At 40.7% G+C, this 144179-nt stretch overlaps 1 protein-coding gene across 1 annotated transcript; it reads right to left on the bottom strand.

Annotated features, from left to right (window-relative positions):
- Nucleotides 1-822: 822 nt before the first annotated feature.
- MINDY3 (MINDY lysine 48 deubiquitinase 3) lies at nucleotides 823-81117 on the bottom strand. The gene is made up of 15 exons (XM_065398729.1): nucleotides 80765-81117; nucleotides 75057-75136; nucleotides 72165-72222; nucleotides 71562-71735; nucleotides 67034-67085; nucleotides 64885-64999; nucleotides 55154-55227; nucleotides 54554-54633; nucleotides 42742-42812; nucleotides 39977-40057; nucleotides 11583-11655; nucleotides 10381-10453; nucleotides 6032-6119; nucleotides 3535-3606; nucleotides 823-1893 (listed from the first exon to the last, which is right to left on the bottom strand). The coding sequence occupies exons 1-15, from the start codon at nucleotides 80859-80861 to the stop codon at nucleotides 1744-1746; spliced, it is 1338 nt and encodes a 445-aa protein (XP_065254801.1). The 5' UTR covers nucleotides 80862-81117; the 3' UTR covers nucleotides 823-1743.
- Between the last annotated feature and the right edge of the window lie 63062 nt (nucleotides 81118-144179).

The following is a 144179-nucleotide window of genomic DNA, read 5'->3' on the forward strand; positions in this document are numbered from 1 at the left end:
ATCAGGTTAACATGTGAAAAATATTCATGTTCTAATTTGAATCAGATAAATGGACATTTTAACCTTGGGTCTAGATACATGAAAGGCTATTTTTTAAAAAGTTCTCAAATTGTTACCGACCATGAGAAAATAATTTTTCAGGAAAATATAATTCTGCCTTATTTCCTTGGTTTTTGAAACTGAGATACTCTCGGTGCTGTCAATTTTGCACTCAGGAGCAGTGTTAATTACAGAGTTAAGTGTTCGGAATGAATATGTGGATGTAGCCAAGAGTAGCACTTCACTGCTGACGTTTTCCAGATGTAAATTTGTAGCTGGTTCTATGCTTATAGAGGCTATAACTGAAAATGCCATGCAGGCAAGCTTGTTATTTCTCTCTGCGATTACTACATAACTTACACTGAAAATACTGCAATATACAGGTGTTTTGTTAGATTTTGTTTTGACAATTCAAACAACACAGGTCTGCTTAATGGGGAAACAAGCTAACTCATTCTGTTATTTATACATAAAAAGAAAGTATCCCCACCTAAACATTGTAGAGAAAATACATTTCTAAACATGAATTCTTAGCCCTCTTGATATTAATATACACTATGCATTTATGGTCTGTGAACAACAAGTTTAAGTGGATCAACTGCACGAAAGTGATCCTTTAGTTATCTTTAACTTGTGTTTATATCCTCAAGAGATCACTCTACTTCAAAAATTGTCCATTTTTAGCTCCTCTACTATCCAGTTATTTTTTTCAATACAAAGAAATTGAAGAGGAAGTAAACAGGTCAGATTGAAAAAACAAACTTGCAAGTACTAGGTCATAGTTCAGGGAAAAGGTTTTATTTAGGGCTAACAACTAGGTAATAAATAAAGGCATATACTCATGTAATAACAGATGTTCTCATGCACTTAACACATACAATAAAGCTGGCTTACATTGTTGTTTGGACAAATTGAGAAGAGGTATTTGGCAATACTATAAATCTGAACAATTTAAAGATTATAGAACAAATTCTTCCTGCTGTTGATTTTTTACATTTCCTTTATACAACTTTGAATAAATATTAATACATTTATTTTTCCTCATACTCTGTCTTCACTTTTAACATGCCAGATAGCTAAGCCATAGCAATATACAACCGCCTCGAAACGGCTTTTATAGTTTATATTAAGTAGTAAGAGCCTAGAAATTATTTCTAATTTTACCATTTTTGTAAAAGTTGTTTAGTTAGAGCCAAATTTTAGAAAAAATTGCAGAGAGTTTAAGCTCATTTAAACATTCGGTGCAAGGCCAGTCCAGACCGCAAATTATGATACTGTAACGTAAGCCAGTATAATTTAAATAACAAAACGTGCCCAAAAGATTCAAGAAGAAGCAAACAGAGAATGTTTTTACAGTTGAAAGATTAATTTGATACCTAACATGCAGATACTGCAGTATTAGACATTTTTCAAATCTTTATGAGATGGCAAATTTAGATGGTATAAGTAGGCTTTTTTAAGAACAGAACTCACAATACTACCACAATGGCCAAAAATGACAAACTATTATAAAGAGAAATCAATCTGATTAAAAAAATTAAATATTTCAATTAACACTGAAAAGTGTTTGTAATCATTATTTACAATTTATCAATGATACCAGTGTACAGCTTCATACAGTCAAGTATACTGCTTTCAGCAAATGCCAATTCTTAATCCCCCAGTAAAGCATTAGATAGTAGTACAGTATTTCTTCTAAACACATCAATTTAATGAAGGAGATCGATCTGTGGTCCAGAGTAATTCTATATATGGCCATTTGGTTTGCAAACAGCGCTTTATTGGAGTATCATCAGTCTGTAGCATTGGATCTTCAAAGCCCATAATAACTGCTGTGCCTTCTACATACATGACCTGTCAAAATAAAACCATCTACTTCAGTATATTTCCTGAAATTCCTTTAAAGATAGACATAGAATGTTGTTTTCACAGTGTAGGAAGCCACTTATCTCAAAGCATGCTTTTCATAACAAAAGGAAAAACTCAAATCAAATTAAAGGTTTTATACAAGTAGTTCACATTTATTGAAATATGAGATCCAGAGTATCTAACTGGTAGGTGTTGATGCCTGAAACTTCTATTCAGGGCATAGATTATTCATGCAGTTCACGTACTGACAGTAAAGGCCAAAGCAGAAAAATAAAATAGAGAACTTAAATGATGCAAAAAGTCTGAGGCAATAGGCCATTCACTGAACAAACTCAATTTGCTTTAGGTAAGAAAAAGATGAAAAAGCACAACAGGCAAAACACGTACAAATCTTTCCTTATAGTATAGCATGAGTCTTACAAGAAAGTCAGAAATCATGTTTTGACCAAATTTTCAGATGAGTAATAGTATAGTTTTGAAGCAGAATGCTTTCAGTGCACCAAAGTCTGCATTTCTATATATGGAAACACTAAAGTTATAGCACTGAAATTTGCTCATATAGGTAAATGTTACTATAAACGATCTGAATATTTTTAATTCAAATGCAACAGAAAAGAGGGAGGAGTGAATTAATATATACACAGGTGTCAATAGACAGAACAAATGAAAAGAAATTGACAACAAATACAATTGTGCACAAGAAAATAAGGGTTAATAATGAGGATGGACAAAATCTTATATTCCTTATTTCATGTTTTCATGAATAAGCACACACAGAATATATTTAACCACCCAACTAAGTGGCCCGATTTTCAGAGGTGACGAGCACCAACAGCTTGCACTGAATTGGAGCTGCAGGTGCTCAGCACTTCTGAATGACAGGTCACTGCTTTAGGTGCCCTTAGGTGACTTTATAATCCCAATTATTCTGATTTCAACGAGCATGAAATGGTGATGGAATCCAACTGCATTTTCTGGAGGGCCTCCTCACTGGTAGTTGTCTCTGTCTATTCATTCCTTGTAATCTCTACTCAGACTGATAGCAAAGGTGCTAATTAGAACTGGTTGAAAAATGTTTTTTCCTTTGAAGAATAATCTTTGATTTGACAGAAATTTGAATATCACATTTTTTTGGCCATAACCAGAAATTTTGATTTTGAAATGCTGCTGTGGTGATTTATGAGAGTTTAAGTTAATCTGTCTCATAACCCCATTCTCCTCTCTGGGTCCGACTACATCTCCCATGATGCATTGCCTCCTCTCTGGAAGAGTGTGACTGGTGTACCACAGTAAATATGGTTTGACCAGAGAGCATGGTATATAGAAGAGAAGTGGAGTATGAGGTAGCATTTCCAAACTGAAATATTTCTGGTTTTCGGAACGGGAAAAAAAAAAAATCAATTTTCTGTGGAAAGCAGAGAATTTTTGCAAAACAAGTTTCTACTGAAAAATTTTGACCTGGCCAACTGTTCAGTGTCAAATGTGGTGACAGTTCTGTAATATGGACACAAGGAATGGCACTGACATCAACTCATTTCACATAAGACAGTGAACTGCTATCACATGGTCATGATTATTGGTTTCTCCTAAGCAGGTTCCAATTCATTTTCTCTCAGATCATCATACCTTTTCATTATAATTAGACTGCTTCAATCCATTGTAGTGATATACAGTGAATGACTCTGGAACCCTGGAGTCCTGGTATAAACAAGACAGTTCATTTTATATCATAAAATCAGCTTACCATGCACCCTTTTTCTCTTTACAATTACTTTGCTTGACGGGAAAGGGGCAAGTAGGTCAGAAAAAAAAGGTGAGTCAAGATACAGAAGATTTTCCAGGCCCCTCATAGGAGAAAAATACAACACCCAGTCAATCAGTTCCACTACCTGTTAATAGATGAACATTTTGGGTTGCCTAAAGAGACTAATGATTCAGTGCTCAACTGAATATCTTGAAGTGGAATGATTTAAAAAAAAAAAAAAAAATGTTGAGCATATACACACTGAAAATTGGGCCTCCGAAGTGCCTCATGTTCAACACCCAAAAATACTAGCTACTTAAAACTGTTAAGTCTGATACAGTTAGAATGCTTAAGTACTCAGTAAAAGGTTTAATAAATTCTTTCCAAGAAAGAATTCCTTCTTCACTTACCAAAAAGTGCAGAAGAATCATGTCTGGAGTTAAAAAGAGTGATATGTAAATTTAATAAAACAACTAATTCCACTTTGTCAGTGGTACATTGCTTCCAGACTTGTCAATAATTGCAACACATCAGTTTTTGTATGAAATAAATTTTAATTAAAAAAAACCTTTCTAGTGGTTCCACAGCTCTGGACCTTTCAATCTTAAGAAAATGAAAGCTGCAGCCTACACTTTTCCTCCAGACACTGAATCATCTCTTAATGTATTCAGTCCTTACCATCTTTGGCAGCAAAGCTCTAGAAGTGCTTTTGAATCATTGTTGTGTTAGTGTTTCACATTGCAGTATTGTTTTGTAACGGTACATTTTTCTGATCTATATTACATCTTTAAAAGGTGCATTGCCAAGTATACTTTTAAAATAGTAGTGGGTGTTTCACTTTTCCTTAGTAACACTTGTTATCTTTAAAATAAATTTTTCATCACTTTTTTTTTTTTTTTTTTTAAACAAATGCTGATTTTCTTGTATTTCAAACATGGCTGAAATTAATAAGGCTATTTTGTTTACTAACTATAGCTTCAAGTTATATAGTGAGATGTGTAAAGATTTGTTTGGGCCCTAGCATCGATTAGGTCAGCAAAATCTGGGAATAATATTTGTTAGCTAACTGCTGCTACAAAGGCTGCAAGACTGGTACATAACATTGTGGCCATTTCATTCTTACAAAAGATTAAAATAAAACTGATTTCCAATTCCCAGGCAAGAGAAACGGCATTTTAGATCTAAAATACTTGATGACAATTTCTCCTTATCTGACTTTGTCCTCTTATCTGTAGAGACCTGCAAGTCCGTGGGTATCTGCTTTATATCTGTGGACCATTTCTGCGGATAGCAGCGTGGATGCGGATACAAATTTTGTATCCGCGCAGGGCTCTGATGGTAAGAGCCGGACGGGTAGCTGTGAGGAACCACGGCACGGATCCTCCACCTGCCTTGGGCAGGGGTCCTGGGGAGCACGGACACTGGGCGGGGGGCCTGCTTGGCTTTTACCGTGGCCGGGCGGGCGGCTCCATGCTGCCCCCCCGGCCAGAGCTGGGTCCAGGAGAGCTGCGTTGGCAGCTGTGGGGAGCCTGGGTCTCTCCACCTGCAGGGGGCTGCTCAGGACCTCTACCCAGGGCAGGTGGAGGGTCCGCCGCGGCTCCCCACAGCTACCAGTGTGACTCTCTCCAACCTGGCTCCGGCCGGGGAGAGGGGCAGCTCTGAGCTGCAGCCCAGCCACGATAACAGTCGGGCAGGCAGCTGTGGTGGACCCTCCACTTGCCCTGGGCAGAGGGCTCGAGCAGCTCCAGGGCATCTCCACAGGTCTCACCCCTCCCAGGCCAGTGTGGAACTGAGCCAGGGAGCTGCAGCGGACCCACCACCTGCCTGCAGTGCGGGAGGGAAGGGAGGCTGAGAACAGCCCCTGGCTGTGTCCCCGCCCCCCAGACTCCCCGCCCGGCCGAGGGCAGGTGGAGGATCTGCGACTTCGCCTGGGCTCCCCACGGCTCTCCCCGACTGGGCTCAGGCGTGGGGGATGCCTTGGAGCCTCAGCCTGGCCCCTAGTGTAGAGCCCTGCAAATCTGTGGATATCCACAGATAATTTTTGTGGATAGCGGATCGGATGCATCTGCACAGGGCTCTACTTATCTGACACTTGGCAGCTTCAGCGGTGAGTGCTTTTTGGTGTGAAGGCTACAAATTAGAATACTTTTTCATTTAAACATTTTGGAATGCTAATCATGTGGGACAGTTATATTGAACTGAACAGTGCAGAGTTACCTGCTGACCTGAAGTATCAAAAAAAATGCAACATTTATTAGCCTAAATACTTTTGCAAAAATGCACATTAGAGGTATGAATGTTTAACGCATCACTAAAGAATCCTATTTAGTGAAATACAAAATGTTCTATGGCATAAGTAGAAAAAAACATCTACGTTACCTGCTCAGGGAAAAATTCTTGCAGAAAGGGACCCAGTAATATGATTCCTAGTCCTTCTGGGTCTAATTTGGTCTTCATGAGATTTACACTAAAACAAGAACATTGGATACAAAAATATGAGTTGCACATTTTTATTCTTGCATGACTATGTTATGTGGTACTACAACACTCTGACTGCCAAATATATTGAGGTTTTTTGATTTAGACTCTTAAATGACAAACGCACCAGAACGGCACCAGATTTGAGAAAATGCAGTTATTTTTAAACTAAAGTAATCTGTTATTTAAAATTGAAGTAGTTATAATTTTGAAAGATTGCCTTATTAGGTAAAGTCAGTTGAAAGTCAGGCAGACTAAAACCTACACTTTAGCCCAGAAGACATTTTACTGTATTCTGCAAGCATTCCGCATCTTAAACACACAAACCAGTCATCCTTTGAAGACCTCTGACCAAACAACCTGTTTTTAAATAGGGATTTGAAAAGCCACCAATGAATACATTTCAGAGATTTTTAAAATTAAGTTGATAAGAATAAATTTAATTGAACTAAGGTCCCATGTTTATCATAGTATATTTACATAGTGCCTTTCATATTAAAGTAGCCCAAACCACTTAACATTTATTTTGATATTATACATACAAAAACAGAGAAAATGAGAATATACATGGAGTAGTATAAAAGCTTTATTGGCAGTAATGTGGGATTTTTGCAAGCCGTTCTAAATGAGTGTTGATAAAACATTTACATTTCTATTTATGCAATATATTTTACAGACACTATTTAGCAGAGCTTTAAAAAGTATTCATATTTTTCATAGCTCTCAGTCTAGTTCTAAAAGTTTACCAGGATAGGCTTCTGAATGAGAAATTTTAGAATTCACACAGTATCTAAACTAGCTCTCCTGTAAATCAAGCAGAATTTTAACATCAATTTTAAACTGGTCACTGGTCCATGACAGAATATTTACCATTCTGCTAGCAAGCCACACCTTTGGTGTGTTTAACATTTTAATTATTTTTTTTTCAAAGTAGTCTGAAAACTGCTCAGTTTTGGAATGTTAGAACAGGTTCTAGGCATGATGGATTAGTGGATAGAATGCACATGAGGCATATTTAGGGCTTGTTTACATGGAGCAGCAACATGCAGTATGAGGGTATGATTTCTAATGCGCACTAACATATTGTGCACTAAACTGGTCCATGTAGAGCCCGCTGGTGCACACTACTGTTTCCACAGCTCACTTTAACATAGTACTGTTTCAGACAGAGCTATGGTAAAGTGCAGCAGGGTACACGGATCAATCAACACGCAACACATTAGTGCGCATTAGAAATCACACCCCTGTAAGGTGCATTATTTCACTTTGTAGATAAGCCCACAAGCGTATACCACGTTTCAAATGCTCTGCAATTAACCTAATGAATATAGAGAAACCCCTTTACTAACTGAAATACATCTCTAGAAAATAATACAGCAACTGTTTAAAAACCTCTCAGCCACACTAAGTTTGAAGTCTAGTTTTAAGCAGTCATGGGATAAAAGATAGTCCTCCCATGGATCAGTAACTGGTTAAAAAAGATAGGAAACAAAGCATAGGCATAAATGGTCAGTTTCCAGAACAGAGAAAGGTAAATAGCAGTATCTCCCAAGGATCAGTACTGGGATCTGTGCTGTTCAACATATTCATAAATGATCTGCAAAAAGGGATAAACAGTGAGGTGGCAAAGGTTGCAAATGATACAAAATTACTCAAGATAATTAAGTCCAAAGCTGACTGTGAAGAGTTACAGAGGGATCTCACAAAACTGGGTGACTGGGCAACAAAATGGCAGATGAAATTCAGTGTTGATAAATGCAAAATAATGCACATTGGAAAGCATAATCCCAACTGTACATACAAAATGTTGAGGTCTAAATTAGCTGTTATCACTCAAGAAAGATCTTGGAGTCATTGTGGATAGTTCTCTGAAAACATCTGCTCAATGCGCGGAAGAAGTCAAATAAGCTATGAGAATGTTAGGAACGGGATACATAATAAAATATAAATATTGTAATGCCACTATATAAATCCACGGTGTGCCCACACTTTGAATACTGTGGGCAGGTCTGGTCACCCCATTTCAAATGAGATTTTAGATATGGAAAAAGGTATAGAGAAGGGCAACAAAAATATTTAGAGGGTATGGAACAGCTTCCATATGAGGAGAGATTATAAAGACTGGGACTATTCAGAAGACAGACTACTGAAAGGGGATATGATAGCGGTCTATAAATTCATGAATGATATGGACAATGTGCATGTGTTATTTACCCCTTCACCTAACACAAGATCTAGGAGTCACCCAATAAAATTAATAGGCAGCAGGTTTAAAACAAACAAAAGAAAGTACTACTTCACATAATGCAGTCAACCTGTGGAACTTATTACCAGGGGATGTTGTGAAGAACAAAACTGTAACTGGATTAAAAAAAGAATTAGTTAAGATGGTCAGGGATGCAACCCCATGCTCTTGGTGTCCCTAAGCCTCTGATTACCAGATGCTGGGACTGGATGACAGGGAATGGATCACTTGATAATCGCCCGGTTCTGTTCATTTCCTTTTGAAGCATCTGGCATTGGCCACTGTCAGAAGACAGGATACTGGGCTACACAGACCATTGGTCTGACTCCAGACTGGACGTTCTTATGTAGAAAGTAAACATTAACCAACTGAAAATATAGATGGAAGTTAGGGAAAATGTAACCATCAAATTCTAAAACAGGGCTAAACAACTAAATTCTAAACAGGGCTAATCTTCTAAAGAGTATCATAGGATCTTTAGTAATCACAAATTAGCAGAATATCATTTCATCTCTAATTAAAGATGACACCTTCAGCAATAGTGCCCTCAATGCCATGTTGCAGGAATTCGTTCAGAACTGAAATAGAATAATTCCATCTACTGAGTCACCAGCATAACTATCCGACCACAAATGGTTTTCCTTGCACACCTCCCAAATACTGAGCAGGTCTGAGGATGGTTAGGTTTTGAGATCTGAAGAGATCACAGCCTGATGTAGACGCTTATAGGAAACTATATATATATAAAATACATAATTTAGATGTTATTTGCTTTGAAGAACACCACATTTGTAACCACCACGTTTGATTTTTATTTTAAAGAAAACAGCATGACAACATATAAGGCATTAAGAATCCAAATACTCTTTACGTTATTTAAGTTTGTTCCATATTTCATGGATTGGAGACCCTAAACACAAAGACTTAGATGTCAGCTGAAAAATGTGGTGAACCTACATAGGTCAGAACCTACTCTATAATACTATTGCTTTAACAGAGAAAAGATAGCAGACTATGGATACGGAGAAATTCCACAGCTTGATCTGTAGCAAGGAGTCTTTTTAATAGGCTATGCCTTTCTTGTGAAAGATTCTTGACCATACAACACCTGATGTTCCATGTGCAATAAGAGGTCATGATTATGCCACAAATATCCTAAAACCCAAGCAGCCATTTCTGAAAGAGCTGGATTTGGAAGGAGGATTTTTCCCTTTTCCAAAGCAGATTTTTTAGAGGCAGTAGAACAAAAGCAGCCTTTCCAAGCCTCCCAAATCAGGCTCTTTCCCTAGAATTTGCAAAATTCTGTTCCCCTCTGGAAGGGAAAATATGTCTCACATAGAGCTAAGTACAACTACATAAAATGCAACCATACAGAAACACAATCAATCTGAAAAGCAGTTTGAACTTTGAGCTCTAGGATGGTATTAAATCTTCCTGTAACATGGTGGTCTGCTGTTGAGAGACCTTGTTTTTCTAGCACACAGATTCACCTTGCAGTATTGGGTTGTCATAGGCAAATACATGCACTTACAGAAACATGGGTCACAAACAGCCAATAACTGGGAGCTAGGAAAGACTCTCTTCTTTCTAAATCAAAAATTATTTTGAATCTTATCTTTAGGCCTTTTTTCTTTCATTTACAACTGACTCAATATTTTGAGACACTGTCCGTAGGACACTACACAGAATTAGATGTACAGGTCTGTCGCATCTTACGCGCATTTAACATGCGCGATTTCAACTTTACGCGGTCGGCAAAAACAAAAACAAAACAAAAAAAAAAAGAGAGAAAAACAACAGTTTTGATACTATACCTGTAGTGCGGGCGATTTCGCCCGCCATTGAACTCAATGGGATTTTGGCTATATGCGGTTTTCGCTTTACGCGCTAACCGTGGAACGGAACCCCCGCGTAAGATGAGACAGACCTGTACTAACAATTCAAGATAAAACCAACCCATAACTAATCTGTTAAATGAAAATTTAGCTACACAAATTATACTTACTATTCAGGATCTGATACAAGGTCCAAAGCCTTCATTACATCTTCTAGAAGGGTATCAGGTATAAATCCATTATCTACAAATGGGACAAATTTTCTCATTAGGGGAAAATAAACTGAAAATACTTCAAGATTATGGATTTTACCCAAAATACTGGTAATCAAACCCACATCTTAGAATTTGAGAGCGCACTGTAAAGTTAAAAGATGATGTCTTAGAACTCATGATTTCCATACATATTTCATCAATTAAAAAACTGCAGGCCTACAGGTCTTAAAAATGCCATTTTTCTAAAACATTTGAAAATGTGAACCTTATTAAACTGAAAACAATTTTTTACTAATAGACATATCATGCCACCTTAAAATGGTGAGAGAATGTTTCTAAACTTGTTTCTAATTAAAATAAAATGTGAATATCAGGCAACTTCTGATTTCTAAAATGAAACTAAGGAATTTTTCAGTTCTTGTCATACCGCTCAGAACACGATGGATCAGGTATGAAAGTCTTTTTCGAAAATGTAAGATTAGGGAAAGTGGTGGGTCACATACAAAGAAACATACAAAGTCCCCAGTGTTGAAAAGTTTAGAGTAAGAACTCTACTTCCTACTATTGCTATATTTGACTTCCTCATGCTCTGTAGTTTTCAAGAGGCTTGTCCATTTTATTACTAGGTTGATAAACAGCAACACTTTGTGATTTGTCGGTTAATCAGGAGGTAGCACACTTCCCTATGGGTATGTCCGTCTACACAAGAGCTGGAAGAGGTGAATTCCAGCCTGAGGAGACCTATCTGTCACTAGCTCGGATTGTGCTAGCTCATTAAAAATAGCAGTGTAGCCATGGCAGTGCAAGCAACGGGAGGGGCCAGCTGTGCCAAGTACATACCTATGGTCTTGGATGAGATCATACACAGGGCAGCCATGTATGATTCATAGCACACTAGCTCACTGAATCAGAGATAGTGCAGGTATGTCTCCCAAGCTGGAATTTACACCTTCCAGCAGTAGTGTACACATACCCTGTGAATCAGTAGTAAGTCTTATCATGAGCAGTGTGCCTTACAATGCAGGGGACTGTACTACTGGAGGTGCAATGTTTTGCATATATTGTAAAACTGTTGCCCTATTTTTCCAGAAAGTCAATATAAAGATTTCAACCCAAAGCTTTAAAAAAAAAAAAAAAAAAAAAAAGCGCAGCCGTACCTTCTGGGTCATACGTTTGAAAAACTCTTCTGGCTTGTTCTGAAGGAGCTTCAGGGGCAACAAGGGCCAAATCCTAAACAAGAAAGTTCCACAAGATTCATTATTTCAGACCAATACATATTGTTTCACTATGAAAATACATGACCATACTGAAAAATTTCAAACCTTACATTAATGAAGAAACAAAGTATAATGGCAGAGGTAAGCATTAGCTTCAAGTTAATGCCACACATTGGTGGTGTTCAAAAAGGTTGCGTTAAGAATGCGTTACGGTATATTTAAATGGCTTTCCAGACAACTATCCTGGTATGGATATAGCTTGTCATGCAGATGTCATGGCACAGAAATAGCTGATTCCAAGAGCAAAAAGTGTTATAATTGGGATGCTTATATTGGCAACTAAATCCTTTTGAATCTAAAAAGGCATACACCTTTAAATCAAAGTTAAATATTCTTTAAAATAATTTTTTTAAGACAAGAATAATTAAAGACATGGAAAAAAACCCAGAAAAGTCGGTAAAATGCAGATGGGTATACCAGAGATAGATCATGCCAAACTAGCCCAATAACTTTCTTTGAAAAAATAACTGAGTTCTTTAGACAAGGGAAATGCAATGAATCTAATCTGGACTTCAGTAAGAAATTTGATATGGAGATTAGTTAAAATGGAAAAAAAAAGGAAATTAATAAAAGAATTGTTAGGTGGGTAAGGAACTGGCCAGAGGGAAGAAAACAATAGGTTATGCCAGTGGTGGGCAACCTGCGATCAGGGTAATCTGATTGCGGGCCACGAGACATTTTGCTGACATTGACTGTCCACAGGCATGGCCCCCTGCAGATACCAGTGGCCGCAGTTTGCCGTTACCGGCCAATGGGAGCTGCGGAAAGCGGCGGGCCACAGGTTGCCCACTATTGGGTTATGCTGAAAGAACTATCAGGCTGGAGAGAGGTTACTAGTGGAGCTCCTCAAGGACTGTTCTTGGAAACAATCTAAATTAATATTTGCCTTAGTGTACTAAGGAAATTTGCTGAGGACAAAGTTGGGAGTCATTGTCAATACAGAAAAGCATCGGAATATTATACAGGAAGAATTGTATGACTTTCAGAGATTCCAAGGCCAGAAGGGACCATTGTGATCATCTAGTCTGATCTCCTGTATAACATGCTATAGAGCGTTCCCAAAATAATTCCTATAGTAGATCTTTCAGAAAAACATCCAATCTTGATTTAAAAGTTGCCAGTGATGGAGAATCCATCATGACCCTTGGTAAATTGTTCCAATGATTATCTATCTTCATTTAAAAATTTACACCTTAGTTCCTGTCTGAATTTGTCTAGCTTCACCTTCCAGCCATTAGAACATGTTATACCTTTCTTTGCTAGACTGAAGAGCCCATTATCAAATACTTGTTCCCCATGAAGGTACTTATAGACTAATCAAGTCTTTGTTAAGCTAAACTGAGTATCATGCTTTATAAATCCTTCCATCGTTTTCATGGCTCTCCTCTGAACTATCTCCAGTTTATTGACTTGCTTCTTGAACTGTGGAAACAAGTACAGGGCACAGTATTCCAGTAGCAGTCACATCAGTGCCAAACACATAGATAAAAATAACATCTCTACTCTTACTCGAGATTCCTGTTTATGCGTCCCAGGATCATATCAGCCCTTTTGGCCAAAGCACACTGGGAGCTCATGTTCAGGAGATTATTCACCCCCAAATCTTTTTCAGAATCACTGATTACCAGAATAGAGTCCTCCACCTTGTAAGTATGGCCCTACATTCTTTGTTCCTAGACATATAAGAATTTCTGCGATAAGCTGGAGCTTATCTTTGGAAATGACAGGAGAAAGACAGACCGAGGTGCATTTGTTGATCACAGGATGACTGAGCCACCAATGTGATGTGGCTGTAAAAAAAGGCAAATGCGATCCTAGGATATATCTGGTGAGGTATTTCCAGTAGAGCTAGAGAAGTATTTATATCGTTGCACAAGGCACTGATAAGACCTCATCTGGAATACTGTGTAAAATTCTGGTTACCCATGTAACCAGAAAGATGAATTCAAACTGAAACAGATGCAGAGAAGGGATATTAGGACGACCAGAGGACTGCAGAGCCTATCCTACTAGAGGAAAGACCTTGGCTTATTTAGCCTTGCAAAATGAAGGATGAGGGGGGGATAAGATTGCTCTCTGTAAATGCATTGGGGGGCAAGGGGTAAAACATCAGGGAGGGAGAAGAGCTATTTAAAGTAAAGGACAATGTTGGCACAAGAACTAATGGGCATAAACTGGCCATGAATACATTTAGGTTGGAAATTAGAAGGTTTCTAATCATAAGAGGAGAGTAGTGGGGGCAAACAACCTAACTATAGTTTTAAGATTGATCTGGATAAATTTATCAATTGGATTATATGACAGGGCTGACGGCAACAGCAAGAGACTGGACTCAATGACCCAGGAGGTCCTTTCCAGTCTTATGTTTACATTGCACTAAACCTAAATAATTTGTTACAAGTTTAAAAAAAAAAAAAAAAAAGTTACCCTACCTATTTAAAATGACCCACAGAGTACAAAACATTTTTTTCTCATTTATTTTCATTTTCTTAAAGCAGAAAATCAAAGACAATACTTTCAGTCAGCAGATTTCAGTATGAGATAAATGGTTTTAGTCTGGATTGTGCAGGCCTGTACTATTGTTCAATTTAACTGAGTAGACATAAATGGAAGCCATGCATCTACATAAAGTATGTTATTTTAGTACAGTGACCCACATATTAGATTAAAAAAAGAAAAAGCTACTTCAGGGAAAAATAGAAGTGAAATGCATTCAACCAGAATTTCATTCTTATATTAGGTCTCAATTGCAAACGCTCCAAATGAGCAAGATATTTAAAAATATGCTTAACTTTAACGTTGGCATGTGCTTAAATACCTCCCTGAATGGGAAGGTAAGTTTGTAACCTTGCTCTCATAATTCATTGAAAGTATATGTAACGATTTACTTCTTTACGATGCTAAATTGGCATACAATGACATATTAGGAATCCCCATATGTGATGAACAATTTGTACAACTTAAAATAAATGGCATTCCTATTTAAGGAAAACTAATAAAAAGGCACTGTAATAAGTTTGATACCTAGAACAATGTTATAGAACCTCAATACTTTTAGCAGTACATTCTCATGTTTATATACTTTATCTGAGCCCCTTTCCCAACTGTAAGTTTTGCAAAAAAAACCCCAAACTGTTACACTACCAAACGATAGGATTAAAAAATAATAATACTTCCAACCAAAGGTTGTAACAGAAGTTTGATGGAGGGAACAAAATTAGCTCTTTATCTTGCATCTCCGTTACTGCAACATCCTTAACATAAGAACGACCATATTGGGTCAGACCAAAGGTCATTCTAACCCAGTATCCCATCTTCCAACAGTGGCCCATGCCAGGTGCTTCAGAGGGAATAAACAGGACAGATAATCATCAAGTGATCCATCCCATCATCCATTTCTGGAAAGCAGAGGCTAGGGACACCATCTCTCCCCATCCTGGCTAATAGCCATTGATGCACCTATCCTCCATGAATTTATCTAGTTCTTTTTTGAACCGTTATAGTCTTGACCTTCATAACATCCTTTGACAAAAAGTTCCACAGACTGACTGACTGCATTGTGTGAAGAAATACTTCCTTCTGTTTGTTTTAAACCTGTTGCCTATTAATTTCATTTGGTGACCCCTAGTTCTTGTGTTGTGAGAAGGAGTAAATAACACTTCCTTATTTACTTTATCCACACCTTCTCTCTAGCCTTGACAAATGCAAACTTGCCCCACTCATATCCAGTCAGAACACTATTGCAAATATTTTCCTAGGGCATTGCTTTGATCGCATTATCCCTCTTTGAATCCCTCTACTTGCCCCCCATTTCTACATCAAACAAGCTGCTCATATTCACTTCCAAGGCCATTCAGCCAATTCCCACCCTATCAATTCACATTCTCATTCACTATTTTGCTGTTGACGCTCATCTCCTATTGACCTGTGATGCCAGCCTCCACTGCCCACTTGTTCAATTTTGTAACACACCTTCATTGCTTTCTCCCATGCTGACCCATAGGCTTGGAAGGCACTCCCTATAAACGTCTACAAAGCTACTGACTTGATTACCCACCTTCAAATCTCTCCTTTGCCATGAAGCCTACAAAAAACTTTACAACGGTTAGGCTGCTCATGTGCCTATCATGACCAATATTATTTCATTGTTTACTTGTACTCCCTCATCTGTCTATATCCATCTGTTGTCTCTTGTCAGATTATAAATCCCTTGAGGCAGTGGCTGTCTTTTTGTTCTGTATTTGTACTGTACCTAGTACAATGGGGTCCTGGTCTATGACTATGGCCCATAGGCACTACAGTAATACAAATAAATAATATTTGAAAAAGTTAAAAAAAAACAAACAAACAATCTTAAGAACTTTAAGTACGAATAAAATGAAACATTGCAGCAATAATGAATATCCAGAATGCTCTGATTAAGTTTAATAGAACTGTATTTGGGGGTGGAGGACAAGACAAAGACACTCAGGCTGGAACCTTTCAAACACAACTCCTTCCTAATTTTATACAGGGCCTGAAAGACTCTTCACTTGGTCTAACAGAAACTTTTGTCAAGGCAAGTGGGCTGAGGAGCTGCTGGCTTCTTTCCTGGCGAATGATAGACTCAGGATTGGAGAGGCTATTTTTAGGTCCCTTTAACCTGTCACAATATGATATTGTACTTGTTTAACTTTTTACAATTCCACAGGATACGGAAGAAGAGTTCCCATTCTCAAAATATCTCCAACAAATTCCCATAGATATGACTTGATTACTTGTTTAATGGTCTTCATTTGGTAACAAAACTGAAATAATGTAAATATTCATAACTTGTGTTGGGCCATGCACATGCCTATCTTCTCGTTTCAATATGCGTGACCACGGAGGAACACAAGGAATCAGTCTATTCATTAATTGGCATCTGAAGTAAATTGTATGCTTGTACAGTAAATGGCTACAATTTTAAGCCAAATGCTAAATTGGAATAAAGCCAGCTATTTGTTACGCATTAAATTTTTAAAGTATGGAATTTTGATGTTCTATGTAATTCATTCAAGAAGAGATTACATAATTTGCTTTACATGAAGCTTTAACTCTACACTACAGTTTTCATTGTTTAAAATAGCAAGATCAGAAAAGCACCATTAGCTACCACAGAGAAGTGCCAAGAAAATAAACTTGTACTTTTTTTAAAAGTGCGAAAAAACCCTAAAGTTCATAGTAACTTTAGACTTCAGATGGAATATTGTGCTATGATAGCAAGTAAAAACAAATTAAAACACCTTCATACGTATATGACCCGCATTCCCTACGGCAGGGATAGTCAATAGGCAGAATGTGGGCCAAATCTGGACCACCAGACACTTTTGAACGGACCTCCAAATCTTTTTATTTACTTATTATTGTTTGTTTTTTATTATTATTTTCTCTGGAGGCTGGCCCTTGACTATACCTTTGACCAAGAAATTTGGACCTTTACAAAAAAATTAATTGACTACCCCTCTCCAATGTTTCTGCAATGAAAATAAATGGAAAATATGAACTTAAGTCAGTAAAGCTTAAAAATGTGGCAAACATCTAACAAAAATGTACTTCAACTGCCCAAATTGAAATTCCATCATTTCTGCCAAAATATGAAAAACAAACCTCCAGCCTTGTGAACTGCATTTGATACATTCCACACATTGAAACTTCCATACAAGGAAATCTCATCAACAGATTATCATAACACTTATTCAACACTTTTAAAGTACCCCATGTCCCAAGAGGCAAGAAAATCATATTTCACCCTGTGGCTCTAGTGATATACAAATAGCCATTTTTACAACTTTCAAAAGTTCTCTTCAATAATACCAGTTATTTTAAGATCTCATGTTTATTCTTAGAGGCAAAATATATTCTTAGTAAGTTCTAATGAAAACATTCCAGAAGTTTGTCCTGCAAATCCAAAACAGCTCATAAGAATTGCTATAATGAATAAGCTGTGATGACATACCTGTTTTGAGTTTTTTACAACACTCTTCATTGAAGGACCTATTATCCTTTTAATTCAAACCCACTTGGATATGAAATATTTAGAAGTTCTATACATACTACAGTAAGTACATGACTTACAGTAATATTTTATTACTATTAAAATATCTTGTAAAATATTTTTCTACATTGTTTGCCTAATTTCAAATTAAAACATCAATATATGTAAGAAGTGCCTAAGTTTGATAAAGATTACATTAATTTTTTTATAACTATTCCAAGCTAATCTGTAGATTTACACCATTCCTAAAGTATTACAAAGGCCATCTTTTTTGTAGTTCACACCAACTTTCATCTCACTACATTCGATAAATTGATAATTGTTACTTCTAAAATACAATACAGCAAGTCTTCCCACTCGAAGGACACAGATGCTAAGATTGTTTTAAAAAAATGGATTCCAAAAAGTTAGGGTCCTAAGCAGTCTAATTTTCAAGAGCGCTAAATACCCAGCATATCACGATGACATCAAGAACAATACCTCAAAGCACACTCAGTACAAGCTTACACACAAAATTCTGTCAATTCAGCACAATACTGACCAGTGACGCCATGCTACTCCAGTTCGGGGCAACACCATAGTATAGAATACCAAGCATGCAGTGCTTTTGCGATATAGACAGACAAACTAGGCAGACTAAAAGTGATCATCATGTGTAACCGAAGAATGATTTTAATTAGATGCACTAGACCTTTCACCTCCAAAGATAGAACTCATTGCATCACAAAAACGCAAGATCTAGATTTTCTAAGTTTTTGTTTAGTGTCCTTTTATATATCAAAATATGAATACAAAGTAAATAACATGAAATATTGGTATGATATACAAAGTATATTTTAGTAGAAACAGTGTTTTAACACAAAACAGAAGTACTTGGTTGATCTGCGAGCCCACAAAGCGTGCAGAGATAAGTCTAAGCTTAAAGATCGTATTAAAAATTGGGAGTTGAAACTACTGCAAGTTAAAGATAGAAGGTGGCTTTGAGGGAGGAGTTCCCACCATGCTTGCATTCTCCTTAAAGGACTTTAGCCAGGCAGATGTAGTTTACAACCATTCAAGAAAGGAGTGATTTGTTTTTCAGTATAGTATAGAAGGAAGTAGAATATGTTTTTTCTAGGCTCTTCTCATTTCAAGAATTTCTTTCCTTCTCCCAAATCCTTAAGGTCTTTCAGCGACTTGCTATAGACCTATATTAAAATGATTGGCTGGGAAATAAGACAATACCCAGTGAAGCCTATCAAGCCACTACCGAATGGGCTGGATGGATTGCTGTTAATCCCTGCTAGTGCTTCACCGTCTTCTGAGTGAAGTATGAAGCTCAAATTGATCCCCTTACCTGGTAACAAGTTACCCTACCATTAAAAGACTGGGTCAGGCAGAAAAGCTTACATGTAATCAGTTCAGTTATGGCACCAATTGCCAATACACAGAAAGTTAAGGCCAATTCCTGTCTACTAGCTGTAGTTCACTGTTGTACCTATAAGTGTTAACGTTATTTTTATGTGATTGATTTGCATTACATATAAAAATGTGTTCACCGGTAACAAATCAGTAGCATTCAAACCAGCACCTTATTTGATACAGAGAAGCATATAGTTCAAACATACTTTATATGTTTCTCACTTTCAAAAAAAAGTTTATAGCCAATATTACTGTTTCTGTTTAACTAACGCTCTGAGCCCATTTCTATTTAACCTTATAGTGAAGTCAATGCTGAATCAATGTCAGCACAATTGTTTCCATAGCAACAGACCAGTGTGTAAGAACAGGACTGTGATTTCACAGCAGGATAAGACAGGAGAAGCTGGACTATGAGAGGAAAAATGTTTATTAAAACACAAAAGTTCAGTAGCAGAAAATGCAACACAAACAAGGGGGATTTTTGGTTAAATAATCTTGTTTTCAATTCTGCTTTGGTATGAAATTCTCCCATTAAAAATAAAGAAAGTAATCTTATATTAGTGAAAAAAGGTGATACTAGCTTGTGAAAGTGTGTACATGGTAAATCTATGTTTTATTTCTGGTAATGAGATTTTGAAACTCAAATGCAACACTCAGTTCTATAAGACTGTGTTTTACCTTGTTGGCAGAATACTTTAGCAACTAACTGCTCAAGATTTTAAAAAGTAATGTAATGATTAAATATGCTTAATTATATGATTTTTATTTAAAAGCCTGCCTTTTAAAATCTTTAGTGTAAGGCCATCAGGAAGTTGATGTCCTTTACTGTAAGGACATCAGGATTGATTGTCTCCAAGTCTTAATCCTTTTTGATAAAACAATTTAAGTAGAGAAATTTCTTACTGACTGGGAAACTTTTTAGTCTAACCATGTCATTTCAAATTTGCTTTGGTAAAATTCAAATAAAGACTAATTCACACATTTAAACTAAAACCAGATAGAATTAATTTCCTGTAATCATAAAACTGCTGAAATAAAAACCTCTTCAATGCCGAAGAGTTGTAGCTCGGCCATCAGTATGTTTAAAAGCTATCTACACTACGCCTTTTTATAAAGTAGCAACATTAGCTGCTCTTAAATAACTACTGAAAATACTAGCCTTCAATTCACTGGCTAGATAGATAAGCAATTCACTACCCACGATCTTTCTGCTCTGATATACCTCTTATTGCAGATATTCTGCTGTTTATGTGCATCAATACACATTAAAAAACAAAGCAGCACAGTAGCCAGTATTTTACAATACTACTGTCACACAAAAAAGCAGGCAGAAAAAAATAGAGATTCTAGACATTTTAAAAACAGGTAAGTTGAAACAACAGTGTTCTCTATTCTTCAGAAACGTCTGGTAATTTTACTCAATAGCTCCACCTTGGACCATGTCACAGCTGATCCCAGTTTCAAATATATCTCCACGTTCAATAAAGTTGAATTATCACATTTGACTAATCTTAATACTGAATTCAAAGTTGCTCCATATTGTTGCCCATGTACGTGAGTTTTGCTTAAAGGTGGAAGTTGAGTAACTAGATTAAGGTCTGACACAAGGGTCTGCTACTGAAAGAGCTCTAGCGGGGATCACAGACAGCCGGGAGCCTGCATTTTACTCACTACTTTCTACTTGGTTAACAATCTGCAAAAGTAAATCAGTTGTAAAGCAACAAAATCTCTTGTTCTGCAATACACAATTGCACTTTCCTGGATATGCCACAGCACAGGCCTGTGATACCGGTTTCAAAATGTTGCTGATGTCACTGGAAAACATATCATGTAGGAGCAGAGGCACTATTACAGAGATGATGCATTTTCCAGTGAGAAAGTTGCACTCTGGAGGGAAATGACAGAAGAGAGATTCAGAAATGTAATCTAGAGATTAGTCTTTGGAAAAAAGCCGTACTATACTGTGAAATATTCGCCTATTTTGGGGGTTCTTATTTGAAAAAGAAAAGGAATGGAGAGACCATCTGCCACAAAGGAAATACAGGAGAACCTCAGAGTTATAAACACCAGAGCTACGAACTGACCAGTCAACACACCTCATTTGGAACCGGAAGTACACAATCAGGCAGCAGCAGAGACCCTACCCCCAAAAAGGCAAATATAGGACAGTACTGCGTTAAATGTAAACTACTACTAAAAACAAAGGGAAAGCAGCATTTTTCTTCTTCATAGAAAAGTTTCAAAGCTGTATTAAGTCAATGTTTAGTTGTAAATTTTTGAAAGAATAACCATAACATTTTGTTCAAAGTTACGAACATTTCAGAGATACAAACAACCTCCATGCCCGAGGTGTTTGTAACGTTGAGGTTCTACTGTAAAGCACAGTACACATAGGAGAACCAATTTATAAGCAAAACATAAGAAATAAGAAAACACAAGAACCTACCAGGGAAACTCAAGAGAGAGTGTTAAGAGTAACTGAGTGCATTCATGTAATTCATTTAATTTGCGTGGGATCCCCTTTTACGTGCAGTTCTATTCAGAAGTGGCTAAGGTGGCATCCTGGGGTTCTACATCTGTTCAGACTTCCACAAATCTGCTTCAATAGGGCAAAACATGCTAATATCCATATCCTATAGTCATATCAAGATGTAAGTGTTCATGCTTTGTACAAACTGATCAGAAACATACACAGGGTTGGCTGTAGTACTTCCTCCCTGCAAAGTCAAAGGTTTCCTAGCCAATTCATTAGTTTTCAACTTTCTTACCTTCACTGAGCATCAACATAAGTTACATTTGTAACGATAAAATAATCTGTTCTGTAACCAATAAGTGAAAGAATGCAAACACCAAACAAGTAAACCAATCCAGTATCACTGTATTGGATATATTAGCATTGTTGCTGATTGAAAGAACTTTCTGAAAAGCTATACTTCAACAGTGCCTCCCTATAACTTAACACTAATAATAATTATGACATTCAATCTCAGCACTTTTGAATAAAAGGACCACCAAGTAAAAGAGATCTACAAAATACATTCATTACTATTACTCCTAATAAAGTCACAAGAACTAGTTACCTTAAGAGGATAAAAAAAACTTAATGCAATTAACTATACTAGTGCTTAAGAAAGGCCAAAACTCTCCACTACAATTATGATTGAGGAGTCAAATTACAGTCTCATTTATTCAGCCTGGAGATGAATTTCTGCTCCACAACATTCTGTTCCTTATAGAGCATAAAGAAACTACATTAATTAATATTAGTGCTGTCCTGACTGCAAAGTGCTCTCCTAGAAATGGACCCAGCAGTGCATAATCCTAGGGCTTATCTATAGAGGAAGTTAGCGCACAGCACGCGAGGATGTGAATTTAGCACACTAGCTACTCTAAGTAACTTCTCTATGTAGACAAGCCCTAGACTACTGGTTTTGACTCGTCCCATAACAGACTACCAGGGTATGAGGGACTCAGGGTGCAACATCACATGTCAGAGTTAGTTATAGAGGCATAGGGCCTCTCTATTGATCACCACATTTGGAGGGGTGGGTACATAGCCTAATAAAATGGGTGTGGGGTGGCAAAAATTTTGACGCCTCATGAAGGCTCTCCTGGTAAATTCTGTTGTAATAATTGGGCCTAAAATGTACCCCCAATTATGAGCTCAACTGTGAAGAGTGAGTGAAAGTTAACAAAATTTCATAATAACCTACAACAAATATTGGTGAGAAAAAGGTGGGGGGAAAAAAAGAAGGAAGACTGAATTAGCCCAAACAAAAAGGCCTACTGATATAATTCAAGGACTGTATTAAGATCATGCCTGGTAAACAGAACAGTGGGAGACTAGAAATCAATTAACCGAAATTGGTGTGTTGGAAACTAAGCCTAATTGAGTGAACAGGCTATTCCATATATCACTTCCCTTTGGGGTCTTCACAGATTTTGGGAGGAAAAGGTAGCTACCATGAAGCTGGCTGACTGAAAGACAAGAGAAGGGGAAGGTGACAGTTTCACCATCATGGCTGCCACCGCCACCATCTCATATCCAGTCAGAACACTATTGCAAATAGAGAAGGGGAAGGTGTCAGTTTCTAGTGAAGACGCGATAAAATCAATCCCTGATCGCTCTGCCGTCGACTCCGGAAATCCACCACGGCAAGAGGCGGCAGCGGAGTCGGCGGCAGCGGTCGACTTTCTCCCGTCCTCACAGCCAGGTAAGCCGACCTAAAATACGCAACTTCAGCTACGGTATTCACGTAGCTGAAGTTGCGTATCTTAGGTCGGACCCCCGCTGTAGTGTAGACCTAGCCTAAGAGACCGTTACAATATCTAAGAGACTGTCAAATGGCATTTCTTCCTAAAAAAATCCCTTCAACTAAAGGGAAAGGGAAAAAGCAACGTTGCTATGTTGCTAAAATGAAAGCTTTACTTAATACTTTACATTTCAAATGCTTTAATTGTTTTTCCTTCTTTTTTGTATCTTTAATAGAAGGTTAAAAGGATTTTGAATGATGTGTTTGCTATGGTACTAAGCTGAAGTCTCTGTATACCAAACCACAAACCTTGTTTAATCTGTTTAATGTTGGACAGTGACCAGGTTATGTTAATAACTGACTTCAGGCCCATATATGTCATCTAAATTAATACTACTGTCCGCTCCTATGGGTTCTTCAGAGGAGAGGCTAACATGAGGCTTTAGTGACTAAAGCAAGCAGTCAGGACTCAATGGAAACATGAAACAGATCCATTAAGTAAAATACTGTCAGTTTTACATACATAATTTTCAGAGTAAAGTACAATTTAAAATGTGAGCATGTTTAAAACTGCTCCCACCAAGGTGCTATACCCTCCTCCCCTTCATACTGGGATTTACTGTATAAAAAGACATTCCTACAGTTCTTCAGTCCTAATAAAGAAATGACAGAAGTAGTAGCCACAATCCAGTACAACCTACATCCCCAGCCCAAGAGAAAAAAATCAAAACAAAACAGAGCAAGACTTCATAATAAAGTAATCTGCAGTGAATAATATGCCTGAGTATCCATCAGGGAAGTAATGCTCTTAACAGGCACTCTACACAATTACAGAAATCACAATATATCTTCTATTCTGGAGGGATGGTTTAACTAAAGAGCCAGCAAAACATCCACTCAATTGCACAACTTTTGAAGAGACCTAAACTACAATGAATACATCAACACATTAACATCTGTGGCGATGTTAAAGTCATCTAATATTTTATATCCAACCAATGCCAAAGGCAACAATTCATTTGCTGGACTGTCAGAAGGATGGCTCTTCATTTCCATATTTCCTTCTTTGGAGGACAGATTAAAGAGACTTTTAGAAAGTCGGGGTGGAGGGGTATTGTATTGTTTTAGATTTTGTTTGACAGCTACTAAGTAGATGATCTTTATCCACCTGGGGCAAGCCTTTGACTTTGAAAGTAAATTTTTGCAAACAAAACAAAAGAGTGTTGGGAAGATTCTTTGGTCCCCGGGTTGCAGATACTTCTGAGGGATACTTCACTCAGAATAAACAGTGGCTTTGATGCCACGGAAGCTCCTTCACCGGGTTTGAAGATGTAAAGAGTAACAGGATATTAATACCATTTCAACCTATAAAATTGATTACACAACCACACATGATCAGATACACAGTACATGCTGGGTATGATATGTTCATCTATTTTGTGAGCCTGCATTAAGCAGGAGGGGGTGGAACAAGTGTGACAAGAACACATCGTGTGTGAGCAGAGTTCAAAGTAAATGAAAATATATGGCAGAAATCAAAGCCATTGTGAATCCAGCTGTGCCTATGTTACATTACAACATGGGGGGGAGGGAGCATTTGAGCATTGGCCTGCTAAACCCAGGGTTGTGAGTTCAATCCTTGAGGGGGCCACTTGGGGATCTGGGGCAAAATCAGTACTTGGTCCTGCTAGTGAAGGCAGGGGGCTGGACTTGATGACCTTTCAAGGTCCCTTCCAGTTCTAGGAGATGGGATATCTCCATTAATTATTAATTATTATTATTATTAATAACTTTCATGGTAATGAAAGTTATATTTAAGGTTGTAATTCAACTTCCAGCATAACCCAATTTTCCACTTGCTTGTAATTTACAATTCATCTTTTTGGATTAAAAACTCTGCTTTGTTTCAAATCCAGAAAGATGAAGTTTTTTTTGGAAAAGGACCAAATCTTTTTTTGACAGGGTTACTGGCCTATTGCATAGGGGGGGAAGCAGTAGGTGTGATAGAACTGTCAAAAACCTCACTAAAATCAAAAGTTCCACATGACATTCCCATAAGCAAAGTAGGGAAATGTGATCTAGATGAAATTATTATAAGATGGTTGCACAACTGGTTGAGACCATACTCAGAGTAGTTACCAATTGCTCGTGTCAAACTGGGAGGGCCTATCTAATGGGGTCTGAGGGGGTCAGTCCTGTGTCTGGTACTATTCAATATTTTCATTAATGACTTGGATAATGGAGTGCAGACTATGCTTATAAAATCTGCAGATGACTCCAAGTAGGGGGTCGGGGGGGGGGGGAGGGGTTTGCAAGTATTTTGGAAGGCAGGATTAGAATTCAACACGACCTTGACAAACTGGAGAATTGGTCTGAATTCAACAAGATGAAGTTCAATAAGGTCAAGTGCAAAATACTTGATCTAGGAAGGAAAAATCAGATCCACTACTACAAAATGGGGAATAACTTTGCTAGGTGGTAGTACCACTGAAAAAAAATCTGGGGGTTATAGTGGATCACAAATAGAATGAGAGTCAACAATGGGATGCAGTTGCGAAAAAGGCTAATATCCTTCTGGGGTATATTAACAGGAGTATTGTATAAAAGACCCGGGATGTAGCTGTCCCACTTGGCAGTGGTGAGGCCTCAGATGGAATTCTGGGCACCACATTTTAGGAAAGATGTGGACAAATTGGAGCGGGTCCACAGGAGAACAAAAATGATAAAAGGTTTAAAAAACCAGATGTCTGAGAAACGGTTTAAAAAATGGGCATGTTTAAGTCTTGAGAAAAGACAATGAGGGAGGGGAAGAGAAGGGAAGAGGGAGGTAGGGACCTAATAACAGTTTTCAGATATGTGAACAGCTGTTATAAGAGGACAGGGATCAATTGTTCTCCACATCCACTGAAAGTAGGACATAATGAGCTTTATCTGAAGCAAGGGAGATTTAGGTTGGACAGTAGGAAAAACTTTCTAACGGTAAGAGTTGTTAAGATCTGGAATAGGCTTCCAAGGGAATCCCCACATTTGGAGTTTTTTAAAAATATGTTGAACGAACACCTGTCAGGGGTGGTCTAGGTTTACTTAGTCCTGCCACAGTGCAGGATCCTGGACTTGATGACGACTTGAGGTCCCTTCCAGCTCTACATTTCTATAATTCTGTGATTCTAAGTCAGGTATTCAAACTACTCAAGCAGGAAAAAGTTGCTTCTTAAGCACAAATGTAGAGCCTGGTTACAGCTACTGCTTATTTTAAAACTTATGTACAGCTTGCCCTCAAAGACAAAGTATCAGGCAACTGTGAACAAGTATTTTAAAAACAGCTATGTGATTAAGAATTCATTTTCACATTACAGCAAAAATTTTAGATTTTCAATTCTGTAATTGCCTACAGCACACCAGATGCTTAACTCTGTAGGGGTGCATTATGAAACTCCCTGTTCTGTTGAGCTACTTCCCTTCTCTCTCCACCCCCACTCCCTGTTTACTTTTGAATTCCTTTCTTTGAAAGAAAGAAAAGTATGCTAATACTGCATTACATGTAAAACTTCCTTGTAAGTTCAGTTTTCCAGCCTTAATGCTGTATTAGTGAACTTTTGAACATTTGTGCTCTGGGCACAGTTGTTTTCTTGGTTATATAGGCCCTTGAAATTATAATTTTCTAAATATGCCAGCCATTGCTTTTGTGGTCCTGGACCATGAAGTGTATTCAGGTCATACATGTCTTACACTCATGATCTTAACAATACAAAGTATTCAGAGTATGTGTTTTCTAAATTAGCCAGTACATATGCTTGCAGAGTTTAAGGACTATCTCCACTAACAATTTTTTCTGGATTGGTAGAATGCATGGTATCAAAATGTCATTGATAAAACTTTTAAACTGAACAGTTTGCAGACTTCATGTATAACATTCAAAATAAATCCATATTTACCATTTAAAAATTTTAAAAAAGCTATTTTAATTCAGGAATATAATCTTAGATATGCAGGCACACAAAAAGATGTTTGATTAAATGTGACTTCTAATGTTACTTGGAGGGAAGAAATAAAGACATCTGCCATGTAAGGCATCAATACCAATCTGGTCTCAGTAACAGATATCACTATGTACACTGCCAATTTACCTAGGGAGGGTTAAGAGCTTCCTGCACCACTAAAGACTGTTTTCTTTACAATTTAAAAAAAAAAAGGTTTAGGCTTTCAATGTGTTCCCTCATGTGCCCTCACCTGAAAGTGAAACTGCTTAATCAGAAGAGGTCAAAGGTGTTATTCTATACACATGAACGTCCCTATCACCATGAAAGGGGACAACGAAGGGTATGTAAAACTCGTTTCCCACCACTTCAAAAGAGTCTGAAATGGATTTCCAAGGGTATTAGTCACTGCACTTGTAAAGGATGAAACTGGATGCTGTATATGGGTTTTTGCTAATGTTTCTGTGGATTTAACAGCTGTCACATGCATTACGGTTTTCATGATCAAACAACAGCCAAAAGACAAATTGATTTGTGTCAGGTTCTTGCCATGCAGTGTCCATAGTGTTTCTGCATTTCCATTGGATACATGTTTAGGAGTTTATAACTAGGAGATAATTTGGGACAGAGCTTGGCATAAAGCTTCAGTCCAAGACTACCTTTGTTACGATTTAAAAAAAAAGATTTGCCACTGAATTGTATACTGCCATGTTGGGGGTCAAAGTTAGTTTTCTGAGCTTATTCCCTTGCTTCTAGTCCAGCAATGTTTGAGTAATGCAGACATAGCAGGCTTAGCCTCACAGAGGGCAGCCAGGAACAAGGAATGTCACCTCACACTACCTCCTCCAGCTAACCAAGGAGAAACACTGACCTGCTCAGGAAAATGTCTACTGCCTTCCTTTGCCAGAAGGGGAGATCAAGAAGAGAAAGGACAAAATGAGGCAATAGGCTAGATATGAAATATATCAGAACTGTGCACAGACATTTGAAGAAGTTCACAGGCACAGTAAGTGGTCAAAAGGGCATGTTTAAACTGCAAAAAGAGACCTGCAGCATGGCCAGAGCTGGCCTGGCTCAGCTTACTTGGGCTTGCAGGGCTTGGGCTGGGGGGCTAAAAATTGCAGTGTAGATATTCAGGCTCAGGCTGGAGCCTGGACTCAGACACTGCAAGGGGGGAGGGTTACTGAGCCTGGGTTCCAGCCCAAGCCCAAATGTTTACACTGCAATTTTTAGCCCCGCAGCCTGAAGTCCATAGGCCCAAGTCAGCTGACCCAGGCTCTGAAAATTGGTGCCATGAGTTTTTTATTGCAGTGTAGACAGACCCTAAAGATTAACTCTTTATATTCTGAAAACCAATAAATTCTCACTTCAAATTACTACTCATGGACATTCAGTAATTATATTCCAAAGGCTTTTATTTTTGGAACTGTACACTACATTTATGACTTCCAGCTAAGTGGAGGGAAGACACCTTTGATGGATGTGTCCCATTTCATTTTGTAATTAAAAAAAAAAAAAAAAAAAATTAGGACAATCTTCTACCAATAGTCAGCACTCCCCAACTGAGAATCATTAGCCAGCACTCATTTTCTAAATGAAAAGCAATAAAGGGAGTTTGTGCCATCAGTTCTCAAACTAATCCAGACAGTTAGCTGGTCACACAGTGTTGGTTCTCTTCATTTCCAACTGTTAAGTCACTTTAAGAGACTGGTAAAAAACCTCCTAATAGCACTATCATGTAAACAGCTGCCATAGGGATCGCAAAGTAAGAGGGGAGGTGGCGTATGCAATTTGGAATGTTAGGGGTGTTCCCCACACTAGGACAGTTTGAGAACCTATAGTGTATGCATTTTACTTTATATTAAATATGGGAAATGGAAAGAAGTGACATTGTAGTCTATCACACCCTAGGCATCTCAGTCTCTCCTGTTAGCAGCAGCAAATATTTAAAACAGTATTTTGGAGTTGACAGTGAGTTATACTTCTAAGATCTCTTGAAAAGTACATATCGTGAGGGAATGTTTGAATAAGTCTTACTCTTCTAAAATGTATTTTTGCTAATTTGAAATAAATCTAACGAACAGCACCAATCACTACACATATAGCAGCATAAGTACTGGAACGGCGAACCGTGGCCAGTGGGAGCTGTGATCGGCCAAACCTGCGGATGTTGCAGGTAAGCAAACCATCCCGGCCCGCCAGCGGATTTCCCTGATGGGCTGCGTGCCAAAGGTTGCCGATCCCTGGTCTAGATGAAGTTTACAAACTCATGATAGTTCAGAAGTTTGTTGAAAGACCATGCATGATAAATAGAGAAAAGGTTAGCTATGAGTGCTGAGATAGCCTCTTCATTGAAACAGTCTAACACAGCTTCTCTCTTCTCCCTCTTATCTTTTCACAAGTACAAGGACATTCATTTAGACCTATCTCTGAAAGATGAACTGTTCTATTGCTCAAATTTAGTAGGTAAAGAAGTGATTGTTACAATGTCTTCTTAAACCAACTCTTCCTTGCCTTCCACTCACTTAAAACCAGATTAATATTTACAAGAACTAAGGCTTTATCTATGCTTGGTATACAGTGATCTGCAATCAGTGTTGCTGCATTTGTGCACTAAAATTAGGTAAACTCAGCTGGTGCAAGTCATGGCTTTTGTACCTCTGCTTGGGGGGGTTGCAGTGATGCTAGCTGCTACCACAGATGGAGACTAATCTCAAGTATAGAAAAAATATACTGAAGATTAAGTGGATTACAGTGACATCATGTTGGCCCAATCTATTGATTTTGTATGAATTATATTGATTATCTCATCAATCGTCATCTTCCTCGTCACCATCACCAGCGATTGTCATCCTGGCTTCTCCCAAAGCACGCAGAGTGGTATACAGCTTTTATAATGTGTTACATTAACACCACTATGTCTAATGAATATTCTGTAAGTGTTTCATCCCCTTTTCCTTATTTGTATTTCCTCACCCTACGAATGTTGGGGTGCCCTTCTCCCATAGGTTACTAATCTGTTTACTTAAAGTTTATTATCTTATATGTCAATTAGTTACTATGTTATTCTTGTGGTTGGACATCTGCTGATGTTCCTAACTTAAAATATCCCAAGCTGGTATAAACTAGCATCTTGTGTTTACCTGTGAGCAGTTTAATCATTACAGCATTCTATCTTTGATATCTTATATCATCTTTGGATCTCTTATGATCTCTTATGATCTATTGGTTACTCCTGGTTAGCTGCTTACACTAAGGCTTTGGCCTTATGCCTTGATTAGCTTGAGGCTTGTAAGCTCATTGTGTTACTACTTTAATTTATACATATGCCTTGCCTAGCAAATTCCTGTACCTAGAGGCTACAAAGAAACTGAAGCAGGCAACAGTTGAGCTAAAGGATTTTATAGTCTCACATGAGATCTTGGCTACCATTTTAGATTTGCATCTCTGAAGGACAGTCATCAAAGCAGCTTTCAAAGACTGAGTTTCCATTTTGCCTTTAAAAAAATCATTTTATCCCTATGCACAAGAAAGCTTTTAGGAGTGGAGAAAGCCTTTAATGGAGCTAAGGAGAACCACCAAAAAAGTATTAAAAATAGAATGGTAAATGAATCCTCAAAGTCATTTAAAAAAAAAAATCAGATTTTTCTTTAAAATACCATGCCCTTAGTCATGCTCAGAGAAAAACTGAAACAGTGGCTAGAGTAGCAAGATGGAGTTTTGTAAAATATTCAGAAAGACCCACAAGTCCATAGCACTTAAACTGAAAGTACCACACTGACAATCAAGACTCAGACGTACCATTGGGGAAAGGAGCCTTGCAGAAGAGTGGCTTTGCTTCTCCACTTTATGGGGCACAAATTTGCAGAAACAAAGAACAATTGGTTTACATTTATGTGCTGAGTTTCTATAAATATCAATTTTAAGCTAGAACTATCATTTAACCCATCAATTTTCAGTCAACTGGGATGTTTATTCTTCCAACTTTGAAAAGCAAAATATCTACCCGTCATGTGATGAGTCAGGCCCAATGTCTTCTATTGTACCAAACATGGCTGGAACGAACATTGGTTTGACACCTAAAAAAGGATACAGAATGATACAATGATGTTCACAGCCTTCTCTTCTTTGTGGTAGGCTAATATACTGTACACAGTGACTTACAAAGTAAGAAAGGTATATTTAGCAGTGCATTTGATGTGTTCAGTACTTGCAAGCCATTCTGTGTACTCTACAAAAAAAAGTGAGAAAGCTGAAATGTTTTTATAACTCAACATCTCAGATGTCAGGTATATAGAGGTATTGTATGCTGTTCATCCACTAGAAGTGGGCCATGCCAAATACTTCAAATTACAGTGGACTCATTCATAAATCATCTTACCTCATTCTCTGCAAAAAACCCTCAGATGTCCTATTAAAGTTACTTCTGATGTCTTTTGCACAGAATGAGATTGGACTTATGAATGAGTCCAATGTAGTAAGTCCAAAGATTAAAATAAATATTCAATAATGCTTTGCTTAGAAATGTGCAGAAACGTCCATTAAAAATTTGGCATCAATGATTTTTAGTCAAATATTCCATTTTATATGGTGGCTAAATTTGTCATGACAAAGTGATTTTATATATTTCTTATTACTACAACCTTTTGAAGTTAAAAATTACACCAAACCATAAAATGATAACAGAATGTGCCAATTAATCTTGTAGTTATAGTCAGAGAGGACCATAAATTACATTGTGGAGTTCCAATATTTATTCTCAATGTACTTCAATATCAAATTTGCCCATTTTACAAGTCAGAAGATGTATTTTTAACTGGCTACACTGCTAACTGATCTGAAATTAAACTATGCTCTCCTTCATGTATCACCAATAAAAACTTGAATTGAAAATTACTATTTTGTTGCTTTGGAAAATGCAGAATATATGTAATGACGACAGTTAAGTAGAGAATATGATTTGAAGACAGAGCACCCACACTGAATTAAAGAAAAAGAAAAAAAAAAAAGATTTTTGTAGTCACTTTCTAGCCAGATTTTAAATAGACTAAAATGTTAAAATAGGTGGTTACATTTCATCACACACTTAATTGCATTTTCCCTATAACTTTGGAAAATTTCTAAAGTGCCTCAATTATATTTACTTGAATGTTTAGCTTGTCATGGGAAATTATCTTGTTTCATCTATAAAGGGTGTTTTGTTTGTTTGTTTATTTATTTTGGAAAGGGCCTCGTACAATACAAACTGGAGCAAAAGTTTTAATTAGAATTTTTAGAATGAACTTTGTTCCTGTGAAGATCAAATAGGAACAGCTGGGGGGTGGGGGGAAATCTGGTATATTTTGACTCTTGATTTACAAGCCTTTTCATCTAGGCTTGGAAAGGCTGTGCGAAGATACAGTAAAAGGGATATTCCATCTCTATTCTAGCTCAGTGTGACTGTACTAAAATGTACAGCTTTAGAGAAGGAATCCAAGTTAAGAACCAAAAATCTTATTCTTTAAAGGCATCTTGAACTTGCACACATGAAAGACAAGTGATTTCATCAAAGCACTACTCTCCCATCCCCAAAATCAATGAATGCAATTCATTTCATTTGTAATTAACCACTTCAAGTCATCAAATCAACACAGTCTACCGAGGACTTCTGTGACAGCCAGAGTGACCACAGTTGATGGTGTCGTAGTAGGTTAGTGAAGTTCCCAGATCTGGCTCAATCCGTCAAATCAACAAATCTCTGGGGCAGCCCCGCAGGTGGCACCAGGTAGGGACAATGCGTGCACCTCTTCACGCATCAATGGAGAGTTTGAGAGCAGTGTGTTAGGGTGTTGTGTGTCCATCCTGGCGACAAGGCTGAAAAGTATGCCACACCACTTTTGACCATAATGAGTGATAGAAGGATAGTCAGATCTCTGAGATTATGAGATTTTGTACAAAATCAAGCCATTTTATGCTCTGGATTTGGTGCTGACAGCAAACATGGAATGTTTCTAGCTGCCAAGTCTGCCTGTAAGAGAGTGTCCAGGTTTCTGATGTCTATTAGCAATATGGGAAGTACACAGGTTTGATAGGTCTTGAACTTTGTCTCAAAGCAAAGACATGAACTTTGTGCAGGAGGCGGTGAGACCTATTCGTCAAAGAATGTCCAGTTTTCTGAGACTGTTTGAACTCCGCTTGCAGAGTAGGTAGATGAATGTGTCAATACTCCATGGTACCTGAACCCATACCTGAGCCAATTTGCACCGGGGTTCTGGTGGCCCAGTTCCAAGGTTCTGGACGTTGGCCTTCTGCCATGAGATGTTCAACCCGATAGTGTGGGCAGACTCTGAGACCCTGGTGGGCAGGGCTGAAATTCTATAATAAGCATTAAAAATTCTCTCCATAAGCACGTTTGCGTTGTTGGCATAATCTTGGTCAGTGAACACTTCTTGGGCAACCTAGATTTGGACATGTGGAGCAGCAAATCCTAATATCTAGCTGATAGCTTGACAAAATAATGCCGGGGCGAGAATGCATCCTTGCTGTACACCCGAGGTTCGATAGAAACACAGACAAAGCCATGTACCAATGCAAACTCTTGTCAGTACTGGTGTGAAGATTATGCACATCTGGAATGCCAAGTCGGCTCTGCGTGAGACAAAGTGCTAACCTGTAGACTGATTCAAATACCACTTTGATGTTGCTATATACACCTCTACCTTGATATAACGTTGTCCTCGGGAGCCAAAAAATCTTACCGCGTTATAGGTGAAACCGTGTTATATTGAACTTGTTTGATCCACTGGAGTGTGCAGCCCCGCCCCCCACCCTCCCCGGAGCACTGCTTTACCGCGTTATATCTGAATTCGTGTTATATCAGGTCGCGTTATATCGAGGTAGAGGTGTACCACAGAAAGTGTGTGGTTAAATTCTCAGTGCAGCTCAGCCAGAAGCCAAAGGGTAAGGACAGCTTCTATTGTGGACTGCTCAACAATGAAATCTGATTGCAGTGGATAATGTTTGTTAAGGAGTGGCTGCATCCTACCAAGCAGAACATGAGCAAAAATCTTTCCAGGAACTGATAACAATGAGATCAGCCTGCAGCTGCTACATTTGGTGCAAGATTTTTTCCATCTTTCCATTTTGCTGGCATTTTGCCTCATGCCCAGTTTTAAAAGCAGTTGATGCAGGCACATGTGCACTGATTCCAAGGCATCTTTGAGCAGCTTGAATCGAATATCAAGTCCAGTAGCATGTCTATTCCATAACTTTTGGATAGCCTACTTCAGGTGATGGAGTATCAGTGTTTGTCCCAAGTCTGCAGCCACACTGTTTGCTAGATCACATAGCTCTGGACAGTTGTGAACAGGTGTGTGGGTCAGCACACTTTCATAATGTGTTTTCTCTCTGTCCAGGACCTTGTCCATCAATGAGCAGGAACAGCCATTTGGTTTTGGGATGGGTATGTCAGAAGGCTGTTTATGGCTGCCAGACAGATGCAATGGCTCTGAAAGCAGGAGGCAGATTGTTGTACTTTAGGCTGTCCTCTGCTTCATCAGCCAGGTAGTTGATGTAGATCTCATGGTCACATGTGGCCATGGCCCAGAAAATGCCTTTCAGCCTTTTACTTTCCTAGACATCTTCTTGTTTGCATGCTCCCGTCTTCTTTGCTAATATATCAGAGGCCTCTTCAGAAAGCCAAGGTTTCTTGCACAAGTGTCTGACATTGATTTTTCCAGCCATGGCATGTAATACAGCATTAGGTAAACCAAGTCCAGATGATCTCCACATCATCTGATAGGGTACTGAGGTTACATATGTGATCCTCGATGGCCTTGTGTATTTCGCTGCTTCAACAGGATCCTCAGATAGATGCTGGATGTTGTACTGTTGGTGGACATCTGGCTTGTGAGGAGTTGGAAAATGCAGTGAGCTGCACAAGTAGTCTATGGTCTGAGTTTGCTGGTGCTTCTAGACCTAGGGAGAATTCCCTATGGAGTGGTTTCTGATGAGGATGTGATTAATTTCCTTCATGGCACATCCATTGTTTGAAAATCAAGGCCAGTGATGGTTAAGGTGCCTAAACCAGAAACCCATGACAGACAAGCCCTCATGGGCACACAATGTCAAAAAGCTGGATGGTATTGTCATTTGGGGAACCTGAACTGAAGGGCGCTGGCACAGTTTCACACCCATTTAATTTACAGCCAGTCACAGCATTGAAGTCTCCGAGCACTAGCAGAGTTGACTGGCTTTGCTGCTAGCTGGTGGTAGAATGCATCCTTTTCCGCAGGTAATGCTCCTTCTGATGGTGGGAAGGCCATAATGACGGATAGGTGTCCACGACAATGATGGAGCCAAGCGTAGAGTAAGTGTGGAGAGATGGGGTTCCGTGTGCTTAAAGACAACCTCTAACAAAACACCACACCCTGAATTCAGTGTGGACCACTGGAGTGGAGAAAGGTTGATCCTTCCACAGTAACTTAATCACTTTGCAACAGATGGTCCTGTGATGTCAGCGATTTTGATCTTGAAATGGGTGAGTTCTTTGACAAGTGCTGTGCTGTATCCAGTGCCATTCAGTGTTAACATGTGCCATGTGACGATATGTAACACACCTCTAAGGTCTGGTTTGGACTTCCAGGAAGTTGGAATTTTAAGTGTAACAACTAAAATCCATCTTCAAAAGAAAACGGATAAGAAATCTTTTTGTAAAAAGAAATAATTTGCTTATTCTCCTAAGGGCATATATACAGTTACATTTTCATGGTCTACATCAGCCGTTCTCAACCAGGGCTCTGTGGCCCCCCACAGGGCTGAAACCCCGAGCCCCGGCAGGGCTGAAGCCAGGAGTGGAACTACGGGGATGAAGCCCCGGCATCCCGTGGAGCCCTGAGGCCCACCTCCGTGCTGGGCCCTGGAGTTTCTATAGGATGTTACGGGGGGCCTCAAAGAAAAAGGTTGAGAATCCTGGTCTACATCACCCAACCATGAACAATAACCTTAGATGTTTATACTTACAGTGTGCACTTTGTGATAAGGTTAGTTAGCAACCTTAGAAAACTTACAAATATTCACAACAGCTTTGTTTTTGATTTCTGAAACCAGTTAGAAATATTTTCACCATGTTGACTTGATTCTCTTTAAGTGCAAATGCCACAAAGATTCATAAGTAAAATATGCAGTACCTGTTCAGTTTAATGACCTCTGTGTTGAAGTTTGTAAATCTTGATTAAGAATGCTTCAGAATGCTGGAGACAGTATTTCCTCTTCATATACCTAGACAGTGATCCCTCATGAAGCCCTGCCTACTTCTGATCCGAACAGGGGACTTGTAAAGTTTGCAAGAGGTAGCAAGTGCCTCAGTAGCCTGATCCAATTCAAACTTGTTAGCAGAAGTTCTGAATACTACCAACAGCTAAAACTCCTCGTGATCTTTCTACAAAACTCCCACGATTCTCTGCCCATGCTCAACATACCTGTCACTCATGCCTCTGATTTAGAGTATCAGCCAATTTTTACCTCTTCTCTCACATCCACTCAGCATCTTAATCCTGACACTTTCACAAGATCTTTTCTTTCTGTCCCTCTCATCCAGACCCTAGATCCTCCTCTCCAGCCTCCTAAACATCCACATATCACCCACTTCAGCCCATACAAAATGAAGTTGTGATAGTCGTTTTTGCCTATGGCTCTGTTCCCATCTTCCCTGTCTATAAATCCTTCCAATGACTCCTTTTTCTACTGCTTCAGGTTCAAGATTCTTTTTCTTAATTTCAAGGCACTTCATGAATGTGAATAGGGACTTGGATCATACTCTACTTTTCTGCTTGTGGTTTCAAGAGTTAAAAAACCTTATGAGCTACTAAAGTTTCCTCAATCTCATACCAAGGAGTCAAGACCCCAGTACTGCCAACCCCCAGAGTTCAAAAGTCATCAGTCAGACCTCCCAAAAATCTTTTTTTTTTTTTTAAATGTTTGGTTTTGGGTCTATCTTGATTTAAGTCCCCCTGTCAACTCCCAGTGTGCATGCAGCAGTAAGTGGTGCCAGCTCTCCCAAATTCATAGAATAATGCGATTTTGGTCCCCACTACAGACACTCTCACTGGCTGCCTGATGAAGTAAATCTTACAGCTTCTCCCCAAACTCCAAAATAGTTATGTCCCCTTCTGTGCTCAGATCTGCCTGTCTTAAAGCTCATCAATTAATCATGCACCCTCCACCCTCACATCAAGTCTGCCCTAAGCCACATAGTGAAATTCTGCTCCTCCTGCAGCTCCAGGGGATCTTCACCTTCACCCCTCTTAGGCCTGGGGAGCAGCTACAGCAGGGTCCTCTTCCCCCTCTCCCAGGGGTATGCCAACAGGAGTGAATTCTTGAAGCTGTGAACACCCTTTTCCTTCATTACCGTCACCCCTGTGCCCCCCCTCCCCCAATCCAGGGGGTCTTCACCACCTTTTCCACACCAAGTGTTACAGGGATGAAGGGATGGGAGGGGAAGGAGCCAAGAGGAGCAGACTCATTTGTCACAGGAGTGGTGTGGGCAGGAAGGTGCAGAGCCAACCTGTTCCTGCTCCCCAGCCCCACAAACTCATCTCAGTCATGGGTGGGGGAAGAGAGGGACTGCTTGCTTCTTCATTGGCTGCTTTCCCCCAGGAAACAGGGAAGTGGGAGAAGGCAATCAGCTGTTTTACCACACACAGGGCTGAAATTCACATGAAGGCTGAAGTGTCTAGTCTCAACACAAGAATGGCTCCAGCAGGGGCCAAAATTACATTACTTATGATGAAATCACAAGGGCTACACATATTAGATCTTCAGAATAAGTATAATACCTACATTTGCTATGGAAGGTTAACAGGGAAAAAAGGGAGGAGGAGTTGCCTTGTATAGCAAAGATTTATAAACTTGCACTGAGGTTAAGACAGAAGTGGGAGGCAGATGTGTTGAAAGAGGGCTCAGGTTACAGGCCCCCTAGCTGGGGCAGAATCCTTTGCCTTTAACCCCTTCCCCACCTGGGGCAATGGGGCTCAGGCTTTGGCTTTGTCCCGCCCGCCCCCCTCCCTGGGGCAGTGGGACTCAGGCAGGCTCAGGCTTCAGTCCCCCCTCCTGGGGTCATGTAATAATTTATTGTTGTCAGAAGGGGGTCGCAGTGAAATGAAGTTTGAGAACCCCTGGTTTAGATAATACTTAGTTCTGCCTCAGTGAAGGGGACTGGATTAGATGACCTATTGAGGTCCCTTCCAGTCCTATGTTTTTATTATTCTAATTTAGGAAAAATTTATGACAGTTTAACGGAAGTAGTACTTTTATGAATGCCCAACAACATGAGACTCCTCAAACAAGCAAGGAGTCCCTGTTTCTAAGTTCACAAAAATCACATGTGTAATGACAAGTGAAGGTCAAATAGGGAGCAGATAAAGAGGGAGACCAAAGGCAAGATGAAAAAAAGATCATTTAGTTGGTCAGAATGGCACTTCTACATATCTTGATAAACCAGCTTCTTATTTATTGACAAGTTGGCTATTCTGCCCTTCACCTCATGCAGGCTTCACATCACAATTGAGTTTTTAGGAGGATTTGAACACAAAGATTGAGCAGAGAGCAGACAGAACTCTCCTGGAAACTATAATACAGAGACCATTTTTTAATAGCTAAAGAATTCTGTACTTAAACTTTGTCCCTTGTTTCAGAATTACGATATAAAAGAAGACTTCATTGTAAGGTGTTGAATTAGGAATGGGCAAAACTGCAAAAAAGCTTTCCACAAATTAAAAGCCATTTCCTAAAATCAAAGATTCACTTATGCAGAAAGCAGCTTTTCAGAGAAGGAGGTTAAAAGTTTGACTTACAAGGGACAATGTCTCAACCACAACTTATGGAAATATGTGTCTAGAGAAAATTCAACATATGATTTACGAGTTCATTAGAAACTGTTAACTCAAATGTTTTATACTTTAAGTGTAATGGTTTATAGTTAAAGCTTAAATCCTAAATGTTAAAGTTTTCCTGATTTGATGTACTAATTCTAAACATTTAGTATACCTCTAGCCCGATATAACGCTATCCTCGGGAGTCAAAAAATCTTACCGCGTTATAGGTGAAACCGCGTTCTATCGAACTTGCTTTGATACGCTGGAGTGCGCAGCCCTGCCACCCCGGAGCACTGCTTTACTGCGTTATATCCGAATTCGTGTTATATCGGGTCGCATTATATCGGGGTAGAGGTGTATGTATACTCAAGCTTACAGTACAGATTTCTGTACCTCATATGGTTTAAAAATGGGTAAAAATATTCCCAAACAGGTGGAGTTGCAAAGAAACCCCTTACATTTTATTCAAACAAACCTCCCCACAACTATAGCAATTTAACAACTCAGACGTAACATCTATAGCACTGTAAAGCCTAAAATATATTAGTAGCTTAAACAACCTCTCTTTTTTAAAATGCAAGTTTAAGCTTGAAGACACTATAAAGATAGCACAAACTGTGAAACTTGTTTTTAAGGGAAGGGCTTGTTTTAAATGTTCAGTGATTCAATTTTTGTATTAAAGGCAGCTGAAACTCACACTGTAGCAAGATCTGAACTTTGGACTTATATGGTATTTATCTGCCTGGGGTCATAACAAAAACCAAAGCTATCATACCTTGGCAAAAAAGACTGTGAGATGTGTTTCACTGCCAAGTATCCAAATAGGAAACTTTGGAGATTTCAAGTAGGAGCCAACCTAGAAAAGATGCAGTAAAAACAAATAAACAAACTAGCTTACAGCTATAGTGAAGCCCCAATTACCCCCCCCCCCAATTTGTAATATTAAAAAATTAACATTCAGTCACAATTTGAAGGTAGTATTTAAAAACTTTACTAAATCTGTTTTTGATTACCATATCCCCCATTTAATAATGGGTGATCTGTCATTTAGCCATGTAAATCCAACCATCAGTGGAAATTAGATGGCACTAGGCCCAATCCTGTGTAGTGCCAAGTGCCTTCAATCACCACTGAAGTCAAGAGCTGGTGGTATGCTGTAACTCTGAGGCCTAAGTCACTGTTTATGCTTGGGGGCGGGGGAAGTGGGGGGGGGGGGGTAGGGGGGAAAGAGGGTGAAAGCAACTGAATAGAGAGCCTTACAACATGAATGCAGTTTATTTACATTGAAAAGATCCTATTTAGAAGAACCTTTTTTTTTTTTTTTTTAAAGCTACAATTACCAACTTGTTTTGAAAAAGGAGGATTAAGTGACAAGAAAGGGTTAGGTGATTAAGTTGATTAATGCAAAAGTAATTTGTTTGTAGACATCATAATTCTACACCTTAGGTGGCATATTAAATGAGTTTTTAAACTTGCCCCGAGAGAATGTGTCACACAATTTGGCCCAATTTAATAGATGTGACAGTTTCATCTCCAGAGATTGTACTGCTCAAACACCCTACTCCAAACTGTCCTGGAAAAAGTAGTATCGGATACTCAGGATGTCAAAACTCCACTGCGTAATTTGGAAAACAATATAGCTGCTCTTGGCACATTGGGAGCAGATTTCAATAAGGGAAAGTGTCAGTTGGAGAAGGAAGCAATAACCCATCTTACAATCTTAGGCCTGGTCTACACTAACCCCCAAATTCGAACTAAGGTACGCAACTTCAGCTACGTGAATAACGTAGCTGAAGTCGACATACTTTAGTTCGAACTTACCGCGGTTCAGACGCGGTCCACACGCGGCAGGCAGGCTCCCCGTCGACTCCGCGGTACTCCTCTCGCCGAGCTGGAGTACCGCAGTCGACGGCGAGCACTTCCGGGATCGATTTATCGCGTCCAGACCAGACGCGATAAATCGAACCCGGAAGTTCGATTGCCAGCCGTCGAACTACCATGGTAGTGTAGACCTGGCCTTAGAGACTAATCCTTCAAATGTTCATGCAAGTAACTGTACTCTTGTGTTTGCTTGTATATTCAGGCCCTTAAGGTAAAAGTCCATTTGGTTTATGCACTTGGCTGTGGATCCTGGGATTATAAGCTCATTTATGTTACCTGACAAAAATAAAACAGACCAATCAGGTGCATTTCTTTATCCTTATTAAGCCAACCTAACATGATGGTCCCTCACTTCAGAAGTGAAAGCTCTCCCTACACCACCACATGCACTACATGGGGTGCACTTATGCTTCCCTTAGTCTACCACTGCATCTTTTTAATCTATTTTTATTTGAGTGATTAAACTTTGAAGAGACGTTCATGGTTTGTAATCAATATTCTTTTAAATATATGCAAATTCTACACAATTCTCTATACAGCAATAGCCAAGTCAAAAGGATTCAGTATAGTATGAAAACAAACACCAAGAAGCCAGCCTTTGACAAATGTTACCAGAACAAGAGTGCATGCCAAATAAACAGAAAACATTAACAAAGCATCCAAAATATTACAAGTGTAGTGAAAAGCATACTAATGCCCCTTAAATAAAATCTTAGTGTTGAAGACTTATTTTCTGTATCACCACATATCAAAATAGCCAGAGTCTGTATTTAAGTAGATTTTGATATATGCAGTGATGCACACATGAAGTTAGCATCCTGCCCTTGGATGTCAATGTTTTTGGCACAGAGAAATAGTAATAAGTAAATATCAAAGCACTTTTTTTTTTTTATTTAATCTAGGAATCACAGCACAGACTGGAACAAGGAAGTTACAATACATAAAATCATAAGTCAACTTGGATTTAAATTTAAAGTATAAAACAGTGCCAGCTTCTACTTACATTAAATTTGCTGCAAAGCAGTTCCTTTGTAAAAAGCAAATCTAAGAGCTTCCTACCAATGCACAAATAATGAACCACACCAATGTAGCTTTAAAATACATCACTACTAAAATGCTACATCTGCCAAAATTACACATTTTGGCTATTCCGTTTTTGTCTTTATTTTCCATATGACTGAAGTATGGGATTTTTTTAATTTAACAAATGGGGTAGCTAGTATCTACTTTTTTCTTTTTCTTATAATTCTGGTACAAATTAAAGCGTTCAGGACTTCATAAAATGCATGGTATTTTTGAGCAAGGTTGGAATCTCACATTTAAACTTTCTTTTGGCTAAGAAAAGGGCAAAAATACATAAATTAATTATTCTATTAATGAAGAGCATGAACTGTTCATTCTTAATGTTTACTCATCACAAGACATGTATTTACATGCCTAACAAAAAAGAGAATGTTATTTTATTACAGACTTTTAGCCTTGGTTTCACTTTTTGAGGCTAGAAATACTACAAACCAATAACTCTTAGACTGTACTCTTCAACAGTTTAGGATGAAGTGAATATTTTCAGAAGATGATGATGTGTTAATGGAATACTGCTAAGGAGCAACTCACAAGAGAAAGCTCATTTTAAAAATGATGGGGAAAAAGGCAGCTTACCTTACAGTATCTTAGAGATTCCATTAATGTCAAAAAACCTACAGTTGCCTGTTTACGTATACCAAGTAGTTCTGTTTAAAAACAAAACCCAAACATTTTATTAGACAAGTTATTTTCTATTTTTTCAAAAATGACATGGTATAAGATACCTTATTTTACAAAGACATACAACTTAAACAAGCGTTGAAAAAGCAATGAGGTCAGGTCAACTGGAAGCTTAAAAAAAAATTCCAGGATGACTTTAGCCAAATCCCAAATTGTTTTTTCCATAAATGAATACAACCGAAATTAATAGTTAATTTTACTAGAAGTCTGCTGTTGACAGTCCTTTTAAAAAAGTTTAGATTTACAATAAAGCAAATTCTTCTGAAGTATTCCAGTATGCTCTAGAAAAAATAACATCCCGAAACTGCCGTTTTGGAAAATGAAAGGAGCAAAAATTTCCACTTTTCTCTATTCTCATATTGACACTGTGGACAATGCAAAAATCAACTGGTTTCAAAATATTAGTTATTAATAAATGACATCATTTCATTTCCCTGTGGAGAACTTCATTTTTAAATTACATTGCGAGCAATCACCAGTACCAGCACTCAAGTATCAGTACTAATCATCTGAAGACGTACTATTTTTAAAGAAAGCCTCACAATAAGAATGAAAAATACCGAAGCCGATGAATCTTTGAGAAGTATAATCTATATAGAACTAAAACTTGGACTTCAGCATCTTTAGAAATGTAGTTCCACTCTGAATAGGAAACTATTTGCCTGAGCTGGACATTCTCTTGGATCTGAAAGTCAAGCGGAGTTCTTTTCTACTCAAGAATAACCACCAGTAATAAACATTCTGCAGACAAAAATACAGCATCCCTAAGTTTACACAGGTCTGATTAAAATTTAGTAAACAAATCTGTCGATCAAAAGGAGTAGAATCCAGCTTTCACTCTAACATGAATAAAAGCAATAAACATTTGTGACACTAAAGCAAGCATATGTCTGAACATACAGTGAGCAGATCTGTTTGGTAAAGTCTTTAAGGTAACGTCTACACAGCAAACAAACATCCGCAGCTGGCCTGATTCAGCTGGCTTGGGCTCGGGAGGCTCAGGCTGCAAGGCTGTAAAATTGTGGTGTATGCATTTGGGCTCAAGCTGGAGCCCAAGCTCTGGAACCCTGCAAGGGGAGAGGGTCTCAGAGCCCAGGCTCCCGTCTGAGCCCAAACATCTACACTGCAATTTTACAGCCCCACAAGCCCGAGTCAGCGGCCAGTGTTTAACTGCTGTGTAGACATATCCAAAGTCACTTTTCAGAGAATTTCACTGAAGCTACTTTGATTTTGGGGAACTGTAGCTCTTAAATATATATTTGTTAGTAATAGTAACTCATGTTATGATTACAAACTGTGATGCATTTACCTACAGGCCAAGTTCTGGGGTAACACTGGGAAACATTCTGAAGAGAAAGAAAATGAACTTTTTTTATAATGTTTCAATCAGACTCAATCCCGCATTTTATGACAGCACTGTATGCTCGCTTATTTACTTGGGACACCATGTGCAATGCATTTTCAAGAACTTGAATTCAACACCTGTGCAGTAAACTGACTACAGGAATTGCATGAAAGAAGTGTTAGTTTTTCCATGCATTTCCTTTATCTATCCATTCCAATAATTCAAAAAAAGAAGATATTGGATAAGTTTGGCATGATGTGTGTTTCATTCACATAAGCTGGTTATTATGCATGATCTTCCTTTCCCAATGTTGTCTACAAACAGACTTCTTTGCTCCGAGTTGCCCAAGAAATGTATTCTGAAGATAGCAACAGAGGGTCCTGTGGCACCTTTAAGACTAACAGAAGATTCATGAGGTTGATAGATTTCCATTCCATACGGCTAAATGCAGTGCCTTGCATGGTGTCAAGTATCAGAGGGGTAGCTGTGTTAGTCTGAATCTGTAAAAAGCAACAGAGGGTCCTGTGGCACCTTTAAGAATGGAATGGAAATCTATCAACCTCATGAAAACTTCTGTTAGTCTTAAAGGTGCCACAGGACCCTCTGTTGCTTTTTACAGATTCAGACTAACACGGCTACCCCTCTGATTCTGAAGATACTACACCTTGTAGAATCAAAAGTTTATCACTAAAGGATCTTTCTGATTAACCTCTATTTTGGAGGTACCTTTGGACCACAGGCTGTTAAAATTCTTTCCAGGCTGACATTCAGCCAGACAGGAAAGAACTTGCTCATGCACTGGTACATTTTGGAGCTCAGGCAGCATACTTATTCACTTACAGCCCCATTGCTATATATGGCAATATACTGAGCAGAATCACACTTTCCTTGGGAAGAAGTAAAAGTGGCAAGTCCAAAATCTAATAGAAGGTGTGTAGCCTCTCTTTAGAGCTAAAAAGGTTCCATGCATCAGATAATTTTAGCTGAATTAGACCCTAAGCAAACAGAGGTAAATATCTAGCCTATCAAAAGGTCATATCATTACAATAATCCCAGTTAATACCATATATCAAATTCCCTTTGTGAAAAAAAAATTAATTTACACTGAAATCAGTCTTAAAACAGTCCATCAGATAAGGGCTTTTTGAAATGCAGTGTATCTTGCTTCTCTGCTAGTGGGTGATTAAGGATAACTACATTTTTCAGGCAGAGATTTTTTCCCTTCCAGCTTCAATATAGTATCTAGAGTAGGGTGACCAGATAGAAAGTGTGAAAAATCGGGACGGGGTAATAGGCACCTACATAAGAAAAAGCCCCAAATATTGGGACTGTCCCTATAAAATCGGGACATCTGGTCACCCGAATCTAGAGAGAAGCTGATTTTATAAAGTAAATGCCTGAAACAAGCATTGAGTGAAAGGTCCAGTGCAGGACAGAGAACTGCCTACTATTTTGAGACATTATGTCAGAAAGGAAACAGAAGAGATCCTCTGATAGTTGAGGGCTTTCACGTAACCTGCTATGCTGACTCGGGCTTCTTGTCAGAAAATTAGTCCTTTGCTAAAAGAATTTTTGGAATTACTTTATTGGGTAGTTAGTTTTTAGTGCACTGCACCTTTTATAAGAGCACTTTTTTTCTGTCCTTTATTGTGCTATACCTAGTGGTGCTACTTCAAGTTTAATGTAACTTAAATGCCACCTTGTGTTGATATGAAATAATGCAGAAGTTCTGACATTACACAGATTGTTTTTGAAAAGGCACAGCATTGTATATACTAATAACATGTATTCTCTCTTTGCAGCTGCTTCATTCAGATGAAAGAGGTGGTTACTCACCTTGTACAGTAACTGAGGTTCTTCAAGATGTGTCCCCCTGTGGGTGCTCCACTTTAGGTGTTGGTGCGTCCTGGCGCTGCTGATCGGAGACTTTTGGTAGCAGTGCCTGGTTGGGACGTGCGTGCACAGTGGCCTCCTTGTGGTACCGTTGGCGCTCATGCATCCCGATCCACTCAATTCCTGCTCTGTGTAAAGCTCATATAGAGAACTCTGTAGAGGGGAGGAGGGTGTGTAGTGGAGCATCCACAGGGACACACATCTCGAAGAATCTCTGTTACTGCACAAGGTGAATAACATTCTCTTCTTCTTAAGAGTGCTGTCCCTGTGGGTGCTCCACTTTAGGTGACTATAGAGCAGTACCCAGTTATGGAAGGTTGGGTTCTGGAGTAGGTTGCACAGTTGATGAGGATATCATAAGGCCGAGTATTGCATCATTCTCAGAGCTTTTCGTTATTGCATAGTTGTTTGTGAACACGTGTATTGAAGCCCAAGTGGCAGCCTGGCATATTTCTTTGATTGGGACATTATGTAGAAAAGCAGTCAAGGTAGAAACGGCTCTCGTTGAATGGGCTCTGATCCCTGGCGGGGGTTCTATCTTTTGTTGCCGATAACATAGGTGGATGCAATAATCAAAATGGATTTTGATAGTCCGTTTTAAAATGACTATGCCTTTCGATCGTCCAGTGGTGGTGGAGATGAAGAGTCTCGGTGACGTACGGAAAGGTTTTGTTCTCTGTAGGTAGAATGCTAGTGATCTTCTAACATCTAGTGTGGAGAACAGATTCTATGACTTTAGGTAGAACGCAGGGAGATGTGTAAGTTGACTGACATGGAATGATAAGGGTACCTTTGGTACGAATTTAGGGTGTGGTCACATAGTTGGGCCATGAGGGCCCCAATCTCACCCACTCCACGTGCTGAGGTGATCGCAACTAGGAATGCTACCTTCATTGATAGGTGTAGTAGTGAACAGGTAGTAAGGGGCTCGAAGGTGGCTCTGGTAAGTCCTCCGAGGACTAAGTTTAGATCCCATGCGGACTTCATATTCTGAATTCCTGCAAGAAAGCGTTTTGTAATTGGATGCATGAAGGCTGTGAAACTGTCAATCTTATGGTGGAAGGCGGATATGGCCGTGAGGTGTACCTTGAGTGAACTAATGGACAGCCCTGAGTGTTTCAAGTATAGCAAGTACTCAAGGATCTCATGGATTGGTGTTGTAAGTGCAGGTCTGTGTTTGTCGTGACACTATGAAGTGAACCTCTTCCATTTATGCAGGTAAGTAGTGCGTTTGGTGATTTTCCTGCTGTTTAGTAATACATTTTTAACCTTTAACCTCTTCTGAACAGGCTAGTCTGTCGCATTGGAGCCATCAAGGAGCCAGGCCTTCGGGTGGAGTTTTGGTAGATTTGGATGAAAGATTCAACCCTTGTCCTGAGACAGGAGATCCTGTCGAATGGGAAGGTTGTATGGCGGGCACCATATTAGGTGGTTCAGGTATGGGAACCATGTCTGTCTGGACCATGTCAGGGCAATCAGTATGATCCTGGCTCTGTCTGTATCTTGTGTATTACTTTGGATAATAGCAGGAATATGTACAGAAGGGGAGCATTCCATTGGATGAGGAAGGCATCTCCTAGGGAGTGTGGTCCTAGTCCTGCTCGCAAGCAAAAGCTTCGGCATGTGCGGTTTTTTGTTGTTGCGAACAGGTCTGTCTGGTAGTCCCCACTGTGGGACACGTGGAATATGTGTTGTGCTACTCTGTCATTCAGCTCCCATTCGTGTTCCTGGGGAAATGGTCTGCTCAACGTGTCTGCCATCGTATCCTGGGAGGTAAGACACAGCAATAGTAATATTGTGGGTAATGCACTAGTTCCATAGTTTCATGGCTTCTGTGCATAGGTAATGAGAACGCGCTTCTCCCTGTCTGCTTATGTAGAACATACAGTTGTCTATTATTATTCTTACCGATTTGTTTATCATCGATAGGAAATGTTTGCATGCATTTCGAACTGCTCATAGTTCGAGCATACTGATGTGTAATAATGACTCCTCGGGAGACCATTTCCCTTGGATTTTGTGGGAGTTGAAGTGTGCACCCCATCCTATCAGTGAGACATCTGTGGTGATTAGGATGAATGCAGGGACTTTTGTGCACAGGGGTTCAATTCCAACATTGCTCGGGATTGTCCACCATTGTAGGGATTGTGTGACTTTCGGTGGTAGCGATAGGATTTTGTTTAGGTTGTGTCTGTCTGGTATGTATACCGTGCTTAGCTACCCCTGGAGATATGCACAACTACACATGCGCTGTTTGACTACAAAAGTAGAGGCAACCGTGTGTCGTAATAGTTGCAGGCATGTGTGTGCAGAGACTGTCAGACTGCTTCTGATCATAGATATGAGAGAGGTCATTGTGTAAAATCTGGACCTTGGTAGTGAAGCTTTTGCTTGTACTGAGTCTACGTAAGCGCTGATGAATTCTAGTTGTTGCACCGGAACTAGTGTCGATTTCTTCTCGTTTATCTGTAGGCCCAGAGTATGGAAGAGCGTTACAGTTCTCTGTGTAAAGTTTGTTGCTTCTGTTCAAGTGTGACCCTTTAACAGGCAGTCGTCCAAGTATGGGAATATCATGATTCCCTGTCTGCGTAAGTATACTGCTACTACTGCCAGGGTCTTGGTGAAGACTCTCCGAGCTGTGGATAGTCCGAACTGTAGCACTCTGTATTGGAAGTAGTCTCTGCCTACTGTGAATCATAGGAATCGTCTGTGTGCGGAGTGTATAGTGATGTGAAAGTATGTGTCTTGTAAGTCGAGAGCTGAAAATCAATCCCCTTCTTCCAGTGCTGGGATTTTTGATGTCAGTGTGACTATTTTGAATTTGTGGATATGAACTAATTTGTTGAGTTTCCTGAGAGCTAAGATGTTCTCCATCCTCCATTTCTGTTATAAAGTAGTGGGAATAGAACCCTTTCCCTCTGTATTCTACTGGAACCTGTTCTACAGCACCTAGCTGTACAAGATGGTTTACTTCTTGTCTCAGAAGATGCTCATGAGAAGGGTCCCTGAAGAGGGTGTGTGTGTGTGTGTGTGTGTGTGTGTGTGTGTAGCTGTCGAATGGACATTGTGGTAGTTGGTTCAGGTTGTCAAGGTTCCTGTTATACGGTTGGAATTGTCTGCATCTATTTGGGTGTGTATATATGGCCAAGTACGGAGTGTGGCACGGGAGTCCTTCATTGAGTGCAGGATATCATCAGTTTTTGATTAAAATAAATTTCTCCCTGTCAAATGGGAGATCCTTTACTGTGGTTTGCAGTTCCCATGGGATTCCTGAGGCTTGTAGCCAGGAGGCTCTCCTCATGACTATGGCAGTAGCTGTTGTATGGGTTGCTGTGTCTGCTGTATCAAGGGAAGCTTGTAGTGCTGTTCAGGCTGCTAGTTGTCCCTCCATCATGATGGCTTGGAACAGCTTCTTTCTTTTCCTCCGAAATATTTAGTAGGAACTCGTTGAGTTTTTGGTAGTTGTCGTGGTCGTACTTCACCCATAGGGGGGTACAGTTCGCCGTGCGGAGTGTCGCAGACGAGTATACTTTTCAGCCAAAAAGATTAATCTCTTGGCTTCTTTGTCTTGAGATGTGTTCTTAAATTTACCCCCCTGATTTATGGCATCCACCACCAATGAATTTGGTTGTGGGTGGAAGAATAAAAAGTGTATGCCTTTGTTGGGGACATAATATTGTGTTGGTTATTTTGCTCATAGGTGGTATGGCTGGTGTTTGCCATATCATTTCCATGGGTTCCATCGATGCGTCGTTCACTGGTACTGCTATTTTTGTTGTGAATGCTGGGTGTAGAATCTTTAATAGTTGGTGTTGATTCTCAGTCACCTCTCCGACTGTGAGGTTTTGGCTTTGTGCTACCCTTCTAAACAATTCTTGGAATTGTTTTGAGTCGTCTGCTACTGTGGGCAGGTGTGGGGAAGACTCATCTGGGGATGAAGAGGAGTTATGTTCTGGTGAGAGATCCTGTGTGGTGTCTTCCAACTCCATTATTGTGTCCTCAGGTGCCTCTGAGGGTTCTGTGGCCGTCTCCGTAGGGGGTCGTATCTGCTTTCTTTGAGATGTGTGAATCCTTTGCAGTTGTGATCTGTATGCCGACCATGGGTCCCAGTGTGCCCATTGCATCGGGAATGGAAAGGGTGGGCACATCCATGGGTTAGCCAGTCATGGGGGTAGGTCTCTGTGAGGATGGTCCCTGGTACCTGTGTGGGATGGTTGGGGTTCGGTACCGGAAGGGGAGGAGTGTCCAGAGTAGAATACTCCCTCCTCCATGTCGTCCTTCTCATCGCTTGAGAAGTGCGACACAGACATCGAGTCCTAGTTTTTCGGTGCCAGGAATGGGAGACCCTGGTGTGAAGGTTATCGGCATGTCTGGAGCCGAGGTCGTCAGTGCCGAGTAGATATGTTCAGGCACCTGCATTGGTGCCACCCTCTTGTGAGAGGCTTTGGTCGGTGCTGATGTTGGCAGTTTAGGTCTTGCAGGTACTAGCTCCCTAGGAGTCTGGACCGGGGTGGCATTGTTGTTTTCGGTGCTGTCAGCACCGTGTCCTTCCTGGGAGTGGTCGGTGCCGTGGAGGAGGAGGCTGTCTTATGCCTACCACTTGACTCCTTGCCTTTACCGTTCAATACTCCCCATGCGGGCGGTGCCGGAGGTGCCTGGAGCATCGAATGCGCTCACCCTGCTGGCCATCGGCACCGAGAGTAGTAATCTCGCTGGAGACCGTTTTCTCTTTAACAGTTCTCCCCGAGTCGGTGATGTTTCCCTTTTCCTCGATTTTTTGGAGGAAAGGGTACTTGCTCTATCCAGGGAGGAGGTGCCTGGGGAGTCCCTTCCTGGGGGCTTTCTAGCATCCAATGGAGGAGTAAGGGATTTTTCCGTTAGACTAAACATTATCCTAAGATCCCTCTCTCTCCTTGCTCTGGCTTTGAGACTGTTGCAGTGGGCACATTTCTGGGGAATGTGTGCCTCCTCTAAGCAACGGACGCACTGTGAGTGGCCGTCTGAGACGGACATCGCGTCCTTGCAAAAAGTGCATCTTTTGAATACAGGTGAGCCTGGCATGGTCTTTATCTAATTTTCTAATTAAACAGAAATAAAGAAGGAGAGGGATCTCCCTGAGGTTTTTTTTTTGGAAGTCTAAATAGTTATAAACTGAAGTTTAAGACTATTGCTACACTATTGACTAACTATAACTAACTAAACTCTAATTGCTATCTAAATTGTTCTATTTCTTTATTTTAGGTCGTTTTAAGAGACCGCTGTTGGAGCTCCATCTGCAGCCCAAGACAGCTGAGAAAGAACTGAGGGGGTCAGGATGCGCAAGCGCCAAGAGTACCACAAGGCAGCTACTGTGCATGCGCGTCCCAACCAGGCACTGCTACCAAAAATCTCCGATCAGCGGCGCCAGGATGCACCAACACCTAAAGCGGAGCACCCACAGGGACAGCACTCAAAGAAGAATTACTACTTTCTAGATCAAAGCATTTGAGCCAACAAAAAGGAACTGGTATTAAAATTGATAAAGTCTACCACAAAAATGCTTCATAAAGAAATCAAGCAAGTTAAGATAGTTTATTTTGTAACTACTCTGTGAATCTCAAAGTTAGTACTCACAACTGAAAGGCATCTTCCAACTATGCAGGAATATAGGATGGAAGAGAGAAGACTAGAGGAACAGAGCAAGCGTGGGAAGTAAGCGGATAGGAAGTCAAAGAGGTAAAGTGGAACTGGTTCAAACAATTTTAAAACAAAGGGCAATCTGACTTGGCGTGAGATGGGTAGGAAAACAGTTACTTAATATTCCCATATGGCACTTGGATGCTTATGGAATTTCACAAGTCAGTGCTGTATACCATCTGCAGAACAGTTTTGAATATTGTAATTTGATCTTTTTCAATAACTAACCAAAAGCATGAATTTGATTAAAAATCTGAAATAAAAAATGAAAGTCTTAAGATTTAGGACTTCGGCCTGTTCCCACTGAAACTAATCAAGATACTAGGTGTCAAAAACAAGTTAACGGAAACCAAATCACAATTATACCAACTGTTAAGATATTTATTTTGTCTTAATTTATACACAGTAAATGTGTACAATAAACTAATATTAAATAACATCAGACCACCACCAACTTAGGTTTTTGAATCTTTAAAAGAAGCACACCTTAACAGTATTGCATCCAAAAAAGATTATTCTAGGATCAGTGGATTGCTTTTATTATCCAGGCTCAATGATATATTAGAACATAAATACAGGAGGCAGAATCAATGGAAGGGTTCAGAAGAGTAGAGCATTAGAAATGCTATGAAGCTTAAGTTTCTCTGTCATTTGAGAGGCTGAAAAGAGATAGATGAACAGTCTACTGGGATAAATTTAACGTGTGCATTGTTTGCATCTGCTTCATCATATAAACTTAAGACCTGTGACTAGATAATTCTGGTACAAGAAACATTATTTCTAAACCTAGAGATTAAAAAAAGATGTACTCTGTTACTACTATATTTTAAAATTTGTCATCAGTTTGTGGCCAGGCAGCTCCTTTTAAAAATTAGATCAAACAACTGAACCAGAGATCATTAAAATATCTGCAAAATGCAAATGTGCACTTTTATTCAGAAGTTATGCAAGTGTCTAATTTAAACTGTATGTGCTTTCAATATTTAATTTATCATATCTAAGGTAGTCCTTCCACAGATTAATCTCACCACATGTAGCCCACATGGCTGGCTTGCCTTTATTATATTCAGCTGTAAGGAATCTACAGGCCTGTATCTTGTAAGACATTAGCTTAAACAAGTTAGCATAAGTGTGATTAAATAGGTTAATGGTTACCTTTAGATTTTGGGAACTAAGGAGAGCTTGCTCAACGGTAGAAGTTGGAACTTAACAGTAAATGGTAACTGCAAGGAACTTGGAAGTAATAGCTGCAATTCTGCTTAAGCAAGAAGTGATGGGTATGATAATGAGCTAAAATGGTATTAACACGTATCAACATGTTAACCTATAGAATAAGTACACTTTAACACTATGTGGGTAAGGAAGTTAGATTTGGCCATAGTGGGTTCGATATTAGGTTAGGGCCTATAATAGGGCAACCCACTATGTGGCGTTAGTTCTTTCTTCTAGGCTTTTCTGCTTTTCCCCATTTGACCCTTCAACTCATTCAGGAACCTGGACCATTGGACTCATTGCCATGCCAGAGACAGGGCTGGTCCTTTGTCTCTTATCACCAGGTCCTCAAAGAAGGGTGCGAGTATGCAAATCTAAGAGCTTATGCAAAGAAGGATACCACAGATATCCCCAATACTGTATTATCTCTATCTTTTTATGTGGCTTGGATCTTTTCTGGCTTTATTCATTATTTTAATAAAGGTATCTAAGGTTTTAATTTGCCCTCAGTGTGAGTGTCCTTGCCATCCACCCTGAGGCTCCCGACAAGATACTGGACTTATTGGTTTTAGTTCTGTGTAGCCTGATTTTGGGACAAGAATCTTATCACGGTCATATCAATTGTCATTACAATGATTATTAACCTATTAAAAGGGTTAAGCAACACATGCAACTGGTAAATAGAACTGTTGACATAACCAGTATCCCTCAACCACTGTGCAAATGCATAGGATGTCCAAAAGGCATTGGATATCAGCTATACATGGAGTACCCTGTCCAGCTCTGACTGGTAGTTACTGCCTAGAAGCAGCTTAGGCAACTGGCTAGTAATCATAGTAGGAAAATACCTATGGAGTCAACTTCAAAGAGTCATGTAGGACCAGACAAAGTCCTTGCATTTTACTTGTGCAGGCCTTCTACGTGAGGAAGCTACAGATTGACTGTTGCCAACCCTGAAGAGACTGACTAAAGAAGAAATGTGATAAGATAGCAGAGGAAGACAGTGAACAGACCAAAGGAGGAAAAAAAGGTGTAGTGCAAGAAGGAGAGAGGACAAAGATAGCGAGGGAGAAGGGAAAAGCATAGTTGTGTTCCCAATGCTGTAACTCAGCTTTTCTTAATACTGTGGAATGTAACCAACCAAAATATGTTTACTACGCAATTACACGTGACTATCCATCCCGCGTAATCTGAAGAGTTTTGGGATACATGCAAGCACTCCCTTTACTTCCCCCATACACTTAGGAATTTAGATATTTTCTTCCCCAGGAACAGTTGGGTGCAGAGATGTATCATAGAAAATATAACTGAAGGATAAAGGTATAGCCTTACATCCCTGAGTGCTGTATAAATATTGGCTGATTAAACACCAACCTCACAAGGATTTTGAGGATTAATCAATACCAGCCTCAAAGATTTTGGGAGGATTAAACATTACTTTCACTTGATGCCTACATTGAAGCTAAGGACAGCAAAATAGCACCTCACCTACTGAACCAGGAACACTGTTCAACTCAAGTTTCTAGCACCAAACAGTTATGCTGTGTAAAAACAAAAAATTATAAATTGGAAGCAACTTACTCATTCCTGAGCATTCTCTATCTCCGTCCCACACATTAGAAACTGCATGCCCCGTCAACAAGAGGTTAATTAAGCTTTGGCTATGTAATGGAAAGATATGCCTTATTAAAAAGTGATATGCAATTTATTTCTGCAAATCTAATTATTCCTGAATAAAGGAGAAAACTCATATCTTAGCAAGCATTTGCTGTCTAAACACTTTGAATTCAGTTTAAATATATATCTCAATGACACCCAAAATAGTTTAAAACTAACATTTTTAACACAAGTTTGCCAATTTATCACCATTTTAAGAGATTGAATACTTCCTCTGGAAATTCAGTATTAAAAAAGAGTTTGTTCCAAATCGCAGCGAACCGTGTGAACAAAGGGGTTCCAAGAATTCAAGTAGAAAGTTACTGCAATAGTTGTTGCTTTTATCTATTGTAGAATAGCAACTGAATTCTTTTCAGCAACTATTTCTAAAAGAATAATCACTCGTAGAAACATGGGAAAGTGTGTTAGTCCACTCTACGGAGACTATTGAATAATCTGGCTATTCTAGTGAAAATATAAAAAAGCTGCAAATACATCTCACTAAAATTACTATTTACAACTTACCTCCCATGGCCATAAACAGGATCTATCAATGGCTCTGTGGAATCTTCAATTTCATTTTTTATGTTTTCGATACCCTAGAGAAAAAGCAGAAGCACTCATTGGAGTATTTATAAAAAATTAATGTTGTTAAAGAATGAAGACAAGCTTAAAGCTAGCAGATACAAAATAAAACAATCAGACAATAAAACATATCAAGGTTGGCTGCCCTAGCAACGGACAGAAGAGACACTAAGTGCAGTGTCACCTGAAACTGAGAACAGGCAGTCTCATGGCACTGTCGTAGCCGGCGTCGCAAGATATTTACGTGCCAGATGCGCTAAAGATTCATATGTCCTTTCATGCTTCAACCACTATTTCAGGGGACATGCGTCCATGCTGATGATGGGTTCTGCTTGATAACAATCCAAAGCAGTGCAGACCAATGCATGTTCATTTTCATCCTCTGAGTCAGATGCCACCAGCAGAAGGTTGATTTTCTTTTTTGGTGGTTTGGGTTCTGTAGTTTCCGCATCTGAGTGTTGTTCTTTTAAGACTTCTGAAAGCATGCTCCACACCCCGTCCCTCTCAGATTTGGAAAGCACTTCAGATTCTTAAACCTTGGGTCGAGTGCCGTAGCTATCTTTAGAAATCTCACATTGGTACCTTCTTTGCGTTTTGTCAAATCTGCAGTGAAAGTGTTCTTAAAATGAGTAACATGTGCTGGGTCATCATCCGAGACTGCTGTAACATGAAATATATGGCAGAATGTGGGTAAAACAGAGCAGGGACATATAATTCTCCCCCAAGAGTTCAGTCACAAATGTAATTAACGTGGTGGTTTTTTTTGTTTTAAATGAGTGTCATCAGCATGGAAGTATGCCCTCTGGAATGGTGGCTGAAGCATGAAGAGGCATACGAATGTTTACCATATCTGGCACATAAATACATTGCAATGCCGGCTACAAAAGTGCCTTACAAATACCTGTTCTCACTTTCTGGTGACACTTAAGAAGAGGGCAGCATTACCTCCTATAAATGTAAACAAACTTGTTTGTCTTAGCGATTGGCTGAATAAGAAGTAGGACTGAGTGGTCTTGTAGGCTTTAAAGTTTTACATTGTTTTGTTTTTGAGTGCAGATATGTAACCAAAAAAAAAAAAAAAAAATCTACATTTGTAAGTTGCACTTTCATGACAAAGATTGCACTATAGTACTTGTACGAGGTGAATTGAAAACTACTATTTCTTTTATTATTTTTACAGTGAAAATATTTGTAATCAAAAATATACACTTTGATTTCAATTACAACACAGAATACAATGTATATGAAATGTAGAAAAACATCCAAAATATTAAATAAATTTCAATTGGTATTCTATTGTTTAACAGTGCAATTAATAATGCAATTAATCGCGATTAATTTTTTTGAGTTAATCATGTGAGTTGACTGCAATTAATCAACAGCCCTAATATTGATACATAGTGAGGACCAAATAGAAGAGCTGGTTATAGAGGACAACCTTAGTTCAAGTGACCATGAGCTAATTCAGTTTAACTAAATGGAAGGATATACAAAAACATATCTGCAACTAGAGTCCTTGATTTCAAAACGGTTAACTTTAAAAAAATTCAGGGAATTAGTTAGGAAAGGGAACTAGACTGAAGAACTCAAAAATCTGAATGTGGAAGAGACTTGGAATTACTTTAAGTCAAAGTTGTAGAAACTATTTGAAGCCTGCATCCCAAGCAAGGGGAAAAAATTCATAAGGAAGGGCTGCAGACTAAGCTGGATGAGAAAGCATCTTAGGCAGGTGACTAGAGAGAAAGCAGACAGCCTACAAGGAATGGAAGAGGGAGGGATCAGCAAGGGAAGCTACCTCTTGGAGGTCAGAAAGTGTAGGGATAAAATGAGAAATACCAAAAGGCAAGCAGAGTTGGATTTTGCAAAGGGAATTAGAACAGTAAAAGGTTCTATAGCCATATAAATAAGAAAACAAGAAAAGAAGAAGTGGGACCGCTAAGCACTGAGGATGGGGTGGAGGTTAAAGATTATCTAGGCATGGCCCAACACCTTAACAAATACTTTGCCTCAGTTTTTAATGAGGCTAATGAAGAGCTTGGGGTAGTGACAGGGTGACTAATGGGAATGAGGATATGGAAGTAGAAATTACCACATCCAAGGTGAAATCAAACACAAATAGCTTAATGGGACTAAAAGCAGCCCAGGTAATTTCCATCCAGGAATATTAAAGGAACTGGCACATGAAATTGTAAGCCCACTAGCAAGGCTTTTTAATGAATCTGTAAACTTGGGGGGATCGCACCCTCTGACTAGAGAATTGCTAATACAGTTCCTATTTTTAACAAAGGGGAAAAAAAGTGATCCAGAAAACTAAAGGCCTGTTAGTTTGACCTCAACTGCATGCAAGGTCTTGGAACAAATTTTGAAAGAGAAAGTAGTTAAGGACATAGAGGTTAACAATTGGGATAAAATATAATATGGTTTTAAAAAAGGTATATTGTGCCAGACCAACTTAGGGTATGTCTACACTACGACATTAGATCGAATTAATAGAAGCCGGTTTTATAGAAATCGGTTGTATACAGCCGATTGTGTGTGTCCCCACATAAAATGCTCTAAGTGCATTACGTCGGCGGACCGCGTCCACAGTACCGAGGCTAGCGTCGACTTCCGGCGCATTGCACTATGGGTAGCTATCCCACAGTTCCCGCAGTCTCCGGTGCCCATTGGAATTATGGGTTGAGATCCCAATGCCCGAATGATGCAAAACAGTGCCGCGGGGGGTTCTGGGTACATGTCGTCAGGCCCCTCCCCCTCCGTCACAGCAACGGCAGACAATAGATTCGCGCCTTTTTACCTGGGTTATCTGTGCAGACAACATACCACGGCAAGCACGGAGCCCGCTCAGCTCAGCTCACCGTCACCATATGTCATCCGGGTGCCGGCAGACGTGGGACTGCATTGCTACACAGCAGCAGCAGCTAACTGCCTTTTGGCGGTAGACGGTGCAGCATGACTGGTAGCCTTCATTGGTGATCTGGGTGCTGGTAGCTGTGGGGCTGGCAGCCGTAGGGCTGCATTGCACCAGCTCCTTACCTTTTGCCTTTTGGCAGTAGATGGTTTATTACGACTGGTAACCGTCCTCGTCGTACAGCAGTGGCTGTCAATCATGGGCACCTGGGCAGACATGCTCTGTCCTATCGAACTGTCTTGACAATGATGGCTATCAGTCGTAGTATGCTATTTTCTGCCAAGCGCCCAGTATTTTCTGCTAAGCACCCAGAAGAGGCCGAGGGCGATCTGGGTGCTGGCAGACATGGGGCTGGCAGACGTGGGGCTACATTGCTACACAGCAGCAACCCCTTGCCTTTTGGCAGTAGATAGTATATTATGACTGGTATCCGTCGTCGTCATACTGCAGTGGGTATCAGATCGTGCAATAGGCCTGAAGGCTAACTGCCAAGCGCCCAGTATTTGCTGCCAAGCACCCAGAAAATGCCGAGGGCTATCAGTCATGCTGCACCGTCGTCTTAAGATGTAAAAAATAGATTTGTTCTGTATTCATTTCCTTCCCCCCTCCCTCCATCAAATCAACGGCCTGCTAAACCCAGGCTTAGGAGTTCAATCTCTGGGGGGGGGGCATTCTGTGTGACAGTTGTTTGTGTTTCTCCCTGATGCACAGCCACCCTTCTTGATTTTAATTCCCTGTACCTGTACGCCATGTCGTCACTCGCCCCTCCCTCCCTCCCTCCCCTGGTCCTTCAGATACTAGTTTCGCGCCTTTTTTCAGACCAGACGCCATAGCTAGCACTGGGATCATGGAGCCCGCTCAGATCACCGCGGCAATTATGAGCACTACGAACACCATGCGCATTGTCCTGGAGTATATGCAGAGCCAGGACATGCCAAAGCAAAACCAGGACCAGCCGAGGAGGAGGCGATTGCAGCGCGGCGACGAGAGTGATGAGGAAATGGACATGGACCTAGACCAAGTCACAGGCCCCAGCATTTGTGGAAATCATGGTGTTCCTGGGGCAGGTTGATGCCGTGGAACGCCGATTCTGGGCCCGGGAAACAAGCACAGACTGGTGGGACCGCATCGTGCTGCAGGTGTGGGACGATTCCCAGTGGCTGCGAAACTTTCGCATGCGTAAGGGCACTTTCATGGAACTTTGTGACTTGCTTTCCCCTGCCCTGAAGCGCCAGAATACCAGGATGAGAGCAGCCCTCACAGTTGAGAAGCGAGTGGCGATAGCCCTGTGGAAGCTTGCAACGCCAGACAGCTACTGGTCAGTTGGGAATCAATTTGGAGTGGGCAAATCTACTGTGGGGGCTGCTGTGATCCAAGTTGCCAGGGCAATGAGAGACCTGGTGATATCAAGGGTAGTGACTCTGGGAAACGTGCAGGCCATAGTGGATGGCTTTGCTGCAATGGGATTCCCAAACTGTGGTGGGGCGATAGATGGAACCCATATCCCTATCTTGGCACCGGAGCACCAAGCCACCGAGTACATAAACCGCAAGGGGTACTTTTCAATGCTGCTGCAAGCCCTGGTGGATCACAAGGGACGTTTCACCGACATCAACGTGGGATGGCCGGGAAGGGTACATGATGCTCGCGTCTTCAGGCACTCTCTTCTGTTTCGAAAGCTGGAGGAAGGGACTTTCTTCCCGGACCAGAAAATAACGGTTGGGGATGTTGAAATGCCTATCGTGATCCTTGGGGACCCAGCCTACCCCTTAATGCCATGGCTCATGAAGCCGTACACAGGCAGCCTGGACAGGAGTCAGGACCTGTTCAACTACAGGCTGAGCAAGTGCCGAATGGTGGTGGAATGTGCATTTGGGCGTTTAAAAGCGAGCTGGCGCAGCTTACTGACTCGCTCAGACCTTAGCGAAAAGAATATCCCCATTGTTATTGCTGCTTGCTGTGCGCTCCACAATATCTGTGAGAGTAAGGGGGAGACATTTATGGCGGGGTGGGAGGTAGAGGCAAATCGCCTGGCCGCTGATTAGGCGCAGCCAGACACCAGAGCGGTTAGAGGAGCACAGCAGGGCGCGGTGCGCATCAGAGAAGCTTTGAAAACTAGTTTTGTGACTGGCCAGGCTACGGTGTGAAACTTCTGTTTGTTTCTCCTTGATGAAATCTCCGCCCCCCCACCCACCCGGTTAACTCTACTTCCCTGTAAACCAACCACCCCACCCTCCCCTACCCTCCCCCCTTCAAGCACCACTTGCAGAGGCAATAAAGTCATTGTTACTTCACATTCATGCATTCTTTATTAATTCATCACACAACTAGGGGGATAATTGCAAAGGTAGCCCGGGATGGGTGGGGGAGGAGGGAAGGAAAAGGACACACTGCAGTTTAAAACTTTAAAACTTATTGCTCGGGAAATCATCTAGGGTGGAGTGACTGGGTGGCCGGAGGCCCCCCCACCGTGTTCTTGGGCGTCTGGGTGAGGAGGCAATGGGACTTGGGGAGGAGGGCTGTTGGTTACACAGGGGCTGTAGCGGCGGTCTCTGCTCCTGCTGTCTTTCCTGCAGCTCAACCATACGCTGGAGCATATCAGTTTGATGCTCCAGCAGCCGGAGCATCGACTCTTGCCTTCTGTGTGCAAGCTGACGCCACCTCTCATCTTCAGCCCGCGATTCAGCACGCCACCTCTGCTCTTCAGCCCGCGATTCAGCCCGCCACCTCTCCTCTCGCTCATATTGGGCTTTTCTATAATCAGTAATTGACTGCCTCCACGCATTCTGCTGTGCTCTGTCAGCGTGGGAGGCAGTGTGTAGTTCTGTAAACATTTCATCACGCGTCCTTCGCTTCCGCTTTCGAATATTCACTAGCCTCTGTGAAGGAGAAAGATTTGCAGCTGGTGGAGGAGAAGGGAGAGGTGGTTAAAAAAGATACATTTTAGAGAACAATGGGTACACTCTTTCACGTTAAATTTTGCTGTTCACATCACACAGCACATGTGCTTTCGTTACAAGGTCGCATTTTTCCTCTTATATTGAGGGCCTGCCGGTTTGGCGTGAGAGATCACTCACGCAGTGCCAGGCCACAGATTTCAGCTTGCAGGCAGCCATGGTAAGACACAGTCTTTTGGCTTTTTTAACCTTGTTAACATGTGGGGATGGTTTAAAACAGTACTGCTCTCATTAACCATACCAAGCACCCGTTGGGTTGGCCATTTAAAATGGGTTTGCAATGTAAAAGGAGGGGCTGCGGTTTCAGGGTTAACGTGCAGCACAAACCCAACTAATTCCCCTCCCCCACACACCCAATTCTCTGGGATGGTCACTTCACCCCTCCCCCCCACCGCGTGGTTAACAGCGGGGAATATTTCTGTTCAGCAGAGCAGGAAGGGGCACCTCTGAATGTCCCCTTAATAAAATTGCCCCATTTCAACCAGGTGACCGTGAATGATATCACTCTCCTGAGGATAACAAAGAGCAATAAGGAATGGATGTTGTCTGCATGCCAGCAAACACCGGGACCATACGCTGTCATGCTTTGTTATGCAATGATTCCAGACTACGTGCTACTGGCCTGGCGTGGTAAAGTGTCCTACCATGGCGGACGGGATAAGGCAGCCCTCCCCAGAAACCTTTTGCAAAGGCTTTGGGAGTACATGAAGGAGAGCTTTCTGGAGATGTCCCTGGAGGATTTCCGCTCCATCCCCATACACGTTAACAGACTTTTCCAGTAGCTGTACTGGCCGCGATTGCCAGGGCAAATTAATCATTAATCATTAAACACGCTTGCTTTTAAACCATGTGTAATATTTACAAAGGTACACTCACCAGAGGTCCCCTGTGTGCCCATAGGGTCTTGGGTGAGTTCGGGGGTTACTGGTTCCAGGTCCAGGGTGACAAACATATCCTGGCTGTTGGGGAAACCGGTTTCTCCGCTTCCTTGCTGCTGTGAGCTATTTACATTATCTTCATCCTCATCTTCCTCGTACCCCGAACCCGCTTCCCTGTGTGTTTCTCCAGTGAGGGACTCATAGCACACGGTTGGGGTAGTGGTGGCTGCACCCCCTAGAATGGCATGCAGCTCCGCGTAGTAGCGGCATGTTTGCGGCTCAGCCCCGGACCTTCCGTTTGCTTCTCTGGTTTTGTGGTAGGCTTGCCTTAGCTCCTTAATTTTCACGCGGCACTGCTGTGCGTCCCTGTTATGGTCTCTGTCCTTCATGGCCTTGGAGACCTTTTCTAATATTTTGCCATTTCGTTTACTGCTTCGGAGTTCAGCCAGCACTGATTCATCTCCCCATATGGCGAGCAGATCCCGTACCTCCCGTTCTGTCCATGCTGGAGCTCTTTTGCGATCCTGGGACTCCATCACGGTTACCTGTGCTGATGAGCTCTGCGTGGTCACCTGTGCTCTCCACGCTCAGCAAACAGGAAATGAAATTCAAACGTTCGCGGGGCTTTTCCTGTCTACCTGGCCAGTGCATCCGAGTTGAGAGTGCTGTCCAGAGCGGTCACAATGAAGCACTGTGGGATAGCTCCCGGAGGCCAATAACGTTGAATTCCGTCCACACTAACCCAATTCCGACCCCCTAAGGCCGATTTTATCGCTAATCCCCTCTTCGGAGGTTGAGTAAAGAAACCGGTTTAAAGGGCCCTTTAAGTCGAAAGAAAGGGCTTCGTCGTGTGAACGTGTCCAGGCTAAATTCGATTTAACGCGGCTAAAGTCAACCTAAACTCGTAGTGTAGACCAGGCCTAAATCTCCTTCTTTGAGAAGATAATGGATTTTTTTAGTCAAGGAAATGTAGTAGAGATCTAATCTACCTGGATTTCAGTAAAGCATTTTATACAGTTCCACATGGGAAATTATTAATTAAATTAGCGAAGGTAGGGATTAATATGAGAATTGCAAGATGGATAAGGAACTGATTAAAGGGGAGACTACACCGGGCCATACTAAAAAGGTGAAATCTAAGGCTAAAGGGAGGTTACTAGTGGAGTTCCTCAAGGACCAGTCTTGGGACCAATCTTATTTAACATTTTTATTACTGACATTGGCAAAAAAAGGGAGAGTGTGCTAATAAAATTAGTGGATGACACAATGTTGGGAGGTATTGCCAATATTGGAGGAGGACCAGACAAGATGATCTGGATGACTTTGTAAACTGGAATAGAAGAAATGGAATGAAATTTAATAGTGCAAAGTGTAAGGTCATGCATTTAGGGACTAACAAGAATTTTTGCTATAAGCTGGGGACATGTCAGTGGGAAGCGACAGAAGAGGAGAAAGACTGGGGCGTATTGGTTGATCACGGGATGACTATGAGCCGCCAATGTGATGTAGATGTGAAGAAGGCTAATGCAGTCCTAGCATTCATAAGGTACAGTATTTCCAGCAGAGAGCGGGAAGTGTTAGTACTGTTATACAAGGCACTGGTGAGACTTCATCTGGAATACTGTGCACAATTCTGGTTTCCATGTTTAAGAAATATTAATTTAAACTGGAACACGTGCAGAGAAGAGTTCCTAGGATGATTTGAGGAATGGAAAACTTACCTTATGAGAGGAGACTCAAAGAGATTGGCTTGTTTAGCCTAACCAAAATAAGGCTGAGGGGAGATATGATTGCTCTCTATATATCATTGGGGGATAACAAATAACTTCTCTCCCTCCCTGGTATTGAAGTACCAATGTGGACAGAAGAACAAATGGACATAAACTGGCCATTAACAAGTCTAGGCTTGAAATTAGGCAAAGGTTTCTAACCATCAAAGGAGTGAAGTTCTGGAACAGCCTGCCAAGGACTGGGATGCGGAACGGATGGATGGACAAAAAACGTAACTGGCTTGGTAAGTTTATGGAAAGGGTGGTATGATGAGACTGCCTACAATGGCATGTAGTTGATCTGCGACTGCCAGCAGTAAATATCACCAACGGCTGGTGATGGAACACTAAGATGGGGAGGGCTCTGAGTTACTACAGAGAATTCTTGCCCGGGTGTCTGGCTGGTAGGTCTTGCCCATATGCTCTGCTCAGGGTCTAACTGATTGTCATTCTGATCCTAAATATAGCAGACCCCCTGGGGTTTTCTCACCTTCCTCTGCAGCATGGGGCACGGGTCACTTGCAGGTTTAAACTAGTGTAAATGGTGAATTCTCTGTAACTTGACGTCTTTAAACCATGATTTGAGGACTTCAGTAACTCAGCCAGAGATTAGGGGTCTGTTACAGGAGTGGATGGGTGAGATTCTGTGGCCTGCAATGTGCAGGAGGTCAGACTAGATGATCATGATGGTCCCTTCTGACCTTAAAGTCTATGGGATAAGGAACACTCTACTCACAGTTAATCAATGGGGGAACATTGCAAGGAGATCCTCTGACTTTCCCCCTTCCTCAGGATTTCACTGCTAGCAGATGAACTAAAGACTAAAATGAAAATGGAGCTACAGTAGATTTATGGGCCTAATGTTCCAACTTAACAGCAGGGATGGGATGGCAGTCAACACAGAAATACATTTTAACTCTATAAAAAGATTCTTTTCCACCTACTCCCCTGTAAAATACCATGTGAAGTTCAGAAAGGAATTTTCTTAAAAATAAACGATTTACAAATTTATTTCTGTGGTGGATGCCCCACTACAACATGAATAAGGAGCCCATCCTACCCATAAACCTGGAATTAACTCAATTTTAATTTCTGAGCTTGCTGCTCACCTTTAAGTAAAAGGATAATGATCAAATCTTTTCTTTTAAAAACAAACCTTTGTCAATATCACAGAATACAGAAAGAGCAATACTCCAAATTTATTTGTCCACACTGAATACTGATCCCACACGGCATCCTTTAGTTCTGGAAAGCTTTGGAATGATTGCTTGCTGAAAACAAAAAAAGAAAAAGGAGAAATAATTTAGATGTAGCATTAGAATAGTGTAAAAAGTAAAGAGGATATTAGGTCGTAACATTAAGCTGTCCAAGTAAACAGAGTAACATCAGTGTTACTGCATGCTGAGACAGTTAAACAGCAATCTCTGCAGTTAATATACCTGCCACAACTATTAGTATTTACTTATCAGAGGAGCAAATAAATGGTTTCTTTAGAGACGCTGGTTACAGTATTATATTTTTACTGATATGCAAATATTTTAGTATAAATTATGTACATCTGAAATAGCGCAAAGTGGCTAGAATAAATAATTAACAAGTTTTTCAAATCTGAAGTTGCAGTAGACTGAATAGGTCGGTCGGTACAGTAATTAATAATGAAAGGAAGGAAGAGGGGAGAGTTATATCTTAAGAAAAACTCTACCCAATCAAGTGAAACTATTTTCCTTCAATGAACAATGTGTAGGACCTATTATAAACCACTTTCCTCTCTGAGACTTCGTTTTAAAGACCAACTTGCCCCTCAAAGAATCATTAAGCCTTTGAAAGGCTGCTGTTAAAAGGACATAGCCTCAATGGGCCACCTCTTAGACAAAGCCTTAGTGAAAGCAAAAAGTTCTCAACTTGTGTGTGGATGGGTGTAATGGGAAAAACTGGTATGGAAAATAAGGTGGCTAATCTAAATGATGGGAGGCATATCTGGACAAGCAGACAGGTCTTAAATGAAAGTCAGAAGTAGAAGAAATCTCTGAATGCAGGTAAGTGACGTGATTGCTTTCTCTTGGGACAGCATGGGATCACTACCATAAATTTCTTTTAAGAATACGTACGCATTGTTTCTTTTCTGTCACTTAAACTGAGAAAGCCTTACCTAATGTATGTTATGCTAAGTGTAAATCTAAATATACTAAACAAGCCATTGTTTTTACTCCACTTTTTTCTGTTTTTAATAAAACTTATTTAATGTTAAATTTATATTGCAATGGTGCAAATTTGCTTGTGAGGGGGAAGGTTCACCCAAGCCATTCTTGGTAACAAAAGGCATCCTGCAACCTTGAAAGAGGTACAGGAGGCACAGAAAATTCAGAAACCTAACCCGCCAAATGAATTTGGTCAACAGGGCATGGGAAAGGATGTCCACGCCCAGTGAGGTGTTTTGTGAGAAGCTGTGATGGGGAAACATCTGGGGGCCTACGACAGGACCAAGGAAGAGACAAGAGTTGATTATAAGGTCAGGCAACATGTTATTTTTTTTCCTCCTCTCTCCTCCATCACACAAAAGGGTTTTTTGAAAACTGATTGGTAGAGACTATTGTAAGTACTCTTGAAGGTGATAAAAACTTGTAGTGACCTTTAGGTTATTATATTGGTAACTTTTATTTTATCCAAAATATTCTTAAACTTGTATTACTATTCTCGTTTTGTTCCTTACATTTTATTCCTGTAAAGGTATACCTTTTTTTTTTTTTAAATTTATCATCATCAGAGACATATTTTGGATAAAATAAAAGTTACCACTATTAATAATCTAAAGGTCACTACATGTTTTTATATATATATATATATATATAAAAATAAAATAAAATTAAACATTTCTTTAAAAAGTTTCCTGGCCTGTCTAAGTTATAGAAATTTATAGAAAGATACCAGGTGAGGCAAGCTGTTTCTTGCAGTACAGGTCAAACAAGCATTTTTTTTTAAAAAATCAGCATAATCTGTAAAGACTATATCACAACAAATTTAATTATTCATATCCTTTTTACTCAAATTTATTAAACATGCCTTTTAATTAACTGCAAGGAGATGCACATAATTATGTGCAAAGTGTGCTAATCTGACATTTTAGATAATTTTTAAAAATCTTGAACCAATTATTGCTTCCTTTTTGAATTATAAATACACAGCGTAAAAACAAAGTTTAAACTCCAAGTTTGACCAACTCTTACAACACTTTGCCATATATCTGATTTTGAATATTAGTGAGATTGTAAAATAATGTATTTTAAATGTTCCAACATGTTACTTACTGAATTAATGCATGAAATCGCTCAAAGCCAAGCTCTTCGGCAGCCAAGGCAGCTATACACAAGAGACACTTTTCAGCACTACACATGGCAAAAAATGACACAAGATACGCACAGCAAGCTAGTATACTTTCAAGCATCAATTATATTTTTAATTTCCCGTTTTGAAATTTTCAATTTTAGTATCTAACTGATGTAATCTTCTTCACTGTAACAATATGGGTTCTTCACCATACTTCTCTGTAATCTAAAGAGTGGTGCATTCACGGATTTGTATCTTAAAATTAAAAAAAAAAAAAAAAAAAAAAAAATCAAGATTACACAGCCCCTAGTTTGTAGCCTTGAAAATTTGTAAAAATATAAACTGTTGATTTTGCAAAAGTGATGATGATTGTTAGTCACCAAGCAGAAGCATGCTACAAATAATTTTGCAAGTCAACTGCAAGTATTATTTTCTAGATGAAAGCAAGCATGATTATTTGAATAGTTTTAGAGCAGTGTCAATGTAAGAAAGCTGTACTTTTTTTCAAATGTTTAAGAAACATTTGTTTTTGTAAACAAATTAGAATGGTTCCAGATAGTTTTAGGCACACTGTTCCTGCAACAAGTTTTCATAACTCTAAACTAACTCTCTCCTCAGACATTCCTCAAATATATCTACAGCTAGAGGGGGGGAAAAAAAATACAGCATGTAGTGTTGTCCCAGGTTCAGTGTAGACCTTTTGGTCCCTCATAAAAGCTTTTGAAACGGAGAGAAAATGAGTTTTTCTTGACTTTCCCTTGCTTTTAAATAATTAGGCTCTAAAATCTTTTTGATACTTGTAAAATGTGTAAAACAAGTATCTAAGATTACAAGAGACACTCAAAAAGCAGCATCATTAACAGGCTTGGACTCCACCAATATTCCTGAATGTTTTATCTTATTCCTTGTGTATAATAGATACAACAGATGCTTCCACTTTCAATTAAAACTGAACAATGAATTTCTGAATAGCTATTTGATCCTGAAGGCACAGAAGTCAGTAGCAGTGATTCCGTTTGCTTCAATGAATGCATGATTGTGCCCTGTATCAGTTACACGTGTACCTGTCATAAGCAACACTACTGATCCAGTATGAAGGTTCACAAAGCATTAAGCATTCCTCAAAGTATCTCATTTATCTGTAGAGGAATGGCTTAACTGAATATCAAAGTTGTATTTTGAAGGGTCTTTTTAGTTTGCCTGCAATACACACACAATATGCTTCTCTCTTCAGTGAAGAGGTGACTTTTGCAATGGCTAATGGGGGGGTTTTGGACCATGATTTCAGTATGCTCAGCACTGTCACCTACATATTAATGGTTTTAAAAATCACAAGCAGTCAGGAATTACAAAAGTTATATTTATAAGAAGAACGTGATGTTTTTGTAAGTCTCATGTCCTACCATATGCATTTTGGAGAAATAAGACGACAAATACTTGAACTAGAACAGAAGATACGACAAATGTGCAATGTGGCCAGATAATAGTTAGAACCTTAAAATCAATCCTGAAATGGCTAAGTTACCTGTGGATCCTTGTCTTAATAGATTTCCTTTTTAAAATAAGTAAAAAAATTCAGAGCTACACCTCTACCTCGATATAACGCTGTCCTCGGGAGCCAAAAAATCTTACCGTTATAGGTGAACTTGCTTTGCTTTGATCCGCCGGAGTGTGCAGCCCCGCCCCCCCGGAGCACTGCTTTACCGCATTATATCAGAATTCGTGTTATATCAGGTCGCGTTATATCGGGGTAGAGGTATATTTGTTTTATGACTTACAAGCTTGTTTCTCTAGTCAGTGGACCACTCACATATCAATTTGTGATATTGCCAAGTTAACCCCATAAAAAGTGACTGGACCAGAATATTTTTTGAAAAAGGGGGAATGATGATTTAACCCTTCCAACTTAATGGCTAAAAAACTTTACACAGTCTAAAAAAATTATTTTGGGGCAGAAATCATGCATGTTACATTCCCGCACAAAAATGTATTTTGGAAAACACATGAACAGTAGTTCATAATGAAAATTATTGTAACTTTAAATAAGTCGTCATAACTGCTATTGTAGCTAAAGAGACTAAGTTTTTTAAAACAAAAAACAAAACAAAAAAAAAGAAAGGAAAAAAGTTAGAGAGAATATACATACAAATCAACATTTGAACCCGAGAGCTTGCATGATTATAATGAAGTGCATGGCCAACAAGTCATTAGTGTACACCACAAAAGCAGATGAAACAAATGTGACCATTCTGTATGTGTGTTTGAATCCACTTTGTTGACAGTTCTAAGAACAGTATTTTAGACCATTTCACTCTGATACTACTTGGAGTGGAATAGCAGAAACTTAACATTTGGAACAAAAGCAGGAAACAGGCAGACAACAGATGAGGGGCCTGGAAGAGAAGGGGTAGTGCTAAAAAAATAGTGGAGACAGGCATAATTCAGATGAGATCACACAAACAACATTTAGTTGGGAGAAAAAGAGGAGAGGAAAGAACAGATGAAATAAAAAAAAAAAATCCATATAAGAAAAAAGGTGATTAGAGAAAAGCTGAGTTTAAAAAAATACTATATTTACAATATTTGGAATTATTTTATAGTATTAATGTATTAAGCCAGAAGTAGAAATGTTTACAACATTATAAATATACTTCAGCTTTTATTCCATTGGAAGTATGTAATTAGACTCCCAAAAGCAGCAGCCTGACTGTCAAGCTGACTGCCATCTGTGAAACCATCCTGTCCTCCGCAACATCAAAAGTCTTGAAAAATGAAAAGGCAAAGTTTGAATGTTCATTTGGTCACAGCAGCAAAGGCAGGAAATTTCAATCTATATCTTAACCCTGCCAGTGCTGAAACTTTGCACTGCCATCAGTTCCTTGGTACCCATCTCTTTGTCCACAGCCTGGCCAGATAAGGACTTGGAAGCCCCCCTATAGCTAAAATGGGAGAAAATAAGGACAGGAGAAAAAAAATCTTGAGACCAGGAGGGAAGTAAAAATCAAAATACTTCTTGAACTCCAGAGTACAAGTAAGAGATGAGCTGTTCAATGCCCCAGAGCAGAGAGAGACAGACAAGGGAGGTTCACCATTAAAGTTCCCTGTTCTTCCTTTAAAGTACAGGCTCTTCATAACAGCAGGAAAATTTGACTAATGCTGGGATGTGATATCACATCCCATTTATAAAGGGCAAAGTCAACCACAACTCCCAAACTGGTACAGCAACATCAAAAAATATATAGGAATACGTTGGGACAGATTAGTTCACTACAACAGTTAGCTCATACATTCCAAGTAGCCTAGCTGTAGTGAGAGTGACCACACTACTGAACACTTTGAACTAGAGTGATTGGATTATCAGCGGATTAGTTGAAAGTGGAGTTGCTACATCCCCTCTCCATTACTAGCTCCAGCTTTAGCAGCGCTCTGCTCTAAACCACCCTCCTTTATGGGCTAGCTAGGTGGAGGTTAAAGTACTACTGAACTTGAGCTAGAGATTTGTGTGTGGGGGGACAGGAGTCTGGTTGAGCTCAAGTTGACAATGCAGTGAAGAGAAGCCCAAAGTGGCCGGGCTGCCAATATCAAGGTTGCTGCAGGGGAAAGGGAGAGGTTTTTTTTGTGGTAAGCAAGCCCACTTTCCATGTTCACATAGTGCTCAGGACAGGTCAGTATTTTAACAAGGAGAGTCGGTTTGGAAAAGCCTTGTGGCAACCAGAATCTGCTCCAATCTCTTACAAGACAAATTTCACAGCACAAAGATGATGTTCATGACAAACAGGAAACCATACAGAAAATATTTTACGCAGATATTGCTATTCCCTGGTTACAATAATCTTTCAAAGAAGGAATTTACCAATCCCTAGAAATAAGTTGCCAATACAACTTTATGCACATTATGTCTTAAGTGGAAAAACATGTTTGTTGAACAAAAACGGGCAGAAATTCCATAAGTGATCCTCTCTGAGAGACTTATAATCTTTCTAGTAGCCACTATATGGTGAGGTTGAACTTTGTTAATTAACAGCTTCTAGGAACAAGTATGTTTAACTACTATTATCTGAGCATTCCAAAGCATCCTAGGCACTTATCAGAGGTTAATAAAGACAATCCTTACCAAAAAGAGCTTATGATCCAAACTCTATTCAATACTGTCACCCGATTTATCTATTCTTAAAAGCTTTCTCTTGCAATATTGCCTACAGAAAACAAGTACACTCATGTACAACAAAATTTGAAATAAATAATGTATGACTATCACCTTGATGGTGCACCCTTCCTCACACCATCTGTCTACACTAGCACTTACCGCGATATAACTTACGTCGCTCAGGGGAGTGAAAAAGCCACCCCCTTTGAGCGATGTAAGTTACACTGACCTAAGCGCTGGTGTAGATAACGCTAGGTTGGCAGGAGAACTTTGTCCACCGACATAGCTATTGAGGGTTCTCTAAAAGAATGAACTATTGCTCAGGAGACAAAACAATTAATTTAGAGAGAAATACATCTTACAGGGTTGTTCCTCCTGATGACTTGACTCGACAGGACTCTCAGAAATACTAGCAGTCTCTTCAGTTGTTTTTCCTCTTATCCATGTTGCCAAAGAGTACGATTCAGAATTATCAGAGCAAGCCATCTCTAAAATGTCACATAACGTATGACAAAGAAGGTTCTTCTGTTCTTCCTCTGAAAGATCAGAATCCTGCATGAGTTCAATTACTGTTTATCACTATCTTAAGTATGCTAATAGCATTGAATGTATGCACCCACTTATTAACGTTGGCAGCTGTCAGAGTACAGAAATTTAAAACCAGCCCTCCAAAGGTACATCTCAATAAGATTTCTGTTACTCACTTTCAGTTTCGTTTATAAGAATTTAAACAAATCCAAGCTGAATGATTCAATCAGTGATGTCCACCAATGTGATCAAAAATATTGTAGACTGGCATTGAAGTATGAAAATTAGCAAGTTAGTGCCATGTGAAGTATAAGTATCATTTTTCCCCACTATGAAGACAGCATGGCAGCACAGTTAGGCAAATGTACAAATATTTATAAACCTCTTTGTAATGCAAATTATTAGAATAAAAAAATATGAAAACAGGTCCTAATTACCTTGACACTCTCTCCAAGCAGACTTCTCACAGGTGAAAAGCTTCTTCAAAAGGAATGCCTTTATGTAATGAAAGAAACAAGCATTAGACTACAAGATGAAGTACCGTATATAATCAATCATAAGCCAGTTCGTTTATAAGCCAACCCCCCCAAGATGAATAAGTAAAAATGGAAATTTTTTTACGACCCATTCATAAACCAACCCTATAATTCAGGGGTCAGCAAACTTTGGCTCCTGGGCCATCAGGATAAGCCACTGGCGGGAGAAGATGGTTTGTTTACCTCGAGCGTCTGCAGGCACGGAGGTAAACCTAAATAAACAAAGTGTCCTGGCGTGCCAGCTGCTTACCCTGATGGGCCGGGACAGCAACTGGTGGAGAAATGTTTGGAGGGGTGGAGGGGGAGAGAGAAGCTGGGAGTCAGGGCAGTAACCTGTGACCACCCTCCCTCTGACCCCACCCCTAGCCTGGGACCCCCACAATCTCCCCATCCCTTCCCACCTTATCCGGGGAGGTCCAGGGGAGGATGTCTCTGGCCTGGCTGGAACTGCTCCGGCAGGCTGGGCAGCGCGGCCGCAGCCTGCTCCGGTGGGCCAGACCGGGCGGCGTGGCCACAGCATGTTCTAGTGCGCTGGGCCGGGCGGCACAGACGCAGCAGCCACAGCCTGCTCTGGGGGGCGGGGCCGAGTGGCACAGCTGCACCTTGCCAGCCCCAGAGCTGCAGCTGCTTCGGAGGCTGGGGGGAGAGCAGCGTGGCCAGAAGCGGAGAGACTCTGGCCCCACCTCTTTCCTTCTGGGTCTGCTGGCTGTGCTGCCTCTCCTTGCTCCCTCTGTTGGGCGGAGGGACTGTGTCCCACCTCTCCCTCTCTATACCCGTTCATATGCCGACCTCCTTCTCTGGTGCTTTCCTTTTTTACTAAAAAATTCGGCTTATGAACGAGTATATATGGTAATCAATTTTTACTCTACATCAATTCAATTCTACATTTCACATTATATTTATATTAAAAAGACAGCAATAATATACAGTTAAAATGTCAGATATTTGAGCTCAAACTATGAAAGCATGCCAGAGCTTCATTTGTTCTCTGGTTTCCCTACTCAATCCTATTACATCAGTGGCTTCAGAATAAGTTTCTCTAGTTTTAAGTATAAACCTCAAGTGTGAAGTATACCCATACTGCCTACCAGAGTTCATACCTGTATGCCAAATTGTATACCGAACTAAGGACTACTACCCCATGGGACTCTTGCTTAAGTGAAGGTACACCACCACGTCAGAATTCTACATACTAAGTTACATAGAAGACTACCCTAACCTCCTTCCATGCAGAGACCAAACTAAACATTTTCAGCAGTTAAGCTCAGCAGCTTGCAAGCTACATTTTTCTTTTAAAAGGGTGCCTGGGTAATGTTTCCCCATATCAGTCTGAAAACATATCGCAGTTCTAGATATCTGCTAGGTTTTCTATAAATCCCTGTGATTTAAAAAAAATAATAAAAATAAAAATCAGGTATCAAACTACCAACTTCAAAACCAAATATGTAAAATGATGTTCTTTTTGCCACTTACAATGCAAAAATAAACACACATTTATATGCTCCTGCTCTAATTAATACTCATACCACATAGTATTTCAGAGTGTTACAGCACTCCCATAGTCTCCCTTTCCTTGCACCAGGCTCACTTACCCAACAGATTCTCCTATCGGGGCTCTTTAGCCAGCTTTCTTCCTTTAGCCATCCAGTGCTAGCAGCAGCTACTCCAGGTTCTCTCCTTACTCCTCGTTTGAGCCCTTCCTTCCTGCTCCCCCATTCAAAACCCATTTAACTCACCCATACATTTTTAAAATAATTTTTTAAAAGACAAATTGAAGGACAAGGGGATTGAATCTATACACACTGAAATGAGAACAGTCTCATAGATTTCGAACCATTGGCATACCCCTTCCATTTATTTAGATTTATAGGCAGCTGACCTGTGTTCTTTTCTCCCAAATTAGGAGGACTTAATTGTATTATAATGTCTATGTCATGGAACAGTGGCTCCCAAACTATGGACCATAGACTGCAATGGAAGCTACATTAGAAAGAGCTAAAAAACAAACTAAATACTTTCCTATTATTACTTTGCCATTTAAGCAATTGCTTAAATTATCACAGGTATGTTAATTCACATTGGGATTGGCTACAAGATACTAACGTAACCCACACTATGAAAGTTTGAAAATCATCATCACAGGCAATCAAGGGTACTGCAATCCATATAAAGTTTCCAGTATAGGAGTACCAAGAACGGCAATGATAAATTTAATGTCTTAATTATATTGACTTCACAGATTTCAGTCCCAGTGATTTGGGACTATGAAAGTTTATTATTTCCACTTGTTTATTCAGTAACCACTTGAAACTCAAATGCTCTAAATTTTTTGAACAGAATTACCTATTGCAGTGGTGCCTGTGACTGCTGTGGTGAAGGCAATACTTTTAAGAAAAGCATTGGTGAATCTGAGGTAAAAAGGATTATGTAATTTTAATTTCGTATCAGTCTTGCTTACATCTCATCTGTGCTTTCTTTTCACTTGCTACATTTTTAATTGCTCTTTTATCCCGCTCAGCCTCTGCTCTATACCTTCTTTTAAGCTACCCAGGCTTGAATTCGTCTCTCTTATTTCCCAGAAGGAAAATACCACTTTCGCAAAGTCTCTATGTTGATAGACTGTTGTCTCATGTATTGTATTTATCAGATGTTGTAAATTCAACTGGCTGGGGATCCCTCTCTATCTTTGGCTTGATTTTTTTATTCAGCTATGGTACCATATAAATTATGTAAGAGCTGGTGAAATTTTGTGCCTATTAAGTTTAAACCATTTCTGTAACCAGTGCACTTTACCTGAACGGGTGCAATCACCGCACAAGGGCCACCTTCAAATTGTTCTAATGCAGTTGATTCAGATTCACTATATACAAACCCTGACAATGAAAAAGAGCATGGTTAATGATGTACTTAAGCATGCATACTTATTACATATATTCTCCTTGACAGGAATGCCACTCACTTTATTCACCAAGATCAAGTTAGTTTTGTAGACCAGAAAATACCATTTTTACAGAGCAAACAAGTCTAATTTAAAACACATGAAAATAAAAAATGTATGGAGTACAAGGGGGCAGATTACATTCCACAATATTACTTATATCAGCAATGACACATGGCCAAAAAGGGCTAGTCCCTAGAGTTTTGAATTAGTAACATGTAAAGTAGTGAACAAAATTAAGATGTTCATCAGAATGTGACTTCCAACACACTACCGTACTCATTCTGATTCAGTAAGAATATAGCTCCATATAAATCCTGTTTAGAAACTTGAGACACCGTATCTTACTGTAAAAGCTGATTTTTGAGCTTCTTTTTACTGAATATTCACTCTTTGTAAATAATCCATTTCTGCTTCCACTGAAGTCCATGGTAAATCTCCCACTGACATCACAGGAGGCACTACTGGGCCACAATTAAGGATTTTTATCTTTTTTAAGGCATGCAATATCTTTTTGAGCAACTATCTGCTTTCAACTACAGAAAGCCCTTTTGGAATGGTGGAATGTTAATTGTCCATGAGCTAGACACGTTCAAGATGATCCTGGACAGGACATCTGAAAGTTTTTCTCTTCCATATCCATGGTAAAATCTTAAAACGGAAACATCAAAGCCCAATTTGCCACACAAAAATTTACGTTAGGGTGGACTAGCGTATTCCAAGCACCAAACAATATTCAGCTAATAGTCTTTACACAATGAACTACATTTATAGGCCAGTCTAAAATTATGTAATTTATGGCACCCTTCACTAGGTAAATTAGACCATTCCTTCACTAGAAATGAAAATTACATCTTCCTTAGTCTGTCAGCCAAACCCAGAGGTGATGCATAATAGTGTGTAACTGACCTGTTACTAACTGGGTGTTAGTTCAAGATGATCTGAGTCTACACTGATATAATTTACATACCACGCGCCAGTATACACAAGTTATACCTACTTAGATTCCCTTAATTTGAACCAAAATCTCTATCACTCCGTAGTGCTGCCAAACGTTTCATTGGTGTCATTTCACTCACCTGGTGTAAATGACCTAATGATATAGATTGCCACCAATGCTATGAGCTAGGAACATCCCATAGCCTACTGGCATTCATATGTACAATCTGAGATAGCTTCTGACCTGGATGAGCCAATATAGACTGCAATTTTCCTTTAACTTTAAAAAAAGAGTACCTTTGCAGTGTTCTCAAAAGTACAGGGTAGTATTCAGTTGTTCTGATGATTCAGTAATTGCAATGAAAAAAAAAAAAAGTATGGGGTACCATCCCACCACACACAAGAAACCTTGCATTTGTTTCACATTCTTCAGGGGTTTGCTAGAGAGCTTGAATCTTTTTTGTTTACTATATTATATCATTTTTCAACTGTGTGACCTAAAAATGTCAGGTCAGATTTGCCAAACTAGTTTAGTCTGCCCTAAGGAGACATACCATACTAAAGGAATATTTGGCAAATGTTTATTTAAGTTGGTAGAGTACAATTATATCATTTAAACTAAAGTCATTGCTGCCATTTAGTTCTGTTAATATTATTATTATATTTGCTTTGCTGGCAATCTTGAGTATTAACAGCATTATGGTGAATGGATACTGAATCAATACTGTACATGTAATTACATATGAAAGTTATTTAACTCCTGGGGGAATTCTGCGTCAAAAAATTTAAAAATTCTGCAACAAAAAAAAATCACAAATTTTGCACACAATATTTTAAAATTCTGCACATTTTATTTGTCAAAATAACACAATATAATCACACCAGTTTCAATTATTTTTGGTAATTTATTTCAAAATACCTGTCAGCAAGTATGTATGTAACAATACAAACAACAACAAAAATTCAAGAAATGTTTTGACACAAATAGATTCCTTACTAGGCATATTAATACAGAACTCTGAGTATTTCCTCATGTGGCCCTGCACCCCCTTTCCCGTTCCCATGTGTCCTTGCACTCCCTCAACCAGCCCCCTTCACCTATCCCCATGTGTCCCTGCACCCCCTCCCCCGTGCCCATATGTCTCTGTGCCCATACTCAACCACCCCCTCCCCCATAGGGCCTTGCATCCCCCTCCCTGCACCTCCACTCCCGTTCAGCACCTACCCCAGTCTGTCCTTCGCCACTAGCCCTTAGGAGCCCATCTGTGACCCCCCCCAGCAGCCCCATGTTGTCTTTCTCCCCATATTCTGTCTCCTGACCTAGCCCAACGGGCGCTGTGAAGAAGGTAGGGCTCTTTGACTTCCCTAGCTGCCCGGAAGCTGCAGCTCTGGTCTATTGCCACAGCATCCTCTGGTGGGCAAAAGGCAGAACTGCAGCAACTTTCAAGCAGAAGCTGTTTTCTGCTCAAAAAATTAAAAGTATGCACGGCACATTATGCGTGCATGCAGTGGTGCAGAATTCCCCCAGAAGTATTATTTGTACATCTGATATTCCTTAGTATGGATACTCTGAGTACTATAATTTTAGCCTTTCCAAAAATTATAAGTCTCTGGATTTTTTTATTTTTACATAATGTCTATAGCAAATGTTCATTTGAACTTTGGCTAAGACCAGCTTATTGTATGATGCCCTTTAGGATTTCATCTACTTTTTGGCCCTTCTTTAAATTCCAGAAGGATAATTCAGTTAGACCAAACCAAGTCTTTAAGGGTTTTTTGAAGTCTAGTCCACCTACCTTATCTACTGACCCCTTTGGCTTCCCTTCCTCCTTTTACTCCCCACAAGTAACCTCTTCTTGGGGAATTTCTATAATAATTTTAACAATACAGAAATCTAATGCACTACTTCTTTCTTAACAACTTGTTGAAACCCTGAAGTAGTCTTCCTCAGCCAACATAGTCTTTATGTACTGTCAACTTTAAGAAGTCAAAACCTAACACCCAGCTTCCTTCCGTCTCCCTCTATCCAAGATATAGCTATGCTCTTCAAAGGCAAGACTAATACTATCCTATGGGAGCTCATCTTTCTTCCCCTATATCAAAAAACCTGGCTTGCCTGTCTTCCTTTCATCCATGTACACGATGATTACTTACCTCTAAACAACTAACACAATATTTTATAATCACCAACACTCTCCCACCTTTCCTCAACTAGTTCTACGACCATCCTCCCAATCCAATCCCATTCTTCATTAATCATTTCCCTTCTGCATTCACCTTTGTTTCCAGTTATCTGAAAAAAACACTCAGATCTATTTAACTACAATTCAATTCCTTTAGAGCAGCAAAATTCTATTCTTCCAAGTTCTCTCCTTTGAATCTTTTATATCTGGATTCTGCTCACTTCAGTCTAATACCACCACCCTCACCAAAACCCCACTTTTTACTAGTGAAAACAAAGTATTCTATGCCCCTGCTGATTTATCTGTCTGATGCTTTTCAAAATTCAGTCCTACACATGCAACCCCCAATTTATGAGCATGTTCCTTTTAAAATTGCCTAGTTGAGAGATTCATATTTCTCTTTGTCATATCAGTCATCAAGCCAGATGAAACGTTTCAACTTCTTCTCATTCCTTATTCATTATTTTCACCAAATAAATATCTGGGTCCAACTTTACAATTTCAGTTCCCAAATAAGATTCTCTACAAAATTATTAACAATAACTTGCACAAAATCTGCATATAGTATAGATATAATATAGTATAGATCTCAGATTCCATGGTTATCATTACTTGTTTTCCTATGAAGAAGCACCAGTCCTGCACAGATGTTTGCACCTGATTAAGTCAACCTGATTAATGCAAGGACTTTAGAGGCTGCTGCCCAGGGCCCCGGGCTAAAGGGGGCCCCACGGGGTGCTGCAGGGCTCAGACAGGCTGCTTGCATGCCATGGCCCCACGCCAGTCCCGGAAGTGGCTGGCTGCTGGCATGGCTCTGCGGCCCCTGGTGGGAAGGATGGGGGAGGCGGCTCCGCACACTGCCTCCGCCCCCAGCACCATCCCTGCAGCTCCCACTGGTCAGGAACTGGTCAATGGGAGCTGCGGGGGCGGTTCTTGCGTGCACAGGCAGCACACAGAAACACACTGTCCCCCTCCCCCCAGGGGCACCCAGAGATGTGCCAGATGCTGTCCACTTCCTGGAGCGGCGTGGGGCTATAGCACGCAGGCAGGCAGCCTACCTGAGCCCTGCTGCACTGACAGCTGGAGCCTGCACCTCATACCCCCTCCTGCACCCCAACCTCTTGCCCCAGGTCAGAATCCCCTCCTGCACCCAAACTCTCTCTGTTAAAGAAACTAATATAACAGCTGTTCTAAGGTAAGAAGTAGGCTATTCTGAATTAACTTAACTATATTCTACATGTTTTAAGACTGAAATGTAACCACAGAACGGCTTTATGTTAATTAAAAGGCAAGTTTACAAGTGTTACTTGATGCCATAATTGTGATCATTTTGTTATAAATTAGGAAAGAGACTTGTATACAGGGCCTCACAAAATCTAATAGCCCCAGGCCCACAGGAGAGTTAATCCAGCCCTGTATGCATGAGAGTTTGAAACTGAGCAAGTGCAAAAACCTATGCAAGATTGGGCCCAAGTCTGTACCCAGTTTTGGCAAAACTACTTATGATCCCAGTGCTTCTCTGTAGTCACATAAGAATAAGCAGCAAACACTGGAAAACTGATTGTGGAAACAAAAGCCTAGATCACGTAAAACGTGTATATACTGCTGTATGGATTCAGTTTGATAAGTACATTTCCTCCATTTCTCTTGTAATTCCCTTTCAGTATCTTAAAAAGAGATTGCCAGATAACCCAAAATATATTTTAGCTGTGAAATTGCTTCATCATGTAGTCATAGGCCACAAACGATCTAGTAGCAAAATAAACCAAGTTCACATGTGCAAAACATCATTACTGTATATCGTGTACCCCCAAGCATGCTATTTCCCAATTTATGCCCCCCCCCTTTTTTTTAGGAGCAACAAAACCCCATGGACTGGTACTGACAAGACAACAAAAGATAAAGTAGAGGGTTGATAAAGGGAAGATTTAGCTTTGAGTAAAACTAACCGGGAGGCTGAATTGGGAAGAATTAAATCAGAGACAGAAGACTAAAGGGAAAAATACTCATTCAGAAGGAGACAAGTCTGAGTTCCTGATCGGAGGAGGAGAAAGCAAGTGAGGGGGTGGACTTGGCAGAAGGGGTGAACAGAGCAGAGAGGTAAGTGAGGCACAGGAAGAGAGAGTAAGGAGGAGTAAAGGGCAGAGGGTGAGGAGGAGGGCAGGGAGGAGCAAATGAAGAAGGAGAATGTGGGGCAAGACTGAGAGGGTGGAGAAGAAGAGGAGGGCACAGAGACATAAGGGGCAGCTGAGAGAGGCAAGGAGTGGGGAGGGGCAAAGTGCAGGACACGAGGGTGGCGAGAAGGAAGGGGAAGAGAAGAGGAAGGGGCAGAGAGATGGGGAGGAGCGAGAGAAGGGGGAAGTGGAGGGTGGGTGGGAGGGGGGGGGGAGAACGACGCGCGCGGAGGAATCAGGGCAGAGTGCGTGGAGAGGGGCGGCTACCTTGCGCCCAGCGGCAGAAGATGGTGTCAGCGAGCCCGCCGGGCCCGGCTTTCTTGCCCCACACCAGGTGGACGAGCTCCTGGCTCAGCTCAGACATGACGCGGCGGCGGCGGCTCTCGGGCCGGACGGAGACGGCGGCTCCTGGCGCTGGAACGAGACGGGGCTGCTACCAACCCGCTTTCCCTGAACATGGGAAGGAGCCGGATCAGAAGCGGCGGCCGGGGGGAGGGTCCAGCAAACAGCCGCTCACAGAGAAGGGAGGAGGAACCGCCACTGCCGGCTCTGTTAGGTTTCACTCAGCAGAGTCGCCTCCCCAAGAAACTTCCGGTTCCTCTCCCGGGTGAACCGGAAGGGGAAGCGCAGCTCAGCACCAATCCCAGTGCCCTCCTCTCAGGCTGCTATGACGCCGCTGTAACGACACAAACAGGTCCCGCTCCCAATGCCCGACTTTGGGTGCACTGAGCATGCTCACCCGAACTGAGCATGCCCAGTAACCTTCGCTGTTGCCACTGCCCTCTCTCTGCAGTCCTTCCGCGGGTTTTGTCTCGCGCTGGGCGGTGGACCCAGCTCGTGCCCTGGATGCAGCAGGGCTCGAAAGCGCGAGGCTGAGAGCAGCGGTTGGAAGTGTTGTGTTCTCCCACGCGGCGCCTCGTTCCCCGCGGGCTGGGCGAGGCTGCTAGTGCGGAGTCTAGTCAGAGGCGCCGGCGAAGCCGAAGATACATCTGAGACCGTGCCTGTGGGCCCTGACGGCTCGGGCTGTGTGGGCCCAGGAAGGGGTTGTGATGCAGCGATCTAGGTGCCAGACACAGCCCCCTTGGGGGCCGAGCCCCTCTCCTGGCCAGGCTGAGGCAGCCTAGGCATAACCCCTTGTGGGGCCACTTGCACAAAGGGGCATCACCCTGCCTCTACCCCTTCCTTGGATAATCTTCACCACAGATTCCACTGCCATTCCTGTGCAGGTGCTTCACAGATCTACCAATGTGCCAGACCTGCCTCCTGCCCAAACTCAAATCTCAGCCTCTCCCTTTGACAGTGCCTTGTGGATGTCTAGCTACCAGCTCAAGATCAATGTGGCTGGAACAGCGTTCTTAATCTACCCCACCACCACCCAAAAAAACAACAACAAAAAAGTTACCTCCTCCTTTGATTACTGTAGAGGCCACCACCATCCTGCCGGGCACTCAAGTCCACAGCCTGGGCATCATCTTTGACTTGACCCTCTCTCTATGTCCTCATAACCAGGCTATGTCTAAATCTTGCAGATGCTCTCTGCATAACATCTCTTAAGATACAGCCTTTCAGCCTTAAGATGCATCTGAAGAAGTGGGTTTTTTACCCAGGAAAGCTTATGCCCAAATAAATCTGTTAGTCTTTAAGGTGCCACCGGACTCCTCGTTGTTTTTGTGGATACAGACTAACACGGCTACACTTGACAGACTTTCCTATGCATCCACGCTACTAAAACTTGGCCAGGCTCTCATCATCTCTTGTCATGGTTATTGCAACATCTTTCTCTTTGGCGCTGACAAAAACAATCTTGCCCCTCCCTCCACCCCACCCCCCCATCCATTCTGAATGCCGTTGCAAAGATCATTGTCCTAGCTTGTCACTTTGGCCACGTCACCCCACTCTTTGCATCCTTCCATGTTCAAGGCCCTTCACAGCCCTGACATCTTTCATTTAGTGTCAAAAGGTCAATTCCTGCCATCTCCATTGCTCACTTATCATATTGCCCCTCACCAAACACCTACGATATTGCCCCTCACACTTGGAAGCAGTTCCCCATAAGTGTCCATAAAACTAACTCATTATCCTCCTTTAAACCCCTTCTTAAAATTATACTTTGCTATGATGCTTCTGAAAAACTTGATAACGATATGGCTCCTGGTATACTGAGACCAAAGCCTTGCTGACCAATATTGTCCTATTTCCTTGTACTCCCCTATCAGTCTGTCTATCCATCCGTTGTCTCATACTTAGATTGTTATCTGTTTGAGGCAGGTGCTGTCTTTTCTGAGTTTGTATAGCGTCCTAGTCCATGGGCAGGCTGGGGCCTTGTTCCTCCCTGTAGGAGGAAGGACTTACTCCCCAACCATCGGAGCAGAGGTCTCCTGCCAGCCCAGAATAGCCATGATTGGGTGACAGGGTGCCTTGAAAAGGGCTGAGTTAACCACCCCAGAGACAAGCAGGAGCAGCTACCACATCACAGAGCTATTGCTGCAGGTCGTGTTGCTGTGGGGACTTGTGGCCTACTATTCTATGTACTCTGGCTGTCTGGGGCCAAAGGAGGGAAGAGATGGTAATCTGCCCATGCTTGTCCCATAGCTCACCCCCCAAAAGCGGGACATTTCTACTAAAATAATCAGCAGTGCTTTAATACAGCAGTTCAAATTGTGATAATTGGGCTTCAGTGTTAACTGTGGTCTGATAAAAGTGAAAAGCAGACATGGCCTAGACTTGGAGACCTGTTTTGGAGGGATTATGGGAAAGAGCATGGGAGGAGTTTGGCAGCTGTAGATGGAGAAAGATAAAAGGCTGCCCATTGCTTTCTCTTAGGGTTTGTGTACATTCGAAAGTTATTCCAGAGTAAGATAGGGTGTGAATTTAAAGCAGAATATCTATTCTGGAATACTTCCCTGTGTGAACACTATTATTCCACAATAAGAGTGCCTTTTTCTGGTTTATTTTAAGGCACTTTCAAAGTAGAGTAAACTAATTCCAGATTAAGAGTGTCCACATCTGGATTTATTCTGGAATAGTTATCCAAAGAGTGAAGGCGACTCTCTTTCCCAATGTGTGGATGAGATTGGGGCAAGACTGCAAGTAAACTGGTTGAGGCTCAATTCACCCAAAACTGACATAATGATACCTGGTTGTAAGAAGCAACCAGTGATAAGGTACAGATTATTGTATACCAATCACTGTTTGAATGAATGTGCCCACCATTTGTTATTTGAGTGTGTAACTTGCTGGTAGAGCCCAAGTGCTTTTACAGGATCAAATAAAAGCTGTGGCCAGGAATGTTTTTTTTAAATTTACATCTAGTCACAAGGTTGTAGTCTGTTCTGTAAAGATATTATCACTCAGCTTCAAAGGCCAGAAGGGACCATTGTGGTCATCTAATCTGACCTTCTGTATAACACAGGCATTAGAACTTCTGCAGAATAATTACTAGAACATAACTTTTAGAAAAATATCCAATCTTGATTTTAAAATTGCCAGTGGTGGAGAACCCAATACGACCCTTGGTAAATTGTTCCAATGGTTAATTAAATTGTTTTAAAATTATGTTTTATTTGAAGTCTGAATTTGTATAGCTTTCTCTTTCAGCCATAGAATTGTATTATAGCTTTCGCTGCTAAACTGAAGAGTGCATTATCAAATATTTGTTCCACGTGTATTTATAAACTGTGATCTAGTCACTACCTAGCCTTCTCCTGAGTCACAGATAAACAGATGAGACAGACAAATAAATTGAGCTCCTTGAGTCTATCACTGTAAGACATGCTTTCTAATCCTTTAATCATTCTCGTGGCTCTTCTTGGAACCCTCTCCAGTTTATCAACATCCTTCTTGAATTGTGGACACCAGAACCAGTCATAGTATTTCAACAGTGGTGACACCAGTGCCAAACACAGACGTAATATAGCCTCCGTGATCCTATTCAAGTTTTCCCTGTTTATACATTCAAAAATTATATTAACCCTTTTGGCCACAATATTGTAACAGGAGCTTGTGTTCATCTGATTATCCACTATGACTCCCAACTCTTCTTCAAGAGTCATTGCTTCCTAGGATAGAGTCCTACATCCTGTAACTATGGCCTACGTTTTTTGTTGCTAAATGTATAACTTTATGGTTGGCCTTATTAAAATGTATATTGTTTGCATGCAGCATAAGTGGTTCAGATCGCTCTGTATCGCAGACGTGTGCTCTTCGTTATTTACCACTCACCCAATCTTTGAGTCATTTAGCAACTTTATCCGGGATGGTATTATGTTTTGTTCCCTATTATTGATAAAAATGTTAAATAGCATAGGACCATGACCTGATGTGTGCAGGCCCCCACTAGAAACAAACAAACTTGCTTTATGGTGCTGATACCCCATTTACAATTACATTTTGAGATCAGTTAGCCAGTTTTTAATCCATTTAATGTGTGCCATATTAATCTTGTACCGTTCTAGTTTTTTAATCTAAATGTTATGTGGTACCAAGTCAAATGCCTTACAGAAGTCCAAGTAAATTACATCAACACTATTACTTTTATCAACTAAACTTGGAATTTTACCAAGAAAAGAGAGATTACTTTCACAGGATCTATTTTCCATAAACCCATGCTAATTGACATTAATTATATTACTCTCCTTGAATTCTTTATTAGTCAAATCCCATATCAACCACTCCATTATTTTGTCTGGTATCAATGACAGACTAGTAGGTCTATAATTATCTGGGTCATTCCTATTTACGCTTTTAAAGTAAATTTAAACATTAGCTTTCTTCTGGTAATCTGGAACTTCCCCAGTGTTTCAAGACTTACTGAAAATCAACATTTATGGTCCAGCCATCTCTTTTAAATGCAAGTTTTCTGGACCTGCTGATTTAAAAATACCTAACTTTAGTAGACGAAGTGGGTATTCACCCACGAAAGCTTATGCTCCAATACGTCTGTTAGTCTATAAGGTGCCACAGGACTCTTTTTTGCTTTTTACAGATCCAGACTAACACGGCTACCCCTCTGATACTTAACTTTAGTAGCCGCTGCTTAACATCGTCCAGAGCTACTACTGGAATGGAAAGGGTGTCATCATTATATAACAGTACTACATCATCTGTTTTTTTGCTTTTGCACTCCGGCGGATTAAAGCAAGTTCGATATAACGCGGTTTCATCTATAACACGGTAAGATTTTTTGGCTCCCGAGGACAGCGTTATATAGGGGGAGAGGTGTATATAATTCCTGCATGTTGGATGGAACACATTTTGGGTTAGGAAATTGTCATCTATCATATCTGGAAATTCAGAAGATGTTTTAGTACTGGCATCATGAGACCTCCAGCTTGTGTCACTCAAACTGAAGTGCCCCATAGTCATGCAGGGTTTTTTTCCTACATGCTATATATAGGTGCTTAAGGAGCCAGTCACCCTGCTTGCTAGTGCAATTTGACGGTCTGTAGTAGTCACCAACTTATACCCCATCTTGTGGTTTATCAAGGTTAGGACCTTGATCCGTAATGATTCAAGATCATTTTCTTCAAAGTTGTCAGTAACTCAAAAATAAGTAATGCCATTTTTGATATAGAGTGCCACTACCCCTCCCTTTTTGCCCACTCGATCCTTTCTAAATCGTTTATAACCACTGATTTTAACATTCCACTGGGTTTCAGTAAATATCAACTGGATCAAATTTATGCTCATAAATGAGCAGTTCCAATTCCTCTTGTTTTTTACCCAGGCTCCTAGCATTGGTTTATCAGCAATTCAAGAATTTCTTCTTTACATGTCCTTTGGTTCCATGATTAATTTTGTTCTCAACGTCTTGATATTGTGCTAAATGAGTGCTCCTATCTTTCCTCTTTTTACCCTCCCATTTTGTTATTAGTTTAACACCCTCATGACTATTCTAGCCAGACTATCCCGGAGGAAATTGGTTCCCATTCTGCTGAAGTGGAGGCAATCCAACTACACAGCCCCCTCTCCACATAGAAGGTGGACCAATGTTCCACAAAACCAAAATCCTCCACCACTTACCAAACCATCAGTTCACTTCCAGAATCTTCTGCCTTCTGTCTTCCTTTGCTCGTGGGACAGGAAGGATATCTGAGAAGTTTGCTTGGACATCCTTCTTGTTCAGCACGCTTCCTAGTTCCCTGAAGTAATCTGTTATCTGTGAGATATCCCACAACACAGTGTCATTAGTACTGATATGAACAATCACCAATGCATCCTTGCCCGTTGACTTCAGAAGCCTATCCAATCTTAGAGTGATGGTACTTGTCTTGGATCCAAGAAGCACACCATCCTTTTATCGACCTGTCCCTTGCAGAATGTTCTTTCAATTCTTCTGAGTATTGAATCCCCAACAAGGATAGTCTGTCTTCCTTGGACAGTTGGCGATCTCTTCAGGATTTACATTTTAAGTCTTAGCTCATTAGCTTATTATAGAGATGTATGCAGATGAATAAAACAAACCATACATATTGCCATCAACTGTAGAGAGAATCTACAGTTCAGCAGCAAAAAACAAAACAAAAAAAGAGTTTTTAATGAAGGTGTTGTTCTGAGGATGCAAGGATGATGCACATAAAAAGAAAGAAACTGATTTAACGGAAACAGAAAATAAACATAAAGATCTTCAATTTGGAGCATAATCCAGTCTCACCTAATTTCTTAAAGGCCTTTCCCACTTCTGATTACCAAGTAGCTGTACATGAACTTGACAAATTAGAGAATTGGTCCAGAATCAACAAGGTGAAATTTAATAAAGACAAGTGCAAAGTACTTAGGAAGGAAAAATCAAATGCACATCTACAAATCAGGGAATAACTATCTACGTGGCGGTACTGCTGACAAGGAACAGGGGGCTATAAGTGGATCACAAATTGAATATGAGTTAACAATGTGATGCAGTTGCAAAAAAAGCTAATATTCTGAAGCGTATTAACAGGAGTGTTGTACGTAACACATGGGAGGTAATTGCCCTGCTCTACTCAACACTGGTGAGGTCTTCATATGGAGTACTGTGTCTTAATTCTGGGCACCACACTTTAGGGAAGATGTGGACAAATTGAAAAGAGTCCAGAGGAGAGCAACAAAAATGATAAAAGTTTAGAAAACCTGCTCTATGAGGAAAGGTTAAAAACTCTGGGCATGTTTAGTTTTGAGAAAAGAAGACACGGGGCGGGGGGCGGGGGTAACAGTCTTCAAATATGTTAAGGCCTGTTATGAAGAGGATTGTGATCATTTTTTCCCCCCGTGTTCACTGGAGGTAGGACAAGAAGTAATGGGCTTAATTGGCAGCAAGGGAGATTTAGGTTCGATATTAGGAAAACTTTCTAACTATAAGGGTAGTTAAACTCTGGAATAGGCTTCCAAGGGAAGTTTTGGAATCCTCATCATTGGATGATTTTAAGAACAGATTGGACAAACACCTAGGGATGGCCTAGGTTTAATTGGTCCTGCCTCAGCGCATGGAGCTGGACTGGATAACCTTTCAAGGTCCCTTCCAGCCTTACATTTCTATGGTTCTTACTGTGTTTCTGTATTCCCTTAGGGCAGAGGTCCCCAAACTGTGGGGTGCTTCCCCCTAAGGAGGTGTGGATGAACATCCGGGGGGCATGGCGAGGCCCGGGCTAGCCCCCATGGGGGCTGCAGAGGGAGCACCATCCAGCCCCTCTCCACTCCCAGCTCTGCTCCCGTCCCGCCCCCAGCCACGTTCTCGGCCCCATGCCTGCCCCCGCCTCGGCCACTGGCAGCAGCTCTGTTCCCGGCCCAGGGGCTGAGCCTGGGGCCAGGGCCGGGAGCAGAGCCGTACCTGGTCACGGCCCCAGTTGCCGGCCCCCACCACAGCCCGGCTGTGGCTCCGCTCCCACCCCCTGCCTCAGCCCCTGGCCTTGGCCCCATTCCAAGACCCAGGCCCATCCCCAGCTGTAGCCTCCCACCCCCAGCTGTAGCCCCAGCCTTGGCCCCCTTATCCCTGCCCATTCCTAATCCCTGGCTCTGGAGAGGGGCGGGGGGGGGGGGTGCAGACAGGGGTAAGGAGGGTGCGAACCTCAAAAGTTTGGGGACCTCTGCCTTAGGGCATTAAGGCCTGATCCAAAGCCCACTGAAATCAATGGAAAAACTCCTATTGACTTCAGTGGACTTTGGATCAGACCTTTAGTCCCCAGCCGTGCCTTGTTCATGCTATATATCTCTGTGAGGGGTAAGCAGGGAGTGGACTCTCTGCTGGCTGGAAAACAGCAGGGCCTAGACCCTGTCACACACCCTTTGTCAGAAAGCTACCATTCCACAGAAATTGAGGATCAATTGCTTTAATTTTGGGATAATGTTGTGACTCAGAAAAGCAGTCTTTAATGATAGCTATACTTCTAAAGATAGGGTTCTCTCTAACATTCTTCAGTCCACTATTACAAGGATCTGTGATGGAATAAAAAAGTGGTATTGATCCAAGTATGCTCACAAAGAACACACAAAGCTTGGTTGAAGGTACGCGAGGTGCACCTATGCAGCACTTAATACAAAGTAGGAGAGGAAGAATGTTAAGAAGTTCAGACCTGCAAATACCAGAACACCAATTGCGAAATAAGGAAAAAGTTAACACACTAATAATGTTAAGAACACTCTGTGTATACTGTATCAGCTGATCGGAAAATTTCAAAAAGCCTTCCTAACTACTAGAACCTTACAGGGCTGAAGCACTGGAATTTCAAAATGGAATGCTTGTTAACCTCTTTGTGCAGCATATATTTTAGGGACTGTTAGCAAAATATTTTGGTCTTCCTTAGGTTATTCATATAAACTGTTGAAAATATTTTCAGAACTATTCTTTTGCTGGGAAGCACCCTTTTTGTACTATTATGGGTGCATGAAAATGAAAAGACCTACATGATTTTATTGAAATTAATAACAGTGTCTCTTCTGTCTGAGACACATTTTTTAATTGTCTAAATTTACCAATATGCTGATAGTTTTATTCTTTAATAAAATCAATCTAGTTTTAAACTAGTTTTGTGGTGGAGTCTCTATCACTGGAAATTTTTTAATCAAGACAGATTTTTTTTCTATAAATGTTCTGGGTCAAACAAGAATTAATTCAGGGAAACCCAATGGCCTGTGTCATAAAGAAGATAATGCTATCTTCTGGCTTTATAGTCTGTTAATCTAAATCATTTATATTCCTGGGTAACAAAACTGTTCTGATAACACTGTCTTCCTTCTGTAAAAGCTAAAACTAAAGGGCCCAGTTTTCTAACCATTCTGTGGATGGACCTACCACAGAAACTTCAATGTAAGTTCTGCTTATAGATGACAGACAAGATGGGGTTGTAATATTTTACTTGTCTAATTTTTCATCACCCAGTACTACTACTGAATGTTTTATTGATAGTCTAAGTGTGCTTAGCCTATGTGTCTTTTGCAAGCCTGCCACTATTCTGGTTTTACCAGTACAGCAGCCGCTTGCTGGAATTTTTCTCTTTTGGGTGCAAGTACTGAGGATTGATCAGCAGGTGGCACTGCTGTACTTCTTTCTGCTATAGTAACAAGTGTCTGAGTTTTCCAGCACAGTGCCATTTCCACATTTCCATTGAGTTCTGATACTGGTTTGGGTACATTAATAAGATATTTCATCAGTGTCTTTCTACACAGAGTAACTGCATAAGGTGCTTAACTGAAGCAAATTCCCTGTCTGCATTGGCATTGCGTGTCTTGACAGTATTGGCCTAATTTTGTTCTTATACTAACGTAAATCAGGAGTAACTCCAGGGAGCTTAATGGAATTAAACTGTTGTAAGAGCAATATAAGAACAGAATCAGACCCCATATTTCTTACAATAATTGGTCTTTTCCTTCTTGTTCTGCAATTTTTTTCCATTTTGAATCAATGATGCATAGTGTATGAGGAGCTTTACAATGTTACACAAAATAGATAATTCCCTGCAATTGTAATGCACTTTCCTTACAATTTTCAAGTGCCTGTGGTCATGGAATAACAAGTATAATAGACTGTAGGATTAAAAACAGTTTTTAGAGGAGGGGGCAAAGAGTAGGCATAGAGGGAAATGTTTCAAGCTGGACATCAGGGTGAGAAAGGATGATCACAGGAGTGCTCCCCAATTTGTCTGATTTAGTGCATGGAATGCAGAGGAAGAGGCTGATATATGGCAAATGGAGTTCATTGTAGACAAATACAAAATAATTAGTCTGGGAGCAAGAAACCAATCTAGGGAATATGTGCCAAATAGAACAATCAACCAGTACACTGGCCAGGGAAAGCATCAGGGAATTATTGTGGAAACATCATCAGGCCAGTGCACAGTATCAGTAACAACAATGAAAAAAGGCAATCAGTATAGTAGGTTGTATTAACAACAGCACAGAATACAAAATAAAAGCGGTGAGGCTTTGGCTGTCTAAGTCATTTGAGTTAGCCTGCCTAAGGATTACTGATTCCTATCTTTAAAAGTGTGCACTCACAAATTCCAGTGCCTGCATAAATGTGATGGGGCTGTGTGCACACTTGATTGTGTTTGCATAGTCACACGGGGCTAAAATGACACATGCATTTTAGAAGATTTATGCCACTTTATGCAATACAGGTCAAGATACTCAGAAAATATATTGTTGCCTTTAATAGAGTGAGGCAATAAGGTTGATACCAAGTTCAAAGAATCCAAATATATGCTAAGTGAACGATGTCTTGGTTGTTCACTGGCATTTACAACTTAAATGGAGGAGTGGGAGGTGTGTGTGTGTGTGAGTGTGTGCAAATTTACTGGAGGGAGTGAGGTTGGATTTGGTGGACAAAGGGATTAGGCGGTGAGTAGGAATCTATTACTCTGTTTTGGAGTTAAGCATGTACCAGTACTTTTATTTTTCCCGTTTGAATACTGATTGGCACCTCTGAAGTCCAGTGCAGAAGCTAATACTTCACTAAGGCTTGGTCTACACTAACCTCCCAAATCGAACTAAGGTACGCAACTTCAGCTACGTGAATAACGTAGCTGAAGTTCGAAGTACCTTAGTTCGATCTTACCTCGGTCCACACGCGGCAGGCAGGCTCCCCCGTCGACTCCGCGGTACTCCTCTCGCCGAGCAGGAGTACCGCAGTCGACGGCGAGCACTTCCGGGTTCGACTTATCGCGTCCAGACAAGACGCGATAAGTCGAACCCAGAAGTTCGATTGCCAGCCGCCGAACTAGTATGCGAACTAGTATGCCAACTGCTCTGCATGTTATAATGATAACTGTGTACTGCTTCACACAAATAGAACATCTCTGTATATAATATGAATCTGACCTCTGCTCTGTGTAAAAGGTGTGACGCAGCATGGGAAATATAATTTAAGAACGGGACAGTTAAATGTGGAAATAAATGCCATTTTGTTACTCTGGAGCATTGCTTGAATATCTCCAAATTAACATGCACATTTAGTCTTCTTAACAAAGGATGGATCTTTATGGTGACAATCTGAGTTGTTTTTGCCTATTTCTTTATTAAATGCATAGGAGCTGTTTCCCATTTTTTATTCTATGCTGCCATCATGTGGCTGTTTGCCTTGTTAATTTACAATGTACCTGCTGCTTTTCAATATACACAATTTTTCTATTTTCCTTTCTATATAATACACAAAATTCTATTCAACTTATTTTTTCTTTGCCAGTAAGATACAGTTAATTGCTTTTTAATTCTCTTTTGTTTTTTTAGAAGGACACAGAAACAGCCACTCTCCCCCTTTAAATCTCTACTCCAAACTCACTTTGTTCAATCTGCTTTTCCCCCATTAACCTCTCTGTACTACTTTATATTTCTGTATTCACCTCTGATCATTTAAAAACCAAAAATTACCTCACAGCAAATAAGAAATGGATGAAAAACATAAACAATTTATACTTTCTGTATGTGTACGTCCTCTTCCCTTTGCTTTTTCTGACTAATTAAAAGCCTAATCCTGAAAAGTGCTTGCATTATCTAATGTCCCAATCCTGTGAACTGCTGAGGGCTGTCAACTCCCAGGGGCGTTCAACAGAGCTGTAACTAGACATTTTAGCACCCAGGGCGAGCAATCATATTTGCGCCCCCTGCTGGGGGGAGTGGCATATTTCAGCCCCATTTTTCCACCCCGCCACACTTGCCCCACCCTAGTTACGGCCCCGGCATTCAATAGGAGTTAAGGGCACTTCGCACCTCACAGGATCAGGTCCCTGAGAGCAGAGATTGTGTTGTCTTATTTGTCTTTAAAATGCATTCCCTGGCTCTGGTAATACATAAATAAATATCATAATAATAATGAAGAAAATGCCAAGCTGCTCAGTGCATACAGCAGAGAAGGGAATCACACGTGTGTAGCCAGCTGCTCTAGTATTGGTGGGGAGCTATAAAGTATTATATTGTTCGACTTTCCAAAGCAAGGTTTCTATGGTTCCCCATTCCTATTTACTCTCTTCATAGCTTTGGTTATCTAGGGAAAAGAAGTAGAAAATGTCGACCAAGTCTATACTGAGAATACATTGTTTAGAAGTTCAATGTGGCACAGTAATGCTACCGGGCTAGATTGGGCCTTTGTTCCTAGCTGAGTGTGTAGGGTGTAGCTGCACCACTCTTGGGAAGGAATGGTGATTTAGTGGCAAATTCTCCCCTGCTTTACCTTTGCTTTCAGGGGAGTGGTGGGGAGTGATCTACATCACCTCTTCATAAGGTGCAGTTTACTTCCTCACTTGCGTCAGGCGAATTCTAGTGGCTGCCATGGGAGGGAGGGGCAGAGCCTACACTCTGTGGACACCCTGCCCCTCTCTACCCACTTGCTCACAGACAGGAGAATAGTAGCCCCATGGAGCCTATCTCCCCACCCCCTTGGACTTGAAATCCAGACAGGCAATGCACGGAATGGGGATGTGTAAGGAGAGGATGGGCCTTAATGTCCTCTGACTCACCTGTGCTGTGGCATGAGGGCCACTGGCTATCTGGACCACTAGAATATGAAACTAAAATAACATATAGTGATTTAAGGACTTATTTGTAAAATTGCTGATGGTAAGCATGTGGAAATGAAAGATACACAAATGTCTCAAAGCTAAGAACAGGACATAGCACTTAGTACATTCATTATTGTGCCAAATACAGTAGGAAGAACATTGCTACAGGAGATAGCTGATGCCATTGGAATATGCTTGGCCTTCTCTTTCAAACTCTGGGGCGATTCTCTGATTTTCTTCTGAACTCACCTCATGTTCTCATCCCACAATCACCCTGTAGAAATTCCTCCAGTACCCTCATCCAACTATTCCTCTGTAGAGACTATTTAGTAGCATCTGTTTCTGCCTTAGTAATGCTACAAACATACACATACTACCATGTTTCCCCCAATGCAAGATCTCATACAGTTTCAACACTTCCTTTTCAATCTCCTCATGTATTGTTCCCACCATTTACCCTGTAGAGATCCCAATTCTCTTTTGGACTGCAAGTAATTATCTGATCACCTCTCTTGGTTCCCTGGCTGCAAGATAGACCATATCTCTCCATCCTCTTAAATTTAAGTAATGTATATTTAAGAAAAAATAGTATTTCAGGTAAATGACAAGCTCTTTCTAGATGGACTGTGCTTTTGGAAGCTGGGAGAACAATAAGATAAGAGTGTTCAATATAATTGCAAAGATTTTTTGTGCTACACATAGATCAGCAATTCTCACACTTGAAAACTTAGAGTACCATATCTAAAACCTAAAAAATACCTGCAGTATCACCTTCATAATTTTAATCAGTGTAATTATAATGGATTCTTACTTTGAAAAATCAACTCTTTTCCACTTGATTCCACCATTATATGTGTATCCACAATTTGATAACTGCTGGTCTAGCGGAAACCAAAAGAGCACAACAGGCAATCTTTTTTGTGTGAAAATAATTGTTTTTAATATAGGAAATAGTATAAAATTAACCCATACACCAGTATTTTAATTATAATTGTGTTACCTATCAAGGAGATAAAACAACCTATTGATTTCCCTTGATGCATGTGTATATTGGCTATTATCATTAGTGGTAGTCATCCTTCTCACAGATGGGGGAAGTACTCCTAAATGTTGACATATGATTCATAGCTCAGTTTCTATTAAAGTTAATAATTTTAATTGCAAACCAAGTAGGAATGCCAGCTTTTTTGTGTGTGCATATTTTAACAACAATGGTTTAGTTTAAACTACAGCACCACTGATTGAAATTGATTCCTACCAACTATAGTTCCATCATTTGCAGAAACATTGACAAGAATTAATATCCCTATTTGTACAGTAGCAGATACATGAAAATCTAGCAGGTATGCTGAGGATTACTAGAGGGAATGATACAAGATGTCTCGCTAGAAAGGGAAAAAAATATGGCACTGAAAACAAGAAAGTGGACATATGTATGAGAGACTTGCTATACATTTTTTTTCAGTTATCAAGCATGGAGTTTTCAGTTCTTTGATTTCTTATGGTTTGGATTTTGTTTTTTGTTTTTAGTGCTGCTTCATCTTGTTTTAAAGTCATAGGTTGAGATGTCCTGTCACTAAATTAAAATGAAATTATATTCTAGAGTCAGTTTTTATCATACATTCACATGGTTACTCCGGATATTGCCTGTGGCATATTGCCCTGGGTTATGGACTGCAATTCTTGTGAACGGTAAGATAAAGAAACTGACAATATAACTGCCAAAAAAGTAAAAATTTTGATTGTTAAGAATGTCAAGAATTAAATGTATGTATAACCAATAATATTAATATTGTGTGTTCAGCTTCATTGACTACAGGTGGCTTAGACAAAGTTTTAGATCTAGGAGATGTTGAATCAACTAATAACTTCATGTGCATGCAATACTCTTCAGCAAATTGCACCAGTTACCTGCAGTAACTCTGCATTGAAGAAAAAATGAAGAGAGCAAGCAATCATGCCAAATTCTCTCATAAGAATGAATTATGAATCATTCCAGTTCTATATATCTTAATGTTACTAGTACTATATAGAGTATTTTATTTGATTTTAATTTTAAAATGAATGTCTATGTAGCATGAAGTTGAATATCTAAGTGATAACTGATGTCACCAGGTTTCTTCCAAGATTACTGTTGCTTCCCTATACAAATAGAACCAGAGACTTCCTGGAATATAGTTTAACTCATTAAAAACTACTTGGGGTTCTGGTATTGTTTTCTTATGAAGCCAAGTGAGAAGTGAATATTTTCATAATCAAAGTTTTACTTTCTCTTCTTTTTGTGCGGTCTGGAAGCCTGAGAACAGGTAGGAGAACATGGGAGCTTATTGAAGATGTGTCATAGCAATGCGTGAAAGTCATAGAGGGAGTATTACAGGGGCCTGGAATCATTTGGGGGCACTTATAGGGAGGGAAGACAAACTGTGGTAACATTTCAGGGAGGCCATGTGAAGTGCTACAGGACCTTGGAGGTTTTGGGGGAGCCCGTTGGAGGTGTTTGTGAGAAAGATCAAGAGCAGTGGGAAGTCTGCAAAGGGGGAGGGGGGAAAGCAGGCTTGAATAGTCAGGACTCAGGAGCCTATAACTTTAAGGTAGCTCATGTAGTGCTGGAATTCTATCTGTGAAGGTAATAAGGTGACTGTATCATGGGGAGCTGGGACTCTTTCAGGCAAGTTCATCAGGAGGGAGGATAACGTGGAGAAAGGAGCTTGCCAGGACCAGGAGGGTGAGAGCAAAGTTATTGGAATGCCAGAGCACGTGAGCTATGAAAAACTAGAACTCTGTCACGGAGAATCAAAGGTGTAGAATGGGGCTCTGGAGAGACAGTGGCCTCGGTTAGTGTTTGGGGTGCAGGGAATCTCTTGATTATAGCTGTGCAGGAGTGAGAATTTCTGTATCATGGGAAACTCTGTGCTTTCAGCATTTGTTTTAATTACAAATCAGCTCTTGTTTTCTCCGACACTTCCTGCACCTCATGTGCTTTACATTCTGTGCAAATCTCTCTTTGGAACAATCTTTTGGTCTCCTTCATCACTGTCAATCTGTACCTATGTCACACTGTTCCCTAACCTTGGAATAGCCTCTCTCTTCCTATATGATGGACATCCTACCTTTCCTCCTTCAAATCTATCCTAAAACCCATTTCATTCATCTAACCTTCCCAATGACACCCAAAATGTAAATAAATAATAATTTATGGGGGAGAAGTCCACAGGGTGGATTATGATTAGGGCCCTACCAAATTCACGGCCATGAAAAACGCATCACGGACTGTGAAATCTGATCTTCCCCTGTGAAATCTGGTATTTTGCATGCTTTTACCTTATACTATACAAATTTCACAGAGGACACCAGCGTTTCTTAAATTGGGGGTCCTGACCCAAAAGGGAGTAGCATGGGGGTCGCAAGTTTATTTTAGAGGGGTCGCAGTATTGCCACCCTTACTTCTGCGCGGCCTTCATAGCTGTGCAGCCAGAGAGAGCGGTGGCTGTTGCCCGGGTGCCCTGCTCTGAGGGCAGTGCCCTGCCAGCAGCAGCGCAGAAGTAAGGGTGGCAATACTGTACCATGCCACCTGTACTTCTGCACTGCTGCCTTCAGAGCTGGGCAGCCAGAGAGTGGTGGCTGCTGACTGAGGGCCCAGCTCTGCAGGCAGCAGTGCAGAAAGAAGGGTGGCAAAAGCATACCAGGCCATCCCTACTTCTGCGTTGCTGCTGCTGGTGGCTCTGCCTTCAGAGCTGGGCTCCCAGCCAGCAGCCGCTGCTCTCCATCTGCCCAGCTCTGAAGGCAGTGCCACCATCAGCAGCAGCTCAGAAGTAAGGGTAGCAGTAGTGCAACCCCCCCCCCCGCTACAATAACATTGCGATCCCCCCACAACTCTGTTTTGGGTCAGGACCCCTACAATTACAACACTGTGAAATTTCAGATTTAAATAGCTGAAATCATGAAATTAACGATTTAAAAAATCCTATGACGTGAAACTGTCCAAAATGGACCATGAATTTGGTGGGGCCCTAATTATGATGAGCCAGTTAGAGTGGTTCACAGGAAGGAAGGAGTCATAAAGTGAGAACCTGTTGTGGAGAAGGAGGTGATAGCTAAGGGACTGCCATGCAAAGAAGGTTCATTTTTGGACATTTTTCAGTTAGAACATTTTGATCTTTATCCATCCTGAGCTGAATCACCAAGGGGAATATCATCACCCCACAAGAAAAATAAACTCACTCACAGTATTTTATGAACATGCATTATCATAGTTTATATGACAGTAATTTTGCCTGTCACACCTTAAAACTTGACATTTTGAAAACAGTGCAATTAGCAGTAACTTCAGATCATCCAAATTAGCTGAATTTTCCCCTCTTCATGTCAGAATTTTCTGCCCAGTAGAGGGAGTTGTAGTTCTTAGTATAGGTGTCCTTAACAATACTATTTAATTTAGTTCGGGGCAAAAGTCTCTCTTAACACAATCTGGTGGTTAAGAAATTAAGGATCAGGAAGCTATGTCAATTTATAGCATCTGTTTTGAAATGTAGAAATTAAAGAATTTCAAAGTTCTGACTTCCCACAGCAGCTGTGACTTGGCTTCTTTGCACATACTGTTTGCATATATGCTGATAAGTTTTATCCTTTAATATACGTAGCACTGCATGGACAATGTGGCTGCGCTACAGTGGCTTTGAATGTCCTCACTTTGGTACTTTTAAATTCCCCAACTATAATGTTATGCTTACATGGTTTTTTTGTCTTTAGTTTTCTTTCTTTAAAAAACCCCACAACAACCCCCTTCCCTCCTGTGCTCTGCATTAGCTACCTGTGTGCTTGTGGGCATCAAGGTTCTGGTTATGATCTATAAAGCCCTGAATAGACAGGGACTCACCTTTATTCCTAGGTTGCATTGTGATAGTTAAGGAGTTCGGGAGATAAGATAAGGAGTTCACCCCAAATGACATTAGCTAAGCCAACAAAAGAGTACTTTTTTGTTGCACTCTTTTGTTGGCATCGATGCGTCTACACCAGGGGCTTTGCTGGCATAGCTATGTTGGCTGGGTGTGTGTGATTTTTTCATACTCCTAACCACCATAACTATGCCGGCAAAACTTGGTAGCAGCATAGACTAAGTCTAAGACTAGCATCAGGCCTTTTTGGTGGGGCCCCTTACAGGATGTACTGGAGAGGGGTCTCTTGTGGGGGACCATTGTTAAAATTCTGCCATTGGACCAAAAGGAGTGTGATGATGTCCTTCAATAGAGTTCACGTCTTTGAATACAGAAAAATCATCTCTGCCAGAGACGGCATAGCCCTGGGCCTCATTAAAATGCTTCTGAAAGAGATTTTCTTTCTCCGCACTGCTTTCCTGCCATTTGAAATACACTGGACTTCACAGAGTATCAGGTATTTTTGGGAAAAAGCTTTTCAGGGAAGGATACCCTAGAACTGCAATGAAAGGGGAACACACTTCAATTTACAACCTGAACACTGCTATCCTACTTATATTGCTCCTTTATCTATTCTCTGGCCCTAAGCTCTGCCCAGACCTATCTGCTTAGTACCCTATACCATTTCCCACTAGACTCCTAGACTTTTTTTCATGGTGCCCACTATGCATGGAACAGCCTCTGTCTTGTGAAGCAAATATCACCCCTCTTCTCCTTCAAATCAGTCAATTAACCCATGTTTTTGCCTAGTTTTCTATACCTATTTACTATGATTCTGTTAGCTTCTATTGTCATGCCTCTTCTTTTTGTTGTCTGTATTGTATCTATCTATCTACAATCTATGTAGATTGTAAATTTCTTATGGGCAGGGACCTCTTTAAGCTATGTATTTTGTAACATGCAATACACACGTATTGGCATTTTATAAAGAAATTAGAATACTAGTTTCAATATTTTCTGTATGTGATTAACTTCTTTCCTTTTCTTCCGTAACTCTAATGTGACCAACCTTATTCAATGTCCAATATCCAGTATACCTTGCTTTAAAGACAATATAATAGAGTTTAGCACTAAGGATACCCAGACTCCTAGTTTCCTCATTTGTATCCAGTGTGTTTTCTATTGTCAAATCCATCTTTCAAATGAGACAAAGCTAATCACTTGTGATCACTCAGGCAGAAACTTTCAAAAACTGTGTATGCAATTTTATGTCTAATTTAGACTTGCAGTCACAGCCATCACAATTACTCTGTGTGAATAAGGACAGTAATGCTCTGCCAATTAGACACACAAATGCAAGTTCATTTCTCTGAAAATGTATGTCTAAAAATTATATCATCTCCCTCTCCACAACAGTTTTAATACAACTAGGGGTCTTGTGTAAAATTCCATTGTATTCATATATATTCTGTCTACCTGCATTTCTCCTGAAGTTTCAACTGAATATGTTGTTCTTCACCTCCTGTTCCAGACTGTTGCTCATAGTTATTTAATAGCAACACAATAACACAACAACAATCAGGTTCCACCCTAGTGGGAAGTACGTTTCACTTGTGGGTGAAGTGATCCACAGACATCCCGCTCTCTACTGAACTCTGGTGTTTTATGTGGCTTAATTGATGTTTGAAAAACATTCTGACATCTTCAAATAAAGGACACTGTATAAAAGCAAATTCCAGAGTACTTCACTCTTAATCAGGATAAAAGTCTGCCCCCCAGACAGTTTCTACTATTCTATTATTAATGATTAAAGGGTGAAAAGGGTTTATTGAAACATTTGAACTATTTTAAAGAATCAAAGTGATCTTATAGTGTGAAACACCATGTGTCACAACCAAGCAGAGTTTTACCAGACATTCCAAATGAAATCATCATTGGTTTGAGAGCAAGCATGAGAAATTTCAGCCCAAAGGGTAATTTTTTTTTTCAGAACTGTCGAAGCACCTGGAAACTGAGGCTTATAAGGAAAGTGTCTATTCAACTGTAACTGCAGAGCTACCACTGCAAACACTATTCTAAAGGAAAAAGAGTGAAAAGACAAAACTCAGACATTATGGCAATCTTTCCCCGAGATAGCTGTCCTTTGGAGACCAGATGAGAAAGAGCCTGACATTCAGACACTCCGTTGGGTGACTGGAAATAGCTGGAGCTGAAATACCTTCTATTGAATAGTATGAGACTGAGAGGCAGTGAAGTGCATCACAGATTGTATTGTATTTTGACCTATGCATCCTAGAATAGTATTCTATAACACTTAGTATAGAATGGGGGAGTTTAGGGATGAATTTCAAACTCCATCTATCTCTCCCTCTTAAACATTAACTCTAACAAAAACATAGAGACAAGGGTGTTGCCTTGATTTACATTAACATACTTTCAGTGGCATCAGCTTTTTACAAAGTGCCTAGGGTGGGTTCACTGTATTCCCCAGCCACGCGTTGGGCAGCAAAATCTATAAGAAATAAAGCTTCCAGCGATGTCCTCCTTCTTTCCTCTCTCCCCACTACACAATTTCACTCTAAACAAGGATAGTTGTAGAGGAAAAACAAATGCCTGCCAATAGCTGCTTGTGGACATGCTTTTGTGCTACAATATCACTCATGCATGCTCTCTCCATAGCTCCTTTCTCATGTAGTGCTATAAAAAGAATATCTGTTTATAAATTTTGGACATACCAGGTTTACTGCATCATACAAGCCTGATCCTTCATATTGTAATTAGTTATAATATTCACCCTAAGTTTTGCATCTTTAATTTGTTTTGTCAGTATGTCATTTATGCAGCTACTACAAACACAGCACCTTAATCTTTTGAGTCTTCTTTGCAGTTCAGCAATATGTCTGCACTGTGTAGCATCTTTTGGAACATGCACTCTCCCTGCTCTCCCCCCAAAAACAGAGCATGTGTGTGGGAATAAATACTCAGGGCCAGATTCTCTGCTGTGCTCAGCAGGAGTAGGGTCCATCAAGGAACTGGTTATGGCTTCCCATATCTCTGCCCTGGGGACTGCTCAAATTTGCACCACCTGGCAACAATCCCCAAGAGACTATTTGCTAGCCAAGTACGGACAGAGTGCAATGTGCTCCAGCAACTCCTTCTCACTCTTGACATGCCCTCTCCTTGCCATCAACACATCCCCTGCATTGCAGACTGTGAGGAGGGGGAGTGTAGGAGCCAGCTCTACCCCAGCTAGGGACTGCCATGTGCTGTGAGTGTACCCAGCAGGGGACATTTAGGTCTAGATACTGCCCCCTTTGCATTTCTGAAGCTGTACAAAAGGAAAAGAGCAGGTCAGAGAATATGGCCCTCAAAGCCTACAATATAAAGGTCATGGCACCTAGAGAAATGGAGGAGACTGAGAAGAAATGGATATTATCAGAGCTGTGCAGAGGATGGAAGTTCCAGTTCATGAAGAATTTTGAGATTTTGAAATTTGACTTTGTTCTATATCAGAGTGAAAACTGAAAATTTTGAAATTCTCTGTGAAGGAAAATTTAAAAAAAAAAAAAGTTTGTTTCAGGTCATCCAAGACCATTTCACAAATTTGAAATGTTTAGTTTTGATTTTGACTTAGAATATAAAATAAAATTCAAAATGAAAAGTCATTTCAAAATGAAAAATCAAAATATTTCATTCAAAAAAATATCAAAATAGCATGTTTGACATCATTGGAACTCTTCCCTGACCCCACTCCCCACTGTTTCTTTTCTAAATGAAATTCTGGCAAAATTGACCCAGTTCTATGCGGTTTTTTGATTTTTAGAGATTAGGACTTAACGAGGAGTCCGGTGGCACTTTAAAGACTAACAGATTTATTTGGGCATAAGCTTTCCTGGGTAAAAAACCCACTTCTTCAGATGCATCTTAAGGCTGAAAGGCTGTATCTTAAGAGTTGTTATGCAGACAGCATCTGCAAGATTTAGACATAGCCTGGTTATGAGGACACAGAGAGAGGGTCAAGTCAAAGATGATGCCCAGGCTGTGGACCTGAGTGCCCGGCAGGATGGTGGTGGCCTCTACAGTGATCAAAGGAGGAGGTAACTTTGTTGTTGTTTTTTTGGGTGGTGGTGGGGTAGATTAAGAACGCTGTTCCAGCCACATTGATCTTGAGCTGGTAGCTAGACATCCACAAGGCACTGTCAAAGGGAGAGGCTGAGATTTGAGTTTGGGCAGGAGGCAGGTCTGTCACATTGGTAGATCTGTGAAGCACCTGCACAGGAATGGCAGTGGAATCTGTGGTGAAGATTATCCAAGGAAGGGGTAGAGGCAGGGTGATGCCCCTTTGTGCAAGTGGCCCCACAAGGGGTTATGCCTAGGCTGCCTCAGCCTGGCCAGGAGAGGGGCTCGGCCCCCAAGGGGGCTGTGTCTGGGACCTAGATCCGCTGCATCACAACCCCTTCCTGGGCCCACACAGCACGAGCCGCCAGGCCCACAGGCGCAGTCTCAGATGTATCTTCGGCTTCGCTGGCGCCTCTGACTAGACTCCGCATCAGCAGCCTCGCCCAGCCCGCGGGGAACGAGGCGCCGCGTGGGAGAACACAACACTTCCAACGGCTGCTCTCAGCCTCGCGCTTTCGAGCCCTGCTGCATCCAGGGCACGAGCTGGGTCCACCGCCCAGCGCGAGACAAAACCCGCGGAACGACTGCAATGGACTGCAAAGAGAGGGCAGTTTCAACAGCGAAGGTTACTGGGCATGCTCAGTTCGGGTGAGCATGCTCAGTGCACCCAAAGTCGGGCATTGGGAGCGGGACCTGTTTGTGTCGTTACAGCGGCATCATAGCAGCCTGAGAGGAGGGCACTGGGATTGGTGCTGAGCTGCGCTTCCCCTTCCGGTTCACCCGGGAGAGGAACCGGAAGTTTCTTGGGGAGGCGACTCTGCTGAGTGAAACCTAACAGAGCCGGCAGTGGCGGTTCCTCCTCCCTTCTCTGTGAGCGGCTGTTTGCTGGACCAGCTCTAGATAGTCTCTCGGAAAGGAAGTCAACACAGACTTGTCAGCATATGGACAATACATGGTCTCTCAAAATAAGAAAATGTTTTGTTCAGCTCCTTCCTCATGTTCATCTCTCTTCCTCCTCTTTATCTGCTGGACATTTATTTTGACCCTTATTCTGTTTTGTACCTTCCAATATAGATAAATGTGGAATCCTTCCTGTTGTCTCACCTGCTCTTGGGTTACTCCAACCATATGTTAATCTCAAGCCTTTTATCTCATTTGGACAATCTAATCAGAATCATTCAACTGATGCATAAGTCTGTAGGCCAATCTGTGAAAGAGTTATGCATTATGTCCATCTATCTCAGTTAATGTTTAGCCTTGTAGGGGCAATATATAGAAATTATGTCAATCCTGTTGTCGGTGCCTGGATTGTCTTCCTATACTAATAAGCATATTACCCTACATTCAGCTGTCTCTGGTATCTAATTATTCCCGCTACTGAAGAAAGTTTGGTGTCAGTGTTTTTTGAGAGCTTGTCTTCATTGCAGCATTTAGCTCAAATGAGAGTGACCACCCTGTGAAACAACACTGGAGCTACACTGTGAGATTTGAATAGCAGCACAGAGTAAGTGGTGTAGCAGCTGATGAATTGTGCTAACTCAAGCCTGTAGCTTCATCCCCACTGCATTACTACTAGCTAGCGTGTCAGCAGCATTTGAGATCCAACCCATACCCCCTGACAGGCTAGCTAGCTCAAGTTTAAAGCACCACTTCACTTGAAATAGAGATGTGTATGTGTGGACTGGAGCCTGCTTAGAGGCAACACTCGAGTTATAGGTTGAGCTAACACTACAGTGAAGGCAAGCCCTGAGACAGAAATTTCATAGAATATAGACTATCAGGGTTGGAAGGGACCTCAGGAGGTCATCTAGTCCAACCCCCTGCTCAAAGCAGGACCAATTCCCAACTAAATCATCCCAGCCAGGGCTTTGTCAAGCCTGACCTTAAAAACCTCTAAGGAAGGAGATTCCACCACCTCCCTAGGTAACCCGTTCCAGTGCTTCACCACCCTCCTAGTGAAAAAGTTTTCCCTACTATCCAACCTAAACCTCCCACACTGCAATTTGAGACCATTACTCCTTGTTCTGTCATCTGGCACCACTGAGAACAGTCTAGATCCATCCTCTTTGGAACCCCCTTTCAGGTACTTGAAAGCAGCTATCAAATCCCCCCTCATTCTTCTCTTCTGCAGACTAAACAATCCCAGTTCCCTCAGCCTCTCCTCATAAGTCATGTGTTCCAGCCCCCTAATCATTTTTGTTGCCCTCCGCTGGACTCTTTCCAATTTTTCCACATCCTTCTTGTAGTGTGGGGCCCAAAACTGGACACAATACTCCAGATGAGGCCTCACCAATGTCGAATAGAGGGGAGTGATCACGTCCCTCAATCTGCTGGCAATGCCCCTACTTTTACAGCCCAAAATGCCGTTAGCCTTCTTGGCAGCAAGAGCACACTGTTGACTCATATCCAGCTTCTCGTCTACTGTAACCCCTAGGTCCTTTTCTGCATAGCTGCTGCCTAGCCATTCGGTCCCTAGTCTGTAACAGTGCGTGGGATTCTTCCATCCTAAGTGCAGGACTCTGCACTTGTCCTTGTTGAACCTCATCAGGTTTCTTTTGGCCCAATCCTCTAATTTGTCTAGGTCCCTCTATATCCTATCCCTACTCTCCAGCGTATCTACCACTCCTCCCAGTTTAGTGTCATCTGCAAACTTGCTGAGAGTGCAGTCCATGCCATCCTCCAGATCATTAAGGAAGATATTGAACAAAACTGGCCCCAGGACCGACCCTTGGGGCACTCCTCTTGATACCGGCTGCCAACTAGACATGGAGCCATTGATCACTACCCGTTGAGCCCGACGATCTAGCCAGCTTTCTATCCACCTTATAGTCCATTCATCCAGCCCATACTACTTTAACTTGCCGGCAAGAATACTGTGGGACACCATATCAAAAGCTTTGCTAAAGTCAAGGAATAACACATCCACTGCTTTCCCCTCATTCACAGAGCCAGTTATCTCCTCATAGAAGGCAATTAGGTTAGTCATGCATGACTTGCCCTTGGTGAATCCAAGCTGACTGTTCCTGATCACTTTCCTCTCCTCTAAGTGCTTCAGAATTGATTCCTTGAGGACCTGCTCTATGATTTTTCCAGGGACTGAGGTGAGGCTGACTGGCCTGTAGTTCCCTGGTATGTACCAGTATGTATCCTCCATGTTAAAGTCTGATTCCAGACAGAATTATTGCCTCCATAGATAGGAGAGAAGCATTTAACTTTCTTGTTTTGCTGTTTGGGGAGCTCTCTTTTTCAAGGTTATATATTTCTTTTTTTCATATAATTTTATTCAGAAATAAATGATAGTTATAAAAAACATTATAGTCTCGCAAGGGGACTACATTCACAAGCATAGTCCTGAGTGAAGACATATAAATTACAGTAATATACTCCATCAACTTCCATTTATTTTACCCATAAGATAAGGCATTAAGTAAATTTTTTACCTTGTAAACTAAGAAAAGAGAAAGGATAAGAATTTATTGCAACCAATAAACAAATAGAAAGAAAGGAGAAAAGAATTTCAGAAATAGTATACCATTTCAAAAAAATAAATCAAGAAATGAATATTTTATATATAAATAATTCAACATAGTGAATAAAATTGAAAAAAAACCCACTTTAAATCATAATGTCTAAATTGGTTTCCACTTTTTTTGGTGGTATGAGATCAAAGCAAGCTATTATTTTTATAAGGAATCATGGTGCCTGTCTAGAATACAAGTCTTAGGGTTAGGGTAGAATCTGTTTGTCATTAAAGAAAGGAGCTTAGTAGGCAATAAAGTACTGAAATTTGGCCTGTAGCATCAGATTTCATGAAATAAAAAGGTTTTGTTTTGTTTTTTGCACAGTTTTCTATTTTGAGCTTCATTTTTGGTTTAGGTTCCAAGGCCCCAATTCAGCAAAGACATGCATGAGTCTGTCGCTATTATAAAGCACTTAAGAACATGGTTAAGTTTAATATGCTTAAGTTCCATTGACTTTGGTGGGACATAAACACACGCTTAAGTGCTTTGCTGAAGAGAGATGGACCTAAGCACATGCTAAATTCTGATATCATCCCAGTTACAAACTAATGTTCTAGACTTCCAAACAGAATTAGGGTCTGATGTAAATTTTTGACTTTGACTTTGATGGAAACAGGAGCAGACCAGTAGTAAACTGGAATCATCATCTAATTTAGAAATGGTGTACATAGCAGTGACACACTGGGGTACAATCCAGACCAGGCGGGGGGTGGGTGGGAAGGGGGCTGTGTCACTCCTGCCCTTTAATGTAGGATGCCTTGCAATGCCTTGCTGCTGTAGCCTCCAACCTGGACTGCTCACAGACAGCCACAAGCATGCAGGTCACTCCCAGAGGTGTTTGTGTAACTGCAGCCTGCCAGTCACACTCTGGGTTACACTCTGATTCTCACAAGCGTTAGTTATCCTGAAGGGTGACCACAACACATTCCCAGTCCTGGATTTCCCCCCAGAAATGTATGTCCTGTACCTCCCTGCCTTCTCCTGGATAGAACCTATATAAATACAAATATATTAAGTCCATTATTCCTTTAAGGGAATAATATACTATCTTATTATCTAAAATGGAGTTATCTAGACACTTCAATTTAAACACACTGGATTAGATAAAACAAGTTTATTAACTACAAAGATATACATTTTAAATGAGTGCAAATAATGAGGCATAAAAGTCAGAAATAGCTACAAGAAAAATAAAGATAAAATGCTCTCTGGTGCCTAACTGAACTATATTAGATTCAAGCAAAGTTTCTCACCACATACTCCAGCAGATTACTGACCAAACTTTCAAGTCAGGACCCCTCCCCCAGAGTCCAACAGCTGTTTCCTTTTGTCTTCTCAGGTGTGGAGAATGAGGTGGGCAGGGAGCAAAACAGGGGTGCTTTGGGGTGTTCGCTCCTCCTTTGTATAGTTTTAGTCTCCCTCTTGAAAAACATTTCCCGCTGAAAACCATGAGACAAAGAGTGTATGTGGAAGGATATACCCGACTGTTTTTTTCCACCTGTTTGAGCTTCTTTTGTTTTTCCTTCCTGCTTGATGACTCTATTTACTGCTTAAATGCAAATTAAGGCAAGCACACATTCCTTTTTTTGGGACAGACCTGTTTGCTGACTTCTATTTGGGCAGGGCTGTGGGGTTTGGAACGTGTTAATAACATCATACAGAGGACTCTTATAACTTTACATACAATGTTACCACACGTATTTTAATCAGACAATACTGACCAGCAAATTATGAGTTTTCAAATGATGCCTTAGAAGGCATACCTTGTAGAAATTATTACACTAACATGTAGGGTGTGAACACAAAGGTGTATTCCGTCACACTAGGTTATAGCTCAGAAATGGGTGTAAGCAAACCTGGCCCTTTTCACTGCATCTGGATACTTTCCAGCGATGTGCATGTGTGCTTTGTTCATGTGTATTTTGGAGCATTTTTCAACTAAAATGCTACAGCTTTTTTTTTTTTTTTTAACATTTCCAATAGACACTTCATTAGCTCTTACTGGCCAGTATGGTTCTCATTAATAAGTAAAATATCTTCCTCTCCTGTATTTAACACTGGATGGTAGGACATGTGCCAAATACAAATAATAATGAGTCAGGTTAAGCCCAAAACCTAAGGTTTAAATCGTTTACAAGAACCATTTTAAAGATGTTTTTTCTTATTTACATAGCCCAGCACCTGCCAACAAAACACTGTGATGTGGAATGGTTTTCAAGAACCAATTGCAAAACATATTTGAGGACTGGGAACTTTTAAATAGTGCACATGGGGTTTTATATATCATCCGCAAATGGTGTCTCAGACAGATATTGACAGTCTCTCCCTTGTGTGATGAAGAAGGGCTGCTCACTGGATCACTTTAAACCGGGGAGGAGATAGGAAGCTTGGATTGGACTGAGGAAAGAGCTGCAGACTCTGTGGAGCAAACAGAGAGTGCAGTTGTGCTGCTATGTCACCCCGTGACCTGCCCTCAGGTTGGGAGTATAAATTCTCTTCTCCCCAACACCCAGATTGTTGCCTTGTTTTAATGTTATATTTAAAATATATGTTACAATAATACACATACTTTGGAATTAGGTCTTGCTGTTTTGTACTTCTTTTTCTAAAGTTAAGATTCACAAAGAGGACCTGCAGGTGTCGTACAGGCCTACCCAAACAATGTTAATCATATAGGAGGACTGGAGACAGTTTCTATTGTTCATAAGTCACTTGAGTCCTAAGAAATAAGCCCTTATGAAAATCAGATGCCTTTTAAAAGGATACATTTTTGTGTGAGAAGAGTTTTTACCATAGTAAATAATAGTACATTATTGCATATCAGATCACAGTGCTCTGTACGTTTTGTTTAATGATAATTTGGAAAGAAGCCCATTAAACTAGGAGAAAATGCATAAATTATTCATTCCTTTTATAAGTTTCAAAACTATAAACCATTTTGCAATGCATTCTGGAATTTTGGTACACATCACAGTATGAATTTGTATGCTCAGTTTGCCAAATTTACTTGTCTTCAATGAAGTTAAACCACAGAGAAGTTAGCCCAGGATATTTAGGAGAAGCATTCTCCGAATTAAAAACGAGAGAGATTGTTTGTTATTTAAGTGATCGTTAAGTAATCTACACTACAAAAGTTCAGTTTTAAACCTTAAAACCCCCAAACAAATCATTGTTTTTCAACACTTGGAGAATACATACAGCTCCTGGGTTAGTTCCATTTTGATGAAACCTGTCATTGATAAAAGAGAGTTCAAGCTTCACTAAACCAATTAAAATGTTTTTGCCTCAGGAGGTAAATAAAAGCACATGATAGAACTAAAGCAGAGTGGGAGAGTGGTAATCAGTACAATAGTTCAGTATTGAACAATATTGAACACTGTAACAATAACACATAATAAATCATTTTGAAAGGTACATTGGATATATTTTTTCAAGGACAAATAAAGTATACTCGTGAGGATCAAAAGGAGGTCTATGTTATTTTTATGGTCCATTTTAGAAAGTATTGACAATTCCTTTTAAAGAAACTTTATCCTCAACTACACAAAATATTCCTGAAAATAATTTCGACTATGACTTTGTATGTGTAAATTTGTCATAGTTAGAGGTTTTTTCTTAGAAGTGTTTACACCCCTTCATCTTTAAAGTCTGAAATGTATTTCAGTGATTTGTGTTAAACAGTTTATATCTTGATCTTATTTACAGAAAAGTGACAAGTAGCCCACACTTGTCTAATTACACCATCTAAACTGGGGGTAGATTTCACTAATGCTTGCATTCCTAGTTCTTTATTTCCAGTAGACAATTAAAACAGTTCAACAAATTCAGATATATCAGAAGTTCTGGCTGTATTGAAATCAATGGCCAAACTCCTGTTGACTCCAGTGGAGCCCAGATTTCACCAATTGTTTTAAAATGGGAATTTAAAAGATGACTTCGAATACTGACTACAGTAAGACAGGCAACCCTTTCACTTACTTCAGTAGAAGTTGTTCTTATGTGCTGTCTGCTAGATCAATCCACCATAGCTAATCCACCTCCATTAGGAGAGCTAATGAAAGAAATTCTCCTGTTCTAAGAAACTGATTTAATACTACTAAACATAGAGGTGAATACTGAGGCAGCGTTAAATTTACAGTTTGGGTTTTGTGCTTTTATGCCTTCAGATTGCACTTTGTTATTTTGATTCATCTTTTTTCACCAAAAATATGAATGTTTGCATGTTGCAAAAGTAAGACGCAGCTTTTCTTAAAGAATGGACTTCCTTGCTTTTAAAATGACCTAATTTTGGCTTGAAAAATTCAGTGGAAAATGACCTATTTCAGATTGAAACCATTTGCATGCCTTAGTGAAAGGGTTTTCTTAGAAAAGGGTCTGTATTGCAATTAATAAAATGTAGAAGCCCTTGAGTTGCCTGTATTTTGCATTTTAGTACAAATATGCTGCACACCTCCAGGTCCAGTACTACATCCCTTACTCAGTGGTTGATCTCTAAAATTAATAGTGAAATCCCCATCAACTCTAATGGGAACAGGATCAGGCTTTCATTCCTTACTTAAGCAAAACTCTTAAGTACATATGTTGTCTTCCTAAGACTGAATAGTGGAGGGTTTGACCCCTAGCAGCTGCTTAGGATCTGGCACTTTTATCACTGTGAGGCACATAGGACTGCATATAAAAACTGAACACCAAAATTGTGATTTCAGGAGGAAAATATTTTTTACTGTGACTGAATTTATGTCTTAACCTTTCTCCCAGATTGTGTGTGTCAAAAAATACTGTTCAAAGTTGAGCTGCTGAGTACCCAAATATAAAGGGGAAATTATAAGTCTATGTCTGTAAAACAGGTACTGTCCATTTCTGGGCATAGCTGAGTGAATGTCAGATTGGGGTTTTCTTAAGATTTCAATTCCAGCTTTTTGCTAGCTGTGCATTTTTAGTATTATTTTTGAATTTGGACTTTTTAGGGGGTTGGAATAATGCCAGAAGAGTGATCCATGACTTCAAATGTCTCCAAATACCTATGGATCTGCTGATTGGGTATATTGTTGGATCCATGGAATTTCTGAGCCCAAAGTTACTGGGATGGTGAAGTTCTTTATTTGCATAAAGGTGACCTAATTGGACCCCAATTGGTGATGCCAGTGACCTCAGAAAAGAGCAGCCCCATTCTGATTTCACAAGAAGATCATGAGAGGCGTTCCAAAGGGCGGGGGGGGGGGGAACCAACCAGCCTTCTATCTTCAAAAACTGAAAGGAAGAAGCTTGCTTCTGGCTTGTTTGCCTGCAGTGGCTGCTCCTATGGCCCTTGGCTGCTGGTCTCTGGCTATGCAATGCCAGCATGCCTGACAAGGAAGCCTATGTTTCCTGCACCCTTCTGCCTGGCCACCGAGGTAAAGGACTCCAACAACATGTGTCTCTACTTTGACATCTACAAGGAAGTAACCTCTAGCCACTCAGCAAATCTTCAGTGTTAAGCATCAGAGCCAATACGTGTTAAACATCAGAGCCAATCACTGGCTTATCTTTTCAACCACATACCAGCTTCCTGAAGCTGAATGAAGCCACAAGCATCACAATAACCATCCTGCATAAGTGTCAACCTATAGGGTTTTGTTTTCGGATCTTTGTTAGTACAGGGATACCTCTACCTCAGCATTCTTGCACTTATTTTTAACATTTAACAGATGGCTGGTAGCGAGAGCATGCACGTCTGTGTTTGGCTAAAATCCACAGAATTTAGAATGGCACCTATAGAATTAACAAATTTATTTGGGCATAAGCTTTCGTGGGCTATAACCCACTTCATCAGATGCACGGAGTGAAAAATACAGTAAGCAGGTATAAATATACAGCACATGAAAAGATGGGTTGCGAATGGGCCACATCCACCCTGATTGAATTGACCTCATTAGCACTACAAAAAGTAATTTTCCCTCTGTTGATATTCACCCCTTCTTGTCAACTGTTGGGAATGGGTCACATCCACCCTAATTGAATTGGCCTCGTTAGCACTGACCCCCCACTTGGTAAGGCAACTCCCATCTTTTCATGTGCTGTATATTTATACCTGCCTACTGTATTTTTCACTCCATGCATCTGATGAAGTGGGTTATAGCCCACAAAAGCTTATGCCCAAATAAATTTGTTAGTCTCTAAGGTGCCACAAGGACTCCTCATTTTTGCTGATACAGACTAACACGGCTACCCCTCTGAAACCTATAGAATTGTTTCCCAAATACATAAGACAGCCATAGGTTAAACAAACTTGCTGTCTAAAACATCACATGCATATATCTGATGGGTTAGGAGTTGTATGTTTGATCCTGAGAGTTCCTATTATTTTCACCTAACTTCATCATTTGAATATGAAGTGAAAGAAGCCTCATCATCTAGAGCTGTAATGAAATGTTTCATTGTAACCCTATGTTGGGAGAGAAGAGATTCACTATCACCAGCAGTTTGGACAGGTTACCTTTCTTAGCACAGAGCTGTAGTCTCAACATTGGCTTCAACCTGGAAGTGATTTGACCCTCTCTGTATCAGCTGTTTGGCTGGAACCTAAATATATGGGTTAGCATTGAGACTTGGGGCTGATAGCTAAACAAGACTATTGCTTTCTCAGATTATTACATAGAGCTTCTAAGGGACTGTTGGTTTATTTGATATGATTTAATCAACCAGCTAATTGTATAGTTTTACTTAATTTTGTTTAGCTAATAAAATATATAAAATTGAAAGCCTATGTGGTTTGGATGTTTCCTCCTTAGACAACAGGGTTCCATACCTGTTAGAACTCAACTTCATATCCTTGATGATGATCTAGAAGTCTGTAAGATTAATTAAAAATACAGTATCTGGAACTGAAGAGGGAAACTCAACAAGCAACTATTATAGTAGCAGAGTAACCGTGGAGTGGATTGTAATTATTTGATTTCCACCAGGGAGAAAACAAGGTGTCCTTGGTCATAATCACAAGCAGCAATCTTTGGCAATTGCCCTAGCATCTCTAAATAACTTAAGAGTCCTCCAGAAAATTGTGTGTTAAAATCAGGCCCAAACTTGTCCTCATGCAAGTAAATGGGAGCGAACACCAGGAGTTTTGTTGACAAAAGAACTGTAGAGTTTTTTTTCCTTTTTACATAACGGAAAACACATAAAGATCATTCTTATGCAATAAACAATATCTTTTTTTAAATAGATATTAGGACCATTTAAAAAAAATATTTCCGATTATGGTTGGAAAATTTCCCATTCTACCAGGCTGTTCTGATTGACATGTGACTGCATTTCTTTGAAGATCTGGAGGGCCACAGTTCAGCTAAAAATTATTTGACATGGACTTCCACTGGAGCTGAGATTTCAGCACCATCAGAAATTCTATGGGAAATATCCTCGATTTGGGTTAAGCTCCCAGTGGACAGCAGACCTCATCATAAGGCAACACACACTATAAAATGAAGTAAGTCAGTTTGATTAGACTTTGCTGCTGTTTTGAAAAGCTAAAAACAGAATTCTCCCTCTCTTCCCCAGGGAATGTGGAGGTCGAGGACAGTGAATGTACTTTGGCTAGCAAGTTTGAAGATGTTCTCAATACAGCAGTATGTATTTGAGTTTTACAGGTGTGGCAGATTTCATTTCTATTTTGCCAGTCATTGACCTCCAAAGATATAAATATTTACACTGCAACTTGAAAAAGAAAAAACCCAAACAGAGAAATGATCTTAAATGGAATCCTCTGCAGCTGTAAAAAGCTTTTCATGCCACTGCAAAATAATAATAGTACATTTTATTTCTTTTATGGTAGTGCCTAGAAACCCTAATCAAAGATCAGAGTCCCACTATGCTAGGCACTTTATAAACAAGTAAAGAAGACACCCTTTGTACCAGAGAGCTCAAAATTTAGGTGTCAGGCTGGATGTAAGAGACAAAACAGGCAAACAGAGTTATTATTTGTCGATGGGGTAAGTTAACAATAAAATGAGCAGAGTTTAGCATAAAAGCAGAAGTCTCATCTCACCACATCAATTTGAAATCTGTATGAGCACTTCACATTCAGTTCTTTAGCAGCTGGCTTACAGATGTATTGTGTTATACATCTGTAACATTACCCAAGGTATAATCTGGACAGATGGACAGTTGTGTTCCCTCAAATCTCCAACCTGGTGTGCCTTTTACACTGCTTCACTGTAAGAGCAACCACTCGTGGTCCTGCTCACACACAGCCTCTAACATATAAAATCACTCCCAGATGAATTACATGAATGCTCTGGTCAGTCATTCATGAATTAACATACAGGGTGAAACCAGCAATCTCCCAGTCCCAGATTTATGCCCAGAAAATGTGTCTTGTACTGCCCAGCACCCTCCTGGACAATGCAAGTTCATAGAAAGTTCATCATTTCATCAATGGAAAATGATATGCACAAATCCTGTTATCTCAGGTGGAAGTTCCCAAACACTTCAATCCAAACACAATGGTTTAGGTAAAACAATAAAACAGAAAGATAGATTTTAAGTGATTACAAGCAATGAGGCATAAAAGTCAGAATTGGTTACAAAGAAAAATAAAAAGATAAAACGGAAATTAATACCCAATTAGCCAGCAAAGGTTTTTCTCACCAAATGCTCTTTACTGTGTTTACTGGCTGGAAGCCTTCAGGCCAGGACCACTCCCCATGTTCTGTGTTTCTTCAGGTGTTGTTGCTGCAGTGAGCAGAGAGGATAGCAGGAGAGAGGGGTAATTTGTCTTGTGTGTGTTATCTATCTATTCTTATACCATTCTCCCCTCTTTGAAGATTATCTCCAGATGGGGTTGAGGCGACAGCAAGTCTGTTTACACCTCAATATGTAAAGTTCTCTCTCATACCCTTCTTCCTGCCAAAGAATGGCAACCCAAGCTCAACAGAGTGTTATAAGTGCATCTCAATGGGTATACTGTAGGCAGATACAGAGCACCTAGCAATGATCAGCACCTCCAAATCTTTATGCATACTGCTCAGACTGTAGTCCTTTTGAATTTTTCCTCATAAGTCAGTTCTTCCAGAGCCTTAATTATTTTGGTTGCTAAATTCCAAGGGCCTGATCTTCATGTTTACCAGAGCCGCACTTGGTGCACCTGAGGGGTGGGAACAAAGGTAGCTTTCTGCCTCCTCCTTCTCCCTTGCCCCCTCAAATCCCCAGTGCAACTTAGAGTAGCTTCAGGGGTTTTGCGAGAGCAGAGGTTAATCTGAGTAAGGGAAGGGGTAACGTTTATTTACAGTAAGGCATGGAGTATGTGCTCTGTGTGTAAGCCTGATCTGGGGATCTACACAAATTACTCATTATAACTTTGGTAATGTCACTAGAGCTTGGGTTACGTGTGAATAAACAAACAAACAAACAAACCAGAGGCTGAGGAGCAGACTGGCGTCATGTGAGAAGTGTGAACAGTGTTTCCCCAACATCAGATGAGGGAGGAGAGGGGAAGTGGGACAGCGAACAGGAGAGACACACACACGGGGAGGCGATGCTGCTCCAGGGTGTGCAGAAAAAGGGAATATTAATTTTTCGTTGAAAGAGAAAAGAGCAAAGGGGAGGAAAACCCACCCAAATAATTAATAATAATTAAGGTTACAATTTTGTCACAGAGATAGCAGAAGTCACGGAATCCGTGACTTCCAGAGACGTCCGTAACTTCGGACGGTAGCTGAGATCTGCAGGGAGCCCTGCCGCTCGTGGCAGCCAGGAGCTGTGGGTTACCCCCACTGCCTGAGGCGGCACGGGCCCCCAGGAGCTCCGAGCCACTGCAAACAGCGGCGGGACCCTGCAGTTCCTGGCCGCTGCAGGCGGCGGGGGGACTCCGCAGCTCCCAGCAGCCACAGGTGGCCGGGGGCTCTGAGCTGAGCAGCTCCCGGCTACCACGGGTGGCGCGGGGCCCCTGAGCTCCAAGCTGCTGCAGGCGTCGGGGGGACTCTGCAGCTCCTGGCCACCATGGGTGGGTATGGGACCCCATAGCTGAGCTCCCCATTTTGTCATGGATATTTTTAGTAAAAGTCACGGACAGGTCACAGGCTTCCATTAATTTTTCTTTATTGCCCATGACCTGTCCGTGACTGTTACTAAGAATATCCATGACAAAATCTTAGCCTTAATAATAATACTTTGCATTTGAACAGCTCCTTTCTTCTAAGGATCACAAAGTGGGTGTTATCCTAAGTTTACTGAGTCAGAAACTGAGGCACAGAGAAGTTAAGGGGCCACACGCTCATACAGTAAATCTGTGGGTTTGGCTTCACTGCAGAGTTAACTTGAGTTATAACTCAAGTGTTGCCTCTAACTTGAGTGCCACACACAAACCCATCACTCAAGTGTGGGGGTGCTTTTACCTCGAGCTGGCTGGCCTGAGAGTGGGTATAGGCTAAAACTCAAGTGAACACAACACATCAGCTGCTAAGAAACCCACTCCATAGTGTGGGTGCAAACTAGCTCCACTAAAATGCTGCTAGTCCTCCAGTGTGCTTCTCACAACTCACATCATGTGTCCAGAAAGGACAGTTAAGTTCTCTAACAATTCACTGGGAAGAATTCAGAGAATAGCTCAACTTACTGCAGTACTAAGAACCATGGGATGTGTCCCAGGACTTTTAGCATTATAGACAAATGATTGCAATACCAATGTGGACACAGCAGCTCAAGTGTTATTTCACCATTTGGCTACTCTCACTTGAGCTTGACTAACTGAAGAGGAGTAACTCAAGTTAACTCTGTAAAGAAGACTTCCCCTGTAGCAGAGTTAGGAATAGAACCCATTACTCCTGACTCAGTTTCCAGAATTCTAGCCCCTAGACTACATTGCCACCCTTTCTAGGGCAGGGAAGGCTAATGTTGTTTTTCAGGGAGTGATAAGAAAGGGTGATAAAGAAAGGGTATAAAATAGAATTGGAAAGTTTTTCCCCACTATTTTTCATACAATTCTCTACATAGAAGTAGAACAATAGCTGCTCCTCCATGGCTATATGTAATAAATTTCTAAACGAAATCCTGCTAAATAAGCACAATGTATCAGCTAGAAGAATAATGAGCAACTTCCACACCCCTGAACCCAAGTACTACTCAGAAACTCAGGTCAGAAATTCTTGCACAGGAGAATGCACACGTGGCATTTTGTTAATGCTCCAATATTAATAAAAATTGCCTTTTTATCACATGTTAATTTAATCTGTAGAATGATAGAAATATTAGATGTCACAACATTTTAGGAACTAAGAGAATGGATGAAACTCTGGTGTACCTTTTGATGGTGGTTGTAACATATAGTTATACTACTTCCAATTAGTGGTGGAGAAATATTGATATAAATTGTATTAGTACAAAAGGTAAAGGTGCTCTACCACTAATCATAATAAATTGCAGCATTCAACACAGAAATGTTATAGGTCTTTAAATTGCTTTTGCCTTGCTATATGAATATAGCTGAACATAGTTTAATACATTTTTTTACAAGAGGTAATTGTATCTAGCCCATACAATGTCAGGATAATAATAATGATATTCTAATATTAATGCAAGCACAAAATATACATATTGATGAATAATGGTCCTATGGTTTTGGATCTCCTTGCCAAGTCATATTAAAATGACAAATAATTGCCATTGCTTCAGAGAAATGGTATAGGCTCTGTAGTCAAAAAGCACATTAGGGACCAACAGTGTCCATTTGTTATCCTTTGTCAGGAAAACATGGTTCTTAATGAAAGGACACTGATTGAGGACAGTGACACTAAACCTTTTTCTCAGCAAGAGCCATGACATGGGTATTAATAAGCAGATTGAAAGGTTAAGACTCAGCTTTGGAACTATAAAATCACAAAAGAATCTGAAATAAAAACCCCTCATAATTTGGCAAAACTAAAGTGTAAAATAGATTGTGTAAGCCCACAAGCCACATGAGGTTACAATGGACAGAAAGCAGTCCCCAGCCACTGCAAGGAAAGCATTTAAAATCTGTACCCAAATACTTTTTTTAAAAAGTCTTGTTTCCATTTCTCTGTCTGTCTTGGTAAATTCTCTCTTTCCCTCTCCACCACTGACAGTGCTCACCACCTCAGCCAGGGCATTTTCTGAGTGTTATGAGTGTCTAGGAGAGCAGATGGCCTAATTTGAAGCGTGAGTAAACACAATACAATACATACCGGGACACGATTCTCAGCTGGTGAAAATTGGTACAATTCAATTGAGGTCAATGGAGCTATGCCAGTTTACACCAACTGAGGATCTGGACCACTGTTTTTATTGAGAATTCAAGGAAAGTGTGTGCTGATTATTTGGGGGAATAAAGAAATACCTTAGTGTATGAAAAACGTTCCTGAATGCACAATTCATTGAAGAGATTATTTACTAATTACTGCAGTGCATAGCTTCCCATCAGAATCACAGATGAGTTTGGGACTGTAGGGCCCTGATCCTGCACAGATTTACATTCTAAACTTTACACATGAGGAGTGCCATTGGAGTCAGTGGAACTGCTCAGAGTGCATGACGCTAAATACATTTGCCAGTTTCTGCAGGATGGGGCCTCACTTGCTGTGTCAGCTCTGTTGAGAAAAGGGTGGGGCCAGGACGTCCCTGCGGCTTGTGCCACTTCCCGCAGTTCCCATTGGCCAGGAGTGGTGAACTGTGGCCACTAGGAGCTGCGGGGGGCCGTACCTGCAGACGGAAAATGTAAACAAAATGTCTTGCGGCCCGCCAGCGGATTATCCTGATAGGCCACATTGCCAACCCCTGTCCTATGCTCTTCTCACAGAAGACAGATGAGAAGCTCCACAATCTTAAAGATTCAAGGGCCAACTTGAAATCGTTGGGAATTTACATGCCTTTCCCTAAAAGAAAGCAATTCTGCCTGTAACTGCCCATGGGCCCCATTTTTGTTTGACCTCAGACACTACTGTAATAAATATGATTATTTCAATAATATTTATTAAATACTGTAAGTGCATATGGCTACTGAAGTGACTAACTGGCCAAGTGCATGCACAAATGCCTGATTTGTATGTGCACAGTATATTTTCATATGCAGCTTGTGTATACACCATTTTGAATTTGCTTAGTTTTGAAAGTTTTGCCCATAATATTGAGGATTGTGAGTTAAAGCTGCTCCTGCTTGAGGTGATATTTTAGCAAGGCTTTTTTGTTGGTGTTTTTGTGTTCTGCGGTGAGGTTTCTTCTGGCAATGACAGAAGGGACAAATTGTTCATAGATCTATATGCCATCCCTGATACAGTATATTTTCAGTACTGTAGTTTTCGTGTGCAGTGTTCAATTAGTTGAATGAAGAGACAGACTGCCAATATCTTGGTGAATAATGGACTTATTTTTCTTGCTTATAGTCTGATCTTTCTGGAACTCCCTCCTAGAATCTCTGGTCCTACTGAGACTTATCTGGATAATCCAGTAATGGGTTTGGGTTATGACTAGCTATATTTCCTCATGGAGGAAGTCACCTGTGAGGAAATTTAAGAAACGTAAGTAGTCAGATAAGGACATGAGTATATATAGGGGCCAGTGTATTCTGCGATTGGATGGCAGTAGAATTTGCTGCAAAATGAATCCTTTGCTGCATTGTTGTACTACAGAACCTTAAGTTTTCCTTTAAAAAAAAATAGTTTTAATCCTTATAGTTGTAAAGAAAACTTCCATATGAGAACTGAATGTATGCAATGTAGTCTGGGTCTGCACGCAGCCTTTAACTAAAGCTCTAACTAGAGCTGCTTTTGATTTTTTCCCCACAAAAAACAGATACTTTTTTGAAATTTGTTCCTGAAAAAAATCCCCATTTTTGACCAGCTCTAACTACTAAAAGAGATATGAAATGCCACCGTACATCTCAATGAGCTAATCCTGAAGCCTAGTGATGTCAATTTAAATAAATGTCAACTGTTAACTATTGCACTGCTCAGCATTATATCAGAACATCCATCTAGTGCGCGTATCCCTCAGTCCCAAACTGCCTCCCATGTCTTAATTGGTGCCAACCCCCCATCTGGACTTTCAACTTCCCTGCTAAATTCTAAATACAGGTATGCATTACCTTTACAATAATCTGTGGCCCACAGACAGCTTAGAGTCATCATAAAATAAATGAATGAATGGATCAGTGGGGTGCCATAGACTCTCAGGGTTGGAAGAGACATCAGGAGGTCATCTAGTTCAACCCCCCGCTCAAAGCAGGACTAATCCCCAGACAGATTTGTACCCCAGTTCCCTAAATGGCCCCCTCAAGGATTAAACTCACAACCCTGGGTTTAGCAGGCCAATGCTCAGTGTCCTCCAGGCCAATGCTCAGTGTCCTCCAGACCCCCATTTCAGTTCCTTTATAATGCCTTTCTCTCCCCCCTCAGCAGATGCCCACAGGGTTCTTAGGGAAAACAAAAAAAGAAAAGTCCTCTCCCCCTCTTACTTCCTTTATGGGAGAGGGGAGTCCATAGGAAAATCAAGAGAGGTACGGGTGACCTGGATACCAGGCAGGCTTGCTGGGTCAGCCCTTTGGGCTTAGTCTAAATTGGGTTCTACCTCCAGCCCCTCCTCGTGGGGCATACTGCTCTGAGGCTGGGTCTTGTGGCTTCGGAAGCAGTGAGACTTGTTGCTATCTCCCTCTCAGTGGGCCTGTCTCAGCTGCCTGAGGCAGCCCTCTTCCTGTTCACCACCCCCTCCTATGGCAGGTTTTCCCTTTTAAGCTTCCCCTCTCCAGGCAGAACAAGCTGTGCAGGTGCACCTAGTTGGCGTTGAATAGGCCCAGAGGAGCCTGTTAGTCTCCTATCTGCCTGAGTGAGGACGTGTCCCTTCACAGCCAGCATAACCTCAGAGTTACGAATGCCTCGGGAATGGAGGTTGTTCGTAACTCTGAGCAAAACGTTCTGGTTGTTCTTTCAAAAGTTTACAACTGAACATTGACTTAATACAGCCTTGAAACTTTACTATGTAGAAGAAAAATGCTGCTTTTAACTTCTTAATTTAAATGAAACAAGCACAGAAAATGTCCTTACCTTGTCAAATCTTTTTTTTTTAAACTTTCCCTTATAGTTTTAATAGTTTACGCTTAACACAGTACTGTTCTGTATTTGTCTCTGCTGCTGCCCGATTGTGTGCTTCCGGTTCCAAATCAGGTGTTTGGTGGACTGGTCAGTTCGTAGCTCTGGGGTTCATAATTCTGAGATTCTACTGTAAATTGAATTCAGAATAAAAATAAACAACAGAAATACTGGGCTGATTCATTTTCATACTTTCAGGGACAATGTCAACATGAAAATCAGTTCTGTAATTTTTTAAGACTACTATTATTACAAGCAGTATCAGAGATTACTGTAACTGATAGGAATTAGAGGAAAAAATGTGTCATTTCTTTCAATTTGTTTACTTTGTGCACGAGAAGTTTCACTATTTACCTCATATAGGCAGTTGGTCAGTTAGGCACTGATTCTGCACGTTGATCAGCAAAAATGCACTTTCTGCCTATATGATGCCTTGATTTTAAATAGGGGTATCCTCCCACATGGACCAATGTGCAGGACTGGGGTCTTAGTCAGTTTCCTCTGTTATATTTGGCCTGACTAACAGCTTTGTTTGTGATAGTTGTTTTCAGCTATTTGTTATTTATACATTTCTAGTGTGGGCATAGAGGACAGAATATAATGCTCACTCATGGAGGTCAGGCAAGAGGATTTCTTATATTAGCCAACAAGTCTCATATACTGGGTGGCCTAGATCATGTCTCCTTCCAATAACTATCCAGCCTGCTGTCTTCTCATAGCCAGTCGAGTTCTCCTTCAGCTCAAAAAATAACAGCTTGCCTATTTGTTGCAAAAGATCCTGTATATCATCCCCACTGATAACTAACAGTGGTGACAGTTTGTTACTCAAGGAAAGCACTAACAGACAACTATCGGCAAATCCTCCTTGGGTAAGAATTGGCATCTTCTATTGAATTCTATGGATGAGAGTAGCAAGTGCATAACCAAGGGTAGAATTTGGCCCCAAGTATGCAATCTTTTTGCAGTTTCCCAATAAGCGACAATCTTCAACTCCAGCAGAGCAGCGTTCCTGCGACACAACAGATCTATCAACCAGGCACATATTATTAGACTTGGAAGGATTCACATTTTTTAAAAAAATGTTGTTGAATAATATTGACATTTACTTCCAAGAACATTTCCCTGATTTGTTTTCAGCAGTTTACATTTTTTTGCAGTAGCAGGAAATAAATAACACACACACACACACACACACACCCCTAATTGCTTTTTATTCCAAATATAATGTCTGTTGAAATCAAGATTCACAACAGAATCAGATACAGAATCATAATATTTGCTAATCATATTGCATCATATTAATCCCTTACAATTTCATTTTAAATAATTATCAGATATCATAGAAGCCTGATTAAGCTAGGTGCTAAGGGCCTACCTTCCAACATGTGAGTCGTCCAGTTGACTTCACCATAAATTTGCACCATGTTGTCTCTCACTGCTTTGACATCTGCCTCTACCAAAACCAGCCAAAGAAAATGCCATGATCTTAATGAGATTACATATACGCTTAAAGTTAAGCATGAACATGAGTTAAGTTTAAGCACCTTGCAAATCAAGACCCAAATGCTGAATTCTTGCATCAAGTCAGACACTCAAAAATGGTCCATTCGTGTTCTTATTTAAATTAATGGGACTTTTGTCATTGACTTCAGTGGGAGCAGGATCAAACTCATACACTCTTATTAGCTCTTAAGTGATGAATATGTCCATATTTTTAATTAGCATCCTATCTCTGGAACAACAATGGCAATTTTCTTTGGCTGATTTTGGGTGGAGGCAGACAGCAACAACTAGCTGCATTTGCCAATTAAAATGGAATTATTCTAAGCTTTTATGTGGGGCCCAATCCTGCACATGCAAGTCTTCTTTAAAAGTCAGTGCAAGTTCTGAAGATGAAGGTTATGAAGTATCTAGCCAAGGATGGATGGAATTGTGTAATTAAAGCTGCCTACAATTTATGCAGACCTCCAATGCTAGAAGGTTTGATCTTGCTGCAAGAAAACCTACCACCACATATGGGAAGAGGTTTTCAGGAGATATTAAGAATGGATACTAGGTGGGTGCAAAATCCGATTTTTTTTAAAGATATGTTAGTAGATTAGTAGCAGAACATTCAGTGATTTGCATTACCCAGGAATAATTTGATAGTGCAGATATATTGCTATTTGTACTCCTGTACCTCCAGTTGACATTACCCTATAGTGCATGTCTTTAGAAAATGGGAGGTTAAAGTTGCATTCTGTATGCAATATGCCTTCCTTTTTTTCTTCATCTTCTTTTTATTCCCTTCCCATACTGTCCTACCCCATCTTCCCCACCCCCACCTTTAATTTAATGGGAAAGCCATGCACAGATGCCAGGCAGACAAATGTACTGAAGCCCCGTTAGCATTTAATCTCTTTTTAGATAAATGCAAATATTGCTGTCGATGGTACTGGAGCCTTGACCAGCAATCATTTGGGGAGCTTGCTCATCCATTTGTCAAGTCATGACCATTATTATCAGTCATTGCAAATTGAGATCCAGAATATTTGTTCCTGACGAAAACAACAGAATTAAGCCACAGGGCTACAGAAAATTGCTTTCATATTCAAGCAGTGCAACACATATACAGCCACCTCGCTGATGATTTTACTGCCCTGAAGAAAATATATTGCTGCTGCCACAACCCTGTCTTTTGGTACTTTGTCACTTACAAGTGATGATAAAATTGCAACAAAGAGACTTCTTTTTAATCTTATAGGTCATCGTTTGTACTCTGGACAATCCTCCCTTTTGTCCTCTCATTTAGTGTAGATAAGGTGAAAATTCCTTTTAGTTGCCTCTAAAGTTCTTTTAAGCAACAGTGAACCAAAACTGAGCCTTCTGATTAACATGCCCTGAAGTTGTTTAACACAGCAATTTTTTTTGTTTACATTTTTCTTTTAAATTGAGAGTTCTGGATGCATCTTAAATAATTGTTAAGAAACCGCATTACAGGTACACTTTTGATAGGTTCACATGAAGCTCTCAATGTTAAGAGAGCAGCTTAATCCCTTTAATGCCAGGAAAACCCCAATATCATAGAATAACTGTATTACTGAGTTTCGGACCATTATTATAACCATCTGTTACTGCTGAACATGCTCATAAGAATTTTTATTTTGTGTTATCCAACCTTGCACTTCAGAGGTGCCAGAAGGAATGAACTAGAAAGAGTCGATTTCTGAATAAATTCTCCATTACCCAGAATACTGAGTCTTTTAAAGAGGGACTTTCACACTGAAGCACACTTGAAAGAAAAAGAGCATTTGTAAAAGCAGCTATTTATTTGGCCATATTCCTTTCCTTTATTTTCTGCATTTGAGAAGAGCTGCTTTTCTTTCAGGCCAGCTTTTCCTTCAGCTTTGTCCCCCTCTGAAATCATAAGCCTGTGTTTGTGATATAACAAAAGTCTGTTGCCATGGAAATGCAATACCACAAACTCAGTATTATGGGGTATCCATTCCCCTCCACTCTGAGGTGCGGAAGGGGACAAAAAAGGAGCTGGGAAGAGCAGAAGGAGGTAGAGCTACCACTGCAGCATGCTCTCCCCTCCCCAGATGCCATTTGAAGTACCTCTGCAGCCATTCTGTGCATTTGAGGGTCTGTGAGTTGGGCAAGAGAAGGCGGTTGGTGATAGGAAGGGAGAGAGGCTGGAGAGCAGATGCCCTATATCAGTGGTATCCAACCATTTCAGCCTGAGGGTTGACCATATTCAGGGCCGGCTCCAGGGTTTTGGTCGCTCCAAGCAGCCAAAAAAAAAAAAAAACCCCGCGATCGCGATCTGCGGCGGCAATTCGGCAGAAGGTCCTTCGCTCCGAGCGGGAGTGAAGGACCGTCCGCCGAATTGCCGCCGAATAGCTGGACCTGCCGTCCCTCTCTGGAGTGGCCGCCCCAAGCACCTGCTTGCCAAGCTGGTGCCTGGAGCCGGCCCTGACCATATTTCAAAACCATCCTGGGGCCATGATCACTGTTTTGGGACATATTTTCTGCTCTGTTTCATTCCCTTTGCATCACTCAGGCAGTGTAAAGGGAGCAGAAATCAGACACAAGGAAGGCCTCTGCTGGGGCTCCCCACCTCTCCTGTGGAAGAGTTGCCAATGGCTCTAGAGAGCCAGCAAAGTCAGCGCCTACACGTCCTTCACTGCACCTGGAACAGGCCCAGTACTACCAGGAGTTTTGTTCCCACAAACAATCTTCAAAGGGCTCCAAATTATTGTCAGAAAGGCCAAAATATGGCCACAGACAAAGTTATCTGGTGTTAAGCAGCGGAAGTGACAATGACAAAATACTGACACTATAGCCAAATTCTACTTTCTTCAACCTTAAAATCCAAGACTTTCCAGAGGCCTAATTAGCCCCTGGACTCCTTTAAGTTTTTTTTTTTTTAAAATAGTGACATCTAGGGCCCCCCAAATACCAACATGTCCATCCCCCCCAGTAATGGGACCCTAGAACTGGCCCTGACCAGGATCTGCACAGGGCACATCGTGGATGTGGGGGGGGGGGGTGGCGGAGAGGAAGAAATGGAGATCATGCTCACTCCAGGTGTGTATTGTATCTAGGAGACTGTTGCCAGCTGATGAAAGTTAGAGCAGGCTCCATGAAAATGAAACTGTCATTAAGGTGGAGTGAAAGCTGGGAGTACACACTAACTTAGGGGGAAAGTAATACAAGAACTTTTTAGTTATTAAAACAACCCCAAACTTCTGGAAATGCAGGAAATTCAAAGCTCCTCTTAAGAGAAACCCAAGCATTGGAAGTGCAGAAATGGACACTTACAGCACCCAAACCACCATTAAGTCCAAGCTCCCTATCAGTGCCTTAGAGAGCCACTCCCATTGCCCCAGTTGAACCATTTGAAGAGACCTTTGGTTCAGTCCAGGTGCTACTAAAGTCAATAGAAAGACTCAAAGTGACTTCACAGGGAATTAGACTGGGCCTCTGTGAGTAGACGTTCATTGGACCCGAGTCTCTTGTGAGTCACACTGGTTAAATCAGTATTAGCTTCTCCAATACACCAAAGCAGTGTAGAACAGGTATAGGTGAAAGCTGAGTAAAGCATGGTGAGTATTTTAGCTCCCATGCAGGGTTTTCCCAATACGGTTGAAGCTGAAGATGTTGGACCACATTTATCAAGTTATTGCAATTTACTCCTTGAAAAAATTTGTAATAAGAAAAGTGATTTAAACCTGTTCAGCACAAAGGTGTTCAAAGATCAAAGAAAGGATTGCCCTTGTTTTGCCCATTGCTAATTTATCTTTTGTAAAATTGCTGATCCTTCCAGCCCATGCTTAGGTTTGCATTGTTTATTTTCCTTTCATACTAGAAGTTTATAAAGCAAATACAACTAAAATCCTCTCCTTGTTCAAGATTTACATTATAGTTACTTTTGTGACTTGGTAGTTTAAAAATAAGTGATTTAGGAGAGGAAGAACACATTTTTGAGACAAACTGAAGAAGAACTGAAGTGATTTACCAAGTACTACTGCTGGAGTGTACAATGTAAATCTTAGGTCTTAAGAAAATGATACAATAGAGTAGCTTGTAGTGGAGAAAGTGACATTTTATAGGAATTATTAAGCCTGAAAACATTTTGATACAGGACAAGAAAAAAAAAGCAGCTCCTCAGAAGAGAAGTAAATATTGTTGGCCGCAAGACTTTCTCAGTTACATGATGTATCTCAAAAATATAATAAGGATGATGGCATGTTATTTTTAAAACAAGTTCTCTGTCTTTCGAACTGTTGCATTACATGATTCAACTTTTCCTGGCCATATGCTGGTTACATTATAAGATTTTATAAGGTATAAAAACATAGTTGTTCCTCAACGCAAAGAGTAAAAGCAAGAGGACTTCTTCAGATGCAAAATACAAAACAGAGGCACAAAATTATGGAAAAAAAGATTTCCAAGATAATGAAAAACATAAACCAGTTTAAGACTCTGATTGAAAGGCTCCTAAAAGGTTGAGAAAATTCCATCAAAGTGGTTTGTACATTTCACAGCATATAACTCTTGCTGAAAACCAGGAGCGGCGCCAGGGTTTTTGCCGCCCTAGGCGGGGGTCCTTCCGCGCTCCCGGTCTTCAGCGGCAATTCTGTGGAAGGGGGTCCTTCCGCGCTCCCGGTCTTCGGGGCACTTTGGCGGCGGGTCCCGGAGCGAGTGAAGGACCCGCCGCAGAATTTCCGCCGAAGACCCGGAGCGCGGAAGGACCCCCCGCCGCAGAATTGCTGCCGAGGGCGGCAAAATGCCGCCCCCAAAATCCTGCCGCCCTAGGCGACCTAGGCGGTCGCCTAAATGGAAGCGCCAGCCCTGCTGAAAACTATCATTTAAGGCTCTATTCACACTATGGGCTCAATTCTGAACTCAGATACAGGGTGGGCATTTGTTACAGGGTATTATCTCATAAAATCGATTGCTTGCACGTTGAGACATGCCTGTTTATTGTACCCATACACACATGCATGTGTTTTCACACGTCACAAAACGTATCAGAACAGCCTGACTAGTTCAGGTTGGCCTGTCTCACAGAGACCTGCAAAAGGTGCCATGATTATGCTTTATCCACAACTCAGAGCAGCTGCTCTGATTCAAACTGGCTAAAAATGTATCATTTACTCAAACACTGATGTAACTTGTGGCACAATTCTAAACCCATGCAGGTGGACATATTCATGCCAACTGCAGAAGAAATGCTGCCTTTTTCATAGCACTAGTGGCAAAGAGGCTCTGAGATCCCAACCTGGGACAGACTTCACATCATCATGCCCACCATGGAAGAAATTAAGTCTTCACAGGGAGAAATATGAGCATGCCAGGGGTGTAGTGTGTGATGTGTGGATATGATCACAGAACAAATCCACCTTTCCCAAATCAACATAGAAGAGAGCAGGGAGCTGCAGCTGTATATATCCAGCAGCAGCTGGAAACATTGTGGATATCTCAGTCTGTACTTCAATGTGGGGCCTGGGAATTGCATCCTGCAAGTTGGGTGCCTGAATGCACAGTTCCACATGAGCACAGTGCTTCGATTGGTAGTGCTCATTTTCAGGACTGGGCCCATAGTGTAAATTTTGAGAAGTACTGTGGACCTACCACTTGGTTTATCCATCTAACTGTGGAGAGTTCTGCTTAGAAACAGATGACAGGATATCGGTGTTACTAACAGAAGCTATTCTGTTTTCTTTTGAGATTTTATCATTACATTTACCCGTATGGGAAAGATCCATAGAAATTATGTTATATGATAATCTAGCTATATTTTTGAACCAGACTATCGAATGTAATACAAAACTTTATCCCTATTATAGACAAGAAGATTCAGAAAAGCGGAAATTCTCTATTAAATTCTATAGGTCTTTACAGTAATTACTGAATATAACCTTATTCAATTTCTATAGAACCCTATTGGGTTTCACCTATATTCAGTTCTATAGAGTTTTCCCCTATGGTTAAGTGAAACAAACCTGTTGCATACAAATCTTGCCTGGTTCTCTTTTCAGCAAGGGTCCTATGGTCTCTTACTACCCATTCAATCCCATTACCACAGAAACTTGCTTAGTACTTTAAAATTGATATTCAGGAAGGAAAATATTGGACTATATCAGTCACAAAGTGAAGGCTCTCTCTCTTTTAGGGGATTACACAAATTGTTGCCAATTGCTGAGACCTGAGGGGAAGGTGTGACTGACTGGCTAAAATTCCCTACAGACCACAAGGCTGTGCTACTGCGAATTTTTAAAACTCTCACTATACTCATCCAGTTCAAGCTACTGTTAAGGAATCTAAGTCCATTTTCCAGTTCCTTTTTGGCGTATAGGGTACTTTAATTGTGTTGCTTTGTCAGGGTCTAAGTTGGGCAAGGTAACATTTTCTGAACGCTGGAATAGTTACCTCTTTCCTCTAGATCTATTGCTTCTCAAGAGAAATCCTGATAAAAGGTTGCAAAAGCTACTGAAATTTTTTTCTGCTCTGCAGGCTGTTTTATAGGTCCCTGGATATTTTATCTTGCTTACAGTCTATGAAGCGTTCTCTTTCTGTAACTGAAAGACTATGAGTCTACTTGCCCTATTTCCATATTCTACCTGTGTGTGCTTGCGTGCACGCATGAGGAGTGGGACAGAGTGTGCAGAAAAAGAAGTTTCACAAAAGCAAAATCTTTTTGATTTGAAAATGGCAAAAAGCTATTTATTTTTTTACCATTTCACAATATTTTTATGTTCCCCCAAAATCTCACCCACCACCTCAGCTCTTTAGTGAAATAATTCTCTGTTGCTTTTGAAATTCCCAAACAAGAAATGTCTTTCAGGATTGGGCCCCTGGTAGTGACCAATACTCAATAAGTCAGAAGTGAGACAAAGGGGGGTCCACAATGCAACAAGCCAATTGTACAGTGCTATCCATGGGAAAGAATTTCTCACCTAGGCAGATATGGGGTGGCAAAAAAAAAATCTCATATTGTTCTCGTAAGATTGAATATTATTGATAGTTTTCATCCACGGATCTCAAAGCACTTTACAAAAGTGAGAAAATACACTATTATGTCACCATTCTGCCTATGGGTAAAGTTAGGCACTGAAAGGGTAAGGGGCCAGAGTCTCTGGTTCTCCAAGTCCACTTTGCTCTATGTAAGCATTGCAAAGTGGACTTAAATGGCTGGGGATGGCTAGCAGAGAATTCCCCCTATGCAGGGGAACTCAGCTGGCAGAGAGCTACTAGAGGTGGTTCCACTGCCACATATGCCTGAGCCCCCTTTATAGGACACAAAAGGTGTCTCAGGGGCAAGGCATAGAAGGGCTCCGCTACACCCAATCCTCTACTGGCTTAAGGTCTCTGAGGTACTTATACCAGTGGTGTTAGTTAATGCTGCTACTCTGCCATTTTCATAGAATCATAGGACGGGAAGGGACCTTGAGAAGTCATCTAGTCCAATCCCCTGCATTCATGGCAGGACTAAGTATTATCTAGACCATCCCTGACAGGTGTTTGTCTAACCTGCTCTTAAAAATCCCCAATGATGGAGATTCCACAACCTCCCTAGGCAATTTATTCCAGTGCTTAACCACCCTGACAGGAAGTCTTTCCTAATGTCCAACCTAAATCTCTCTTGCTGCAATTTAAGCCCATTGCTTCTTGTCCTATCCTCAGAGGTTAAGAAAAACAATTTTTCTCCCTCCTCCTTGTAACAACCTTTGATGTACTTGAAAACTTATCATGTCCCCTCTCAGTCTACTCTTTTCCAGACTAAACAAACCCAATTTTTTCAATCTTCCTTCATAGGTCATGTTTTCTAGACCTTTAATAATTTTTGTTGCTCTTCTCTGGACTTTCTCCAATTTGTCCACATCTTTCCAGAACTGGGCACAATACTTCAGTTGAGGCCTAATCAGCATGGAATAGAGCGGAAGATGTGAGCTGGGGCAGGGCATCTCTGGATCAAGGAACCACATCTGGCTCCTCCATGGTCCCCCCCTACCCTCTGCCCTTGCTACACCTGAGCAGGGCTCAGATACAATCCAGAATCTTCCCCTAAGGTCACACAATGGGTGAGTGGCAGAGTTGGTAACAGAATCACAGTCCTCATGCCAGCAACTAGATCATACAAGTTCAATCTCTCCCTTCACCAGCACATTTCCATCAGGTTTACAACTGGCATGCATGTGAGTGGCTCTCTGAACCTCTGTTTGCTGCACATTGTTATTCCCTGCAGTTAGAGATAGCCACTATATAATCATGGGTGGGCAAACAGGGTGGTTGCCCAAAGCACCAACATTCAGGAGCACCAAATCATTGGATTTTGGGGGTGTCAAGCCCCTGGGGGGTTGCTTTGTTTTTGGTTTTTTGCTTGACAGTTTTTTGTTTGGGGGTTATTTAATTTTTTCTTGTACCTTTTTTTGGGGTGGAGGCAACAAAAACATTTTCTATTCTGGGTAAAAAAAACATTGGTGTGTGTGTGTGTGTGGAGGGGCAGGGCAACTCCTTTGCCTCAGTGTTTCTCCCAGGGGTAGCAGGGGGCCTGCAGTAAACCAATCAGACTCTGGAGGGTTTCTCTCTTCACTCAGGTTTTAATTTTCCCTTATTTATATGGTGAGCCTCTGGGTAATTCCAAAAAGTTCTCTCAAGCAAAACAAAAGAAATCCCCAAATTCACAGGGCAAACAAATACGTTCCCCTGCTCTCTCTTCTGGGGTGTTACCCTACTATGCTGGCTCCTAGTTGCCAGTGTTTCCTCAAGCAGCTGTTATCTTAGTTTCTTTCCCTATAAGGAAGAAAGATACCCTTCCCCCCAGGGAAAACCTTTCCTGCTCCTGCTGCTACCACTTGTCTCTCATCTCTCACCTTTCCTCTCTCACCAGAAGAAGGGGTTTCAAAGGTCACTGACAGCCCTTAACTGGCCTCAGGTGTCTCCAGTTAACCTGAGGTAGCCCTTTTTCAGCTCATAGAGAACAGGGCCTTCATCATTCTAGAGCTGATATATCTGCCCTCCCCCACTCTCTTATATCTGTCAGGACTGACTTTGTCAGAGTGTGTATATATATACATATACATATACATACACACACACACTCCCTGTGTATAGTACCTAAAGCTCTGGAAATATATCTCAGTTTCCATGTCTCAGTGTTGGGAAAGGGTGTCAAAGGTAGCAATGAGCAGCTGGGTTTGCAGGTGTAGGAGTCAATGAAGCTGAAAATACAGTGTTGTTTGACAAGAAATACAGCAGAAATGAAGAAGAGAACAAACTTGTAGTGGAGGAATTCCCATGTAGGGCCACTCCAAACTTAAATACATTTGTCTGCAGAAGACCCCAACACTGAGCCAGGTTCTGCTCAGTTACACTGGTGTGAATCTAAAATAAACCCATCCACCTCAGTGGAGTTATACTGGATTTACAGCAGTGGAAGTGAGAGCAGAATCTGGCCCACATGGAATTTTTATAAGAGCTAGGACAAGTCTCTTAACATATTTAACTCTTTCTAAAACTCAACAGGCTCTATACAGCTACATTTACTTGACTGAATGCTAGAGGCAGACTGATAGAGCTAGAATGCTGCAGTGTCGAAGGGCCACACTAATAAGGCCAAATTCTACTTTAAGTTACACCTGTACAACCACATTGAAATCAATAAGGTTACATGAGTAACTGAGGGAAGAATTTGGCATATCCAGTCAAACTGCTAGAGCATTATATTGCTCTTTACAGGGTGGAATTCTGGCTAAGTAACTTTTTTGGCACTTTGCACAGCACTGAAATGGATATATAAATTGGGATCATTAGAGGGAGCATGCCTTGTATGCTGGAGCACAGAGATATTGCTGGCAAGTTATAATCTATTTCATTTTAAAATTACATTCCAGGGCATTCTGAGAGCCAGGGAACTCATCCTATGGCTGTAGAGAATGTTTGCACCAAACTCCAAATCTGCCATAAGTCTGGGTTCTGTTTTTTTTATTTATTTTGATTTTTAAAAATGTTCTTACTAAGAGACTCTAATAGCTTTTGTAAAGTACTTGTACAGAAACAATTCTAATCAAGGCAGAACCAACACCCATATCAAATCCCTCCTGACATGCTGGCCCCAATTGCTCTGTCTCAGGAAAAGCCTCGAAGGACAGATGAGACATGCAATGTGCCTTTAAGATCAAGAAATTTGATACACGAGGCATCAGGAATGACCACTGCTCCCACATTCTACAGGGGGCTGCAGGGCACCAAGATTTCTTTCTCCAACAGGGCAGTGGAAACCAGTAAACAATCCTGCACTTCCTGACAGACACTGGGTTACTGATGAGGGGTAAGTAGTACCCTGTAATCCTTTGCTTCAGGCTGCAGCAGGGCTCACGTAATGCTGCTTCAACAACAGATAATCCACTTTAAAACTGGGCTAATTTCAACTGGAAATAATTGGCAGGCATTGCTTATCACTGAAATTCCTTGGCAGAATACAAACATCTGTTCTTTGACCATCAGATGGTTACAGACCTTTACTGCCTTATGCCTATAAACCTACTTTACATACAAGGATCATTATTCTGCTCTTAATTATATCTGTGCTAATCCATTCTTGCATTGGTATAACTGAGGCCAGAATATGGCCTATAAACAAGGATAGAAGTACATAAGAACGGCCATACTGGGTCAGACCAAAGGTCCATCTAAGTATCCTGTCTTCCAACAGTGGCCAATGCCAGGTGCCCCAGAGGGAATGAACAGAAAAGGTAATCATCAAGTGATCCATCCCCTGCCGCCCATTCCCAGCTTCTGGCAAACAGAGGCTAGGGACACCATCCCTTTTCATCCTGGCTAATAGCCATTGATGAACCTATCCTCCATGAATTTATCTAGGTTTTTTTTTAATCCTGTTATAGTCTTGGCTTTCACAACATCCTCTGGCAAAGAGTTCCACAGGTTGACCGTGCTTTGTGTGAAGACATACTTCCTTTTGTTTGTTTTAAATCTGGTGCCTATTAATTTCATTTGGTGACCCTCTAATTCTTGTGTTACAAGAAGGAGTAAATAACACTTCCTTATTTACTTTTTCCATACCAGTCATGATTTTATAGACCTCTATCATATCCCCCCTTAGTCGTCTCTTTTCCAAGATGAAAAATCCCAATCTTATTAATCCTCTCCTCATAAGAAAGCTGTTCCATACCCCTAATCATTTTCGTTGCCCTTTTCTGAAACTTTTCCAATTCCAATATATCTTTTTTGAGATGGGGCGAACACATCTGCATGCAATATTCAAGATGTGGGCATACCATGGATTTATATAGAGACAATATGATATTTTCTGTCTTATTATCTATCCCTTTCTTAATGATTCCTAACATTCTGTTAGCTTTTTTGACTGCCACTGCACATTGAGTGAATGTTTTCAGAGAACTATCCACAATGACTCCAAGATCTCTTTCTTGAGTGGCAACAGCTAATTTAGACCACATCATTTTATATGTATAGTTGGGATTATGTTTTCTGATGTGCATTACTTTGCATTTATCAACATTGAATTTCATCTGTCATTTTGTTGCCCAGTCACCCAGTTTTATGAGATCCCTTTGTAACTCTTCGCAGTCTGCTTTGGAGTTAGCTATCTTGAGCAGTTTTGTATCATCTGTAAATTTTACCACCTGACTGTTTACTCCTTTTTCCAGATCATTTATGAATATGTTGAATAGGACTGGTCCCAGTACAGACCCCTGGAGGACACCGCTATTTAGCTCTCTCTATTCTGAAAACTGACCATTTATTCCTACCCTTTGTTTCCTATCTTTTAACCCAATCCATGAGAAGACCTTCCCTCTTATCCCATGACAGCTTACTTTGCTTAAGAGCCTTTGGTGAAGGACCTTGTCAAACGCTTTCTGAAAATCTAAGTACACTATATCCGCTGGATGCCCCCTGCCCGCATGCCTGTTGACCCCCCTCAAAGAATTCTAGTAGATTGGTGAGGAACGATTTCCCTTTACAAAAACTATGTTGACTTTTCCCCAACAAATTATGTTCATCTATGTGTCTGACAATTCTGTTCTTTACTATAGTTTCAACCAGTTTGCCTGGTATTGAAGTCAGGTTTACTGGCCTGCAATTGCCGGGATCACCTCTAGAGTCCTTTTTAAAAATTGGCGTCACGTTAGCTATCCTCCAGTCATTTGGTACAGAAGCTGATTTAAATGATAGGTTACATACCACAGTTAGAAGTTCTGCAATTTCACATTTGAGTTCTTTCAGAACTCTCGGGTGAATACGATCAAGTCCTGGTGACTTATTACTGTTTAATTTATCAATTTGTTCCAAAACATCCTCTAATGACACCTCAATCTGGGACAGTTCTTCAGATCTGTCTCCTAAAAAGAATGGATCAGGTTTGGGAATCTCCCTCATATCCTCAGCAGTGAAGACTGATGCAAAGAATTCATTTAGTTTCTCTGCAATGGCCTTATCGTCCTTGAGTGTTCATTTAGCATCTCGATCATCCAGTGGCCCCACTGATTGTTTAGTAGGCTTCCTGCTTCTGATATACTTAAAAAATATTTTGCTATTACTTTTTGAGTCTTTGGCTAGCTGTTCTTCAAATTCTTTTTTGGCCTTCCTAATTATATTTTTACATTTCACTTGCCAGAGTTTATGCTCCTTTCTATTTTTCTCAACAGGATTTAACTTCCACTTTTTAAAGGATGCCTTTTTGCCGCTCATTGCTTCTTTTACTTTGTTGTTTAGCCACGGTGGCAATTTTTTGGTTCTCTTACTGTGTTTTTTAATTTGGGATATACATTTAAGTTGAGCCTCTATTATGGTGTCTTTAAAAAGTTTCCATGCAGCTAGCAGGGATTTCACTTTTGGCACTGTACCTTTTAATTTCTGTTTAACTAACTTCCTCGTTTTTGTGTAGTTCCCCTTTCTGAAATTAAATGCTAAAGTGTTGGGCTGCTGTGGTGTTTTCTCCGCCTCAGGAATGTTAAATTTAATTATATTATGTTCACTATTACCAAGAGATCCAGCTATATTCACCTCTTGGACCAGATCCTGTGCTCCAATTAGAACTAAATCAAGAATTGCCTCTCCTCTTGTGGGTTCCAGGACTAGATGCTCCCAGAAGCAGTCATTTAAGGTGTCAAGAAACTTTATCTCTGCATCCCGTCCTCAGGTGACATGTACCCAATCAATATGGGGATAGTTGAAATCCCCATATTATTATTAAGTTATTATTATTGAGTTTTTTATTTTTATAGCCTCTCTAATCTCCCTGAGCATTTCACAGACACTATCAACATCCTGGTCAGGTGGTCGGTATTATATCCTTAATGCTATATTCTTATTATTTCAGCATGATATTACTATCCATAGAGATTCTATGGTACTGTTTGGTTCATTTAAGATGCAACAAAGAGTCCTGTGGCACCTTATAGACTAACAGACGTATTGGAGCATAAGCTTTCGGGGTGAATACCCACTTCGTCAGACGCATGTGGCCACCACATGCGTCTGACAAAGTGGGTATTCACCCACGGAAGCTTATGCTCCAATACGTCTGTTGGTCTATAAGGTGCCACAGGACTCTTTGTTGCTTTTTACAGATCCAGACTAACACGGCTACCCCTCTGATATTTGTTCATTTAAGATGTTTACTTCATTTGATTCTATGCTTTCTTTCACATATAGTGCCACTCCCCCATTTCATGACCTGTTCTGTCCTTCCAATATATTTTGTACCCTGGTATTACTGTGTTCCATTGACTATCCTCATTCCACCAAGTTTCTGTGATGCCGATTATATCAATATCCTCATTTAATATGAGGCACTCTAGTTCACCCATCTTATTATTTAGACTTCTAGTATTTGTATATAAGCATTTTAAAAACGTGTCCCTTTTTAGCTGTCTGCCATTACGTGATGTAAATGAATGGGACTCCTTTTTCATTTGACTGTTCCTCATCAGATCCTACCCATATTTTATCTTGCATCCTCTCCTCCTTACTAGGACATAGCGAATCTCCATTAATAATTCAATTTTGTATGTACTTTGTTTCATGTTTTTTGAGTAGATACACACACACACAAAACGTCTATTCCTGGTTTTGAGGGGGAAAAATCAACCTTAATGTTAAAAATACCTGTTCTTTAATTTGCTCCAAATTATTCAAGAATAAAAATACAGTATGTGAATTTTGAGGTGTAATTTAATTATAACATTTGCCAGGAAAAATTAACAATGAAATTTGATGCCATGAGAAGTAATTTTCTTGATTTGTATTAGACTGAAAATGTCTCTGACAGGTATAATTATTTATGGTTATTTCCCCCCACAAGCACATGACTTTGATGAACTTTAGGGGGGAGGGATATCTCAGTGGTTTGAGCATTGGCCTGCTAAACCTAGGGTTGTGAGCTCAATCCTTGAGGGGCCACTTAGGGATCTGGGGCAAAATCAGTACTTGGTCCTGCTAGTGACAGCAGGGGGATGGACTCAATGACCTTTAAGGGTCCCTTCCAGTTCTATGAGATAGGTATATCTCCATATACCTGTATTATAAATTTATAAAATAAGGAACACAGAAAAACAATTATTTTTAAGTGGATAGGATGCAGGCTGGAGGGAAATCATAAGCATTAAAATATAATATAGTGTGTATGTGAGAGATTTGCTTTTAGGCCCTTCTTCCAAACTGTTGTACAGTGAAAGATGAATATGAGACATTTATTGCTGCTCTGGGACTCACTTGAATGTCTGTGATTGGCCTGAACTGAGGCTTTGTTTGAAGGTTATGCGAAGACTTTGTCATTCAAAGTCAGCACCTCTGACAAGCGCTATCCTCAGAAGAGGTTGACTGAATTCTGCTGGATAAACACAGCTAGATTAGCTAGGATGTGGGATCCTTTCACCTCTTTGCTTTTACTCATTAAGATCTGGGATCCATGACTTGTGCTGCACTCTGGTCAAGGTCTTTGAACATACAAGTGTTTATAATCAAGAAACACTTCAGTGATCACATGTGTTGTAACATGTAATTACAGAGACAGATCTAGAACAAGGATAGGCTCACAGTCAATCAGGGGGCATGTCATACAGCCGCAAGTGTTTCATAGCCTATAACTTGCCATACGTATAGAAACACCAGTAGGGGAGCTCTATTATTCCAACACATTCCAACCTTTCCAATCCAACAATTCTATGATTGTCAAGTCCTTCAAAGAATCAGTACAATGCAAAACAGACAATGTCCAAGGTATAAGGCAAGAAAAGCCTTTCTTCAAAAAGCTACAATGCAGTGAACCATGTTGATAAAGTAGATGCACTCTCAGACCATGTGCATACAAAGGCATGGGGAAATTGTCATGAAATGATAGTTTTGGAACACAAATGCAAATATATGATCATTGATTTGAAGTGTTAGTGAATACGTTGGGATGAAAAATATAAATATCCACTGTCTTGGGGTGCCAGAAGCCATGAAAAATCATGATCCAATAAATCTTACTGGGGAAAAAATGAGATCTTGGCACTTCTAGGACTGAATGCATAAGATTACCTGATTTATGGGAGCTCTGAAGTTACAAGGTGGCACTTGAGAAGCCCAAGGCAGGGAGATGTGTAGGCAGAAGGATAAATAGTGACTATATTTGATTTTAGAGACTGAGACAGCACGAAGGAAAAAGTTCCACCACGTCTCAATCACTCTGAGATGCTGCACTGAAAACAGTTTTTTTTTCTGTATACACTCGCAGTTAAACAGTTTTCAATACCACTCCAGGGGTTCTAATGCTGAAAAACTCTGTTGGCAAAAGATTAATTGCTTAGTGTGGTTGGGAGCTTTTACATGGTTAAATTAGTGGGAATTTTGCTTGAGTTTGGCTTTCAATTTTGACTGCATGGTTCTGGCCCAGATGTCCTGCTGTTGCAGAGGAAACACAAAGCCCTGAATTCAAGATCTGTCAGCTAAGTGAAGGAAGAACTGATTTTACATTTATAAACACATATATTTGTAATTGTTAAAGCTTCCTTTTAGACTTAGCTAGATAATGAGCTAATCCTGCTCATCCTCCTCATGTAAGTAGTCCCATTGCGCCAATACCCAAATTTCTCATTCAAAGTGATATACTAACATCTGATTAAAGTGCTAAGTATTATTTACTAACAAATATTCAAACTCTAAAGTTAGGCACCTGAAGGAAAATGGCCTGATTTTCAGAGATGCTTAGCACTGGCAGTTCCCATTGAGTTCAGTGGGAGTTATCGGTGCTGAGCACCAACAGAAATCAGGCCACTATAATTTAGGTGCCTAATTTAAGGATCCTGAGTTTGGAAATTTGGTCATTATTACATGCAGAGCTAGCAGTGACACTTAGAATAAATTTGCCTAATACTTTCCATTATAAGACCCTGTTTTAAGTAGTTTATAACTTTGTCAAATTTAAACTGTTCAAACCTTAATTTCCAATGCCAGGTATCTGCCTTAGGCTTAATTTTTTATTGATTTATTTATTTTTAAGTTTAATCAAAAACAGTTCAGCTATTTCCAAGAACAAGATTAGGAGGAAAAATATGCTATTTTGCTGATGTTAAAAATTTCTTGCAACCATTTCATTGAGAATCTCCAGCAAGAACTTAACTGGGGTTTGCACTGATGTGAGGGATGTGTCTTGTCCTCCCAGACTTGGCCAGTTTATAAACCTCTGAAAAATCAATGTGCACATGCTCAGTAGAGGTTTCTTGGAGGCTGGAAGTATTATTCTGTGATTCTGCCTGAACTGAGCATACTCAATCCACACACGGCTCCTATGTGCTGACCAGACAGTGTATGCACCATGTCCACAGTAGGCCATTTCTGGGTGCAAGGGCTGAGCAGAACTTGCCCTGCAATTGCTACTTCTGATAGCTAGAGGTCATTGTGCTGCTGGACACCAGATATGAAAGCAGGGAGACTGTCTCTCTTGTGCTCTCAATGACACCCTGCTGGTGCCTAGGCAGCATGGAGGAGGAGGAGGAAGCTGACTGAGTAAAATGCAAAGAGGTGAGGAGCAGGGGGAGAGAAGAGCAAACTGGGAGTGAGAGGAGTGAGGGCGGGGGGATGAGCAGAAGTTTGAGTAGGAGCCAGGGAGTGGGGGCAGGAAGCCTTTAATGGCACTCCAAAACCTGGAATTGAACCCAAGAGTCCCAAGTCTCAGCATTCTTCTACTATTACTGTCTAGCCAGTGACTGAGAATGCCATTAGAAAAATGTGTGTCTCTTGTCCCTCTCTAGTGGCTAGTCCACATAGAAGATAACAGTTTACTACTGTTACCAATTAACCCATTAGTGTAAGCATTAGAAGACTGTGTTGTGGATCTAAGGGTCCCAACCCCACTCATGAACCTTGTAGGGGTCAGCATGGTTCCACATGATGGCATTTCTGTTCTTTCAGTTGCTTCAAAAAAACAACAAACAAATGGAAAAAATACCTTACAAAATTACATGAAAAGCTACATTAAAATGTTTACTTTACAAAGTCAAGCACTCAGAAGTTAGGAAATGTCAGCATTAAGGCTGCCAGTGTAATCTGAATCCATCCCTCTTTTGTGTATGCATTATGATACAGATCTTTAATTACATGTTCACATACTATTTTTGCCACAGGTCCCCTATTTGTTCACATTTAAATTACTCATTGAACAGGTAGTTTAAAAAAAATTACTGTATTTTTAAACCAATTATTCTGATTTTTTCCTTCCGAGCAGAATTAAATTTCCCAGAAAAAAATAATTCATTGAGTTCAACTCTAAGGCCAGAGAATACTAATCAGAAACCTTCTGTGCTCCCTCAATCCTAATGAAGTTTAATGAAAGATGGAAATTGTCCTTTATTCCTACAATTTTGCTGACAATCTAGTGCTGAGCTTTATTAGACAATGTTTTGCTTACACTTTGCTGTACAGCTAGAGATTTTTGCTAAAAGATCCACTTGTACGGCTCATGAATATTTTTGGCAGGTGAGGTCCAAAAGTACTGTGCTTTCCATGGGCACCTATGTATAAATTTACAATGGACTTCCACAGTAACAACATGGCATTACTGAAGATTTGCCTTGAAAGATTTATCATACTCTCTGAAAACAAGTCATTAGATTTATCTCTTTCAGTATCATAGGTCTTCATTGAGTCAAATAAACCATATTTTGTTTACCACCCTGGAAAGATATAAATGCTAAATACTGTTTAACTTTATTTTATGGGAGTGAATATTATATTCTTCTTCCCAGTGACCTTTTATTGCCTTGTGAATAAAAAAATAATTTACCAGACAGAAATAACAGCCAGAGGAAGGTGGGATTTATGAGCATGCCAACTCCACTAAAACCAAAGGATAAAAATAATAGTCTCAGAGTAAAAATAGTGAATTATCTAGTGCCCTGTTCTCAAAACTTTGAAAAAAACTTTACTCAGAAAATTTAAGCTTTACTCATTTTATCTTCTCAGCAGGAAAAAAGCACAGATTCAGTTTTTGCTCTTTTCAATTTCTTGTGTACTGGTGTATGTCATTAAGTTATATTAAGAAGTACTTTTGTGTCATAACTTCATAGATTCCAAGGCCAAAAGGGACCACTGTGATCATATAGCCTGACCTCCTCTATAACATCGGCATAGAAGTTCCCCAAAATAATCCCTAGAGTAGATCTTTTAGAAAAACAGCCAATCTTGATTAAAAAGTTGGTAGTGATGGAGAATCCGCCACAACTCTTGGTAAATTATTCCAATGGTTAGTTACCCTCACTGTCAAAATTTTACATCTTAATTCCAGGCTGAATTTGTCTAGCTTCAACGTCCAGTCATTGGATCATGTTATGCCTTTCTCTGCTAGATTGAAGAGCCCGTTATTAAATATTTATTCCCCATGTATATACTTATAGACTGTAATCAAGTCACCCCTTAATCTTCTCTTTGTTAAACTAAATAGATTGACCTTTTTGAATCTACTACTATAAGATATGTTTAAGGCATCCTGTAATGGTTCTCGTGGCTCTTCTCTGAGTCCTCTCCAATTTATCAACATCCTTTAAAAACTGACTGCATCCATGAATTGTCAATTAAGACTCTAACATCTCATTTGATAAAATCAGCGGAAGATCTCTAATCTCTGAACAGAGCAGATCTCGATATTCTATCATAACAGAAAGTACTAAATAAATATTTCTTTGCTGTAAGCAATTGTCTGAACTTGCTGCTGCTTTTCATAATGTACTAAATGACCATTTGACACCTATTAACCGCTTTATTAAAAAGGAAGGTCTAACTCCGGAGAGTGACTATGTAAAATGGCACCTTTTTACTCAGGAGCTCTACTTTTAATAACTTGTCTTTGATTAGAGGGTAGGGCTCTTTCAGGTAAGGGACTGTCCTTATATGCATGTACAGATCCTTGCACAGTGGAGCCCTGATGCTAATTGGGGCATTTGGGCATTACAAGATATATATCACACCTAAAAAACCCAACCCCTACATTTAAAAGAATGGTAAAATTGCAAATACTCAAAAGTAGGAAATGCCAGAATTAAGTTGCCTGTGCCACCTTAATTCTGCCCCCTTCTGCACTCTAAGATAATGTATTGGATAACAAAAGCCATATAACAAAACAATTCCCGGTTGCTGCTGCCAGTTGCACAGCAGCTGAAGACAGTGTAGGGCTGTTTCTGGTCCTGGTAAACAAGCACTGACTGGTGGGATTGCATCATTAAGCAGTTGATGATGATGATGAACAGTGCCTGCAGAACTTTCAGATGCAGAAGGCCACATTCCAGGAACTTTGTACAGAGCTTTCCCCAGCCCTGCAGCGCAGCGACACTAAAATGAGACCTGCTCTGACAGTGGAGAAGCTAGTGGTGATCACTGTGTGGAAGTTTGCAACACCAGACTGCTACCAGACAGTGGGGAATCAATTTAGAGTTGGTAAATCCACCGTGGGAGCTGTTGTGATTCAAATTTGCAGGGCCATTAATCGACTTCTGCTAAGAAGGGTAGTGCCTCTGGGAAATGTGCAGGATATAATGGATGGGGTTCCCTAGCTGTGGTGGGGTGATAGATGGCACACATATCCCTATCTTGGCACCCGACCACCTTGCCAAAGAGTACATAAACCGAAAGGGACACTTTTCAATGGTGTTGCAAGCGCTGGTGGATAATAGGGGGCATTTCACTGACATTAATGTGGGATGGTCAGAAAAGGTGCATGACATGTGCATCTTTAGGAACACAGGTCTGTTCAGAAAGCTGCAATCAGGGACTTTCTTTCAGGATCGCAAAATAACCATTCATGAAATAGAAATGCCAATAGTGATCCTGGGAGATCCAGCCTATCCCTTGCTCCCATGGCTCATGACCGGCCACCTGGACAACACTAAGGAGTGGTTCAACAATAGACTGAGCAAGTGCAGAATGGTGGTGGAATGTGCCTTTGGACATTTAAAGGGTCACTGGCGCAGTTTGCTTACGAGGTTAGACCTCAGTGAAAGCAATATCCCCACTGTTATCACTGCCTACTGTGTGCTCCATAAAATCTGTGAGGCAAAGGGAGAGAAGTTTCCCCAGGGATGGGGCATGGAGGCGGATAGGTGGCAGCTAATTTTGAGCTGCCACATACCAGGACAATAAGAAGAGCCCAGCGAGGACCTCTCTGTCTCCGGGAGGCTTTAAAAACCTGTTTCCGTAATGAGCCACAAGTAATGTGTGCCACTTATCTGTGTTGTGCTTTCCCATACCATCCCCTCCATTGCATCAGTTTCTCTGTACCTCCCCTTCCCCCCACCCCAAACTCCCATGCTTGGAATAAATAAAGAGTATTTAATTCTTGCAACCTTGACTTTTATTGTACAAACATAAAGAAACTGAAAGACCAGGAAAATAATTTAACCTTGGGCAAATGGTGTAATAAAATTGGGAAGGGAGAAACCAAGTCAGCTTGTCCATATAAGCACAGAAGTCTTGTCATCAGAGGTCTTTGAATGGCCACCTTTTGTTCTTAGTACCCTCCCCTGGTGTTGAGTGGAAAGGATACTGCACATTTCCTCCCCTTCCCTTTCCCCTTCCCTCCCGCCCCGCCCCGCCCCGCACGTCCTGGAATGTTTGTGGGAGGGGGATTGGGAATACGGCGATGTTTGCAGGCCATTGTAGTGGGGGGAAAAGCTCCTGGCTCTTGGGGAGAATGGATCCCCCACTCGCCTGACTCCAATTCTCCTCCTCTTCCTCGTCCACAATGTCTTCCTTGTTGTTGCCTGAGGTGGCCCAGGACTCAGACTCCTGTGAGTTATGCATGCTGCATCTGGGGGTAGTTGTGGGGTCGCCGCCAAGAATCACAAGCAGCTCACTCTAGAAGTGGCGTGTCCGTGGTGCAGAACCAGAACAACTGTTCACCTCCCTTGTTTTCTGGTACACCTGCCAAAGTTCTTTGATTTTCACATGGCACTGCTGCTTGTCCCTGGTGTAGCTCTTGTCCCCCATGCCCTGCATGATCTTTTTGTAGATGTCAAGGTTTCTATGGCTGGATCGGAGCTGTCCATGCACAAACTCTTCTCCCCACAGACCAATAAGATCCACCACCTCCTGTGTACTCCATACTGGAGCGCATTTGGGGCATTGAGTCA

This window comes from Emys orbicularis, chromosome 2, assembly GCF_028017835.1.
Source record: "Emys orbicularis isolate rEmyOrb1 chromosome 2, rEmyOrb1.hap1, whole genome shotgun sequence".
Taxonomy (NCBI): Eukaryota; Metazoa; Chordata; order Testudines; family Emydidae; genus Emys; species Emys orbicularis.

Bases quoted from the DNA above. Each gene is read 5' to 3' on its own strand.
- MINDY3 (XM_065398729.1), bottom strand. From the start codon at position 80,861: ATGTCTGAGCTGAGCCAGGAGCTCGTCCACCTGGTGTGGGGCAAGAAA. The intron at 6,120-10,380 runs GTAAGTATAATT...TTCTTGTTTTAG, and splicing joins CTTGTATCAGATCCTGAATA to TGTAAATCTCATGAAGACCA. The intron at 1,894-3,534 runs GTATGATGATCT...TTATTTTGACAG, and splicing joins AGTCTAATTATAATGAAAAG to GTCATGTATGTAGAAGGCAC.